Source organism: Ochotona curzoniae, unplaced genomic scaffold (genome assembly GCF_017591425.1).
Source record: "Ochotona curzoniae isolate NIBS_2020 unplaced genomic scaffold, NIBS_Ocur_1.0 scaffold_3171, whole genome shotgun sequence".
Taxonomy (NCBI): domain Eukaryota; kingdom Metazoa; phylum Chordata; class Mammalia; order Lagomorpha; family Ochotonidae; genus Ochotona; species Ochotona curzoniae.
Window position 1 is genome coordinate 3,306,247 of NW_024467104.1, and position 143,766 is coordinate 3,450,012.

General features: G+C 44.4%; 3 protein-coding genes and 8 non-coding genes across 14 annotated transcripts in view; 4 read left to right on the forward strand and 7 right to left on the reverse strand.

Annotated features, from left to right (window-relative positions):
* Positions 1–758, forward strand: part of LOC121172150 (olfactory receptor 4D9) — a 936-nt gene extending 178 nt beyond the window's left edge. Inside the window, exon 1 of the mRNA XM_041003993.1 lies at positions 1–758. This exon is cut by the window's left edge and continues 178 nt beyond it. Coding sequence (XP_040859927.1) covers positions 1–758 — 758 coding nt within the window.
* A 22,658-nt stretch (positions 759–23,416) lies between these two features.
* TRNAV-UAC lies at positions 23,417–23,489 on the reverse strand. Its single transcript has one exon. It is a non-coding gene; the product is annotated as a tRNA-Val (tRNA).
* Positions 23,490–23,826: 337 nt separating this feature from the next.
* Positions 23,827–23,899, reverse strand: TRNAV-UAC. Its single transcript has one exon. It is a non-coding gene; the product is annotated as a tRNA-Val (tRNA).
* Positions 23,900–24,162: 263 nt separating this feature from the next.
* TRNAR-UCU lies at positions 24,163–24,251 on the forward strand. Its single transcript is given in 2 exon segments — positions 24,163–24,199; positions 24,216–24,251. It is a non-coding gene; the product is annotated as a tRNA-Arg (tRNA).
* Positions 24,252–24,582: 331 nt separating this feature from the next.
* TRNAL-UAA lies at positions 24,583–24,665 on the forward strand. The gene has a single exon. It is a non-coding gene; the product is annotated as a tRNA-Leu (tRNA).
* Positions 24,666–26,558: 1,893 nt separating this feature from the next.
* On the forward strand, positions 26,559–26,631 carry TRNAK-UUU. Its single transcript has one exon. It is a non-coding gene; the product is annotated as a tRNA-Lys (tRNA).
* Positions 26,632–26,873: 242 nt separating this feature from the next.
* Positions 26,874–26,946, reverse strand: TRNAF-GAA. Its single transcript has one exon. It is a non-coding gene; the product is annotated as a tRNA-Phe (tRNA).
* A 1,861-nt stretch (positions 26,947–28,807) lies between these two features.
* TRNAK-UUU lies at positions 28,808–28,880 on the reverse strand. The gene has a single exon. It is a non-coding gene; the product is annotated as a tRNA-Lys (tRNA).
* A 6,091-nt stretch (positions 28,881–34,971) lies between these two features.
* Positions 34,972–35,044, reverse strand: TRNAF-GAA. The gene has a single exon. It is a non-coding gene; the product is annotated as a tRNA-Phe (tRNA).
* Positions 35,045–42,367: 7,323 nt separating this feature from the next.
* On the reverse strand, positions 42,368–80,156 carry LOC121172394 (oxysterol binding protein). 4 transcript variants are annotated; one of them, XM_041004269.1, is made up of 14 exons: positions 79,307–80,156; positions 74,330–74,538; positions 71,877–72,127; positions 62,661–62,859; positions 62,350–62,452; positions 61,943–61,997; positions 61,617–61,748; positions 54,304–54,549; positions 53,919–54,039; positions 47,619–47,722; positions 46,589–46,684; positions 45,723–45,904; positions 44,545–44,765; positions 42,368–44,457 (listed from the first exon to the last, which is right to left on the reverse strand). In XM_041004269.1, the coding sequence occupies exons 1-14, from the start codon at positions 79,669–79,671 to the stop codon at positions 44,315–44,317; spliced, it is 2,427 nt and encodes an 808-aa protein (XP_040860203.1). In that variant the 5' UTR covers positions 79,672–80,156; the 3' UTR covers positions 42,368–44,314. The 4 variants fall into 4 exon arrangements, with proteins under 4 accessions (XP_040860203.1, XP_040860202.1, XP_040860201.1 ...); XM_041004268.1 differs by having other exon boundaries at positions 44,518–44,765; positions 79,307–79,778; XM_041004267.1 differs by having other exon boundaries at positions 42,368–44,765; positions 79,307–79,778.
* A 15,510-nt stretch (positions 80,157–95,666) lies between these two features.
* Positions 95,667–128,352, reverse strand: PATL1 (PAT1 homolog 1, processing body mRNA decay factor). Its single transcript, XM_041003978.1, has 19 exons — positions 128,186–128,352; positions 126,183–126,294; positions 118,534–118,751; positions 118,154–118,234; positions 116,864–117,058; positions 115,889–115,990; positions 115,400–115,489; positions 114,974–115,188; positions 112,685–112,774; positions 109,391–109,571; positions 107,262–107,385; positions 106,435–106,532; positions 104,825–104,884; positions 104,007–104,155; positions 102,009–102,168; positions 98,679–98,834; positions 97,860–97,951; positions 97,627–97,776; positions 95,667–97,337 (listed from the first exon to the last, which is right to left on the reverse strand). The coding sequence occupies exons 1-19, from the start codon at positions 128,198–128,200 to the stop codon at positions 97,316–97,318; spliced, it is 2,310 nt and encodes a 769-aa protein (XP_040859912.1). The 5' UTR covers positions 128,201–128,352; the 3' UTR covers positions 95,667–97,315.
* Between the last annotated feature and the right edge of the window lie 15,414 nt (positions 128,353–143,766).

Here is a 143,766-nt window from a genome sequence, read left to right on the forward strand (position 1 = left end):
ACTTCCTGCTCCGCAACCTATCCATCCTTGACATCTGTTTCTCCTCCATCACAGCTCCTAAGGTCCTGATAGACCTCCTCTCAGAGAAAAAGACCATCTCTTTTAATGGCTGTGTCACTCAGATCTTCTTCTTTCATCTTCTTGGAGGAGCAGATGTTTTTTCTCTCACCGTCATGGCATTTGATCGTTATGTAGCCATCTCCAAGCCGCTGCACTATATGACTATCATGGGTAAAGGGAGATGTACTGGCCTCATCGTGGCCTCCTGGGTTGGGGGCTTTGTCCACTCCATTGTGCAGATTTCCTTGTTACTGGTCCTCCCCTTCTGTGGACCCAATGTCCTTGACACTTTCTACTGCGATGTCCCCCAGGTTCTCAAGCTTGCCTGCACTAACACTTTCACTATGGAGCTCCTGATGATTTCCAACAATGGCTTACTCAGTTGGTTTGTATTTTTCTTTCTCATCATATCTTACACGGTCATACTGATGATGCTGAGATCTCATGCTGGAGAGGGCAGGAGGAAAGCCATCTCCACCTGCACCTCCCACATCACTGTGGTGACCCTGCATTTTGTACCCTGCATCTATGTCTACGCCCGGCCCTTCACTGCCCTCCCAACAGACAGAGCCATCTCGGTCACCTTCACTGTCATCTCCCCTTTGCTCAATCCTATGATCTACACTCTGAGGAACCAAGAAATGAAGTCAGCCATGAGGAAACTCAAGAAACGACTGGGACATTCAGATAGAGTTTAAAGAAGGTGGGATAGTACCAAATTTCAAAGTAGATATTAAATTTCACTTTCTCAAAATGGGAACACTTTGAAGAAAAAAAAAAAAACAAATAAATAAAAGGACATCTAAGACTACCACCAAAAACCATGTTCAAATGTCCATGAAATTTTAGTCATGAGGCAGTTTGTTTTTTGTTATTGTATTACATGTCTTTCAAGACTGAGAGAAAATGTTGCCAGCATCATTCTCGTCCAACGGAATGGACAACACAGTGACTGCTGCTGCATAACATTTATCCCGCACTTCAGTGGCTTGAAGCACACGCCAGTGGATTCATGTAACACACAGCTTCTGTGGGTCATGACCCTGGCCTGGACTTACCTGGATCCTCTGCTTCAATGTCTTTCACCAGGCTGCCTTCTAGGTATCAGCTGAGAGCTGCAGTTTCATCTCAAGCTTAATCTGAGAAAACATCCATTCCTAAACTCACACATGCTACCTTGTTCCAAATCATGAGCTATCGGCCCCACGAGCTTTAATTCCTCAAATGCCAATGGCTGAAGACTATTCTTAGTCCATCATTCTGTGGTTTCACCAATACAGCAGCTTGTACCATCAGAGCAAGCCAGAGAGCATGTGAACAAGACAGAAGTGGCAACTCTTACACAGCCCAGTCTGAGTGACTGCCTCACATTTTTGTTGCAGCCAGTTCCTTAAAAGCAGTTCACTAGGTTCAGCCCACAAATACATACACACCAGGATGCAGGCACACCAGGGCAAAGACTGACAAACTCTAGAAATAAATTAAGCAAATTATTGTAAGCTACAAAGTAACTTAGATATAAGAGTATTTTAAAAAGCTCATTGGAATTGAAATTTCAGGTGTGAGACTATTGCATTATAGAAAAAATAGCTGAAATTCAAGCAAGTTTTTTCATAACATATAACAGACTCTCTGCTACTGTCCATACTTATAATGCCAGGATACACTTAAATAGCAGAATGACAGACATATGACTGTTTATGAAGGAATATACTATTGTAATAATACAGGGGAAATTAGTTGGTGGGGGAGGAAATTGGGGAAGGGAGAGGTGAAATCCCAGAGCCTATAGAACTGTATCATAAAATCATAAAATAAAATTTTTTAAATTTTGATTCATAAATATAGATAATTTTTAAATGCTTGCAACAAAATAAGCTCATATATTCCATTTCATTTCTTTTTTAAAAAGATCTATTTATTTTTATTACAAAGTCAGATATACAGAGAGGAGGAGAGACAAAGAGAGGAAGATCTTCCGTCTGATGATTCACTCCCCAAATGACTACAATGGCCACTGTTGCGCCAATCTGAAGCCAGGAGCCAGGAACTTCCTCCATGTCTCCCATGCAGGTGTAGGAACCCAAGGCTTTGAGTCGTCCTCAACTGCTTTCCCAGGTCACAAGCAGAGAGCTGGATGGAAAGTGGAGCTGCCAGAATTAGAACTGGTGCCCATATGGGATCCCAGCACATTCAAGGCCAGGACTTTAGCCACTAGACTACGCCACTGAGCCCCCATTTCATTTTCCTATGAACTTTTTGAAGTACTTGCCTACATATGGTCATACATTGTATAACAATTCTCAGCCAACAATGGATCAGATGCATGCAATGCTGGTCCCATAAGATTATAACAGAGCAGGCACTGTGGCATAGTGAGTTAAGCTTTTACTTGGGGCACCCTCACTTCATATCAAAATGCCAGTTCCAGTCCTAGAACTCTTTTTTTTTTTTTTTAGGATTTTGTTAGTTATTTGTACCAGAAAGGCAGATTTACAGAGAGTAGGAGAGACAAAAAAAGGAAAGATCTTCCATCTTGCTGGTTCACTCCCCAAATGGTCACAATGAGCAGAGCTGAGCTGAGCTGAAGCCAAAAACCAGGATCCAGAAACCTCTTCTGAGTCCCCCATGGGGATTCAGGGCCTCAGGGACTTGGCTATCCTCCACTGCTTTCCCGGGCCATAAGCAGGGAGCTAGTTTGGAAGGAAATCCAATTTCCTTCTAATGCATGCTGGGAGGGAGCCGGTGACTAAGTGCTTCCATCTCTACCACCCACATGAGACATCTGGATGGAGTTTTATGTTCAGTAAAACAGTAGATGGAAGATATTTCTCCCTCTCTCTTGCTTGCTCTTGCTCTTGTACTCTCCTCATTTCAACTAGATGAAGACAAAAAAATGAACATGTATAAAGATTGCCATAGCTCTGGAAATTTCCTTTGACCTGATAATATCACAGCCATCGTTCTGTTACAGCATGATGCATTATTCATATGCCTGTGGCGATGTGATGCAGATAAATCCACAGTGGTTCCAGTCATATAAAAGTATAGCATATGCAGCTATGTACAATTGATAACAGTTGGCAATAAACAACTGTTTCACTATTCTATTTCTAATGCTGTATGTCTTATCATTATTTTACAGCACATGTTACTTATGAAGAAAGCTTACAATAAACCAGTATGTCATGTAACATTGGCAGCAGTCTTATACATCTAGCATTTATTGCATCTTTTGATTGCATCCAAAGGCCACACTGAATGGTCTGGCTATGCCATCTGGGTTTGTATACTATCATCCTTTATGATGCAACACCAGAACATGCATCTCTCATAACAAGTCCCTGTGGAGAGCATCTTATATAAAACTTTACATATTCAAGATTTATTTTGTTATTTGTTTGTTTCTGGTGGCAATGGCCAGACCTGAACTGATCTAAAGCCAAGACCTACGAGCTTCTGCTGGATCTCCCACACAGGTGCAGGGTCCCAAGGCTTTGGGTCATCCTCTACTGCTTTTCCAGGCCACAAGCAGGGAGCTGGATGGGAAACAATGCAGCCAGGACATGAACCAACATTCATATATGGGATCCCAGTGCTTAGCGGTGGAGGATTAGCCAGTAGAACCATCATACTGGTCCCAATAGTCATTCATTTTTTAAGAGAGATAATTGCTATTAACATCTCTAAGCACCTGCTTTGAGTCTTTTTATAAATAACCATTTTCCACAACTAAATCCTACTGTAAACACTTTTTTACAACGTCCTTCTTTCACATACAAATCATTTGCTACCGTAATAAACTTCCACTATCTTTTTAATATGTTATTTAATATGTTTACCAAAATGTGATTAATCAACATGCTCCAGTGCATTTTTCACTGCAGTTATTATACAAAACCATGAACATTCTTACAACACACATTTGAAGACTCCATATAGGGTCATCATCTACCATAGCAGGTGAGATCTCACTTGGGATACCCATAATGGAGAACCTGTGGTCTAACCTCAGATTCACTCCAGATTCCAGTTTCCTGCTGGTGCTCAGGCTGGGAGGCAGCAGTGATGACTCAACCAGCTGAGTCCCTGCCACTCACACGGTGACCTGAGTTAGCGGCTGCTGGCTTTAGCAGGTGCAGCCCTTGCTGTTGCAGCCGTTTCGGGAATGAACCAGACTATGGTCATCTCCCTTTCTCCTCCTCTCTCTCCCTCTCCTCCTTCCCCTTTCTTTCTTTCCCTCTTTTCTCCTTCCTTCTTTTCCTTTCCCTCTCCTTCTCCCTCTCTCCTTCTTTATTTCCCTTCCCCTGTCTCTATCTTCTCCATCTCCCCTACCTACTCTTACCCCTAAGTATACCCGTACCCATACTAATACCCCTGCCCTCATAGTCCCAGCCCAAGACACAACTGATCAGGAGCAAAGTAGTCTTATAAACTGATCCATCTACAAAACTGTATCTCTCAGCTTGTTTAGATATCAACATTTTTAGACTTCACATAGGAAGAATATTAAGATAAAACATTTTTCCCTTTGGCATATCAAAAAGGCCTTTTAAAAACATATTTATTTGGAGTTAAGGGTTATGGTGCAATGGGTAAGGCTGCCACTTGTAACTCTGGCATCCCATATGGTGCCCAGTTCATGCCCTGGCTGTTCCACCTCCAATTCAGCTTCTCTGCTTATTCGCTGAGAAAAGCAGCAAGATGTTCCACTGTTTGTACCCCTGTCTCCTGTGTGGGAAATCTGGATGAAGGTCCTGGCTGCTGGATGCTGGCTTCAGCCTGGACTAGCATTGGGCTTTGCAGCTATCTAGGGAGTGAACCAGTGGATGGTAGATGTCTCTGTCACTCTCCCTCTCTTTCTGTAACTCAGACCTTCAAAATAAATAAATAAATATTTAAAATAAATAAAATAATTTTTTTGTTTGTTTGCATATTTTATTTGAAAGTCAGAGACCAAGAGCAAGGCAATGAAGCGTCATCTACTGGTTCATTCCAAAATGCCTACAACAGCCCAGCCAGGTCAAGCTGGAAGCCAGATCACCAACGGAGGAGCCAGGACTGGAGGATGCACATGTCACAAGAAGTCTTTACAGCACCAAAGGCCACATCGACATCATCATCACTGATAGTTTAGAAAAGTTCCCTACAGCTTCCAACTTGTTATTTATAATGTCATGCAAATATTTCAAATCATAATTAAAACAGGAAAATCACTGTCCATTTTCTTTCTTAGCTGAGTTGTAAGACTTCAGGATATTTCCAGTTTTCTTGGGCAATAAATACTCCATGAATTGGTGAAACTCATCAGTCACTTGATTATCAATATATTCCTGGCTGCATTTTATTTTACCTTCACTGATTACAGAATTTCAAATAAAAGAATGAACACCAGTATATATGTGATTGACTGCAGCCCTATGCATAATCATTGGTAATGGTTCAGTAAAAACCAGTTTGGAGAAAGCAGTGTTGTACAGTAGGGTAGCTATGGGCAAAAGACACACACATAGGGGAGTTTAGGGAGGAGGGAGAGAGAGAGAGAGAGAGAGAGAATGTTGGGACCCAGCAGAAAGGTAAGAACTGGGATCAAATGGTGAGAATTTTGATAGGACCACATTGTTGAACCTTCAAGCAAAGGGATCCAAAGCCTGCTGATGAAATGTGAAGCAAATGACTATCAAACCTAACTTGCATCCTCTATCAATATCTGACATATGAAACCTCTGCCATCAATACATAGCAATTCCAAACCATATAAATACATGCTGCTAGAGCCGAAATAGACATATTCCAACTCAATATCACTTTGGCACAATACTGTTGGTGGATTAGGCCTTTGGCACACTAAGATGCTGCGTGGGATGCGTGGGATGTGTGGGATGCGTGGGATGCATAGGATGTTCACACCCCACATCAGAGGCCCCAGGTTTGAGTTCTGCCTCTACTTCCAGTTCTTATTACTGTGTCCTCTGAGAGAAGATGATGGTCGAAGGTTGTTGAATTCCTACCACCCATGTTGGAGGCCCAGATTGAGACCCTGACACCTGATTTCAACGTGGTACCATCCTGGCTGTTACATGCCTTCGGGGAGTGAGTGGGGATGGTCTATTTATATGTCTACCTATTTTTCTGTCTTCCAATTATAATTATAAATATTTGTTCAATGTCTATAACTCTTGAAAACCACCTAAACTGAGGAGTATTCATGGAAGGCAGATCAGAATAGGAAGAAACAGGAGCCTTTACTAATTATAGTTGCCATGTTTCACTTTCACAAACTTTACAAAAACATGAGGCCATGTGAACACACTAGAAGGGCTCCACTAGGGCACTGGAAGAGGTTCAGCTAAATGAAGAGTCCTGAGGGTTAAGCTCCATTAGCCTCAGATCGGCTCAGCTCTGGCCATTGCGGTCACTTGGGGAGTGAATCAGTGGATGGAAGATCTTCCTTTCTGTCTCTCCTTCTTTCTGTATATCTGCCTTTCCAATAAAAATAAATAAATCTTTTTTTTTAAATGCATCTATTTTATATTATAACTTATCTTTTTATTTGAGAAGCAGAGATTCTATTCATTGGTTCACTCTGCAAATTTCTGTGATGGCTGGCAAGAGCCCAACTACTTGAACCACCACCACCACTGTCTCCCAGAGACACAAAAGGAAAAAGCTAGAATTTGGAACTGGAGCTGGATATCAGTTTCATACTCCAAAGTGGGACATGGGTTTCCTAACTGGCATATTAGCTGCTAGGTCAGGGACCCGTCCCATTTTCATTTTTGTGCCTTCATAAATATACAAGGAATTTACTATGGATTTGGTTACCTGGCTAGCTCAGTTGGTAGACTATGGACTGTTAGTTCTGGGGTCATGGGTTTGACCCCCACCTTGGGTAAACTGGGTTTTTTCCAGATCATTCTATTAACTTGCAGGGCTGACATGGTGGCATAGTAAGGTAAGCCTCCATCTGCAATGCTGGCATTCTATACAGGCACCAATTCGAGTCCCTATCTTTTAATTCTTTTTTACTTGAACTTCTTGATGCATCCTTGGTAGCATGTTAAAAATAACAACAGCTGGCAGTGAGAACTTCTTGTGTTCTAGCAATAAGATAAAATATATGTTTTCCATTCATTACCTTATTTCAAGCCCCCAATATCCCTGTAAGGTAAGTATCATTATGGACCTGAGAAAGCCCAAACAACTGGTGCAAGGAACCAGAAGCAATTCATACTAACACCAGAATTTGAACTCAGGATCCCATAGCAGAACCTTGAGCTGCAGAAGTTTATTTGGGATATTTAAAGTATTTGAGGTATCTTTGCCAACCAGTCTCAGGTGACCGCCAGCTCCTCACCGTCCTCTCCCACAGGAAACTATGGCTATACCGCATGAATAATGGAACACGGAGCAAGTGATGGGGTCTCACTGCTGAAAGGACTTGATCTTAGGAGCTTTCTCCCTCCTTCAGCCCTGGGAGAGGCCAGGTGTGCTGAGCCCTGCAGAGGGACCCTATGGTCAGGCTTGCTACCAGACTGCACATCAATGAAACTGGAAAGGAACCCCTCAGTGCCAAATGAGCCTCCAGTGATCGAGGCATCTGACCTGGCTGACATCTTAACTCCAGTCTCACGAGGCATCCTGAGCCAGAAGCAACCAGATAATCTCTCACTTTCCTGAACTGCGTGGGAAAACAAATTGTGATTCTTTGTCGTCACCTGTTACACTGCAACGGATGACTTTTCTAAGTTTTGCCATGAATCAGGATAAATCTAAATATCAATGCCAATGACATAGTACCGAAGAGGTGACTTGGAAGGTACAAGAAATTCCTATCAAAATTCAGCCTAAAATAGTAAAAGTAATTAGCATTTACCAAAGAAACCAGATGTACTTCTAGACTTTTTTTCAGATGAGTAAATATAGAAACAATGAATAAATGCCCAAGAATTAAATAACTACAGAAGAGCAGAACCAAGGTATTAATGTGGCCATTCTCAGTTGTAAAGTCAATTCTTCTAACCCCTACCCTAGACTGTTTCCAGAAAATTCTCGACCTCAGTTGCTTTTCTTGCCACCACAGTTAAAGGTTAAGAAACAATGCCTATCAATTGAGCGTTATGGCTATTGAGGTTTAACTAGGCTAATGGGCAGAATACAAGGTCACAGAGTTATAAAGTAAATGGAGGACAGCATGATTGAAAAGACTGAACAGTAATGCCACAGAGGCTTAATGGACCCATTTAATACTCTTGTATAGACCTCTGTTACCTTCCAAAGGATTCAAGGCAGCAAATGCTTCCACATTCACTGATGAAAGCCTGACGCTCCTAGGGTAAGGTGCCTATAAGGATCCACTGTTGCTCCATGAAGGCTCGGGGGTGGCAGCAACGTTCAGGTCTCCCCAGCTGATGTCTTTTCTTTGTACCACATTGCTTCCTATCACAGTTCAAAACAAAAGCAAAAACACCACTCAGTATCCAAAAAAAAAAAAAAGATAAAGCCTGTATGTGTTTTGTTTTTTAAATAATTACTCCAAAGAAATACCTGGCCCTTTTAAAGACTAAAAAAAGCATGAAAGCAATGAAATGCTTTGAAGTATTGAAGGATTAATAGATACTAAGGAGCAAGCCTAGATAGTGTCCAGTGTGTTGCTTGGGCTTCAAAGGAAAGAGCATAGAGGCTGTAGTTTTCCTGGGAGAAGTTCCGCTGCGATGAAAAAATCAGAAGCAAATGCAGTGACATCTGGGAAGCTCGATACGAGCAGCAAGACCAGAGCATGGCCTCCACACAGCAGAACATGAAGGCAACGAGTACCGAGGCCTGTCAAAGACCAGCACAGCCAGACGCCAGCCAGGCGATGAAAACAGGTTTTATCCTGTAACTATTGATGAGCTCAGAAAGCTGAGCTCCATCTGTGTAGAGGTTATCTGGGCTTTTAAAAAGGCCGAATGAAGGACGGGGCTGTTCAGGAGCTCCGGAGGGTGAGAGCAGTGGAGAAGTACCAGGAGCTGGTGTGTGCTAACGCAATGGAATCACCAAAGTTGGGCTCTGTCGATCCCAGTGATGACATTTCAGAGAAATGGCTTTCAGATCACAATGCCAGCCCCATTCTATGAGTTCTGACCCATGCAGCAATCATGCCGTCACTATTACAGTATCATAAAAACCCTGGGCCCCATCTCCTCACCCCTGACTCCCTTCCCCGGCTCCTGGCAGTCACCAATGGCTTATCTGCCCTATAATTTTCCTTTTCTGGAATGATCATGCCACTGGAACCATATATTATATGCCTCAGCAAATTGGCTGCTTCTAATTAGCCATCGACAGCAAAGCTTCCTCTGTGTCTCTTTCTGGCTTGATGGTTCATTTCCTATTATTGTTGAATAATATTCCATTGTGCGGCACATAACTGCTTCTTAAGTGCTAAGTTTGCTCATAACTGCAGTTATTTCAAAGAATTCTATTTTACAAGGAAAACAGAACAGAGTGTATGGTTCCTGCTATTCCCAAATACTGTCTGGAAGACCAACTCTGAGCAGGATTAGTGAAGCAATCGGAGGGGAGAAATTAAACACATTGCAAGAGTCTCGTCACGTCCCAATTTAGTGAATTTTCAAGGAGGAAGCAAATTATATAAAACCTTGCTGCCTTAACAAGAATTTTATTTAAAAAATAAAACCTTGGATTTATGTGCTTTAATCCGTTATACCACGAGACCCCACTCTTTAATGTGCCCTGAGAGAACAGCACAGCAGTTAAGACACTGCTTCGGATACCTGTGCCAGTACAGTGCCAGCACCGCCTCTGATTCCACTTTTCTGCTAATGCCTACATCGGGGGACAACAATGATGCCCAAGTAGGCGGATCCCTGCCACTCACATGCAAAACCCAGATCTAGTGCAGCTCCTGGTTTCAGCCTGCCCCGGCTTTTGCTGTTACTAGCATTTGGGGAATTAACCAGGGGGTGGTAGATACCACAACCTCTCTTTGTCTGCATGTGTGTGTGTGCATGTGTGTGCACCACCAAAACAGAAATTGACAGAAATTGCTTAGATCCAATCCAGTACAAGGGTACACGACCCCATAATGAGAAGACCTTTCAGAAATCTGCACCTGCTTCTTTCAGTTACTTCATACGTAGAACTCAAAGTGCATACGCTTCTGACCTTTCTCCCAAACTTGGCTTATTTATTATTCATGAAACAAACAAACAAAAAACCCATCAAAAGTAAATGAAACTTGTGTTGGAACCAGAGTACAGAATCTCTTTCTTCCACATCCAATTGGTGACTTTATCTAGCAACCACAGACTTTTTTTATCATGTAAATCATTTTTATTTTTTAAAGGCCGTGCTTTAATAAAAGTAAAACTTCTTACTTTTTAATTTATTCTAAAATTCATTTTTTACTTTCCAGAAGTAAATAACGGAGTTCCCCTCGTGAGGTTATCTAGTGCCTGTGTGTTCATATACATGTGTGAGTTGTCTCTATGCGTGACTACATCTATGCTACTTAACGCGGAAAATAATTATCTGTGGGCAGGATGCTAAGGCTCAGTGGCTAAATCCTCACCTGGTACACACAGGGATCCCTATGGATGCTGGTTCATATTGCAGCTTCTCCACTTCGCATCCAGCTCCCTGCTTGTGGCCTGGGAAAGTAGTAGAGGATGGTCCAAAGCCTTGGGATCCCTTACCCATGTGGGAGACCCTGAGGAGGCTCCTGGCTTCAGATTAGCACAGCTCTGGCCATTGAGGCCAATTAGGGAGTGAACAAGTGGATGGAAGATCTTTCTCTGTCTCTCCTACTCTCTGTAAATCTGCCTTTCTAATATATAAATAAAAGAAAAAAGTGGGCCTGGTAGCGTGGTGGCCTAGCGGCTAAGGTCCTCACCTTGAACGCACTTGGATCCCATATGGGTGCTGGTTCTAATCCCGACCATTCTGCTTCCCATCCTGCTCCCTGCCTGTGGCCCGGGAAAGCAATTGAGGACGGCCCAAGTCTTTGGGACCCTGCACCCGCCTGGGAGACCCAGAAGAAGTTCCTGGATCCTGGCTTTGGATCGGCATAGCATCGGCCATTGCAGTCACTTGGAGAGTGAATCATCGGACAGAAGATCTTCCTCTTTGTCTCTCCTTCTCTCTGTATATCTGACTTTCCGATAAATAAATAAATAAATCTTAAAAAAAAAAAAAAGAAAGAAAGAAAGAAAAAAGTATACACAAAAATCCATTTCTCATGATAATGTGGGGTTTTTCCTCCTCCTCCAAGGAAATAAGAACATGTTTCCTGATAATAATCTTCTAGCTTGTGTGTCCTAATTCAGGATCATTTCATTTTTGCTGAATTTTTCAACATGTGCATGGGAAAGCTGAATTTCTTTTCCGTTTCTTTGCTCAGGGCCAACTGAGCAAAACATTACCACTAGAGGGAGCCATTCCTCTTCTGAGCTTCTCCCTCGGACAGAAGTTTATTAACCTCATGATACCTAAACCAAGAAAACTCACCACCGCACGAACTTTCCCTTCCTTAAACTTCACATCTGTTTCTTCAGAGTTGGAACCCACTTCCCACGTGATGTCTCACACAAATCATGAGGAGCACTCTATAGAAACTTCTTAGGGGCAGTTCTACACAATGAATCCAGGGACCCACAGCCTGGAGCTGAAAACGGATAGGGCACCCAGTGTGCTGCAGGACCAGTGATCACCAAACCTGAATGGGCGCAGGAACCACCTGGCAACTTGATGAGAATCAAAACTTCTACTTATCATCTCCAAGAGATTCAAAATTTCCCTAGAACATGGCAAGAAGCACCCCCTGTCCCACCCCATTTCCTCTGATTCTGACGCAAATGGTCTTGTATCACACTTTGAAAAACACTGGGTTTTTTTAAAGATTTATTTTTATTAGAAAGGCGGATATACAGAGAGGAGAGACAGAGAGGAAGATCTTCCATCCGATCTTCCATCCACTCCCCAAGTGAGCGCAATGGCCAATGCTATGCCCATCCGAAGCCAGGAGCCTCTTCCTGGTCTCCCAGGCGGGTGCAGGGTCCTACAGCTTTGGGCCGTCCTCAACTGCTTTCGCAGGCCACAGGCAGGGAGCTAGATGGGAAGCGGGGTTGCCGGGATTAGAACCGGCGCCCATATGGGATTCCCGGGAGTGCAAGGCGAGGACCTTAACCATGGCGCCACGGCGCCCGCCGGGCCCGAGAAATACTGTTTTAAGTCAATGTTGTTGAAATTGTAAGTCCTGAAACTCTGATGGGTGTGGTATGATTTAGTAAAGTCTGAGACCACAGTTTATCTGAACCATCCAAGGGAGACTAGCACACCAGGAAGGTACCAGGCAACACGGTTTTCTACCACAGATTTAAAGCAGGACACCCAATGACACTTACAAATATACTTCTATATTACAACACTAAGTTTTCCAGCTTTGCCTATACTTACCATGTCATGATATATTTAAATATCATTCAGTTAAACTTGTGACATGTACTCCCTCCTCCACTGCTGGTGGAATTGCAGGCTGGTACAGCCACGAGGGAAGCTGGCATGGAGAATACCCAGACAACTGAAACTTCACCTACCAGATGACCCAGTAATCCCACTTCTAGGAGTATAGGTCCTTCGAGAAGGTCCTGAGAGAAAGCAACGTGCACCCTCACGTTCACTGCAGCACAATCAATACTTGCAAAAACATGGAAGCATCCTAGACAGAAACTAGTTCAGCCATTAAAAAGAATGAAATACAATTGTTTGCAGCCAAATGGGCCAAACTAGAGACCATTATGCTAAGGGAAATGAGCCAATCCCAAAAAGTCAGATATCACGTTTGCCCTAATATAACATCCATCAAAAATACACAACAAAAACAAACACATGTAACCACACAAATGAAGGATGTAACAGAGACCAGACCACCAAGGATCAAGGCAAATCAACAGAATGCATTTCTACTAAGGAATGACAATGAAACTTCCAAATATACCTAGAGCAAATATATATATATATATGTATATATTACAATTCCTACATGCCAACAATGTCAAGACCCACATAAAGAGCAAAAGCTCAGAACCATTTCTCTTTCATCTCTAATTTTAACAGACTGTGCCCTGTCGATGCTCAGTGCTAACGTTGTAGGGGATGTTTGGCTCATCTTCTCGGGGAATGACTCTTTCTTGTTTCAATGTGCAGTTTTATGGCATTAAATTGGATTATTTTTCCTATGAACTTTACCTTTTCACACTTCCTAGTTATTTGTATCTTTCTCAATAAGATCTTGTGATTCATTAATCGATCATCCATAAGAGATTAATTGCTTGTAAACACCTGAGATTGTTGATGTCCCTTTTATCACTGTAATTGCTACATCTCATGAGTAATGATGTTCTAGTTTTTATTGTAATTTCTTTATCATCAGATGGGTCATGCACTGCAACTATTCCTACATGAGGGTTCCTGATTCTCTTTTTCACCACTCTAGCAACGCGTTGGTATTTTTGTTGCATGTTCATTAACTTCATGTTGATGACAATTTTCTGCTTTTCCCCCTGTGGTGGGCTGTGTACACCGGCTCTGTATTTAAAGGGATGCATGATAGGAGTGTAGTGGAAACAGATACGTTCAGATGTGGAGACAGAGAGCAGTATGTCTCTATGCATCCAGTGCAAGGATGGACCCAGTGAGACGGCTGAAGATGTCCTGACAGCAGGATGCGGGACCCTCCGACACGGTCCATGCCTACATTGTCGGGAGACACTTCAGTGGCAGTGTGATGACTTATGACTGTTCATGAAGGACATCACTGTAAAAGTAGAGGGGAAATCAGTTGGGAGGGGGAGGAACTTGGAGAGGAGGACGGGAAATCCCAGTGTCTATTAAACTGTGTCATAAAACAAATAAAAATACGATTTTTTAAATGGTAGGAAACACTATTAAAGCCAACAAAAAAATTGTAACTTGTACTAAGGGACTATATTATTATGACAACTTAAGGGAAATAGAAAGAGAAGAAGGGCAGGGTTACGGTTGAATTCCTATAATATAAAACTCTATCATGGGGTCCCGGCACGGTGGCGCAAGTGGTTAAGGTCCTCGCCGGGACCCTGCACCCGCCTGGGAGACCTGGAAGAGGCTCCTGGCTTCGGATCGGCATAGCATCGGCCGTTGCGCTCACTTATGGAGTGAATCATCGGATGGAAGATCTTCTTCTCTGTCTCTCCTCTCTGTATATCCACCTTTCCAATAAAAAAATAATCATAAAAATAAATCTTTAAAAAAAACTATCATGAAAAACAGTGTTTTAAAAAAGTCTGGGGTAAGATAAAAATATCACAAAATCCATCTACTATATTTTTTTCAAGTACCAAAACACAGCCTTACAAACCATACATCTGATAAGGGGTTTATATTCAATATATAAAGGAATTTGAACAATCCAAGGGTGGGTGTTTGACCTAGCAGTTAGCATGGTGGTTGAGATGCCTGTGGCCCACACTGTGTTCAAACATTGGATCTAAGTTCCCAGTTACTGCACACCCATCAGAAGCAGAAGGGGCTGGCTCACGCACTTGGCTTCCTGCCACCCACCTGGATTGGGTTCTCGGCTTTGACCTGGCTCAGGATCAGCCACCGTGGGCAGAAAATAAATATGTAAAAAGAAAAACAGGGCAGGTGTTGTGGCATAATGAGTTAGGTTGCTGCCTGGTATGCCTCTATTCCACACTGAAGTGCCTAGTTTGAGTCCCAGCTTACTCAGCTCTTCCAGTCCAGTTTCCTGATAATCTGCCAGAATTGTGACAAATAAACATCCATTGTCTATAAGTCACCCCATCTATGCCGTCTTGGCTGAGGCAACCCAAATGGAGCAAAACAACTGGCTTTCCTGGGCCTCCAGCTTAGATGCAACAGATGTGGGACTTCTCAGCCTCTATAAACACATGGGCCACTCCTTCCAAATGAAACCCTCTCAGCATGCTCACACAGATCCTACTGGTTTCTCTAAAGCACACCGACCAGAGAGCATCATGTCCAGTCCTACTCAGATTCCAGAACTGAGCCATTGACTTGTTCTGTCCCAACAGGCTTCTCACTTTTCCAGAAAATCATAAATGTAATTGCATAGCATATGGCCTTTTATATACTCATTTCACTTAGAATAACACTTTTAAAATTAACCCAGGTCACAGCTATCAAAAACATATCCTTCTTGTGGCTGTATCATCATTTACTTTATGAATTCATCTGCTGAGGAGACGTTAGTTTCCTTCCAGCTTTGGAGATTCTGAATAGGGTTGAAGGGGCAGGCGCTGTGACACATTGGATAAAGCCACCATTTGCACTGCTGGCATCTCCTATGAGCATCAGTTCATGTCCCAACTGCTCCACTTCTGACCCAGCTCCCTGCTGATGGCCTGGGAAAACCAGTGAAAGATTGCCCAAAGGTTTTGGGCCCCTGTCACCCGTATGGGAGACCTGGACGAAGCTCCTGGCTCCAGGCAGACCCAGCAATGCCTGTTGGGTCATCTAAAGGGTAAACCAGTGAGTAGATGTCTCTCCCTCTCCTTCTGTAACTCTTTCAAAATAAACAAATAAAATGTAAAACTAAATAAATATGGTCGCTATAAACATTTATACATAGGCCTTTGCATACACAGGTGCTTCCATTTTCCTTGGGTAAACACGTTCAAGTGGAATTTATAGGTCCCACAGAGTGGTTGTTGTTGTTGTTGTTGTTGTATAAGAAAGTTCTAAACTCTTCTAAGTAACTATACAGTTTGCATTCCTGCAAATGTGTTAGGATTCTGGCTGCTCCTCTTTCTTTGCTCTTGATATTACCAGATCTGCATTTTAACTACATTAAAAAGTATAGAAGGGCATTTTGTTGCCATACTAATGTGGATTTTCAAATGCCAAAGAAACTGTGGATCTTCTTATGCTCGTGTTTGTCATCTGTGGATCTTCTTTGTTCAAAGATCTGTTCATTTATATGCCAATTTTTAATCAGGTTGCATTAATTTTTTAGGGCCCAGCGCAGTGGTCTAGCAGCTAAAGTCCTTGCCTTGAAACACCAGGATCCCATATGGGTGCTGGTTCTAATCCCAGTGGTCCTGCTTCCCATCCAGCTCCCTGCTTGTGGCCTGGGAAAGCAGTCAAGGACAGGCCAAAGCCTTGGGACCCTGCACCGCGTGAGAGACTCAGAAGAGGCTCTGGGCACCTGGCTTCAGATTGGCTCAGCACCAGCCATTGCAGCCACTTGGGGAGTGAATCATAGGACGGAAGATCTTCCTCTCTGTCTTTGCTCCTCTCTGTATATCTGACTTTGCAATAAAAATAAGTAAATCTTTTTTAAAAAGAATGCATATATAATTTTAAAGGACTCGTGTGCAAATATTTTCCTTACCACTGTGATGTGACTCTTTTTTTAAATAATTTTTCTCCCCAAGCTGTAAACACTGCCTAGGTTGCCTCATCCTGAGGCAAGTGTCACACTGTTTGAAAAAAAAATCAGCCAGTAGCTGGTGGGCATTCTGAGCCAAATTGGTGAATGCCAAACCTGTGTGAACTATACCAGTATGCCAGCATAGTTGCCTATTCTAATTTCTTTTTCTGAAAGATATATGTGAGGAAGGCAGGAACACCAGGCCGGGACATGCCACCCTGGCCCTTTGATGGGGAGGGATGCTGCAAATTGCCCCAGGGAAGGGGATTTGGGGGCGTGTTGGAATGGAAAGAGCTGAGGCCATGTTTCACAGGGAAGGCTTGACTTCTGACGTCTTTCACAGACTGGACCACTGAACTCACAGGTAGATGAGGGAACTGAGAGCAGATGGGTTCGCCGACGGGCGGGATTGCAGGGCATATCTAAGTTAGGCTAAGGCACCCAACCATGGGGGGAGACCTGGGCTGGGCCATGCAGCATTGCCCGCTGCTCACTGGCTCACACAAAAGCTGGGGCCAGTGGACACGCCTGGCTGGGCTAGGCTACAGTGCCTGCCTGCTAGTGTCAGAGCAGGTGGTGGGCTATAGCACCCACCAGAACATGAGAGAACCAGACTTGTGGGCTTGCCTGTGTGGTACTTAGAGATTTGGGGGGTGGTAAAGAATTGAGCCAGGCTGGACCACAGAACTCACCTGAAAGGAACCCACCTGACATTTGTAGGAGCCAGGACTGGGAGAAGGCCAGGCTGCAACAGGCTGCATTACCCACTGGCAGAATGAGAGCTAGAACAGGTTGTGGGCCATACCCAGCCTAAACTAGGCTGCAATACCCACCAGCAAGAGCTGAGACTGGGGTTGCGTCATGCCAGACTGGGCTGGAGTATTACCAACATACACAAATCCAGGGCCGGGGATAGGCTGGAAGGAGAACCATGAGACACTCCTGCTAGGCTTCAGCTCCCATTGGGGAATGTGAGAACCAGGGCTGTGGGAGGACCAGGCTGGGCAAGGCTGCAGTACCCATCAACATGCCTGTGGCCTGGGTTTGGAGGTGTGTCAGACGGGGATGAGCTCCAGCACCCACTGGTACTCAGAAGAGCCAGAATTGGTATGGGACAGGCTGGGTGAGGCCACAGCATCTGCAGGCATGTGCCAGTACCAAGTGCCAAGTCCTGTCAGGCTGCAATGCAGCTATCACCTGGCAAGCACAAGAACCAGCACTGGGACTAGGCTTGCTAGGGAAACTCTGGGCACTCCCCTGCTGAATTGCAGCTCCCTCCAGTGAGAATGAGAACCACGGCTGGTGGCGAATCAGACTGGACAAGGCAGCAGCACCCATCAGCATGTGTGTGAGCTGGTTCTGGGGGTAGGTCAAACTGAGCTAAGTTGCAGTACTCATGAGAGTGCACAAGATCCAGAAGGGATACAGGATGGACAAGGCTAGGCTACAGCAGAAGCTAGCATGCACAAAAACGGGCTGGGGGCAGGGCTGGTGGGAAGCAAGTAGGGGTCATCCCAACTAGGACAAGGCAATCTCTGCAGTATGTGAAGCCTGGGCCTGTGGTGGCCTCGGCTGCAGTAGGCCACAGCATCCATCAGTTCACATTAGAGACAGGGCAGGAATAGAACTAACCAGGCAGCTGCATCCACCTGTATGCGCTTTGGCTAGTACACGTGATGGGACCAAATCTGACTGACCCTCCATTGGCTGGCGCACAAGAGTCAAGTCTGACATCACCCCAGGCAAGGTTTCTTTGGGGATTCCCCAAGAAAACCACTGACCTCAAACCCCAGCCACAGGGAAAATCACAATATATGTGGCCCAACCTTGGAGTGCATGCGCCAGGACTGGACCTCTTCTGTTGCTAATGTCTGACCAGCGGTCAGCATGCCCAGATGCACACAGTCCTCTAGTTCCAGACCTTAGCCTCCTCCTGCCCTGTCTACCAACAATCCAGCCTCAGCAGGGATCCACAAATCCAGTTTGTCAGTCATTCCCCACACACACCCCTGACAGCTGATTCCTTTGCCTACTTTCAGGAAGAATCCTGCCGGGTCAGGGTAGCCAGATCATTCCTTACCCTTGCTGTCTCCTCTTAGTAATTTTCCATCCACTGACAGTCCTACACCATCTTCCCCCACCAACTTGTCTCCCTGGACACAAATCCCCAGCTGTCTCCATGACACCTGGATTTTACCCAGTCCATCTCCCCATTGCCACAATCTTGACACCACGAGCAGTAATTCTGAATGAAATCTTCTGCACTATTTTAACAAATGTCAACATGACTTTCTGCACAAGTAACTAAGAGTGGGAAAGGGTAAGATATAAAGAGAATCAGCAAGTACCCTACCTCCTAGGTTGAAGGTTTCAAAACTGGATGAGACTAGAAGGGATGACACTGGGGTTGAACACAAAAAGGAAGTGGTAACGAAACTACCACAAATGGGGAAGAGTTTGGGCTTTAAAAATAACAGGAAGAAGAGAAGTATACTAGAAATGGGTCCAAGGCCTGGGACACTAGAGAAGGGAAAAAATGGGGCAAGAAGCAGGCTTAAGAGGGAGAGTGAATTTCGGAAAGCTTTCCAGAGCGAAGGTCTGGGGCCATGACATTTAGTTTTCAGAAAAGTCTGTCTAGTGACTTCTTGAAGCTCAGGTTAGAGGGCCAGGAAAAGAGACAGGGTAGCACATGGGGAAAAAACGGAACAGGCTTGAACAAAGCACAGCACAAAGGACACCTGCTTGCAGGTAGAATTTGCAGCCCCTAATGACTGCATGGTGAGGTACAGAGTGAGACAAGCAATTGCTCGATGTCTATCAGAGGTCATGGGCAAATGGTGAGAACCATTCGCCAAGAAAGAAGTACAGAAGGAGCCCATATATGGGGCAAAAGAACAGGTCATGCATGGGACAGCACATACCATTGAAGTTCCCTCACAGCCACTGACTAAGTCATCTTAAGAATCATGTGAGGACCCAGCATGGTAGCCTAGTGGCTGAAGTCCTATGGGCATCGAGTCATGTTCCTGGATGCTCCACTTTGTATCCAGCTCTCTGCTTATAGCCTGGAAAAGCAGTTGAGACAGCCCAAAGCCTTGGGACCCCACGCCCATGAAGGAGACCCAGAGAGGCTCCTGGTTCCTGGCTTCGGATTGGTTCAGCTCCAGCCATTGCGGCCACTTGGGGAGGGTGAACCAGCGAACAGAAGATCTTTCTCTCTGTCTCCTCTTCTCATTAAATATGTTTTCCAGCAAAAATAAATAAATTCTTTTAAAACTCATGTGAACTAATGCCCATGAAACAATTAAATAGTTACTCCCAAAGTCACACTTGAGCTCACAAAACCAAAAGGCAACCAGAAGCTTAAGTCTCCATGTTAAAGCCCTATGGCTTACACCACACTGCCTAAAACTGTGAGAAAACAGCTAACCTCTCCTGCGAAACACAGAAAAACGAAAGGAAGAGGGCTTGGTGAACCCAAGGGGTGCAAGCAGGAAGGCCTGGGCTAGCAGAGAGCTAAGGAAAGATATTACACAACGTGTGAGGCAGGACCAGCTTCGGGTCTGCAGTCTGTGCGATTTCATCAAACTGGCTGATTCACACACACACACACACACACACACACACACACACACACACACAAAGTGCTTTACTAAATCCCTTTCCAGAAATCTACCTTCTCTATCTCGCAGCAAGTGCATTTTTTAGCCATTTCATAGAAAACGAAGATGTAAATCTTAGCGTTTAGCTACCTCATAGAATACGTTACATAAGTTTTAGAATATAACTTCAAAATGGGAAACAATTTTTCTAAATTAGAAATTGCAAAGGCCAGTTCTCCAAACAACTAAATAAAAGAATAATTGATTTAACTATGTAGAAAAATTTTACTTTCTGCCAACCACTACATAATCAAAAGGAAAATGGCTCCCCCGCTGTAGGCAACGGCCTAGGTTGCCTTATACGGAGGCAAGGGTTACACAGCGGAGAGAAAAAGAGCCAGTGGCTGGCGGGCATCCGGGGCCTGGTGAATGCCAAATTTGTGTTAACTATGGCAGTGTGCCAGCACAGTCATCTCCTTTATTTTTTTATTTATTCTAAGTTTTTTAAAGATGTGTGGGAGGATTTAGCTCCGCAGGCCCCCAGCCTGGCTCGGGCTGGCCTGTGGAAGCACCATTTGGCACCAAGCACCTCATGCACAACCAGACACAGGGACTGTGGACTGACCAGCCAAAGGGGCAGTGGGATGTGTGCGAGGGAGGACCAATGAGGGAGTGTGTTGCAGGTGAGGCATGACTTCCATCAACAAGGCCACTGTACTTGCTGACCGCAGAGCACATGGATCAGAACGGGGCCTCCTCAGTGGCTAAGACAGAGCAGTAGATGGCATACCCAGATGCACATGGAGGATATGGCAGGCCATTGGGTACCATAGCAGAAGATGGAAGACAGAACACATTGTCAACTACCCCAGTCAGGCATTGACAGCAAATATCTGGGTAATGGGAGACTCCAGGGTAAACTATGACAGCCCAGTTCTAGGCCTTGAAAAATCTCCTCATCCTTGGATTGGTAGATCAACAGCATTTTCAGATCTATTGAGCAGAACCCTCGGAGCATGCTCCACATTGGAGGGCCTGGATGACATCGGACAGCTGTTCCCCATCCCCAGGTGCTGGGGTGTTTGGGAGGCTGGGTGCAACTTCTCCCTAATCGCCCCTCTTCCCCCAGACACAGGAAGAAGAAAAAGCAAATTTGAAAACAATGATCTCACCCTTTTCCCTAACCCTCGACCTTTCCCACTTTAACCAACTATGTAAACATCATCAAGATAAAATTAGTATTTTAACAAAAAAAGAAAAATGACTGGGAAATGTATTTGCAAAACATGTCCTAAATCTAAGTCTACAAAAAGCACACAAGATCCATAAGAACCCAGCGGCAATATAACGGAGCAGGACAAGGGAGCGTACAGAGTTGGAGGAAAGGAGGAACGGAGCTTATTCTAAGCACAGCAGGAATTGAACTTCATAAGGAAACGCCAAAGCTAAAACATTTTTACTTTTCAAGCAGGGACTGCAAAGCCCATTCGTGCTTTTGATGTGAGACTCATATCAGCAAGAGTGGAATTTGGCATAAGCTCTTTGGAATTAAAAGTAGCAATGTTTACAGAAACTTCACATCTTGTACATGTATCCAGGAATTCATTTTCAATTGAACGTGCCGTAACTGGACATAGGTATAGAGTTCAATGGTGATATTCAGGAAAATGAGTCAAAACCTAAGGAATTGACTCGGGGCAATCAACATTCCCGTTTCTTTACCCTTCACCCATCTGTCCTGGGAAACGTGGAACTCCTGCAGTACTTTTCTAAAATAATAATAAATTGATATTCAAATAAAATGAAAAGGTGAACTACTAACAATAAATTGCTGTAAGCCATCGTGGGCGTGAGGAGCTGCCTGTGGACGCCATTGCCCAGCTTCCCTCCCCGCCAGCCCTGCTAACCCACACGCCCTCGCCCCAGACCCCAGGACTGCACGCCCGCTTCTATGAATTCCACGCACGAGCAACAGCATCTTTCTAGACCAGGCGCTTCTCACGTATACCCTCCAGTCAATACACGCCTACTGCACCCCAAAAGACAGGTTCATTATATTGACACTGAACAAGGTTCCATTATGTGTTTCCACAACACGTTTCTAACCATTCACCTGTGACTAGTGGCCAGCTCATGGGAGTCCATCTCGGCTACTGTGAACAACGTTGCAGCAATACACTCGGCGACAGAAACCCTGCAGTCCGCTGCCCTGGGTGGGAAGCCTGCTGCGTTCCGAAGCAGTGTCGAGGCCGGGAGCATCTGTAAAATGGGCCAGCTAACACCCGTCGCTGCATCCAGAGGGGAGGACGGGAAGGCGGCGCCCACCACGCAAGCATCGCCTCTGCAAGACCTTGTCCTAACTGTGTGTTTTTGAATCCTCCAAACCCCAATAAGGAAACCCACTACAGCGTTGTCAGTAAAATCGGATTCATTTTAACTGTTCATTAGCTAAGGAACTGAGGTCCATCCCAACGCTGGCAGAGAACTGATGAATGAGGATTTGTGCACAAAAACAAAAAAAAAAAGTTTTCAGGGTATTTCTGGGGGGCGGGGCGAGAGGATGTACCTTTTGAATTAAAACATGAGACGGCTTACAAAGGACTCATGAATGGAGTTTTAAGACTAGTGCAGTTACAAACCATGGCTGGAAAGTTGCCAGAGAAACTTCAAACAATTGGAAGACGGGAGGTATCACTAAAGCGTGACGAGTTTTTTTCATTCTTTACCTCGTGATTCGTCAAATCGAGTTTTCACAAAGTTATGAGGCCAGTGGGCTCGGTGTTGCTCAGAAAAGCGGGTCTCAGGGGTCTTCCTCCCCGCAGTGTAGACGGCCGGCCACACCGAGCCTGAGGGAGCAGGCGGGCAGCGACCCCGGGAGGCTCGCGCCGGCGGCGCACTGCGCAGGCGCGCGGGGTGGGCGCGGGCGGAAGACGGAGCCCCGGCTGCTGGCTGAGGGAGGGTCCCGGGTGCTGAGGGAGGGTCCCGGCTGCTGAGGGTCCCGGCTGCTGAGGGAGGGTCCCGGGTGCTGAGGGAGGGTCGGCGTCCGGCGCTCTGAGGAGCCCGACTCGGGCGGAAGATGCCGCCCCGGCTGCTGAGGGAGGGTCCCGGGTGCTGAGGGAGGGTGTCCCGGCTGCTGAGGGGGGGTCCCGGCTGCTGAGGGAGGGTCCCGGGTGCTGAGGGAAGGTCAGCGCCCCGCGGTCTGAGGAGCCCCGCGCGGGCCGTGAAGCTTGACATTCGCCCCCGGAGCTGCTGATCCGCCGACGTCCCCAGCTTCCTGAATGAAAAAGGGTATAACGCATGGTTCCACTGGGGCTCGAACCCAGGACCTTCTGCGTGTAAAGCAGACGTGATAACCGCTACACTATGGAACCACGTGACAACAATGCTCCTCCAGAACGCACTAACTACAGAAAATTGAAAGCCATGCTCTGGCAGAACGGGGCTGTTCTAATGTTCTGTACAAATACTTTTTCTTTTTGTTACAAGTAATGAAACACTTTATTCAAAAAAGCAGATAATAATTAGGAAAAAAGGGTTTGCTGAAGCCGTGTTTTCACAGGTATATTAAAAAAAAAAAAAAAGACCGTAACAGCCACAGCACACAACACTGTATATGCTTCCGGAGAGAAAACTCGAGAACTAACTCCAACAAGGTTACAAACAAATCAGACCTAAAAGGAAAGTAGAAAAATGGAAGGTAAACACCCATGGTTCCACTGGGGCTCGAACCCAGGACCTTCTGCGTGTAAAGCAGACGTGATAACCACTACACTATGGAACCGAACGTCTCTGGTTCTTGCAGGGTAGACCTTAACAATTTCCTGCTAGGCCCTTGAACAGTGTGACGGTGTGATACCGACAATTCACTCACAGTGCAGAGTGAACGCAGAGGAAGGAACGTTCCGGAAGAAGCAAGGCTGAAGCAGCTCGCATCCCTCCTCTTCCTGGAGAGGCGAGATCGGCGGGGGCTGCCGAAGAGGCACGAGCCCCGGAGCCCACGCCCCCTACGCTGATGTCCGCCGCGGGGAGGGAGTCTCTGCGCTTGGCTCTGTGGCGCAATGGATAGCGCATTGGACTTCTAGATGAACGTTGGAGGGATTCAAAGGTTGTGGGTTCGAGTCCCACCAGAGTCGCTTTTAAAACCCTTAAAATAACATACCTAATCTGGAAAGAAAAGTTATGGACTTTACCATTTAAAAATATCTAACGCTAACAACCTCGTTTGGAAGACAGTAGAAGTATTTACCTTTTGAGTCCCGTTTAGTTCGAACCGTTCCTCCATTGTGTTCACGCTTCTCCACTTTCTAGTGCTGAGGCAAAGAAGACAGCAAGATAACCTAAAAATTCGCTCTTTTCCCTTGTATTACTTATAGTATATGGAAAATAAAAATTATTTCATATTGCGCCAAAATTTTGACGAGTAATATCTGAATTACCAAAAAACAAGCTCCCTTGTACGTAATTACCAGAATGGCCGAGTGGTTAAGGCGTTGGACTTAAGATCCAATGGATTTATATCCGCGTGGGTTCGAACCCCACTTCTGGTACATGTCGGTTTCCTCTTTTGGCAAGAACCTCAAATTCTTCCCCCATCCTTTATGCAACCGTGGGCATCCGAACAGCTGAAACCAACACTACCTGAAGTAAGTGACAGCTGTATTCCGACACGAAAGCTACTGCCTCTGCCAGACACGAGACAGCTTCACGTGTGATGGCTGCCAGACCTGAAAGTAAAAAGAAAATGGGTGAAAAATTACTCAGAGAATAAGCGCTGGGCGGGAGCAGACATCCAGCTGTGTGCCAGGCTCTGTTCTAAACGCTGGTGTTACTGGAATGCAGGTATTTAAACGTGTGGAAGGTAAACACAACCACGACGCAGTCAAGGTCACAGCCAGCCGACGCGTGAGGAGAGATGCTTCCTGAGGACAAGGAAACAAAGCCAAGGGGCGCCGTAGAACGTCACAGAACTTCTCCCGAAGGAGACTTTCCCCGGAGCCTCTCTGACCCTGCTCTCTACCAAAAGCCTTCCCTGACCCCGACCGTCACTCGGCCATGCAATCATCCGTTCATTCAAGGCCAGTTTTTGAGAGCTGGCTTTGCAGCTGGGCATCCTCCAGGCGCTGGAGGTGTAAGGAGAGCTCGGGTCCTCACAGCACTGGGAGAAGCAGATGGTGGCAGACACCGCAACAGGTGCCAGCCCCAAGTGCCCAGCCTCCAACCCTGACAGGCAAGGACCGAGCAGGAACCCATCTCTGCATCGCAGTGCTTGGAAAAGGAGCGAGCTCGGGCTCCCGACCGCCCTGGTAGCACCTCACGGTCTACACCGTCTTCACAAGGGTCGGGCTTCAGTTTTCCTGGCTGAACCGCGGTTGCCATCTGATGCCCAGGGACTCATAGTTAACTTTGAGTAAACCACCCAACACATTTGGGGATTTTTTTTTTTCAGCGCTGACAACTCTATCCCGCAAAGCAATGATTCAGGGATGCCCAGCTTTAAACCTTGTCTAGCAATCTGCAGGAAACACGGCATCCGGAAACAGGATCTTCTAGAGTGGATTCCAGCAGGACTTGTGTTCAAACGCCCGGTGACGCAGGCTCACCTCCAGGAATCCAGAGGCCCTCCGTGTCACACCGCACTGCCCTTCCCTGAAGGCCACAACTATGCTGTCCTCTCTTACCTGCTATGCAAGCCACATCCATGCAACTCTAGGTAATTAAAGATGTGTACATACAGTCCCACTAAAGGCCAGAATCACATGTGCCCGCTAATTCGTCCCAAATATTACAGGATCCGTACTGTTTGGTACCTTGGGCCCTGTTCGCTCGCCAAGGCACAGCTGTTGTTTCAGCTTTGTTGTGTATTCTGCCTGCGGAAGAGCGGTTCGCTAGCGCAGTGGAGTGGATGCGGTCCTCGGTGAGCTGACACGGGTGGGCGCCAGGCTCCACGTCGCACCCGATTCCACTTCCCAGGATTTTGTTCAGTACCTCAAGGAAGGACAGGATGAAGAAGTGGTGGAGGAGTGTGATGCGTCCTGTAAGTCCAGGTCACAGGACCCGAATGAGATGCAATCCAGGCAAATCCGGCTGAGTGGGAGCTTTGGGGAGTGGGCAGAGTCCCACTCACACAGCTGAGCGGAGGCCTGGCCACCCCTTGGGAGGCTTAAGGAAATTCACGCCTGGGTCTCTGCTCCCAGCACTTTGGGAGGGCAGGCAGTTGTGGTCGTTGGTCTTTATGAGATACCTGTGACAGGATTAAAGAGCAAGGTTTGATTTCACCCAATGCACTCGACCTCGTTTCTTGTTTCTGTCCGTTTTTGTTTTTCAAGGTCACGCGTGAGAAAACTGGCAAAACCACCCTGGGTTTGAATCCAATTGGGAAAAACTGAGGCCGCTTGGTGTATTTCACTGCGGATAGACTGCAGAAAAATGTCCCTACAGGGGCCTGGATAGCTCAGTCGGTAGAGCATCAGGCTTTTAATCTGAGGGTCCAGGGTTCAAGTCCCTGTTCAGGCGGCTTGTTTTTAAAACCTCAAAAACATCCACTTACAATGCGGACATTTTAGTAACACTCCCGGAGGAGACCAAAATGCTAAGAACTGATTCAGTTGAGAGCAAAGATGAGAAATCTTCAACAGCCACGACTAAAACTGAAAACCTGAGACCACATCGACCTGTAATTCCTGATACTATTTTGTGTGCAGGACCAAGTCTGTCCGACTGCTGAGGAAGCTGGGTTTCAGCGCCAACAAAACCCTTGCCGAAACCCGGGATTGAACCAGGGACCTTTAGATCTTCAGTCTAACGCTCTCCCAACTGAGCTATTTCGGCGCAGATGAGACCCATAATTACCCTGTAAGGTGAAAAAGACAAGCAATTTCCACTTTTTTTCTCCCAGCATCTCATCTAGTTCTTCAAGCTACTTTCTCAACCGTCTACTTTTAGCCCTTCCGTCTCAGGAGCTGTAGGAAAGTTGGTGTCGCGTGAGGAAACGTTTGCATTCCGCCTCGTCTCGGCAAGCTTTTATTGCCTTCCTAATATTTCTCCTCTCTCGCTCCCTCCCCAGGGCCATAGCAAAGATGAGAACCGCCCCTTCCCTAGGAGTCAAGGATGTGTCCCAGCTCTTGACAGCCTTGGCGCCGCTCAAGCCCCCACGCCTGGCTTCCCCTGACGACGACACAACTTTTCAAATGAACCAAGTATCCAGAACTCGGACCAGAACCACCTGGAGACTCCACAGACCATCGCGGCTGGGACAGGATTTCCCTGTCATTGTCACCAAAGGATGGCAAGGATGCGCGCGCTGGGAATGAGGAGGGACACGGGGGGCAGGCAGGGGCAGGTGGCGGACAGGACACTCTCAGCTTGGGCCAGCCTGTCTGCTTTTGTCCAGTCGGAAAACGATGGCAGCACAGGCTTCGTGCGAGCTGTCCTCCCGAGCGTTGCCACGGGTTCTCATCCATTTCTCTCCGTCGGATGCCCTCTGCGTTCCCGGCTTCACCGGCCTCCAGGAGCCGGCCTTGCCCACCCTGCCCACTCTCCCTTGAACTGACAGCCATTGCTGTCCCTTCAGCACATACTGGTCAGCACGAGTCACATACATGAGTGTGGCTGGGTGACTTGGGTAGGTATTTCTTCAAGAATTTTCCTTACCCATTGCAAGATATAAATTATATATAAATTATGTGTGTGTATATACATATACATACACACATAATATACTATATATATAGTCATCACTCCCTTCTAATAGCTAGCATGCATTTATCATGGTAAATACACTATGCGTGCATTTTTGCTGAATTATTACAGAGTGTGAGATGGTCCTTTGGGGACAGCTGAGCTCCTGAGGTAACTGTGGAGTCTGTTTGGAGCCGCAGTCAGGCATTCCTGCAGCAGGGTGAAGACCCTGCCTCACACTGGGGGTCCCCCCTGCGCTGTGCTGAGCGAGCCCTGTGCTGTTCCCAGCCCCTCCGTGAGGAAGCCCAGCTCACCTTCTGTTGTCCGATCCTTAGCTAAGCCCTCACAGCAGACCCTGCTCACCTGGGCGCCCTCACACCTGAACGTGGGGGTTCCCAAACCAACTTGCTTTACAAACACCTGCAGGAGCCAGATTTCCCCCCCGGATTAACTAGCAGTGGGTGGGCGCTTTTTTCAGTCTGTTTTGTCCCAGTCCAGTACCCCTAACTGCACTCACCATACTGCACTCCCTTGCCAACAGAGCTGCTCTCTGGACCCCAAGTTCCGCATGCAGAAGTTTGGGATGGGGGAGATTGGGCCTCCCTGGCAGAATCTCTCTTCCTTTTTCAGAGTTTGGGAAAACTCTGCGGCAGAGAAGAAGCCTGGGGAGGGGGTGGCCTGGGACCCAGTCCCCAGACACTTGCCAGAATGAAGCCCAAGAAAGCCCGGGAGCAACGGATTGATAGAGAAGGGGCTTGTCTGTTTCCCCTAACCTTTATCCTAAGTGATGGGCTCACAGCTACTCACCGGATGAGTGCAAAATACACCTACCTAACAGCAAAGTAACCACTCTCCAGGTAGCCTATTTTCAAAAGCCCACCTGGTTTAGATTTGCAGAGAGCTAGCATTCTTTAGAGGTCAGGCTTTCAGCTTACACATTCCAAGATTATTCTTAGTAAAACTGGGTCTCTTTCTTCCCTTATGGTGAGGGGGAACAAAACGAAAACGATTCCGCCCGAACAGGGACTTGAACCCTGGACCCTCAGATTAAAAGTCTGATGCTCTACCGACTGAGCTATCCGGGCTCACATCTGACACTCTGTTTTATACAGTGAAGACTGTTGTGATTTCCCCTCCACATTAAGGAACACATAAGATGAGATTTTTTTGCAGTCTCTTGTTTGTTTCAAACCCTGTATTTGTACAAATCCTGCAGGACGGAGACGCAGGCGATGTGGGAAGGAAGCAAAGAGGGAAATCTGGTTGTCTTCTGGCAGCCATATACGGATTTCTCAAATGAAACAAAGACGTTCGCTTTTGACGTGGAGCGTCTGCAGCTCACGTGGACCCCAAGTTCTGCAAGTGGGCTCCGAGTGGGGGGAAGGCGCCAAGTAAAGCCGAAACCCGCGGGGTTAGAGGCCACAGTTCAGAGGCGCCCCTGCTTCCGAAAGGACATCACTCGGCCACTCCGCGTCTCCATCCCAAGCACCTCGCTCGAAAACACGTTCCCAGCTGACCCACTGCAAAGAAGCGACCCTCCTGACCGAACGCCCACCTGTCCACCACGCCAGCCTCTGCGCACGCGCAGCTGCCGGCCCGCCCCACCTCTGGCTGCTCAAATTCACCTTGCGTTTTTCCTCCTTTCCTAAGGGTCAAAGAGTCCATCAGATTTAATGCACGCGTAACGCGGCAGCTTTAAAATGATCTCCCTCTTTTGCTCTCAGTTGTGTGGCTGTAAAATCAAAGACCCAAGTTCAAATGACCGCACCGTTTAGGTCCAAATCCCCGTATCCCTGTATTTTTAATCCTGTTTCTACCAAAAAGACGGCTGTCAGCAAGAAGCAGTCCTCTGTTTTGACGCAGTTTGCAGGGAACCTGCGCTAAGATTTCTCCATCAAGTAGTTCACTTTGGGGGATGGCTCATTAAGAATCTCATCAGTATCCCCTTCAAAATATCGAGAGGAGTTTGAACCCCAAAGAAAACAAAGACCCTAACCTGGCCGCACTGCCTTGAATTCCACTTATAAATTTAGTGAAGCAAATAGGTCCCAGATAATCCTCAATGACCTTTTATTTTGGTTGAGCTGCACTTTTTTTTTTTTTCCTGTTAATTCTGGGAGATGACTGAGCAAAAGTTCATTTTCCTGGATTAACATGTACATTGTATAGATACACGGGAATGAGGACATCTCAAAGGGGGACCAAAATTCTGGTTTATGGGGCATCTTCCACAAAGAACAGTACCTTTTTGGACAAGGGACAAGACGGAGGAAGAGGACCCTGAGTCTCCAGGGGTAGCCGACTATGGGAAAGTAAATATGTGAGAAATCAATCGTCGATAAAGGCTGGTAACGTTTGTGATATTGATTCCCCCGCGCCGTCTCCCCGGTGATAAGGGTCTAAGGTCGCAGTGGGTCCTCAGCCTCTGATCTTCCTGAAAGGAGAAGGGACAGCTCTGCACGTCTGTCCTGCTTTCAGACACACAGGGAGAGGGGAGAGAGGGTTTCGTGGATTTGCATCTTCATTACCTTCTGCTCAAAACTTTTTCGACGCTAGAGCGGCGTGTTTGATGGCGGCACATCACACGACTTTAGGGAATGCCGTGCACCTGCCAGCCACCTGCTCTGGGGGCCTCCCTGGGCCAGCATCACCCCCACCGCCCACTCTCTGCCATCCCCACTGCGGCCAGCATCATGCCAGCTCTTCGCCATCCCGCCCCTCCGTCCTGTGAGGTGGTGACTGCTGATCCAGAGCGTATGCACCAACAGTGGAGAGCCACTCAGTCAGTGCTTCAACAGAGGTGCGTGCGAAGACTCTGGTGTCCAAGCATGGACTTAAAAGCAGACAAAAAAAAAAAAAAAAAAGCCTGGGCACCCCGGAATAAGAATGTTCTGGAAAGAGCTCCGTGAGAGACACCCAGCTTTTGCCTTGGAGCGCCTGGTGAGGATTCCAAGAGCCGCTCAAAGGATTTCCCTGTTTCATCCTCAGGCTGAAAGCCAGGCCGTGTCTGAGATCCACCCTTTCTTCCCTAGCCTTGTGGATTCCCGCTTTATGGAGGCTCAAAGCAACAGCGACCATCTCCAGTTGTGCCCTGCCTGCATGTAGGTGACATTTTAAAACATGCCACCGTTCCTTCTTAGCTCTGTGGCTAAGATCAAGGATGGGGTACTCTCTGAGGACTCTTCCCAGGAAGCAGAGGCAAAGTTCAGCTCTACAAGGTCACCCTTAAACTGGCAGAACAACTGATACTTCTGGAAATCTCAAATTTCCCAATAGAGACTGTTAAAAACAGCTATGGATCCTTTGTTGCAATCACACAAAGAATTTATGACCTAAACAAGGACAGATTTTCTGGAAACTTAACAGATTCTATACCAATGAGACAACCTTTGCCCAGGATAAGGCTAGCTACTTTTTTCAACTACTTCTAATCTGTTTCAATGGTGCAACTTTTATTTTAACCTGCTGGTTTGCAGCATACCACCATTTCGAGGAAAATACATGTGAGTTCCGTGTTTGATACAGTTGTGTCTAGAAGGGCAGGACTAGAAGCAGGTCAGACTCTGTCCACTCCTCGGCTCCTTACTTGTATGATCAGACCATTTCTCCTTCCACAACCAGACATATTGCTGTTTTTCTTTTTTCTACAACCTGTCTGTTTCTCAAGGCCTCATTAGACAGTCTTTTTGGTTTTCTTAGTAAAAAAAAATTTTTTTTCTTTTTAAAATATTTATTTTATTTTTATCGGAAAGTCAGATACAGAGTGAAGAGCAGAGATAGAGAGGAAGATCTTCTCTCCCGCCCCAACGGCTGGAACCATGCTGATCCGAAGCCAGGAGCCAGGAGCCTCTTCCAGGTCTCCCACACAGGTGCAGGATCCCAAGGCTTTGGGCTGTCCTTGGCTGCTTTCCCAGGCCACAAGCAGGGAGGGAGCTGGATGGGAAGCGGGGCCATCGGGTCAGGAACCTGTGCCCATATGGGATCCCAGTGCATGCAAGGCGAGGATGTTAGCTGCTAGGCCACTGCTGGGCCCTAGACAGTCTTTTAACCAACTCTTCCTTGTCCAATACAAGCCTTTTCTCATGCATGTTCTAGCCTAACCCTGGCCACCAACACCATGAAACCGAAGGCTGGATGGTTTATTGGGGCTGAGCAGAAGTGACCCCAGAAGCCTGCCAAAGCCAAGCGGACACTCCATCCAAGAATGGCTGGAATACGGAGTCTGTACGCAAGGTCAACATCTGCCGTGAGGGGCTCTCCACCACCACCACAGAGGCAGCCCCAAGAAGCTCCTCATCAAAACCAACCTGTGGAGACTACGTATTCCTGCAAGCCTCGGGAAGAACTCGAGCTACTGTTTCAAAAAGGATTTCTGATAAATACCCCCTCCCTCCGTTCCTGTATCATCCACACTCAAATGCAAAACGTTTTTTCTAATCGAACTCTTAATCAGCTTCTTCTGCAGGGGTACCAGCCTCTTCAGCCTCTACTGTGAGACCACTGCACCCAAACTCAGCTCGAAGGAGCGGTGGAAGAGAACGGCGCACCTTCTGCCTTATATAGAGCAAAAGGGAGGAACGTGACAGTGACTCGAGCATCCGCCGGAAGACTCCGCAAGGTTGGACTTGATACCATTTTAAATATCTGCTCCCTCTAGGTCTCAGCTTCCTTAAGGCGTGCGTGCCCTTCAAGTTCTTTGCCAATCCGCTGTAACCTCATGGCACCATGGCTGACTGGCCCTATCCATCAACCCCTTGCGGCCCCTCCGCTTAGTCGTGCCCACCAATTCCCTGCGCCCCTCGCGGTCCTATGCACCAACCCCCAGGAGCCGCCCGCGGCCATATCCACTAGGCCATATCCACTAATCCCTCACACCCGGTAATGCCAACCCCGACCACAAAAAGGTGCACTCCCGTGTAAATCCGCCCGCCTTCCTCCTGCTCTCCCTCTTCCGTTGGAGCCCGCTCGTGCCAAAATGGCAGGCTCCCCTTCCCTTTCTCCCTCTCTCTGCCTCCACTCCCAGCTCAGCCGCCATCATCCCTGCGGCAGTAAAACCTGCAAGGCTCCTGTGTCTGGTGTGGTTTGTGGTGACAAACTGAAAAGAGCTTGCACCGAATAGAGCTGTCGATGCAAACCGAGGTGCAAAAGCAAAAGGGAACATTGTAAAATAACAAGTCCCGGGATTGCACGCCTCAGACAATCCAGGCTAGCCGAAGGGCGGCTCTGTCAGGTTGAACAGAGCAGGATGTGGGCCCGAGGCAGAGTGAGCCCGTCTGGAGTGCTATGCAGACCTTGTCTCAGCCCACCAGAAACAGTACTCTGCTCTAGGAGTACCACGGAGCTGCTGCCTCCTCCCAGCCCCTGAGCCCAAGCTTCATCCCCAGTGCTGTAGACCTAGATAGCCATTTCCCTCACGTGGTCATCCCGCCACGTGGAAGTGCTCCTGAGCGGAATCCCACCAGGGAGCGATTCATCAGACTCTCTCCTTTGACAAATAAAACCCTTTGCTTGAACTAAAAGCCACTCTCCCTCTCAAGCACCTCTGAACCTAGCAGGTTCCAATTCAGTCTGGTGGCCATGTTTCCAAGATTGCAATGCATGACGATGTACTTCAAGATTTTAGGTTAGAAACACAAGTGTCGGGCCCGACACTGTGGCCTAGCAGCTAAAGCGCTCTCCTTGAACGTGCCAGGATCCCATATGGTGCCGGTTCTAGTCCCGGCAGCTCCACTTCCCATCCAGCTCCTTGCTTGTGACCTGGGAAAGCAGTCGAGGTCTTGTGACCCTGCACCCGCATGGGACACTTATAGATAACCTCTCTCACCTAGCATGCAGGAGATGGCCTGTTAATCCTATTTAACAGATACCTCCTCAATAACTTGAGGACCAGTATTTGAGGACCCAGGTTCCCAGATGCACAGGTAAAAATGAGCCTTCACGGAAAATCCAATCTATCTAGTAGACCACCACTTTGGTCCCCTTCATTTGGACCACAATTCGATCCATCCCTTACTGAATTTTTTGTTTCATTTTGCTGCTTTTAAGATTTATTTATTTTTCTTGGAAAGGCAGGTTCACAGATGGAAGCAGAGACAGAGAGGAAGATTTTCCATCCACTGGTTCACTCTCTAACATGAGCCCAACAGCTGGAACTGAGCTGATCCAAAGCCAGCAGCCTCTCCCTGGTCTCTCATGCAGATGCAGGGTCCCAAGGCCTTGGGCCGTCCTCGACTGCTTTCCCAGGTCACAAGCAGGGAGCTGGATGGGAAGCGGGGCTGCCGGGATTAGAACCAGCGCCCATATGGGATCCCAGTGCACTCAAGATGAGGACTTTAGCCACTAGGCTAATGCATTGGGCCTTCTACCCCTTTTCCTTTGGTTTCTCTACACTGGTTTCTCTAAATGTTTTGTTGCAATACTTTTTTTTTTTCTTTTACAACCTTCTTTAGCTCTACTGCTCCTGAAGGCCAGTGTAGGTATTTTTCCCTTTTCCTGTGTATTCCCAAGTCCAATGTCCAAATGCCAACCATTTCTGATGTGTGTCATGATGTTTATTTGCGTTAGCGTGTCTCCAGGCCCCACGTAGGAGCTAGCTCATGTCTTAACGAGGTGTGTGTCTGTGTGTCGGTGTGTCCTGATCCAGTCTGAGGCTCACTCCATCCCACACCAGCACTGCCACACCCTGGGGGTAACAGGCATAGAATTCCTGGCTTCCCAGCCTGGCTGGCAGTGAGCCAGCAGAGGGGAGATTTTTGTTTTGTTTTGTTTTTTAAGATGGAAGATTTCTCTCCTCTCTCCTCTCATTGCCTTTCAAATTTAAAAAATCTCAATATAAATTGAAACCAGTGACTTGTGATTTACCAAACAAAAACACAGGTCAGACCCAGAGTTTCACAGAAGAAATAATATGTGCTTTGCTCCATGCAATGCAATTTGTGGCCTACTCAACTTATAAAGCATTTTTTTTCCTCTCTGAAATTCAAATGTAATGGGGATCCCTGCAATTTCACTGGAAATCCCTAGAATGGACTTATGCCACAATGGGTTCTGATCCAAAACCAAGAGTTGTCCTAGCGACTGTGCTTTCACTGACTCAGACTCAGCTGGATAAAGCGAGTGGCATCGGTTCCAGGGACAGCTCAGCTCGGACAGCCTACTAGAGTGTTCAAAAGCAGCTGCCGGAACCCGGGATTGAACCAGGGACCTTTAGATCTTCAGTCTAACGCTCTCCCAACTGAGCTATTCCGGCCACACCCACTGGTGGGTCTTTAGCCCATACATAATTATAGACGAAAATAATTCCATCCTAATAAAATGACAAGTTTTGTTGAAAGCAAGCACTGTACAAATATTACCAGGCTGATAACACCGGGTCCTGGCTTGTAAGCTAAAGATAACACCCACTTTTCTCAGATTTTTTTTTTTTTTTTAGTTTTAAAATATCTGCTTTTTCCCATGTAACACTAGGCCAAATATTTAATCTGAGCAACCGATGGCCTTGAATTTGACCTTTTAGTCCAATTCAATGCATTTCTAGGCATCCCTAGACAAGTGTGTCACAATACAGAAATATGAATGTCACTACCACATTTAACTTAAGAGGAAGCTATCAGCAAGCCTCAGAGAGTGCTACATTTACCTGTCCCTTAAAATACAGGCATGGAGTGGTTCCAACGCCATCGTGAATGGCTTATAAAGTGTAATTGTACTTCTTGTTGCTCTGTTGTGACTTCAGGTTCTTTGACAACACCAGCGATCCAACTGTCCCAACCACTAGACAAACTGGACGGCCCCTCCCATGTGCAAGAATCTGCGTGGAAAAGTACCAAAGTTTTCGGCTTAGACACGTGTGCTTTATTTCTCCTTTTTAGTATCTTTAAGACATGACCTGCACTTTAATTTGCTGACGCAATGTTTTTCCTCTGGCAGCGAATTGCAACTTCTATTACACAGTACAGTGAACACAACTACAAAGGCAAGCAAGGCGTGTAAGTGAATTTTTATTCAAAGGGAAACTCTGCTTCAACAGCAGCAAAGAGTGGAGAAGGAAAGTCCCAGTGATCACCCACCCGTGACCTTTGTAATGAGAGACGCAGGAGGTCACGGGATTTGTGAAATACCCCCTTGCCTCCGTTTACACAGCAGCCCAGAATTGCTAAGTACTTTTCCATTGAATCTAACGCTTCTGGGTTCCTACTGCAAAGCAAGGCTTGAAGAGCATGGAAAAGTCGGTTACTGCTAGGACACGGCTAAAGGAGAGTGAGGGAGGGAGCTCAGTGGAGCGAAGCTTCACAGTAACACAAACCACAGTCCCTTGCACCTGGATCAGACTAACGCCAGGTACGTTAGGCAAGTCCCTTGGGTGAATGTTGGAAGTCACTTACGTTCACGCGAAATGAAACGATGGATGCTCTTCCACAGCAGTGACCGCACCAGGAGGCCAAGATAAATACCGGGCAGGGAATGAAGTTTCCTTGAAGCTGCCGCATGAAAGGACCATAAACGGTTGATTGCACACACAGCGACAATTTCTTTGCTCAAGGAAATCCAGGCTTCGGGAGGACGCTTAGGGAGGCCCCGCGGCTCTCCTAGCCACGTTCTTGCAGGTGCTCAGAGCAGGTGCTATGCCTTGCTGGGCAGGTTGACATTCTCTTGGTCCCTGCGTTCTGGCAGGTGGTTATGTTGTCGTTTCGCTTGGCCTTCTGGGCCAGCGCAGTCCTGTTCTTGGCGAGCAAAGCGGTTCGGGAGCTTCCCACCCGACCCCTTCAGGTCTGTGGCAGCAGCAGGTCCGACGGCCTCCCTCAGGGCTAAACTGCCATCTTTTTTTTTTTTTTTTTAATTTCCCAGCAATTTGTCTTTCTTATTAGAAAATGTCAGGGACATTTCTCTTGGCAGTTGTTTAGGCCATTTGTACTTATAATTATTATTACTATTAGTATTATTATTTTGATAATCTTAACATGGTTGATTGGTGTGCAAAGGGTCAAAGGAAAGGCTACAGGAAAGCGGGTAAGACCATTGCTTCCACAGTTCCTTTTTCCCTTCCTGTATTTGGGGGCAGGGGAGAGGCAAAGGAAGAAGCCACACCCACACTCCCAAGCATCCCAAAGTCTCCAGTGTGGGGCATGCTCCGAGGACACTGCTCAAGTGGTTTTGAAAATTCAGCAGTTCTGAATTGCTGCCAATCTCACCATTCCAAGTACAATGAAATTTCTCCAGAATCCACTGGCTGACATAGTCCACCTTAGAGTCTCCATTTGCCCAGGTATTCACTGCCAACGTTTGGCTGGGGTAGCTGATCAATTTGTTCTGTCCTCTGTCATGGTACCAAGTGTCCTCTGCAGCATCCAGTGTTCTGCCGTATCCTTCATGTGCACCTGGATGTGCTGTCCACTGCTTCATCTGAGCCTCTGTGGAGGCTCAGCTTTGACACATGTACTCCACCACGTTCACACCATGGAACCTGTAATTCTCTCCATGGTTGTGGTTCGGAGTCCCGCAGTTCAACTGGGGAATCTACAAATGGGAATCCCCATTTTATGCTTCTTAATCCATGCACCGTTTTGGACTACATGGCTAGAACAACTTCTTTAATCAAATTCCTGATGATTGACCTTTTAACATTTTTTCTAGATTTCATTATTTAATGATAACACCACAATCAATATTCTTTTATGTGTTTGTCATTCTTGCAGGTAGGCAGATTTTGCAAGGTCAGAAGATAGGATCGCTTTGATTTTTTTTTTTTTTGCAAGTAGCATCATGGAGCTACCAGAAACCCATAGAAGCGAGCAAAAAGGCCAGTTGTGAAGGTTTCAATGAAAACTTTGTTACCTTTACACAAGGTATTCATAGGATTATTGAATTTGTTTAAAGCATTAACTTTGGTAAACTTAGCATTAAGGGTGTACATCAAGGGGCTGACACTGCGGCATTAGTGTTGAACCTGTGGAGCTGGCATCTCCTATGGACACTGGTTGGGTCCTACCTGTTCTTCCAACTCCCTGCTAACGTGTCTGGGACAGCAGAGAAAGATGGCTCAAGTCCCTGGACCCCCTGTACCCATGTGGGAGATGCAGAAGAAGCTCCGGGCTGCTGACCAGACCTGCTATGGTTATTGTGGCCATTTGAGGAGCCAGAGGATGGAGGATCTCTAAATCTGCCTTTCAGATAAAAGTAAGGAGCAAGTTGCGGTTTAATATTACCCCTAACATGCTCATGTATTTCACCCTTGCTTCCCATTTCATTATTTTGCATCCCTTGCCTTCATTGCATTTTAAGTGTTTTAAATAAATGACATAGCCTTTTCAAGAGAGTATGAGGTCATCACACTTAAATCAGGTGGCTTCAAGTTTTTTCAAAGTTTAGAGTCTATCATTTGTTGAACTTCAGTTTCACCTTTTCCTTTTCCTAGGTGGTTGTAATCAGAAAACTGCTGAAATGGCCCCCGAGATACCCTCCAGTGCTGCAATGGCTTACGTAGTCCCTGGGCCTGCGAGTATGATCAATTTCACTTGCCGACCAGGTTATATTTCACAGCACAGTTGACTGAAGCATGTGGCTCTCTAGATGGTCCTGACCTAATTCCAAGAGTTACAGAAAGCAGTCAGAGATTCTTTTCTTCCTCTCTTTTAAAGATCCATTTATTTTTACTGGAAAAGCAGATTTACAGTGAGAAAGAGACAGAGAAAGGTTTTCCATCTACTGGTTCACTCCCCAAATGGCTGCAATGGCCAGAATTAAGCCAATCTGGAGCCAGGAGCTTCTTCCGGGTCTCCTGATGGGTGCAGAGTCCCAAGGACTTGGGCCATCTTTCACTGTTTTCCCAGACCAAGCAGGGAGCTGGATGGGAAGTGGAGCAGCTGGTACATGAACTGGCACACATAGCTGGTGCTTAGAGGTGAAGGATTAGCCAGTTGTATCCATGCTCCAGCTTCTATCCTCCTAACCTTTATTTAACCTGCAAGTTGCAGCTCACATATTTTCTAGATGGGTCTCTCTCACTTCTACCCAGGCTAGATGGCCCCATCACCGCTTTTGTAACCTTTATCAAACTAGATCTTACCAATGCGTCACAGTAGTAGGCAAGGTAAATATGGAATGAACAAAGGATGGGTGAATAAAACATTCTTAGACTTATCTCAGGACCAACTAATTCTTTAGTAACTTGCCTGATTAGGGCAGGCTGCTTGGGATGCCCCCTCTCCACAGGAGTGCCAGGGGCTCAGGTCCTGTGTGTCCTTTTTGGACCTAGCTTCCCACTGGCATGGGAAGGGCACAGTGACAACTCAAGGCCTTGGTTAGTTCCATTCACCTGTGACACCAGGGTCCCGGCTTCACCTGGTCCGATCATGCTACGGGCACTTGAGGAGGAAACCAAAGGCTGAAGACCTCTCTATCTGTTGCCTTCCCTTTCAAATAGCTGGAGAATAAGTGCTATAAAAATAATCCACCCGTCCCAACTCAGAGGCTGTGGCCTCTCTGTTCACAGAAGACCCTGAGCGCTTTGGTTTCTTACTTTCATCTCATTTGATCACCCTACCTCTTCTCCACAGGGCCCAGTGTGAGCAGAAGGAGCATGTCACATGAAAAGAATGGGGAGGAAAGCCTAAGGACAACATAACCAAAGACCACTTCACGAGTTTTAGAAGGAAAAGTCAAAAAAGTTTGGAATGCTTCTCACTGGGCAGGGCAGTACTCTTACTGGGCAAAAGGTTGAAAACTTTTAGAAACCAAGCATAATTTTAAAATATTGACATGTGAAAATTGTACGTTTATGAGGTCCCATGTATTGTTTCAAACATACACATACACACACACCCACACATATACTGTGTAACATCCTATCAGGGTAAATGTACCTTCCAGTCAACATTTCTTCATGGTGAGCTCACTCAAAATTCTCTCCTAGGTATGTGCTACATCCACCGTGCATTAGAACCCCACCATGTGTTATCCCATTGTACGTTAGAACCCCAAAACTCCTCTCTCTGAGATACCTATTTCTTAGTTTGTCAACCCTTCGCCACCCCTCCTTTCTTCCCCAGACTCTGGAAACTACCATCATACTTTCACGTTGTAGGACATCATTCTGAGACTCTGAGTGGGATCACGTGTGCCCGGCTTGTCACTGATCAGAATGACCTCCGGTTGCTTCCATGTGGTTGCAAATGGCAACCTCCATGTTTGCGTAATCTTAAGCTTTGCAAGGTATACAGCTATAATGAATAAATACCAAGGATGTTTCTATGCTTCATTTTAGCCCTATACTGTAGGTTGGTTGTCATGTTGCGGAAAGTGGACCTTGAAATGCATGGGACAAGCTTAACATTTGTGTGGGACTTCAGAAGTCCCTGACAAGTGTAATTATTCTTTTTTTTTTTTTTCTCTTCTAGGTGTAGCAATTCATAATTTTCTAGTCAAAACTTTGACTCTTGACCAGGCATGCTTGATAACCTAGTATCTATGTTCCTACTCTTCTTGCTGCATTAAAGGAATCAAGAAGGGGATCATTAGATATTTCTACGACATTTGACTATTCTGAATGCAGTAAATTACACGCCACGGTGGCATTCGAGATTGCATTGCAGTGTTTTTTAGCTTGCCCCTGAAAAACCTCGACTGAAACGTAACATCAAATTCAGCAGCAGGAGGCAGGCAAATGGTTTAAACAGGCATGTGGCTCTCATGAAAACCTTGCTAGAAAAAAAATCCCTGACAAAACTGCTGATTCTGTGGCTCTAAGAGCCTTGAGTAATCAAAGGGCTTGGATGCTGAATTCAAGGCTGCTTCTTTCTCCAAGAGGAGACTCCAGAGAAATGATACTGCAGTGCCTTTGGGAAAGGAAATGTGCCTTTCAGCAGGTTGAGTGCTAACACAGCGGAAAGGACTCAGCGGCCGGCTGCCACCCAATTCAGTCTCTCCCAGAACAGAGAAAGGGCACAAACCCTGAGGTTAAACAAACCAAGTTTTGAATTCCAACAGTGTTAGTAACTGATCAGCTATTTGACCTCAAGATCATTTAAATTAGGTTATGAGCGCTTTGCATTTTCAAAATAGTATCTGTTAACATTCTCTTCTCAAAACTGCTTATACATGTAAGTCAGAGAACGAAGACTTCCAGCACCTACACACAGCAGCAGATGCTCAGGGGCTGCTGTGATCCCATCCCACCCCACCCTGGGCAGGAATAGTGCTTGCTGAGTATTCTCTGGGCCCCTTCGTGATTTCTCCCATCTTAGAATCTCCGTGAACCTGAATTTTGCAGGTCAAATCTAAACAAGGGTGCTTACTGTCTTTATTTCCCCCAAGCTCTTCAAGTCAAACACCAGTTGCTGCAGCTGGTATGTTGTGGTATAGCGATTGCAGCACCTCACATCCAGTTCGAGCCCTGGCTGCTCCACTACCAGTCGGGCGCCATGCTAGTGGACTGGGAAAAGCAGTAGAAAATGCCTAAGAGCCATTCAAGGCAGGAGACCGAGGGGAAGTTCTTGGCTCCTGGCTTCGGCCTTGTGCAGCCAGCTACAGCTGTTGCAACCATCTGGGGAGTAATCCAGTGGAACTCCTTCAAATAAATAAATTCAGTTGCTTCTTTTCAAACAACAGAATAAAAATTTGAATTTCAGGGTGGAGGTGGAGTTAAGGGGAGGTTGGATTAACAGGTACTAAGCCACAGACTTGTTACAACACAGTGGAATGACTGTAGCTAACAACCTGTATTTTTTGAGGAAATAGGGGATACTGACACATAATGACCACAGAAGGGAAATGTTATCCTAACTTGATAAGTACATATTGTTCACATGGGTTGAAATGTCCCACTGTACTTCACAAATATGTACGAATAGTGCTAAGTTTTTAAACGCTCTGAAAGTAAATATATGAAAATGTGAAAACTGATATTTTTAAATTCAGAATTCCTACTTGAAATAGCTAAGGAAGCGAGAACCTAAGCGAGCAAGAGAAATTCTAGAAAATGTTTATTTGAACCAGCGGATGGAAGATCTCTTGCCTCTCTCTCTCTCTCTCTAAATTTGACTTTCCAATAACAACAACAAAAAAAGTTCTTTTTTTTAAAAAAGAATTTTTTTTTGTAATTTGAAATGAAGCAGGCCCTGTATCAAAAACACCCAGCAACTATTCCTGGCAGGCTAGTCAAGTTATTCTTCTGTTCATTGGCCCTGCAGATCGATAGCAAACATTTGGAACTTCAGCTTTGCTCTGAGTTTGTTTGGAAGAGCATGGTTCCTGGGCATCCAGACTCCTAAGCAAAACAAATCACTATTGGATCAGTTCCCACCGCACCTCCTTACTACCACTTCCTGTCCGCCAGGAGTAGAAGCGAATCAGACAAACAATATGACTTTTTAAAAATTATTTAATTTAGTAAATTTCTTTTTGGAAAAAACAATAAGGCAAAAAAACTGAAAATATATATATATATTTATATAGTTTTGTTTTGTTTCCATGTGACTTTATTCCACCTGAAGGACTCTACGTTTCTCCCAATTAGCAAGGATCTGATAGGGGATCAGGTCAGAAAAGCAGTGCAGACGGCAGAGGAAGGAGAGGAGAAGGCAGGGAAGCTCATCGTAGTTGGGGAATTTTCACTCAATCCGAAGCCCCTGGATGAAGTCCGTGCTCTCACGGGCTTCCTTCAGAGAAGCCCGGCATATTCTCTTGTTTCTGCTGGGAATACGGTTCTTAGAAGGAAATTGCCCAGCAGTTACTCTTCTCATATTTACAATAGTGAGAAAGGGAGGGCTCCTGGGGAAGGAATAAAGAGTACTCATGTCTCCAGTTCAAATCCAATTTCCCTAGAGGGATGGCTTCCTCTGGAATGATATTTGCCCCGAGGACCCACACTGGCTGAGGTTCAGCAGTTAAGGAACGGAAACAAAAAACACTAACTAATGCATACAAGAAAGGCACCTCAATTTGTGATCCTCAACCAAGGGTGGGCGGTGCAGGGGTTAGGCTTCTGAAGAAGACAACTGTAACGATACAGAACAAAGAAGGAAGCCAAGGCCCGACAGGGGCAGGCCTCTCCTCTAGTCCACCAGGCAGTACTTCTAGTCCCACCGTAGGGGTACAGTTCTCTTGGGAGTTAACCTGCGTGCTGGACAGAGGCAGAATTCAATTGGTAATTACCCTCCTGAATTTCAGCCCATTCTGTTCCGAACAAAAGAAAAGAAAAGAGGCAGAAGAGAGGTTAGAATTTCTTTTTAAAGAATCAGGTAATCAGGAAAGCAGAGTTTAGACAGCAGTGGGCACCCCACTGATACAAAGCACGGATAAGGTCCCCCACTCAGTAACTGCCAGGCGTGCTCCTCCTCAGGTTTTGAATCTGCCTGCCCCTTAAAAGATGGAAAGTAGAGGAGTGCCAATCCACACCAATGCATCCAAGAGCGAGTCCCAGGGAGATGGGATATCAAAAACCAAGATTCTTAATGGGAAAGAGGAAAATCAAACCCCCAAAATTAGATTTTTCTCTACATATATATAATATACAGATATTTAACACATTATTCCAGAGGTGGCTCCAGTCCGTGGGGTTTGAGAGATGGTGAGAACTTTCGTTCCAGATTAACTTCTCTCACATTCTGAGGTGTAGCAGAACGGGACAAGCACAGACCTAAGCAGGCATTGTGCCGGCAGAAAAAAGGGAAACCAGAAAGGCAATGAAGGATGGAGGTGTAGAGGAACTGGAAAGCTAAAGTGGCAAGCAGTCTCTTCTGCTCTGCCTGTTCTCAAAGTCCTCTGCCTGAGGAAGTCCACATAAACTCCCTTTGTGTGGACAACGCAATTCTCTTAGGGACTACCAAGTGATCTCCAGTTGCCGTCAAGGAAGTCCAAGAACAGCAGAGGGGTGTTTCACGCAGGTGAAGCAGGAAACTTTTAAGAATGTGAATCTGAATATCCAGCCCCCAAAAATAATCTTCCTTGTAGGTGTTCCGATACTTTTGTTCTATACACGCAGACAACTCTTAAAATGACCCAAGAGTGAGCACATCCCATACTGTTTTAGCTAAGCTCCAATGCAATCATTCACAATGCCTCCAGTGGTTAAGTCTTACGTGTGTCTTTTTAAAGGAACTCTGAAACCAATTTTTGCTCTGAACAGCACCAAAAATGCCCCTGAATTATACTCTTGTGCAGATCTTTGCCAAGCAGACTATTACAGGGAGGGCGCATGATGATATTTTAAATGGCAGCAGGGGGAGAAAGAAGAGTCAAGAACACTTGACTTTGCAGATGTGGAATAACATTCAGTTTTCAGCCACCGAACCTCTCCCTTACATAGGTATCTAGTAGGTTGATATCAGTTTCAATCAGCTAAGGCAACCAGCCAATCACCCCACTGGTGTTTGCTTCTGGTGATTGATTTGGAAAAAAAAAAAATGATTGGTTAAGACAGACAAACTTGAGGAAAGCACTTGGTCAGAGTCACAAATGCCAGCCTTTCCACACATCCTCTGTGGTCTTCTGTTGGATCCTCCTCATTTCCGTTCCTGCCACTTCAGAAAATGTCTGGGCATGTGCTCCAGTCCTGTTTTTCTTTACATTCCCAGTATTCCCCCCTATAAATATGGGTTAACTCCTTGGTAACAGGGTCTTTCTTCCGCTCAAACCATAGTGCCTTATAAGGATCGTAAGGTGTGCCTAAAAGGGAATAAGGGAACAGAAAAACATAATTAGAGCTGGCATTTTTCCAGTGCTCACGAAATACGCGGGAGGCAAGTTTATTACCATCTTCGGTGGCTTTCATAGCTTCTGCTTCTCGCTTCTTTCTGGAAAGCCTTTGTTTTTCCTCCAGGCGCTGCTTCTCGGCGTTCGCCTCATCCCAGCGCCCATTTTCCATCAGTCTCTGGTCAGGCCGTAACCGGCTATCTGTGGGGGCAGTGCCCGCTTCCCAGGCGTTGAGGGTTAGAGCAAGCTCTGAGAAATAGTACATGTTTTCTGCATTCTTCCTAAAAGTAAAGAATGAGAGACAGAAAGGGTAAGGCAACAGCCAAGACCCCAGTTAAGGAGAAAACAACCAAATACACTCCAAGACTACATCACTAAGGTACCAGGAATGTAAGATAGACCACGCCTAATTAAGACATGTCCAATTAAAACAGCCAAATTGGAACACTTCCCATCCCCTTGCCACCATCACTGAAGCAATGATATTCTGGGATTTTCATTACTCTCAGCTGAATTCACCTACACTCATTAGAAAAGATGAAACTACAAACTACAGACTGAATTATCAGATCATTGCAGGAGATAAATGGCTCTTAAGTTTTTTCAGTGTCTTTTAAGTTGCTGTTAGGTTTAAATTGTTACTAGGCGGTGAGTACCTTTCTGCTTTAACTTCCTTCTGAATTATAATCCAAATGATTTTTAGAAACACTTCTTGGGTGGGATGGCACAATGGTTCAACTAGCTAATCCTCAGTGTTTAAGCACTGGCATCCCATTTGGGCACCAGTTTGTGTCCTAGCTACTCCACTTCTCATCCAGCTCCCTGCCTGTGCCCCGGAGGAGCAGCAGAGGATGGTCAAAGCCTTGGGACCCTGCACCTGTGTGGGAGATGTGGAAGGGGATCCTGGCTCTTGGTTTTGGATGAGCTTAGCTCCAGGCGTTGCAGCCATTTTGTGAGCGAACCAGCAGATAAAAAATCTTTCTGTCTCTCCTTCTCCCTGTAAATTTGCCTTTTCAATAAAATGATAAATCTTAAAAAAAAAAAAAGGAAAAAATAAACACTTCTTGGCAGAAGTGGTTTGACGACCTTGAACTCTATTCTGACAAAGTATGTTAAATTAAATCTCGCAGGGTGATCTGGTGATCTTGCCACAGGTCCTATTCCCTGTGTTCAAGCCCTCAAGCAAATAGAAGGCCATTCAGAAGCCCTTCAGTCCCGCTCCACAGACTGATACTCACGGCAGAGGATTCCTTTTCCACAGCAGGACCCTGCCCTCCTCCGCGTCGTGACCTCTCTGCCGAGCATCACCCCCGTTTTCACCGGCGGCAGGCTGTACTTTGAAGCAGTCCATCTTCTCATCCCATGTTCCCAGCAGGGCAAAGTGAACTCTTCCCGAGGGGTCTGTCACCTCCCCTGTCACCTAATAGTAGAGAACAGGGCTTTGAGAACAGCCTTCACTACGGGGTGGCTCACCTCACTGCTCTGAAAACCAAGTCCTAGGGTAAAAACTGCCCAAATACTTGTTATGACAGACACCGGGAGTCATCCAAACTCTTGGACGCTTTTGTTGTATTTGCAGTAATTGAGTCATGACTTGGTACGATATCATTTTTGTTGGCATTTTTGATACAATGATGAATGTGAGAAAGGCATCTGACTGATATTCAGAATTTATTTCCTCTTCTCCAGAAATCAGAGACCCCAGGTTGATAACCCAGCTATTCTTCACCCTCTCATAGAAAGTGTTGGCACAATCCCAACGCAGCAGTAACGCATAACTAATTCTTCCTTGAATTCCACAAGGGGCAAGCTGTGCACAGCTTCTTCCTGCACATTTTTGATTAGTATTTCCTCTGTGTTTCCCATATTCAGCTCTCATTGTTCTTAACTTTTACTTCCTCATTTGTCTTTCTCAGAAAAGAGAAGGAATTGGTTTATTAATATAATGCTATCCTTTTTCTTTCTCCACCTATAACTTTTTGGAATCACCTTATTTAAAATATGTTGTGTCTGTGTATATACCCACACATTTGGATCTTCAAAGATTAGACTTATCTAAGGGATACACAAAGTGGAAGAAATTTAAATTTCCAATTTTTCTTACCTTTCTTGCTACATCCCGAGAAAAGTAGCTATAAGGAACAAATTTAAGATTACATTTGTCTCCTGTTTTGTGATTCACAATATCAATTTCACCAGACTGTAAAATGAAAAAAAAAATCATGGATTAGTTTTATTAAGACTGGGTAACTTCAACATCTGTCAAATTCCCTGTCTCATAATTCTTCAGTTTTCAATCTTACTTTATAACATTTCCTTGCTTAAAATTCAGGTATTATTGGTCAACCTTGTGGATGGTCTGAATTGCTTTTGTAACTCTGGTATGAAAAAGACGAAGTTCAAATGATATTTTGTTTTATTTCGAATTGTGTGGCAGAACAATTAGATCTCTACTACATACACTGAAATTTATATAATAATTTATCTTTCCAAACCAACCCTTGCTAATACTCTTCAGGAACGCTTCTGTTAAAATACTCATAGTTTTAAGCTTACATAAAGTGGGCTTGTCCAGAGCTTACTCATTTAATTTCATTTCACTTCATTTCATTTTTCTTCTTTTTATCTTTTAAGTCCCAAACCAACCTTCAAGACTTCCTGGAAGATGCAATTTGTATTATTCCTAAGTTTACTGTAACCACTGTCTTCAGGACAAATTGATAATTATTAATTAGATCCTGTTTTATAATATCTCTTATTTTTCAACCCACATGTGTTGGTCGTGTATCTCCAACACAGTAACTCCTTAAGGAATATCTTACCTAAACTAGTTTCCACAGAACCTATTATACTTCCTAGCAAAAAAATGTCTGATGAATAATTAAAAGTGGATTAAAGTGTGAGCTATGTTTATTAATTTTATATACCTTATAGTGCTCTATACAACCCTAGTTGGGTAGTTACAGGTGGGTAGTGTAATTGGGTCATTTATAAGTAATGATTTGTGGCATAAATACTTGGGAAGGAAGTGGTAAAAACATTCTGAGCAGATCACATGTGCTAAGTTACTGTAAAGATGTACCTATGTGGGTATTCTTCTAAACTCCAGGAGCACACTGGGTCCTTCTGCTCACCTGATCTATCCACAACTTGCCCACAATAATGTTGTGCACAGTTGTGGTAACTTTTTTCCAAGTGTAGTGGTGCCCAGTTGCATGGAAAATACAGTGGATGGTACCTGGAAGGACAGAGAAGTACATAAACATGTGAAAAACTGTACCATGTAGCAATAATGTTAATGGTTTGATTTCTGTCTACTGATAGTCCTAACTTTTGAGAAGAAACTAATTAAAAATAGAGTAAGGGGCTTTGGCATCAAAACAGATTCAATCTTAGCGCTACTAGTTACTGGCTATGTGACCCTCCTGTTGTATATTAAAGATTTTGTAGGTCTAGGTCCATGGTTCCTGAAAAGAACCTTTAAACCTTGGTAATTTCCCAAGTGACAAAGAGTATTTTTGTTATTCATGGTGACCCTGAGGTTCATGCTAATCAGGTGACTCATGTGGCTAATGCTTATGAGATAACTCAGGATGAGAAAAAGCCAAGCCAGAAAGATCAACCATGTGACTACCGAGTAGGAGCTTTGGATCATCTGAGATGGGTCCAACTTTCTGACCCTAGATGGTGAATGGAGCTGGCTATTAAATTCAATCACACATACACACTCAAATCAATGAAATCACACCTACATAATTAAGTCCCAATAAAATCTCTAGATGCCAAAATTGGATGCAGCTTCTTGGCTGGTGAAGTTCCTTGACTGGACAGGGAGGACACACAGAACCCTGTGTTCAGGACCTTCACAGATATCACCTTCATGTATGTCTTGTATCATGAGTGACAAAATTGTAATGGGAAATACGGAACTTTCCTGACTATGAATTGTTGTAATGGATCACAGACCAGAGGCAACTGTGGAAACCCTTAAATTTCTGGCCGTTAGTCAGAAGCAAGGGTAGTCCAGGGACCTCCAAACTTGTGGCAGGTGGTAGAATCAATGGCAGTCCTGATAGGGAATTTGCCTTGACTTGCAGCCTGTGCTACATTCTTAGTGGTTGGAGTAACAACCACTTTACAGTAGTGAACCTTGAATGTTTTCAACTTCCCCACACTTTAGTCTTATGACTTGTTGACTTCGAATAACTGTATCTTGCTGTGCAGTAAATGTTTATTTGCCCAATAAAATGTTTAAAATTTAGTAAGTACTCAGAAGCTATAGTTGATTCCTGTTCTTGTGAGTGATCAAATGAATACCAAACTAGAATCAGTAGATTGAACAACAAAAACAGAAACTACACTGTTATTAGTAGTGAAACAAATATCCTCAAGAAAATACTGGGAAACCAAATTAAGAAGCATTATTTAAAGAATTATATACCACTGTCAAAAAGGATTTATTCCTGGAACTCAAAAATGATATATCATAGGAAAACGGATCAAGGTACTATATCACATTAACAGAATAAAGGAAAAATACTCACACCATCATAACAATTGATACACAAAAACCTTTCAACAAAATTTAACGTCTTTTCATGATTAGAAACACTCAACAAACTAGAAAGAGAAGGAAAATATCACTACAAAATAAAAGCTGTATGTGACAACCCTCTTGCCAAGCATCACACTCAATAATGAAAGATTTGACTCTAAGATCAGAAAAAATGCAAAGATGCCTGCTTTTTGCCAGTCTTAGCCAAAACAATCAGGTAAGAATAAGAAATCCAAAATGGAAAAAGAGGTATAATTATTTATGTTCACAGATAATTTGATTTCATATGCAGAAAACACTAAATATCTCACACACACAAAGTAAATAAATTCAGAAAAGCAGCAGCATGGTATAAACTTAACATGGAAATGTCAAGTGAATTTCTGGATACTCTGAATTAACTAAACCAAGTAGATAGTATTTACAAAACATTGCTGAAAGAAATTTAGAGGAGACACAAATAAATGAGAACACATCTCATATTCACAGACTGGAAGACCTAAAATTGCTGAAATGTTAATACCACACAAAATAATCCAGATTCAACAGTCTCTGCCAAGGGTGAGTAACCAGCACTGTGCTTAAGACACTTAGAATGCTCCATCAACTATCAGAGTGCTAATGCGCTAACGTGCACCCTGGGAGACAGCAAGGGAGGGCCAAGTCCTTGAGTTCCCGACATCCACACCGCAGACCCAGTTAGTGCTCGGTTCTGATCTCAGGCTGGAACCCTGAATCTTACAGGCATCTGGGAAGTGAATCAGTGGATGAGCTCTCTTCTGTATTACTCTCTGCCTTTCAATAAAGGAATACATAAATGAGTAATTTTAAAAGATGACTAGCCATGTCATCTACAAGACACATTTTGCAGAAAAGAAAAATTCACATTGAAATTCATTACGAATGAAAAGGAACCTCAAATAACTAAAATAATCAATGGGGTAGGCATTGCGGTACAAAGGGTGAAGTTGATGCCTGTGGTATGGGGCCATTAACTCAGGCTGCTCCACTTCTGCTTTAGCTGCCTGCAAATGAGCCTGGGAAAGCAAGAGCAAATGGCCCAAGTCCTTGGCCCCTTGTGTGCCCGTAGGAGGCTGAGCCGAAGCTCCTGGCTCCTGCTTTGGCCTGGCCTCGCTCTCGCTGCTATGGCCACTTGGGGAGTCAACCAGTAGATGGAAGATCTCTATTTCTCCTTTTCTAACTCTTCCTTTCAAATACATAAAATCTTTTTAAAATACTAATAATAATTAATAAAGGATAAAGCTAGATAACATATGCTTCCTAATTTTAAAACTTACTAAAAGTTACAGTGATTAAAATAGTGTGCCACTGGTATATGGCAGATATATAAACCTATGGAAAAGGACAGCCCAGAAACAAACTGCCAAATCTACACTCAAACAATTTTTGCTAAGAGTACTAAGACTATTGAACGGGATAAAGAACAGTGTCTTCAACAAATGGTACTGGGAAAACTGGATATCCACAAGCACGAGAATGGAAACTCAATCTTTGCCTAGTACTACATACAAAAATCAACTTCAAATGAATTAACAACCAAGAGCCACAAGAGACTTAGCAGAAGACACAGGAAAAAGTTTCACAATGCTTGATTTGGCAATTATTTCTTTGATATAACAACAAAGGCAAACCAATAAAAAATAAACAAAATGAAGTTACTGAATATTTAAAAAAACACTGTACAGCAAAGGACGGAATCAACAGAATAAAACTCAAAGAATGGAAAAACATTTATAAGTCACATACAGGATAAAGGGTTAATATTCAGAATGTATACAGTACTACTAAAACTAAACATCAAAAGCAAAACAACTCAATTTAAAAAAAAATGGCTCAAGGATTTGAATAGATACTTCACTTATAAAGATATTTGCTAATAAAGATGGTATATGATACCATCACTAATTATTTTGGAAATGATACCAAAGCCACAATGAGATACTAACTCAACACCCATTAGTATAGCCATTATCAAAACCAAAAACCCACAACAGAACCAAACAACAAAAAATAACAAGTATTTGGAAGAATGTGGAATAATTACAGCATTTTCTATCTTGTAGGTGGGACTGTAAAATGATATAAGTGCTGCAGAAAACATAATGGCAATTACTTAAGACATTACATATGGATGAACCTTGAAAACATTACACTAAGTGACAAGTCAATCACAAAAAGACAAATACTTTATGATTCTACTTATAGGAGTTACTTAGCTGAAACCACAAAACAAAATAAACAAAAAACACAATGGCAGTTTCCAGGGGCTACGGTGAAGGACAATAGGGAGTTGTTTAGTAGGTATACAGATTCAGTTTTCCAATATGAAGAATTCTAGAAATGGTTGGTGGTTTAATGGATGTATTTAACATCAGTGAACTAAATACTTAAAGTGGTTACAATGCTAAACACTCTGTGTCTTAACCACAATAAAAAGAAAATCAGAAAAAGAAAAATCACCCAGACCAGAAGGCAGTGGAATGACACTTTCAGAAGGAAGCCTAATCACAGCAAGAATTTTATAATTTGCAAAACAATCCCATAAAAACATACGAGAACTTGAGATATTTCCAGATAACCAAAATCTAAGAATTCATAGCTAGCAGTGTTACCTTCTAAAAAAATACAAAGTGGGAGTCACCTAGGTTGAAACCAAAGGAGGTTAGACAGTAACTTCAATCCACATTAAGAAAGTAAGCCACCCAGTTAGGCACTGGTTGTAGCAGCTAGGATTCTGCTTTGGATGCCTGCAGCCTGGACTGGAGTGCCTGGATGAGAGTTCCCATTCCATTTCCTATTCTAGCTTTCTCTTCATGTGTAATTTGGAAGTCAGCCTATTTGAGTTGCTTCACTTCCTATTTAGCTACCTGCTAATGTGCCTGGAAAGCCAGCAGAAGCTGCCCAAGTACTTGGGCCCCAGTCACCCATGTGGATGACCAGTGTGCAGTCCCTGGCTTGGAGAACTGGTTATTTAAGTCATCTGGAGAGTGAGTCTTTTTCTCTCTCTCTGTTGCTCCACCTTTCAAGTAAGAAAGCAAGCAAATAAATGAATAGACAAATAAATAAGAACTTGCTGATCACATTTGGTGCTGTGGCATAACAGGTTAAACCACTGTCTACATTATCAGCATGTCACATGGGCACCTGTTTGAATCGCAGAAACTCGACCTTGGACACCCCGATCCCTGCTACTGAGCCTGGGAAAGTAGCAGAGGCCGGGCCCAGTGACCTCTGCCACCCACGTGGGAGACCCAGAAGAAACTCTGTCCCCTGGCTTCTGATTTCAGTCTGCTTGGCCTGGTTGTTGCAGACACTTGGGGAGGGAACCAGTACATAGAAGATCTCTCTCTTGTTCTCTACCTTTCCTTCTGTAAGTCTGCCTTCCAAATAAATAAATACATCTTTTGAAAAATATCTATTAATCAGATGATTATAAAAATATAATTTTTATGAGAATAAAAGCACAAAATAGGAGAAAACTAATGGTGCAGTTTTTAATGTGGTATTCTAACACTGCATATTAAGATTCCTAGTCCCTGGCCTGACAGTTAATCCTTACATAAAATTACCTTGTAATCCAATGAGATCTTTTAAAGTTTCATCTTACAAGGAACTTGGCCATTATATAAATGACACCTAATCCATCATGTACAGCGAGGAGGAGGTGAGGGCAGGGCTCAGGAACTAGCCAGGTTACCCTCACAATGACAGACTTCTCATGTACACAGAAAACCTGACCGATAGCACAATGGGGAAATAAAATCAATTATGAGTTTTTTTAAACTGCAGGCTAGAATTTATATTTTAAACTAGTGTGTGCATTGTTTGATTAAGATTTGTTCACCTGGGGCCCGGTGCCGTGGCCTAGCAGCTAAAGTCCTTGCCTTGAATGCACCAGGATTCCATGTGGGCACTGGCTCTAATCCCGGCGTCCCCACTTTCCATCCTGCTCCCTGCTTGTGGCCTGGGCAAGCAGTCGAGGACGGCCCAGATCCTTGGGACCCTGCACCCGTGAGGGAGACCCGGAAGAGGTTCCTGGCTCCTGGCTTTGGATCCGCGCAGCACCTGCCATTGTGGTCACTTGGGGAGTGAATCAGCAGACAGAAGATCTTCCTCTCTGTCTCTCCTCCTCTCTGTATATCTGACTTTGTAATAAAAAGAAATAAATCTTTTTAAAAAAAATTTGTTTATCTGAAAGAGTTACAGAGAGACAGAGTGGGAACTCAGGGGAAGAGGAGAGAGAAAAAGTGGGAGGGGAGAAGAAGAAAATGAAGGAGTAGGGAAAGGGAGGGAAGAGGGACGAGAAGAAAGAGAGGGAGAGAGAAGGAGGAAGGGATTTTCAATAGCTGGTTGATCCCCCAAATAGGTACATTGGCTGGGGCTGGGTCAGACTGAAGCCAGTAGCCAGGAATTCCATCCTGGTACCCCACATGGGTAGCAGGGGCCTAAGTACTTGGGCCATCTTTCACTACCTTCCCAACGCATTAGCAGGGAACTGGACTGGAAATGGAGCAATCAGAAGTCAAATTGGTACTTATGGGAATGCTGGCACTGGAGGTAGTGGCTCATGGCACTGTGCCACAATGCCAGCCCTTAAACTAGTGTTAAAGACGCACTAAAAAAAGCTTAGAAGACAAAGAATGTATTAATTTTATGATTGGATAAGTTCTTAAAATGTCTCTGGTCTTGCCACTCATTTGGTAGCTGAGAAGTTACACGGCTCACCCAAAGTAAGCTGGCGAGGGTCTGTGCCTTCGTCAGACCTCCAGTCTCCTAACTCTGGACCAATGACTTCCACCATCACACCAGAAAACTTCCAGTCCTGGCATGCTAATTCTTGCAAAGATGACAGCCTTACCGAGGGGCATAATGGAGAGGTATTTGCCTCGAAACTTGCTGGTGATTTTGATTTCCTGACGCAATGTCCAGCCATTTTTGGATTCAGCATGGTGTGCTGCGGCAGGGGGATGGTGGCTCACCTTGAAGAAATCAAGTTCAAATTAAAAGGTAGAAGGGAGAAAGGAAAGATACTACTTCTTAGCTGGTGACAAATGCTCAAAATTCACACTTTGTATTTTCACATCCACAACAGTAGGTCTCCAATGTTGCAATACTAAAGAGAAGGAAGACTGGGAAGACATGGACTGGAATTCTGCAGATATAGCACCCAGAGAGATTTAAAACAAAAGAAATCATCCCTTTCCTTACAAAGGACAGGTGTTACGGTTCTGAAACTCCTTTACCTGCTCACAGAGGGATCGGTACCCATTCTCCTCTAGCCGGTCCAGCTCGAAGGTCTCCCCAAGGAGTGGGTTAAATGGCTTGCTGGTACGGAAGACAGTGGTGGAGTAGGAGGACACGGTGAAAGCTGCAACATAGCAGAGCTGTTCAAGAGAGTTTTCGCATTTTGCAGCTCGGTCCAACAGCTCGTGGTATTCTAGGTCTTCAGTAAGGCGCTGAAGCATGGACAAGGGCTCATTAAAATTCACCTGTAAGAAAAACAGGTATAAAAGCTCTATCCATATGCCTAATAAGAAATGGTTTCAGTTTTTCCAGGTAGACCGACACTGAGATGCTGAGGTGAAAAAGAAAATCACTAGGAAAAGAGGCCTTAGCTCAGATAGCAGTTCCAAGATCTAACTTGTAAGCAACTCATTCAGCCTTGTCAACTGCTCACGTCAGAAGTGGTAGAAAGAACCACTTTCATTTGTTTCAAAAAACACAGCATCTTTGGAATTAGAACCACATCTCTCTCTCTCTCTCTTTTCAAACTTATTTTCTTTTTAGTATTATTTACATAACTGAGAGTGATACACACTCATGTGGACCTCTGATTAGAATGGGGAAGGTCAGCTATGAAGGAGGAGGAATGGGGCAAATGTTTCTGCTGTTTAATTAATTAATTAATTAATCTCCTGTGTCCCCTCCTGTGCAGGGGAGGGGGGCACTTCTTGTCAAACTACATAAGCATCCGCAGACGGGGGCTAGTCATTTGATGACACCCTGAGACCCCACTGTGGGGTAAGTGGGTTCTGAGGGTGTTACTTGAGTTGTTGTGATAACTCTTGAGTTGATGGTTTTGTTGCTCCAAGCTTGAGGACATTTTCTCAAGGTCTTTTGTTCATAAAGCCCACCTTAGTCTACCCAGGAACACGCAACCATACATGTGAAGTTGAGCACCACACACCAAGAGCCATCAGTCAGCACCTAGCCCAGAGATTAGCAGACAGGCATTACAAGAACATTTTTTTAAAAGAAATGTAATGCTTCTTGCACAAGTATGTCCAGAAAGGAAAGGAAGTATAAATCTGTAGGGTAGCACAGGTAGTAAATTGTAAGTACAGACGTATCCTGATTAGTAAAAGATTACATTACAAAAGTTGGCAGCCACCCTGAACTAGACAACCGCCAAGTCTCAGTTTAACTCAGTGTTGGGCCAGGACTCTGATTTCTTCTTCAAGGTTGTGTTATTTCCTGGGCCTGAGAGCAAACTGTGCAGACTCTTCCTTTCTGGCTTCAGAGCCAGCTTATGGGGCTCAGCCACTGGATGAAGCAAGCAGATAAATGTAGGGTACTTTAATTGGGAAAACAATATGTCATTCATTCATTTACTCACTTACTCATTCTACAAATATTTACTGAGGCCTCATGTGTTCCAAACCCTATGCTACTGACTGGGTGTGAAGTGAACAAAAGCAATGCCGTTTTTATTTCCTACCCTCAAAAGTTAAAGATTCAAAATTAACTGAAATGGTAAATGATTTTACTACATCAAAACTTGCTAGATCCCAAGCTAGCCCATAAAGCTTATGTAATCAACAGTACAGCTTTACAAGCCTAAGCATTACCAGCGTGACAGAGGACAGACCAAAAAGAAAATTCTTGTTAGAAAATAGTTCTGGGGGCCTGGCGGTGGCGCAAGTGGTTAAAGGTCCTCGCCTTGCACGCTCAGGATCCCATATGGGCGCCGGTTCTAATCCCGGCAGCCCCGCTTCCCTTCCAGCTCCCTGCTAGTGGCCTGGGAAAGCAGTCGAGGACGGCCCAAAGCTTTGGGACCCTGCACCCGCGTGGGAGACCCGGAAGAGGCTCCTGGCTTCGGATCGGCATAGTATCGACCGTTGCGCTCACTTGGGGAGTGAATCATCGGACGGAAGATCTTCCTCTCTGTCTCTCCTCTCTGTATATCCGCCTTTCCAATGAAAAAAATAATAAAAATAAATCTTAAAAAAAAAAAAAAAAGAAAAGAAAATAGTTCTGGCTGTAGGCAACTTTTTCATTAAAAAAACTTTTTTTTTTCCTTTATATCCCACCTTTCTGTATTTTTGTCTAACCTCCTACCCATTAATCTCTTGAGCTACTTACTATCCTAATATTTGCTATTCCCACTGATTATGAAACAGATTGAAATTTTCTCAATGAAAACCCCTGAAGGCAAAATACAGGGCTGGGGTTGTGGCCAGTAGCCTAAGCCTCCACCTGTAGCACCATGAGCTTGTACAGGCACCAGGTTGGGATCCCAGTTGCTCCATTTCCTGCAGACACACCAATGTAAAATCTCTCTCTCTCTGCCCTCTCTGTACCTCTGCCTTTCAAATAAATAGACAAACGCAAAATCCAGAGAAAAAAATGCACTTGAATGCTATCATCCATATAACCACTATTAATAAACCATTACTAATATTTTCATATTTACACCTATGCTTTTACATATCTTACGGTAGCAGAATTTAAGGCACTATGAAGGATAATTGCCATTCACTCTCAGGAAAACTGGGGATGAGTGGTGCATTCTACGAATGGCAACTAGACATTAGCTGTGCTAAGAACCAGGATTACAGCATCTTAAAGCTACCACTGTGCCCCCGCCCCAGCACATACAGCCCTGGTCTAACAGCTGTTCCATCAACCAGCTTCTCTAAAAATGCCAAGCATTTTATAATGGTCATTTTGTTACTCAGAGGGCAAACAGGGAACCAAATGAATCAGAGTGTTTAAAGTAGAAGGAAGAAGGGAATTCATTATACTGTTGCTGGAGTGTTAGGCAGCCAAAAAAGATAACCCAGAGATAAAGCAACTGCAGGAAGCCATAACCAGTGGTAGTCCAGAGAAATAAAAAGGAGTATTATTGTAGCCCAGAGGCCAAGAGGAGCTGGCAAAAGCTAAATTCTCTAGTGGGGTGTGGGGAAAGCCTGTCCAGCACAAACTAGAGCCCACAGCTGCTGCGAGAGCACTGAGTCAAAGGGAACAGAATGGGAGAAATACCCTTCCTCCTGGCTGCAGTCTCCTACTGCTATCTTGTGCTGAGGAGCCTAGCCAGACTGCCGCCTGACACACACGGCCTGGAGAGATCAGGGCAAGGACTTGAGCTGCAGGCAAACAGGCACAGGATCGCACATTCCTAAGGGCAATGTCAACAAGAAACAAACAGTAAGGGAGGGCAGGGCAGTCACCTGGATTGGACTCAGAAGCTATTTCTGATCAGACTACACCTGGGAGAGTTCAGCGATGTTCCTTGGCTGCCTACTTCCTACTACTTCCTTCAGGGCACCTAAAGCCCTAGGTGAGAGGAGCTTCTTTTCAGGGGCCCAACCCCATTTTGGGCTTCTGCTAGTGTACCTACTGATGTCTTTCTCTTTGTTGGAAGCCAATACTTTTTATCTTTCTCACAAAAATTCTACATATGTATATAAACTTGTTTTCTAGGACCCAGTTAATTAATTACTTCAACCATTGCTGAATGAACTGCATATATCTGATGCTGGGCTAATGACCAAGAAGAGTAAGAACAATCAGATACAGCTCCTTCCCATGAAGCAGCCACCACACAGTGCTCGACAAGTTCTGGTTTTTGTATTTTTGTATGCCAAGTATCTGATTGCGGATAGATCGCGGATAGAACTTGCAGCCAGCCCACCTGCTACCCATTCATTTTTCCCTTCATCTACAAGTAGATATCCCAATTTTTATCCAGGCCATGCTACCCAGAACAGGAATCTGCATCTTTAGCTTCCACTCATGCTAACTGCGGAAACACAGCTAAGTTCTATGCACCGAAATGTGAGAACAGTTCATGCAATTTGCAAGAAGCACTTGGAAATGGCTGAGCCTGTTCACTCTCTTTATCCACCTGGCCACCGATGGGCACAAGATCCTGGGCGCAAGGTGGAGCTACTGTCAGTCTTGGGAACTGGGGACAAGGCAGCAGTGCAAAGGGAGAGAAGCAAGCCTGGGCCTAACACTGTGGGACATGGTACAGTACTAGACCACCCATCTGCACTTGAACACAAAAAGGGGTTCAGCCAGTAGTATTTACTTACGGAAGGAGCTGCTGGCTTTTTCTACAGTGCGAGAAAGCAAACATTCAAACTTTGAGGGTCACGTAAATTTTGTCACAACTATTTAATGCTGTTGCTGCAACATGAAAGGCACCATGAGTGAATGAGGACAGCTGTATTCCAATAAAACGTTATGAATGTTAATTTTTTCCTTCTGATTTTTTTAAAATGAAAAAAGCATTCTTGGCTTGTAGGCTGAAGATACAGCAACAAAATTTGACCTGAAAACCTTTGTAGGTACTGGCCTCTTCTGTTATTATTTAAAGATGTATTTATTTACTTGAAAGGTAGAGTTAGAAAGAGAGGAAGAGATAGGGAGAGATTATCTATCTTCAATCTGCTGGTTTACTACACAAGTGGCTATAAAAGCCAGGTTACAGCCAGGACCCTAAATCTCCAGACCTCCCACGTTGAGGGTTAAGAACCCAAGAACTTGGTTCATCTTCTCCAGCTTTCCCAGGAGTACCAGAAGGGAAGTAAGAGTCCTCGTTTAAACCACGTATCTGGATTTGTTCCTTCAAATTGAATTTGATTTTTTAATTGAATTTCCTACTATAACAGAAAAATAGTAGGCACTCAGTAAATGTGAAATGAACAAGCAAGTGATACAATGCCCACATGTAACAGCACAGAAGACAGACTTCTCAGGGGTACCGGATGTGCTGGAGAAGGTGTGCTTAGAGACAACACTAGAACTGGGTTAGGGGCAGAGCCAGGCTGGGCTAACCAACTAAACACAGTGCTGCAGGCACAGCATCAGCTAACAAACGCAGGGACAGGGAGTGGGTCCAAGAGGGAAATTGTGGGCATTTCTCTGATGGTCTATAACTCCCACTGGTAAGCATGAGAACCAGGGATGGGGGTGGGCCTGACTAGACAGAGTGGCACTCGCCAGCATGAGGGTGGACTGGATAGTAGGGTTGGTTGAGTTGAGCTATGCTCGAATGCCCATTGATGTATTCAAGAGCTGAATGGGAGGAGGGACAGACTGGATCACGCACAGGAACCAAGGCTAGGGATGGGCTTAGGGAGGTTATTGGAGGGCACTCCGACTAGGCTGCAGTTCCTCCTCGTGGACATGAGTGCCAAGAGTATGGTGGGCTGGGCTGGGCCATAGTATTTATTGGTTTATGTAAGAGACGGTGCTAGAGATAGAACTGACCCAGTGGCTGCAACTACCAGTTTGTGCATGGGCTGATGTGGATGATGGAGTGAGCCAGACCCACTATTGGCACACACAAGAGTTAGGTCTGGGATCACCTCAGATGGGTTTCTTTGGGGATCCCCCCAACTGAACTGCTGGACTCAGAACTCTAACCATGGGGACAACCATAGAATCTGTGGTTTGATCGTGGAGTGCATGTGTCAGAACTGGGCCTCCTCAGTGGGTTAGACAGAGCAGTGGACAGCATGGCCAGATACACATGGAGAATATGGCAGGCCACTGGGGCCTGCAGAGGACATCTGGTACCATAGCAAACAAGAACAGAATAAATTAGGTATGTGTCCCAGCCAGCCACAAGTTGACAGCAAATATCTGGGTGAATGGAGACTCTAAGGTGAAATACGACAGTCAATGGACCTTGGAAGGATTTCCTCATCCCTGGATCAGATCAACAGCATTTCATAACTATTAAAACCACTTAAGCAGAACCCTTGGAGCATGCTCCACGTGGGGATCCTGGGATGACATTAGATGGCCATTCCCCATCCCTGGGTACTGAGGCGCTTGGGAGGCTGGGTGCAGCTTCTCCCCTAATCTCCTCGGTTCGCCTGGATACAGGAAAAAGAAAAAAAATTTGCAAACAACGGTCTCAGCCACTTTCCCCTATCCCTTGACCATTCCCATTTTAATCAACTATGTAAATATCATCAACAATTTTTTTCAAAAGAGACAATACCGTAACCAAATTATAAAGAAAAGGCTATTAAGTACATCAAAGGAAAACTAGCTTGGGTTAGAAGGGAACTGATTCAAGTTCAGGTAGAAAGGAGACTGTTTGCAAAATCACAAGACATCTTTGAGCATCTGAAGGTAAGCCTAACGACCAGAACCTCGGACAGGTAAGGCAGAGCCTTGCCTATGGGGAGGAAATAACAGGTGAGCCCACTGTGCTAAAGCAATGAAGATTATGGGGCTGGCACTGTGGCATAGTGGCCTGAACTACCACCAGCATCTCACAGGGACACTGATTCAAGTCCTGGCTACTTTACTTCCAACCCAGCTTCTTACAGATGCACCTGAGAAAGAGGCAGAGGATGGTTCAAGGACTTGGAGCCCTGCACCCATGTGGGAGACCCAGACGAAGCTCCTGGCTTCAGCCTGGCACAGTCCTAGCTGCTGTAGCCATTTGTTTCTCCCTCTCTTCCTGTAACACTCTGCTTTTCAAACAAATATTTTTTTTGAAAGAAAAAAATGAAGATCCTTAAAAAAGATCTTAAAAAAAAAAAAGAGAAAGTTTTAAGCTGAAGAGTAACATGACGACATTTGAAATTTTAAAAAGCTCATTGGCAACAACGTGGGCACGACAGAGCCAGGGAAGTCAGCCTATATCCCATTTAGAGATGGTCCTCTCTTCCTAGCTGGAATATGCTTTGTTTCCAAGTTTCCTAAACCTGCGCATGTGCAGTACTTCTCACAACACAACAGGATAATAACAAATTGAATTTTCTGTTTTAATGTCTTCATTTTTTTTTTAAAGTTAGAGTGACAAAGAGAAAGAAAAGAGAGATTTTCTATCCAATTATTTACTCCGCAGGTGCCTCCAACAGCCAGAGCCCAGAATGCCACCCAGGCACCTTAGCAGGAAGCTGCACTGGAAGTGGAGGAGCTAGTACTTGAACCAGTACTCTAACACGGAATCCGAGCATCCCAAGTCACAGTCTGCCCTGTTGCAAAACACTCATACCCAGGCCCGCTTGTTTTAAACTTCACACAACTTGGAAACAGCATGCTGTTTTTACTTTTGTGTGTCTCCAAGTATAAGAATTTGCTTACAAATAACTGTTACTGAAATACTTGATTCACACATGTGATCTGAAAACATATCAGATTCATGGCCAAAATTAAAGTAGCTAATTTTAAGGGATAATTCATAACTGTAACGGTGAAAAGAAAGCATGTCAGAAACTGCCACACCCACGGCCGGGATGTCACATCAGCAGTCTTCCCACCAGGCCGAGAAGGAGCCCGAACCGCCCTGGGTGTGCAGGAAGCTCACCGGCATGGGGATCTTGGAGAGTTCTTTCCCAATGCAGTTCTTCATGATGCTCCACAGATTCAGGCTATAGTTTGGCTTGTATGGTATTCTGGTTCTCTTTTCCTTCTTGGTCTCTTCCAGCTGATGCTTGTACTGAGAGCAAACACAAAGCCATTCAATCACTCACAAAGAACAGAAAATCTGCTATTTATAACCTTCCCCTCCCCCAAGTTAAAAAAAAAAAACAACAACAACAGTATTTTCTGCTGTTCTAGTACTTCAAAAATAAATTCTTAGGACTCAGACCTAGATTCCCTCACCTCTGCTAACTCCCACGTGAGCATTACCTGTTCATCAAGGCTGATGTCACTGCTGGCTCCACTGATGTTGCTGCCAGTACGTCTGTATGGGTGGGAAATGTAGGAGAACAGGAGCAAAGATCAGAACTAGAGTTTGGTCTGACATTTCGTTATAAAGCAGAATGCCAAGTACACTGTACAAACTTACTGATGGGCATTCAAATGATGACACTTAGAACAGGTATGTATTCAAACATCTGTAGAGAATTTCCTCATGTAAAAATAGCTGACAGTTTTCCAGTAAACACTGACAATGATGATACTCCCCACCCCTCTTCCCTACACCACACACACACACACACACACACACACACACACACACACACACACACAAAGTTTCTAACCTTCTGATGACCTGCTATGTTAATGTTCTTTGCTTGTCAAGAATAACTTACTTATGGCCCAAATTTTCAGGCATGGTAATGATCTCAGGTGCATCAAAAAATTCATTTTCATCATCTTCGTCACTCATGTCCCCTTTGCCCGAGCAGCATTGATCTATAAAGAGAAAAAGTTCTATTTGTTTACTTTGGTTATGGTGACCATATGCCTGGTATGGCAGGTTCTTTCAAAGGCAGAAAGCAATGGGGAAAAAAAAAATCAAAAGAAAAATGGACAGCTCTACTTCTGTTACATCTGAGTCCTTGAGTCCTCTAGCAATTACAGACAAGCGCCAGGCTCAGTCTAACCAAGAATCTAACCTTACCTTTACCAGAACCGGCACTGCCAGGAGTGTTTGCTGGCAGGACTGTGGCTCCCCGGAAGGCCCTCTCCAGGTGATTGTGCTGCTTCGCCAGCTGCTCGAGGGTCTCTTCCAGTCGAATGCGCTGATCTCTTTCATACTGCAGCGACTTCTGCCATTTCTTACTATGCGTCTGAGCTAACATGAGGAAATCTCTGCAGGCCTGGAGGGAGAAAGTATGGATTGTGTCATCTCAATTCGATTTCTCTCAGGTCTCTGGAAGCCCATTAAGCAACTGTATTCTAGAAACTTCAGTTAGCAAATTACATGGACAGTCTTGCCCTGTTAGTATACTACAGTATCAGGGACAGCTGCAATGAAGCTCAAATCCAGAAGAAGTTTTTCATGTTTCTTAAAGTGTTCTAGAATTATGAAAGGCATAAAGAGAAAATTCAGAGTCTGAAAGGCAAAAGACAGAGTTCTTCTCCGCTGGTTCACTCCCTCATTGCCTACCATGGCCAGGGCTTTGTAAAGCCAGGCCGAAGCCAGGAGACAGAAATGACACCGAAGTCTCAAGTGGCTAGCTTAAACACAACTGCCAAAGCCATCACTTATGCTTTCCAAGGTGAATATGAGCTGGAAGCTGCAAAGAGGAACAGAACTGGCATCTGATAGGCACACCAACTTGGAATTCAGCACTCCAAGTGGCATCTTTTTCTTTTTTATAACAAAGGCAGATATACAGAGAGAAGGAGAGACAAGAGAAAAAGATCTTCCGTCCACTGGTTCATTCCCCAAGTAGCCGCAACGGCCAGAGCTGAGCTGATCTGAAGCCAGGAGCAAGGATCCCTTTCCAGGTCTCCCACACGGGTGCAGAGTTTGAAGGCTCTGGGTCATCCACTCCTGCTTTCCTAGGCCACAAGCAGGGAGCTGGATGGGAAGTGAAGCAGCCAGGTTACAAATCGGCACCCATATGTGATCCTGGGGCATCCAAGGCAAGGATTTAGCCGCGAGGCTATTGTGCCAAGCCTCCCAAGTGGCTTCTTAACCATTATGCCAAACATCCCTACCTGGTAAGCTTCTCTTACATTTTCCTAGTGAAGAGAACCAAATGCCAAGTGAGTACAGCTATGTGAACTGCACCAAAGACGAGCTCTACCAACTGAACAAAAGATGAAAGTAGCATAGGATAATGTTTTCTTTTTTTCTCTTCCTTTCTTTCTAAAATATTCATTTATTTCCATTGGAAAGTCAGATACAGAAAAGGAGGAGAGACAGAGAAGATGATCATCTGTCCGCTGGTTCGCTCCCCTGGGGGCCACAATGGCCGGAGCTCAGCCAATCTGAAGCCAGAAGCCAGAAGCTTCTTCTGGGTCTCTCACATGTGGTGCAGGTCCCAAGTCTTTGGGCCATCCTCGGCTGCTTTCCCAGGCTACAAGCAGGAAGCTGGATTAGAACTAGTGCCCATATGGGATCCCAGCATGTACAAGGCAAGGACTCTAGGCACTAGGCTACCACACCAGGTCCAGGATAATGTTTTCAATAAGTTCTTGAATAAACTCAAGCGATCTAAAACTAACAAATTGATACTCTATTCTAAAAGCATAGAATCTGCCCTGAACTTGACCAAATATGGGGGGAGTAATTTTGTTTTTACTTCGCTCACTAAAAGCAACAACTGACCTTAAACATCAGAAGCCTACTTGAGGAATGAAAGAAAAAACCTACAGAAAAATAGTCTAACCACATCAGTCTCTTCTTGGCTCCCCACTAAAATCAGGACCCAAAGTTAATTCCTGGTTGTGAATATAGAAAGCGTTTCACATTAAGCAGCACCCGCTTGCGATGGTTCCTCCACTCCACGCAGGAGTAAGGCATCCCGGACCCACACAACAGCCACTCCGAACTCCGCACCACTTCTTAGAGACAGATCCTTTCAGGCCTGCTTGCTTCAGTACGGCATCCATTCTGCCCAGAACCTGTTCCTCATTTTTTAAGAACTATGGCAAACGCTATTTCCTCTGTGACACCTCCCCTCAGTCTCAGCAGAGCTAGTTTCCTCCCCACATTTGCTTTAACACTTTGCGCATACTTCCCCTTTACAAACACGCACGGCAGTACAGTGTCGTGACTGATTTTATACCACCCCATATGGATCATGAGCAACTTCAAAACGCAATTCGTATCTTCTTCACACACTGATCTATAGTTATTAACTTAGCTGATTTGTAAATAATTGGAAGCGGAGTGGGTTTAAAAATTTCCCTCAGGCCAGGCCCAGTAACCTACTGGTTGGTTAGTCTTTGCCTTCCGTGTGCCAGGATGCCATGTGGGTGACGGTTCATGTCCTGGCAGTTCCACTTCCCATCCGGCTCCCTGCTTGAGCCCTGGGAAAGCAATAAAAGATGGCCCAACGCCTTGGGACCCTGCACCCATGTGGGAGACCCAGAAGGGGCTCCTGGCTCCTCACTTTGGTTCAGCTCAGTTCTAACTGTTGCAGCCATTTGGGGAGTGAGTCAGCAGATGAAAGATCTTCCTCTCTGTCTCTCCTCTGTATATCTGACTTAATAATAAAAATAAATAATTTTTTAAAAGTTTCCCTCTGCTTCAGAGAAAACTAAAAAGTAAATACAATATCTGCTCTCCAAATTTCAACTATTGCCTATAAGCTAAATGGAAAATCTTGCTCAGCACCGAGTTTCAATCTAGACTATTCAACTGCCTATTTAATGGCTAAAAGTAACTTCAAAATCAGTGGGTTTCAAACTGCTCAGCTTTTCCCTTCAATATCCCCCAACCAAGCACAGCTCCAAGCCAGAACCCTAACAGACTTTTTTCTTTCTTTCTTTCTTTCTTTTTTCTTTTCTCCTTCCTCCTTCCTTCCTTCCTTCCTTCCTTCCTTCCTTCCTTCCTTCCTTCCTTTCTTTCTTTTTACTTCCTTCCCTACCTTCAATTAGCAGATTCTGATTATTCTTTCATATTTTTGGGAATGTACCCATTTTTCCATCCTTCACACTTCCGGGCAATATAGAATGCACACTCCGCAGATGGATACTTGGAGTTTGATTAAGAGCCCCATCTTACTAACATATTATGAAAAATAATGATATTCTGAACCTATAAACCGAGAACAGTAGTAGCTATATCAAAGATTTGTTGCCTTGCATATAAAGCAATTTGAATCATATCATGCCAACAGAAAGCATCCAACAAAGTGTTAGCTGCTATAATTATGCCAGCATCCAATCCAACCTCATCCTCTCCAATACACAACTACCCAGCCCACTTAGCATTACCAGCTTGCTTCTCCCTCTCTCACAGTTAACTCCTCTCCAGTCTCTAGTTGCTTTCTTTCTCTATTAATATTTGATTCCACCAGTTTGTACACTTTGGGGGAGAGGGCAGAACCCACATAAGCTGCACCATGTCCTTACTCCTCATTAATAACACTGATCTCAATTAAAAGTTAACAAAAGACAATTCTGTGTCAGGCATTTTGCTGAGCACCTGACCTCAACTATCTAATAAATCCCCAGCTTCAGGCTATGCCTAGGTTGCCTTGAACCTAGGTAAGTGTTACACTGCTTGGACAAAGGCAGCCAACAGCTGGTGGGCATTCTGGGCCTGATTAATGCCAAATTTGTGTTAACTATTCCAGTCTGCCAGCATAGTTAACTTTTTTTTTTAGATATGTGGGGAAGGCAGGGAACGTCAGGCTGGAACATCCTGGCCCCCAAGTTGGTAGGGGTTGGGTGTGCACTGCCTGGGGAGGGCAGTCTGGAGGCATATTGGAGTGGGAGTAGCTGAAGGAATGTTTGGCAAGAGAGGAAGGACTTCTGGAGTCTTCCACAGACCAGGCTACTTCACACTCAAAGGTAGGTGTGGGAGCTGAGACCAGATGGTTTATACGGGGGAACTGGAGGGCATGTGTGGGTCAGACCAAGGCATCCACTCATGTTGGAAACCTAGGCTGGGCTAAGCAACATTGCCCACTGCCCAGTGGCTCACACAAAAGCTGGGGCCAGATACGCCTGGCTGGGTTAGACTAGGCCACAGTACCTGCTGGTGAGCATTGGAGCACCGGGGGGTCACAAGAGGCTGAGCCACAGCACTTAACAGAATGCAAAAAAAACAGATTCGGAGGCAGGCTCTTCTTCTTTTGAAAAAAGATTCATTTATTTTTATTGGACAGGCAGACTTATAAAAAGAAGGAGAGACAGAAAGATCTTTCCTCTGCTGGTTCACTTCCTAAGTGTCCGGAATAGCTAAAGTTGAGTCAGTCCAAAGCTAGAAGCCAAGAGAGCTTCCTCCAGGTCTTACACATGGGTGCAGGATCCCAAGGTTTGGGGCCATCTTCTACTGTTTTTCCAGGCCACAAGCAGAGAGCTGGATGGAAAGTGGAGCAGCCAGGACACTAACCGGCATCCATATGGCATTCTGGTCCTTGCAAGGTGAAGATTTAGGCAGTAAGCCATTGCACTGGGCCCAAAGGAGGCAGATTCTGTAGAGGACTTACAGGCTCGCCTCTGTGGTAATGCAGCATCCGCTGCTTTATACATACAGCTGTGGGTGGTGAAGGGCTAAGCCACACTGGACCACAAAAGTGACTTTACAGGAATCCAACTGATACTTGTAGGAGCCAGAGCTGGGAGCAGGCAGAGCTGGGTAAGGCTTCAGCACCCAGCTGGCAGCACAAGAGCCAGGCTGGGCTAGGCTTTAATACCCACCAGCGAGTTGAGACTGCAGGTGGGTCATGCCAGGCTGGGCTGAAGCATCTACCAGCATGTGCAAGATTTGGGACTGGGAACGTGCCTAGTAGAATTATGGGGACCCCCGCTGCTAGGCTACAGCTCATATTTAGGAGTGCAAGAGCCAGGGCTGAGAGTGAATCAGTCTGAGCAAGACTGGAGAGCACAATAGCTGGGGCTGGAGCTGGGGGCAGGGCAGATCAGTTCAGCCTGGTGCATTCGTCACTATTTGTATGGGCTGGATCTGTCAGGCTGAGCTGGGCCAGGCCGTAGCACCCATTGGCATGCAAGAGAGCCATCACAGGATGCTGGCTGTGCCCAGTTGAGCTTAGCTGCAACACCTTCCAGCAAGAGCTGAGACTGTGGGTGGGTTCATGCCATGCTGGGTTTGAGCACCCACCAGCACATCCAAGATCTGGGGCTAGAAACAGGGTTGGCAGGGAAACTCTAGGGACTCCCCTGCTGGCCTGCAGCTCTCACAGGTCCCACAGCAAACACTGGCTGGGGACAGGTCTGGTGGCAGTTATTGGGGGTTGTCCCAACCACACTGTGGCAGTCGCTGCTGTGTGTGAGAACCAGGCAACTGGGCTGTGCTAGGCTTCAGTGTCCATTAGTTTGCACGAGAGATGGGGCTGGGGACAGAACTGACCAGGCAGCTGCATTTACCTGTATATGCTTTGGCTAATACACGTGATGGACCAAATCTGACCCTCCATTGGCTGGCGCACAACAGTCAAGTCTGACATCACCCCAGGCAAGGTTTCTTGGGGGATTCCCCAAGAAAACCACTGACCTCAAACCCCAGCCAAAGAAAAAATCACAATATATGTGGCCCAACCTTGGAGTGCATGCGCCAGGACTGGACCTCTTCTGTTGCTAACGCCTGCACAATGGTCAGCACACCTAGATGCACACAGGGGATGTTGTGGCAGCTTCTCGCATGGACCAGTGGAGGACGCTGAGTGCCTCCTCAGAGGATGGAAAGCAGAACAGGTCAGACAACTCTCCTGGCCAAGCTTTGCAACATGTTCCTGGACCTGTGGATGCACACTGAGGTGGACCTGCTCAGCCAATGGACTCTTGGAAAGATTTTCTTAACCCCAGAGAAACAAAGTTAATGACGTCCCATCAAAGCCACTCGAGTAACACCCTCAGAATACTCTTCCCTATTCCCTAACATAGGCGTCATGAAACAACCCTCCTCTAATCTCCCCCATCCCCAGGTGCTGAAGTAGTTTGACAGCAACTAGTAGCTGTTTTGCCACCCCAGAGGACACAGGAAGAAAATGAATTGAAACATTTGTCCCACCCACCTTCTTCCATACCTCAACCCTCCCCTAACAGAAGAGCAAAATGGACAAGCATCTTTTTCAACTCTGTAAACAATATTAAAAATTTTTAAAAATTACCTAATAAAGACTTTCACTAATCCTGTGAATGGTCTACTAATATTATCACTGTTTACAGGTAAGGAAGCGAGGTCACAGGAGACATAGGCTGCACTAGGTTATACAAATGGGGAACAGAGATGGCTGGATTCCAGATCCCAAGCTCTACATTCCCTTTCTTTACAGGAAGACTCTCTGAATGCAGCGGTGCAGCTACCTTCTGGAACCTTCCCCGTCTGAGCTGAGCATCTCCATCGCGCTCCACCACAGCAGCCTGTGCTGACGGCAGGTTGTGTGCTACCTAATGATCCTTCTTTGTCCTCTTTCTGGACTGACGGCAGGGACGGCACACCTCGCTCCCCCACAGAACCCAGAGCACAGTGCCCTAGAAATATCAGGAGTCAGCAGAGAGCAAATGATTGTACTAACAGGGGCAAATTCACTCCCCTGGCTAGATTCACTTTAGCAGTAAGAAACTATAAATGGGCCTGGTGCGAGAGCCTAGTAACTAAATCCTTGCCTTGCATGTGCCAGGACGCCATATGAGCATTAGTTCATGTCTTCGCCGCCCCACTTTCCATCCAGCTCCCTGCTTGTGGCCTGGGAAAGCAGTGGAGATTGGCCCAAGTACCCGGACCTTTGCCACCATGTGTGAGCCCCAGAGGAAGCTCCTGACTCCTGGCTTCACATTGGCTCAGCTCTGGCCATTGCAGCCACTTGGGAAGTGAACCAGCAGATGGAAGATCTTTTTCTCTTTCTTCCTCTCTGTAATATGTTTCCAATAAAAATAAATCTTTTTTTTTTAAAAAAAATATATCATCACTTAAAAGGTATGAGGGAAACAACACAGGAATTTAAAAAAATGTATGAAACGGCTACCAACTGTGCACCAAGGCACAGAATGAGAAAGTAGAACTTACTCTCACTCCAACAGACTGTTCCTTTTAACAAAAACTGTGGATGCTTGGAACTTTGGGAAGAAGACTTTACCCCAGGAACAAAAGAAGCACATTTTCAAGAGAAAAACCCAACTGAAGTTTCAGTTTCATGACGGGGTATTTTACTTAGCACCACTTTGAAGTCAGAGTAGAAAGCAGGAGTCCCGGCCTTGGCTACGGACCTGACGGGGAAGAAAGGCAACACCCACTCTCGGCAGATCTTTGTGTCCTGGGTCAGGCTATCTAAAAAATCTACTCAAGTGGGGAGTACAGCCACCGTTTGTGACACCCCCTCTCGTGTTGGGGTGCCTGGCTTAGAGTCCTAGTTCTGTCACTGATCCTGCTTCCTGCTATCAAGTACCCAGAGGCAGCAGGTGAGCGCCGAGGCACTTCAGTCCTGGGGAGGTCTAGAACGAAGTCCCACGCTCCTGGACGGCAGACACTTGGAGAGAAAACCAGCAGACGGCAGGACTCTTTCATATAAACGAATAAAGAAATCAAAATTTTAAAAAGCGCATTTATCTACTACTGACTGATTGACCTGCATACTTTATGAGGTTTGCCTGAAAGCAAGAGGATCCAAAACACAAGCTAATAGTTGCTACAAAGGAACACAGAGCAGACAGCAGAAATGAGCACACAACCATCAGTGCTGACTTCCTCAATGCTCCTAGGAGATACTGCATCTTCCTGCAGTGCCCAAATGGAGGAAATAATTTGTGCTTTATACTTTTTGTGAATAACAGCTGTATTCAATACTTCAGAAAATGTCACTAAAACAAAGGTTATCAAGCTTCTCATTAAGTAACACGAGTCATATGAGGAAAACCAGTCTTTTCCTTCGGTCACAAAAGCAGGTCTTTGATCCTTAGAAGCCATGGGAACTAAGCAGCACCAAGCAGACATCTTTCTGTCACTCGCTATCCAAAGGGAAACTTGACTCTGGTGAGGTAATTTCATCCCATTTAATTAGACAAAACAAAAACAAGCCAACAACAAAAAAGGAAAACCAACACCACCAGCACAAACCCTTTCTCATGGAGTTTTCTTCTCACTTATGAAATATCTTCAAGCATTTTCATGTGGACGGTAACTAAAACAACCTATCAGGCGAGGACCAGCATAAGACACCGCATTGCTAAAGCCATGGACTCATTTCATAACTACCAATCGGTAATGCTGGGGGCGCCTAGTGTTTATCTAATGTCTTATGTCCATACAGCTAACATCTTGTGCAAACCAACTAAAGCTCTCTAAGGAGAGACGCACAAGGATACAGAAGAATTGACCTTTCCTTTCAAAAGAAAGGTGCCCAAAGTTGAGTATTTGTCTTATCAACAAATTACCTGATACCGAAGTCTAAACACAAGACACACCGACAAACCAGTATTTTAAGATTCTCACCAGTACTTCAGCCAGAGCTTATTTATCCTGTATGTCACAGTATTTTGTTAAAGTAGAAATACAATTCATACTCGAAGCTAAAATGCACCACAGCAGAACCAGCATGGTGGGATAGCGCCCTAACCCTCTGCCTTCAGTGCCAACATCTCATATAGCCGCTTGGTTCGAGCCCCAGCTACTCCACTTCTGAACAAGCTCCCTGTTTATGATCTGGGAAATCAGCAGAGGAGAAAGGCTCAAAGCCTTGGGACTCTGCACCCACCCCCTTGTGAGACCCAAAAAGAAGCTCTAGACTCCTAGCTTCAGATGAGCTCAGCTCTGGCCATGGTGGCCATTTGGGGAATGAACCAGCAGATGAAGACATTTCTCCTTCTCTCTGTAAATCTACCTTGAAAAAAAAGCATCATAATGGAAAGACCCCAGGGAGATCTTTTAATGTCAACAGATTAATTTAGATGACAACAAAGAAAGAAATGACCGCAACCCAGAGAGGTTAAAAGACATCACTGACAGACATCCTGCTAGCTGTAGAAGCAGTTATGGAACTTTGGTCAAACTCACTCCGAGGCTGCAGCAGCGAAATCCTGACCAACTGAGCATCAAAGTGAGTCCATCTGTGCAGTCTGCTTTGGTTTATGCAATAAACAGCGTAACTGAGAGCCCCTGGATAGGGAAGCAGCACTTGACTGGCTCTGCCTTCTCCATTACAGTTTCCCAGCACTGGGAAGACCCCAGCAGTGACACAGGCACTGCAGCACTCACATTGATCATGGCATTGGACGTTATCCTGAAGAGGGTGGCGCGCTCGTTGACCTGTTTGATCTTCTCGTTGCTCTCGGCAGGCAGCCTCAGGGACTCCAGCTCACTGAGGGAGCGCTGCAGAGCAGTGCCGTGCTTGGCTATCAAGTCATTACAGGTGCTCAGGTCCTCCACTTTGCTGGAGAGAGTCCGCAGGGTATTCTGCAGTTCGGTCTTGTCAGTTTGTGAGACAGATTCCTCATCTCCGGATTCATCTTTAGGGAAGAAAAGGTTAGCTACATGAGCAGACGCAGGACTAAGAATGGAAGACCTACAGACTCGGACCACAACTGCACTAACGCCACTCATGCCGTGCCACCTCGCTCCCTGAGCACCTGACATCACCAGATGGCTTCCCTCCACCGGTCCACAGCCCACCTGCACCAGAACACGGGGCTGCTTCCTAAGCGGGTGAACCTGTGGCCCCATGCCCAGAGCCTTTTGATTTAGCCAGCGTGAGGCAAGGCTCTGGAATCTGCATTTCTGCTGCTAGGTATTCCTGATGCACAGTGAGGATAGAGAAACACTGACATGAAGCAAGGACTGGAAAAGCTAGAAGGTTCTTGGAATCACTAATGTATTACTGCTCATTTGAGGGTTAGAATGTAATCCACACCAATGATTACGGCAAATCCACAGTCATCGGTTGGCTGGTCAGTAGACCTTAAGAATTATAGTCCAGCTCTTCATAGGCAAAGTCATCAAAAGGCCTATTCATTACATTTTTTTTCTAAAAGCAAGTTAAAGAACTGTATGATCAACTCATCTGACACTAAAGCCACTATGAAAGTAACGCACATAGTTTAGCACATTATATTATGCCTCCTTCTAACAGTTTGATAACATTTTGCAACTGCAAAGTGTTTTTCTAGAAGTGTCACTTCCTTTGCAGGAGCCAACATCAACACTAATATCAAAACAAAAGAAGTAAAGATAAACATGCCTACTCTGCCAGAAAGGCAGGGCCAAAGTCAAAATATAACCTGTTAGCAAAAAACCCATAAAGTGGTCGGTTTACCTCTTTCTACCTCATAGACACAGTATAGAAAATGACACTGGATAAGACTAACTAAGTGAACAAGTTCATTAAGACTATCATTCCTCCAGGAAGAAATTCCACTATTTTCCTGGAGAAACATTAAAACATAATTAGATTGGAAAACTTCATGAAAAATATTACTTAAACAATTTTTAGCTATTAAGACTGTCATAGGCCCAGCCTGGACCAATGGTTATATCCTCACCTTGCAACCACCAGGATCCCATACGGGTGTTGGTTTGTGACCTGGCTGCCCCACTGCCCGTCCAGCTCCCTGCTTAAGGTCTGGGAAAGCAGCAGAGGCTGGCTAGCCCAAGGTTTTGGGACCCTGCACTTGTGTGGGAGACCTGGAGGAAGTTCCTGGCTCCTCCAGGCTTTACACTGGCTTAGCTCTGGCCGTTGCAGCCATCTGGAGAATGAACTAGCAGATGGGAGATCTTTGTCACTGTCTTTCCTTTTCTCTGTAAACCTGATCTTTCTTTTTTCTTTTTTTTTTTTTTTTTAAAGATTTATTTTTATTATTTTTTCATTGGAAAGGCAGATATACAGAGAGGAGAGACAGAGAGGAAGATCTTCCGTCCGATGATTCACTCCCCAAGTGAGCGCAATGGGCCGATACTATGCCGATCCGAAGCCAGGAGCCTCTTCCGGGTCTCCCACGTGGGTGCAGGGTCCCAAAGCTTTGGGCCGTCCTCGACTGCTTTCCCAGGCCACAGGCAGGGAGCTGGAAGGGAAGCGGGGCTGCCGGGATTAGAACCGGCGCCCATATGGGATCCCGGGCGTGCAAGGCGAGGACCTTTAACCACTTGCGCCACCGCGCCGGGCCCAAACCTGATCTTTCTAATCAAAATAAATAAATCTTAAAAAAGAAAAAACAGAGAGAGACGGTCTCAACAATTTCAACAGTTAAGAAGATGTCAGGAGAAGGAAGTTTGGGTAGATGCAATTTATAATAATCCTAAGACTGATCATACAACAGAAAAATCATTTCTCAAGATTTTCACGTAGTCAACTGTCATTGCAATGGTCACCAGCACAGCCATATGCAAGTAGGACAGTGGTTTTCAGCCATGGCCAGAGAACCACTGACTGGAGGGGGCGTGCGTGTAGGACGAGGCAGCATCCTGGCCTGAACTCTCCAGGTGCCAGTAGCACATACGCCCTTCAGCTGTGACAACCAACAATGTCACCAGGCAGGGGGCAGAACTGACTCCAGCTGAGAACCACCATTCCAGGAGAAATACTGTTGCACGTGAAAAAACTTGAAACATCTAGGAAACAGATAATAATCCAATGACACAACACATGAGGGACAAAAGATCTGTGCATGCAAGTGGCCAACAGAGAGCTCTTCAGGCACAGTGTTTTTGCTTCGTACCTGATTCTGCCAACATCTTCACAGCCTTGGCCTTGGCCAGTTCCAGGGCTGTCACCCAGCGCTGCCGCTCTACTTCTGAGCTGGCTTTCAGGTGGTAGGTCTGGGCACCCCCATTGGAAATGATGAAGTTACAGGAATCCTCAACAGTGATGTTGGCTGTGGCAAGGTTGATGGTACCACGGCAAGTATGTCTCATTTCTGCTTTTGACCTGCAATAGCAAGACAGAAATAAGCTAAACAAAAATCAGGTAAGACTTATCCTTCAGCATATTCCATTTTCTTTCAAAGTTTTGAGTCTTTTGGAAAATATTGGTAGCCTAGGAATTAAGCAAGCTCTAGTCATATTTCTCTCAATTGGCTCCCTAAAATTCAAGAATCACCCATGGATAGAAATGTCCTTTCAGAGTGTATGTATTTTCAGGTCAGATTTTACTGTCTTACTCTTAATCATTATCTTGTTAAAAACAGGCTTTTAAAACAAGACAAAACAAAACAAATCAAAACAAGCAGGCTTTAGCAGCTATTGTATGGTTCAACCAGCTAATCCGCTGCCTGCGTGCAAGCTCCTGTCCCAGTTGCTCCACTTCTTATCCAGCTCCCTGCTTAGTGTCCAGCAAAGCAGTGGAGGACGGCCGAAGCCTGAGGTCCTGCACACAAGTGGGAGACCAGGAGGAAGCTGCTGGCTTTGGGTTGGCTCAGCTCCGGGTGTCCATTTCAACCATTCGGGGAGTGAGCCAGCAGATGGAAAACAGCTCCCTCCCCACTCCATATCTATGCCTGACTCTCCTTCTCTCAGCGGGTCTACCTTTCCAATAAAAATAAATAAATCTTTAAAAATAAACAGATATGTTACTGTATAACTACAAAACAAACTACATACAAAACTAACTCAGCAATTTTCAGTGTACAACTGAGTTTTGACAAGCATATATCACTACCTAATCCACACTGCAATCAAGAGGTAAAAATACTTTTATCAGGCCCGGCGCGATAGCATGGTAGTTGAGGTCCTCACCTTACATATGGGCGCCAGTTCTAATCCCAGCAGCCCCGCTTCCCATCCAACTCCCTTCTTGTGGCCTGGGAAAGCAGTCAAGGACAGGCCAAAGCCTTGGGACCCTGTACCCGCGTGGGATATCCGGAGGAGCTCCTGGCTTCAGACTGGCTCAGCTATAGCTGTTGCTGCCACTTAGGGAGAGAACCATCAAACGGAAGATCTTCCTCTCTGTCTCTCCTCCTTCTGTATATCTGCCTTTCCAATAAAAATAAATAAATCTTAAAAAAAAAATACTTTATCACCTCGAAGAGTTCCCTTCTGTCCTTCTGCAATCAGGAATCAACTTCTTGCTTAGAAAATTATCAAGTGGTCTCTGACCTCACGCAACACACATGGTTTCACACTATGTTCCCATTCCCTAAGTACAGCTTCGTCACACGGACACACTGGACCTCCCCCAGCAGTGTAACTCAGCCTACCTGAAGAATGTCACAGCACGCTCAGAATTACGCTGCGGCAGTGAACGAAGCACAGGAAAACAGCGAGAATATTAAGAGCTGGCTATGGGTCAAAGGATATGAGGAAAAAACCAACTTTCTGGGAGGGGGGAAGAAAGACTGTTCATGAAAGAATTGTCAGTTATTTAACTCTGCCTGGAATAGACTCTTCCTAAGGTCCACCCACCTCTGTCGGTGGGAACTCCTAAGCCATCCTATTAATAGTCAGGAAAGAGCCAGCAGATCTGCCCTCAGAGGACTGGGTGTAAAAGTTTTCTCCCTCTCTACTGACTGACAGTTCTATTAATACACTAACTTTTGAACTTCATAGCACTGCTGGGTGACAAGCTACAAGACACTTCATATTTTTTAAAAGCCAAGCTCTTAGCATAACAGAATGTAACAGAAGCTGTGCTAACTTTCCCAGCGTGCTCTGGCTGTGCCCAGGAACCTGCATGTTGAGACTGCAGCCTTTCTTGTCTAACTTGGAACATAAACAGGTCAAAGTCCTTTGCCACCTGTCACGGTACCAACCAGTGCAGAGCTATTTCCTTTTCAGGGAGCCTAATGTCCAAATACACCTGGCACAACCAGAATTCCTGCATGGCAGAAATGCCACAAACCCCACCTCTGCACACTAAAATCATGTGCACTTGACAATGTTTGCTGTGCTCAGGATGACAGATCTGCTGTTGTCGGTTCTGTCATAGGAACCGGGCATTTCTTCCTCAAATGCACAAATGAGCAGCATGTGACAGCCGGGGGTCCCCACAGAGCCAGGGGTCCCCACGGACTGGCCTATTTCCCAGCCCCTGCACCTGCCACAATGTAACGTGACTCCCCGTTTTCTCTATTCTTACCTCCCCGCCCCAAGCTTCAGCTACATCATGAATAATTCAGGCTGAATTACAGACACACAGCTGACAGGCCAGCTCACCCCTGCTTTCTATTCCAAGGGTGCAACTTGCACCTTCTATTCCATTCCTCCTTATGGGCACTTTTCACAAACCACTTCCTAACACTCTTGTCCTGTCTGGGTCTTCTTCTTGAGTCTGTAGTAGCCTTAAAAAAAAAAAATAGCCAGGGACTCTGGGAGTCAGACAGACCTGATCTCAAGCATGCAGGCTGGGGCAGATCCACCTGTGGTTCTAAATGATCAGTGCAGAAGCTGCAAGGACATGACTGTCAGGGTGTAAGGCAAGTTCCTGGGCACTGCAGTGGCAGGAGGTGCTGTTCTCTGGCTAGACAGATCTTGCCTGAAAAGGCCTGTTGAAATAGTAACCCAACCTCCAGAAGCCAGCCAGAACAACCAATGCTATGACCGGATATGGTGTTGCTGGGGCAGCTGGGCGTCGGGACATGTGTGTGACTAGGTATGCGAGGCAGTACAAACGGGGAAAGGGGAAGCAGCAGTTCAGTCAAGAAGGGCCCGGATTTTGGAAATAGCATATAGAAAGGAGTGCAGGTTTCAGAAACATGAAAAGCAGGAGGGTTGACACAGGGCTAAGCAATTCTAGGAGGGAGATGGGGACCCAAAGAACTGCTAGGAGGTGCAAGCGGCTAGCCTAGTTGTTAGGAAGCACCCCAGTGGGATTTTGAGTAGTGCTTACAGTTGACAACTCTGGGTCCTGCTGCTTGGCTCATCTGAGGCGTGCGACCATCTCAGTTGGCAAAGACAGGCCTGTGGCATATTTCCTAATAAGTGGCTTGGAATGTTTTACAAGAAGTTTTATCTGTAGTTGGACGTGTACCACTAGCTCTTGCAAGACAGAAGCTAGTAGTTCAAGAGACCGAACATTTAAGTTATTGATGGCCACAATGAATACTCGCCAAGACTCGCCAAGTTAATCCAAGAATAAACTGTGCACGTCGGAAGAACCTGGCTGAGGAGCAAAGACAATGCATCCAAGTCCTCGGCTGATACGCATTTTTCTCTTTTCCATGGGAAATCGCGGTGCCGGTGAGTTTATGCTGCAAGTGAGGACAGAAGTCCACTGACCCTTGGCACCATGGGTCAGGGCTACCCGGGAGACAATGCCCATGAGTAGGAGTGAGAAGTCTGGAATCAACGAAAATGTTCTGCTACATAATTTCAAACTGACAAGCCTCGATAAGTGGTTACGCAGGGTAATAATTAAAATAAACTCTGACTATGGGGATGCAAATGATGCCTACAACTATTTACAGCATTGCTCCAGCAGACAGCCTGAGCTAACCTAAGGCATTTTTCATTGCTTTAAAGGGCAGATAAAAATAGATAAAAATCGTGCTCTTATCAATCACCTCCAATTCCCATTCGTAACTTTCCCCTCAAAAGTTTTTTGAAAGTCAATCCAGAGCAGTTCATAAAGAGACCTGTTCGCCCTTTCTTGCCTGGACTACTTGCAAAGGACAAAGAGCACAAGGTGAAGAACTCGTCAGCATCAATGTTTCTGGGCCCAGAATAAGCGTCTGAATTAGAAACGCAAAGTCCTTGTGGAAGTCTTTCATACTTTCCCCATACAATCTACCACAGTAAGCTTACCGTGCTGCAGATATGCAAATCCCACTGGATCGGACTGATTCATACAAAAGCAATCCAGGTTTTAGGCTACGTTGGTGTGAACAGAACTAGCTTCCAATCCCAACTCCTCCAAGACCTTGGGAAGGCTGCCCAGACTACGTCTCAATTTCTCCACCAGGGAAATGGGAATTTCTCCTAAATCCCAGGATTGCTAATGGGGGCCCATGAGCCACCCAGCCACCTTGCACAACCTTCAGAAAACGTGTCTGTGCTGTCTGCACAACGTCTAACTTCACTCTTCTAGCTAAAGCCCAAAGAGGCACACCAAATATTCCAAAACAAACACTGTTGAACAGAAGTAATACCAAAGACACGGATTCTTCCTTTAATAAAACTGAATCTTAACTGACCAAAAAGATGACAGCAATGGGGGGGCGGGGGCCGGGGGAGGTAAAGCACTCAACCATTCCCACGGGAGGGGGTGGGGCAAGCAAAACTAAAAGCAGCGCTGATATGCACATCTGGATCCTGGGCTGTGCAGCCCCACGTCTCGGAGAGATAAGCAATGACGGGGCGTACTGAAGTCACCCTGTGCCTGACTGTGGCGGGGAGCAAGAGTGGGCACACCGAGGGCTACACGTAGCCTTGAGTCTCTGAGCCGAGACTTTGACAGTTCCTGGAGAGGAGTGCCTCTCGCTTGCACAATTACTAACTGCACCCATGTGCTGGCGGAAATACAATGGACGAGCAGATGCTCTCCAAACAGCTGCCGGATGGGAAGGCCAGGGGCCGAGGAGGAGGACGTGGCACCGAGGGCGAGCAGCGGAGCTCTGGGCCTTTTGACTTTCACGATGCTGGGCTGTCAACCCGCGCCGGGGCGGCGGGAAGGGGGACCTGGGGCGACCTTGGCAGCGGGGGCGCCCAGACAGTGGGCTGCGGTGGGGGAGGCAAGGTGAGTGCGGCGCCCCGGAAGCAGTTACCTGTAGTAGCTCAGGAGCCCGTTGCTCAGCACGAACCACCGCCGCTGGTAGCCTTTGATGTAATTGGTCCATTTGAAGAGCCAGCCTTCTCGGGCCGAGCCCGAACCCCCCGCTCCCGAGCTCCCCGAGCCTCCGGCCGGCGGCGTAGGGGCAGAGCCCGCCGCCGCCACTCCCCCGGCCCCGGGCCCCGGGCCTCCCGCAGCCGCCGCGGCCACCGGCCCTGATGCGGCCCCAGAGCCCGGCCCCGCGTCGCCGCGGCCGCCGCCGCCTCCTCCCACCACCGGGGGACCGGCACCGCCGCCGCCAGGAGCTGCAATGGCTGCCGGGCCCGGTCCCACCACTCCTCTCAGCTCCGTCGCCGCCATGAGCCGCCGCCGCCGCCCGGAGATACAGGACCGGAACCGCCTCCGAGAGGAGCCGCCGCCGCCGCCGCCCCGAGCGCCCCACACGGCTAGCGCCTCAGCCGCCGCCGCGCAGCGTCCCCGCCCCGCCAGGCCCGCCGCGGGGAGGAGGGCTCGGCCGCAGGGAAGGAGGGCGGCGATTGGTGCTACCGAGTGTCACTCGAGGAAGACCCCTCGGACATTGGCAGTTCTCTCGGGCCTGTCATTCTACACCGCCCAGTGAGAGCTCTGGGAGGGAACGCGTCCGCCAGCCTCTGCGTTGATTGGTTCCAAGGAAGGCCAATCAGGCGAGTGTAGAAGCGAATTGGTCCTTTTCTCAAGTCTCTAGCGCTCCGGGAGGACGACAGAATGCGGAGTGCCTGACCAATTTGATCGCCTATTGGCCACTGGTCCTGCCACTCTTTTCAGTTTATGCGCCTGTCACTGCCACGTCACCACCTCCCGTCACTTTATTCCTCATCCTCTTCCGCCCTTACGGATTGGTGTTGGTATCAGCTGCTCAATCTGCTCTACCATTTACTAAGCGAGTTGAGAGGAAAAGGGAGGTATCTCGTTTTCAAAACCCCACGTCCGTTTCTTACTGGGTAGCGACTGTGTCAGTCACCTGGAGTTGGGGCTCGGCATTGCTGACCAATAAAAGCCCCCCCTTGGGGAGAGAGAGCTGGCGGAAACAACCAATAGACTTCTAGAAGGAGGCTCGGGGGCGTGTCCCGCCTGTTCCTAGCTTCAGGGAAGTTGGTGGTTGGCCGAAGTGTGTCTACGCTGTTGGTTGTTTTTATTTTTGTTTTTATGCGTGGGTGGGAAGCCGGATTCCCGTCTACCGAATTAAGGCCTCGTTAATGGCTTGTGAGGAAGAGCCTGGCCGGCAGAGCCTCTCTCGCCTTTTACCCTGCTTTTATCTCCGTTTTGGGGCCCCTCTCTAACTTGAATCTAATGGCTTGGACTTCTGGGACTCGCGGGAACAGCTCCCCCAATCCCTTCCTGGATCCAGGACCCGCCGGTACCATCCGTGCCAAGCCCTTCTCTGATGTGCTCGCTGTTGCACCAGCACCCCTTATTTCTGGGTTCTAGATAGTCATACACCTCTCCTAACCTAGACCCAGGAATTGATGGCCTAGCTTCAGGAGAGAATAGATTGTTAAGCACCTGCCATTAGAATATTTCCTCCAGACCTACAGACCCGAGTTGATTGTAGCTTCCTAAACACACATTTCTATGCCCTTGCTTAGAAAAGTAACAAATTCAGTAACATGTAGCATTTAGGATGTTCTAAAGCTATTGTTAAAAGTGTAGCCAAAACACCAGGCTTTGGGGGAACTCAGCACCTGCTACATGTTGCCGACTTGAACAGGCAGTAATAAATTGCTACTAGACACAACAAATTGATTTTTCTCAATGATGTCCTAGTGTCAAGAAAATAAAGAGCTTTTTTTTCTTTTTAAAAAGATCTGTTCGTTTCTATTGCAAAGTCAGATATATACAGAGAGGAGGAGAGACAGGGAGAAATATCTTCCCTCTGATAATTCACTCCCCAAGAGACCCCAACGAATGGTGGGAGGAGCCCAGTTCCTCCTCCAGGTTTCCCACGCTGGTGCAGGGTCCTAAGGCTATGGGTCATCCCTGCCTGCTTTCCTAGGTCACAAGCAGGGAGCTGGATGGGAAGCAGGGCTGCTGGGATTAGAACCGGCACCCATATGGGATCCCTGGCGTGCAAGGCGAGGACCTCAGCTGGTAGGCCAGGACACTGGGCCCAACAGCTTTTCTTTTCAAAATGATTTTCAAAAAGAAATATTTGTTGACATCTCGAGAAAAAAAAAACAACCTTCAAATCTGCAGTGATGGGTAGACTATTTTTTTTTCTAAGTTTTAAAGGAACTAAAATCAACCCACTTTTGTTTGTCTTGTTTTTGCTACTTAAGAAAAGTCATCTGAATACTCAGTTTTCACTTCTGATAAATAGAAATAAGACAGGGGTGTTGTGATTAGGTGCATCCGAGTGTGTTTGATAAGATGCAAGCAATTACAAACACATGAGTTGCACCAAATGCATTCTCCTGGTTGCCTACCGATCACAAAGGAGAAACCAAGTTTTTACAACGGGGAAGGTCTGGTTGCAGTCCCTCCGCTTCCTCCTCCCTTTAACCCAGATAGCCAACACCGTATCATCGGCCCTGACTCAATCGACATTTTATGAGGTATGCTGTAGCATGAAGTACACACCATCACTCCGTGGAGTTTTCTTGCCCAAAATGCTAAAAGCTGAATATAATCAAGCTTTCAGATCTAGCCTGCAGTTTATGGGGCGGGAGGAACCAGTTAAACCTCAACCTTGAGAAGCCAATCAGATAAATCAAGAATGTGAAACATTCTATAAAACAATTGTGTTACAAAAAAGACAAAATGAAGGAAAATCAGTCTCACAGCAAAAGGCCCAAGCAGGAGTGTTCTTTCTACACTAAACAACGTGAAAGACACAGAATTCAAATACTTGACCGGATTCTAGTTTTAAAGGAACAGACCCTTAGACATTTTAATGAAAATTGGGGAAATGTGAAGATGGGCTAGTATTAGATGCACAATTGTTACATGTGTTCATTGCAGTAGCACTGTGCTAGTGGATATGAAGGAAAACAGGTTTAAAACTGGGAGATCAGTGCTACAGCATTTAGGAGTGATGTTGTCACTGATTTCCTTTAAAATGCTTCCGTGACAAGGAAAGAAGAAAGAAAGAAAGAAAAATCAGCCCCCCCCCCAAAGTAATAGGTATTTTAAATGCACCTTGTGTATATCAAATATGTCAAAATGTCAACAGTTGAGTCTGGGTGGTAACAACATGGATGCCAATTGTACTATGATTTCAACATATATATGTGAAAAAGTGTTAAGACTGAGTTACTGTTAGCGTTATTGTCATTGTTGAGTAATTGTTTCTGCCTACAGAATTCTTTGTCTGGCACATGAGGCTCTGGACAGTCTGGTATCACTTCTTGGTGCATCTCCACTTTTTTTTTTCTGTCTTGATGTTATCTATGCTGCAGTTAAATTGGCCCACACATCTTTCTCTGCATTCACCCTGTGCCTTCTCAGGCTGGTTCCTTTGTGTTTGCTCTCTCTTAGTTCGATACCCAACATGTTAGTGCCTCTTTGCAATGTCTCCTCTGATCTCCCTGTCTTGAAATAATGCCCTTTCCACAGGATTGCTAGAGCTTGCTGTGACGTTAATTTTCTTGCCTTATGGGTTATTTATATTCCAGTCATCTGCCCCCTACTGCAAGGTGAATTCCTCCAGGTAGGATCTACATTTGTTTCATCTTTGTTTCCCCTATGACAAGACACAGGTTAGCATGTCCACACATTTAATAATTTGCACATTGACTGTCTATCTCAAGGGTGGAGCTCATAGGAGGGAACACACAGCTCTAGTTCCTCATAAGAAATACAGGCTCTTAGGGACAGACAAGTGTTGCGTAAGGATCATACAAATAAATGTGCATACTTGTTATTCAGAGAAAATATTAATGGTAATTATGCACACATATCCAGTCATACTGAGGATAACGAGGATGTTGTAAAAGAGAATAACAGGTGTCATCTGTCTCAAAGAGGCATCTACTCTCTCAAAGCTGATCTGGGGGCTGGGGAGGAGTTAGCAAAGGAAAGAACATAGTTATACGAAACCTAAGGAGGAAAAGAGATGGAGAGAAAAGGTGTGGAGGGGTCATGCCAGTAATGCTTTTATTTAAAGTGCAATGGGTAGCAGCTGAAAGGGTTAGGCAAATGACTCGCGACTTTCACTTACAATTCCACCGACTGAAGTGTCACAGGACTGGAGCAAAGGGCAGCAACAAGGAAGCTTCTAGGCTTTTAGGAGGGAGATCCTGGTGACTTAACTGTCTTAGCAGTGGAGATGAAGAATAAACGAATTCTAGATCTATTCTGGAGATAGAACAGAGAGGAGGGAGTACACCCAGGTGCTTTAGTCAATGCTCAGTACATGAAATAATCACAGTTTTTAAAACCCAGTGTTTGAGGGGCTGCTGCTGCCTGTAACATCACCTTCCTTCAAGGATGCTGGTTTGAGACTCAGCTGTTCCATTCCAACCCACCTCCCTTTTAATACCTTGGAAAAAAACAAGCGAAAGATGATCCACATACTTCAGCCCCTGCCACCCATGCAGGAGACCTGGAAGAAGCTCCTGGCTCTTGGCTTTGACATGGCAAAGCCATTTGGGGACTGACAGCGGATGGAAGATGTCTCCTTCTCATCAGCCTCTGGGGATGGGGAACAGTAATTTGATGATGCCTTGGAGACCCCAATGTAGGGAAGAGTATTCCAGAGGTGTTACTGGAGTGGCTTTGATAGTTCTGAGGCATCATTAACTTTGTTTCTCTGGGGTTGAGAAAATCTTTCCAAGAGTCCATTGGCTGAGCAGGTCCACCTCAGTGTGCATCCACAGGTCCAGGAACATGTTGCAAAGCTTGGCCAGGAGAGTTGTCTGACCTGTTCTGCTTTCCATCCTCTGAGGAGGCACTCAGCATCCTCCACTGGTCCATGTGAGAAGCTGCCACAACATCCCCTGTGTGCATCTAGGTGTGCTGACCATTGTGCAGGCGTTAGCAACAGAAGAGGTCCAGTCCTGGCGCATGCACTCCAAGGTTGGGCCACATATATTGTGATTTTTTCTGTGGCTGGGGTTTGAGGTCAGTGGTTTTCTTGGGGAATCCCCCAAGAAACCTTGCCTGGGGTGATGTCAGACTTGACTGTTGTGCGCCAGCCAATGGAGGGTCAGATTTGGTCCATCACATGTACTAGCCAAATGTACATACAAGTAGATGCAGTTGCCTGTTCAGTTCCAGTACCAGCTCCATCACTCTCACAAACTTATGGGTGCTGTGCCTAGCACAGCCCAGCCCACCACAGACCTTGTCTTTACACACCAATATGTGCCACAGCCTAGTTGGGGAGATCTCCAATAACTGCTACCAGGCCTGCCCCCAGCCCTGGTTTTTGCATGTGCCAGCATGCTGTGGCCTAGCTCAGTATGTGCCACATCCCATTTGGCTCTCATGTACTCTCATGGGTGCTGAAACTTAGCTTATCCACCACCCCTGATTTGACCCACATGTATGCCAATGGGTGTTACTGCCTTCACCAGCCTAGCCCACTCCAAATCCTGGTTCTCAAACTCACTAATAGGATCTGCAACCTAGTAGGGGAATGTCCACAGTTCCCTTACCAAGTCCACTCCCACACAACTACTTTATATATGTATGTATGTGTGTATATAGATATACTTACAATGTTTATCTTCAGCTACTTGAAAAGCAAAACAACATATGCACAAAAAGAAAGATTTTGTGCACCTACTGGTTCATTTCTCAAACACCTGAAACAGGGCCGAGGCAGGAGGCAAGAACTCCATTCTGGTCTCACACATGGATGGCAGAGGTGCAAGGATTTGGGGTACCATCTGTTGTCCCAAAAATTCATTAGCAGCAGAGTATCCAGGACTGGAACTCCCAAAGAAACCTATAAATATACCTCTGAGTTACAATACTAGGCTTTTTTTTTTTAATCTTTACTGGTGCTTATCATATCATGTTACACTTAAATGTCAGAAAGTTAAACTCTAACTAGTGCTAAATAACTGTACTATTATAATAATATGGGGCCAAAGGCAGAAGGGGAAAATGGGGAGGGAAGAAACGGAAGGGGAGGGATGAATTCCCCTTTCTATAAAAATATATAACGGGGGAAAAAGGGATAATAAAAATAAAAATTTTTAAGGCAGATTAGGCTGACTCTCTTGAGATGCCAATGCCACAGGGTCGAGGATTAGCATGCTTTACCACCAACAAACCTTCTTTAAAAAAAAATAATTTATTTGAAATATGGAGTGACAGAGCAAAGAAAGAGAAACAGAGAAAATGAGATTTTTGATCTGCTAGTTCACACCCAAATGGCCATAATAGCCAGGGTTGCACCTGACTGAAACCAAGCCCTTGGGCCATCGCCCATTGCTTTCTGAACCACATCAGCAGGGAGCTAGGTCAGAATCACAGCAACTGGGACTAGAACCGGGGCTCTAGTAGGTAATGCCAGTGATGTAGGCTGTGGCTTAATTTGCTGTGCCACAACACTGACCCCCCCACCCCAACTATAAAACATTTTAAAATGAAGGAATGTCATTGTTTTTTAGTCACAATATTATTGCCTATTTAATAGGCCACGGTATAATGCAACTTTTATATGACCTGGGAACCAAAAACAATATGTTATTGTCTCTTACTATGCTATTCTAGAACAAAATCTGCAATATGTGGGAGATGCGCCTGAAGTGTGAGGCTTTCTGACGAGCTCCTTTGCCCAATCTCATGCTGAAATGTAATTGTTAGACCCAGCATGGTAGCCTAGTGACTGAATCCTTGCCTTGCACACACTAGGATCCCATACGAGCACTGGTTTGTGTCCTGGCTGCTCTGCTTCCCATTCAGCTCCCTGCTTGTGAGTTGGGAAAGCAATAGAGGATGGCCCAAGGCCTGGGACCATGAACCCACACGAGAGGCTTGAAACAGGCTCCTGGCTTTGGATCAGCTCTGGCTGTTGTGGCCACTTGGGGAGTGAACCAGCACGTGGAAGATCTTTGTGTCTCCTTCTCTGTAAAATCCGATTTCCCAATAAAAATTCATAAATCTTAAAATAAAATAAAAAAAAAGAAATGCAATTGCCAATGTAATGGTGCTGAGAGCTAGTAGGATCTTTGCAAGTAACTAAATTGGGGTTTTATTTCCATGAGAGGATTTGTATAATTCCAAAACACTGGATTGTTACAACACAGATCAACTCCTTTGCCCCCTCTCTGTACTGTACCTGTCCACATCCCCTTCCGTTTTTTCCCCTTCCATTTTTTGTACCATACATGGAAAAGCACCTGGCCCTTACCTGAAGACAGGGAAGATGCTGGTGCCTTGTTTCAACTAGAACAACAAGCTTTGTTAGAATTATAAATCAGTTTTGATTATCCTAAAATGCACGAAGTTGTGTAAAATCTTGCTTGAATACTATAAACTGCTAAATATAATCATAAAAAATAAGAAAGTAATAGCACTCACCAAAACCAAAGGCAAATGTGAAGATCATTCCAGTAAAATAACAACAGAAGACTAAATCAAATAATGCACAACCCTAAAATGACAGGGTCAAAATACCACCTATTCATATTAACCCTGGATGTAAATGGCTTAAACTCATCAATCCAATGGTATAAATTAGTAACTGGATTAAAAATACAAAACCCATCTATCTGTTGCCTACAGGAGACATATCACATCAACAAAGATCAACAAAAACCATATATCATGGATTTTGATGTTTTTGTTTTTATTTTCATCTCTTCAATTTTTTTCTCATTAAATTCTTCAATGACTCACATCATGCCTTCAAGAAAGTTCTTGATATTCTTCGTCATTGTTTTAGTTATGTATAAATCATTCAGTAACATGTTTAGCCTCATTGTACTGTAAATTTCTGTTTTTCTTCCTGTTGTTGATTTTGTATTGTGGCTTTTCATTTAAGGGGATGTATAATAACTGTGTAATGGAGAATATCATATCCAGATGTAGGATACAATGCAATATGCATCTGTACTTCCAGATAAAAAATTGATTCCCAATGAAACTATTAACCATATAATGACAATAGGACGCTGCACTCTCTGCCATTGTCCATGCCCACAATGATGGATTTATGACTGCTTATGAAGAACTATACTACTGTATTAATATAGGGGAAATCGGGGGGGAGGAAGGATTTTTGGGGAGCCTATGGAACTGTATCATAAAATAATAATAAATTTAAAAAGCCTATGTAAACTTATTTTAAGATTTATTTATTTGAAAGGTAAAGTTAGTGAGAGAGGAAGGAAGGTGGAGAGATAAAGTTCATCTGTTGGTTCATTCCCCAAATGGCCGTGCTAGCCAGGCTGAAAGCAAGCAGTTATTATATTTTGTCAGTTAAGTCAATTACAGCACAATGGTACACAACGGAACATTACACATGTGATGAAAAGAAAAGACCAGCTGACATAGGATGATCTTAAGGGAAAAAAATAAAAATATTTGTGATTCTATGGATACATATACATACAGAAACTGCTTGGAGAAAAATACATTTAACAAGGGTTTACAATTAAGTGGTTAGTAGTGGCTTTCCTGGGGAATGAAATTTGAAATACTTTCACATGCAGATTTGTTTCTCACACATTAGATTGGTACAATTTAGGACCCTTAAGAGATTTCATATTCATGACAAAATATGCATATCATTGATTTGTTTCCTTCTAGATCTTTCCTAGATCTCAAGTCAAATCTTGGCTAATGCTGCTTTGTTGCATGAACTTGGTTAAACTGGGATTCAAGAGCATCAAGTTGAATAATAAATACAATTTCAATTATGCATTTATTTAAAAGATTAATTTATTTTATTGGAAAGACAGATTTATAGAGGAGAGAGACAAAGATCTTCCATCCATGTGTTTACTTCTTAAAAGGCTACAACAGCCACGGCTGAGCTTCTTCCACCTTGGACCATTATTCCACTGCTTTTGTAGGTCATAAGCAGGGAGCTGGATGGGAAGTGTAACAACAGGGAGAAGCACTGGCACACACACACAGGATTCTAATCCTCCAACTCCTAGCAAGGGGAAGATTAGTCAATTGAGCCATCATGCCAGGCCCTATATGTTTTTTACAACACGCTTATGTGCAACTTGCAAAATAAAAAGCGAAGTGTGTCATGAGACTTGCAGTTTATTAGCAACTATATATCTTGCGCAAGAAGGTCAAAACAGTATTGGAAGAAAAAAGGACAAAACAATCCTATTAGGTAATTTTAAGATAGTGAATCTTCTGACTCAAGATTTGTTTGCTAAAAACCACACTATTTTCGGAGGTATCACACTACCACCTTATGTTGAGACAAAAAGCTTAAGAACTCTAATCGTTCCAGCTCTTGCTCAATGGACTTCACTGTCCCAGAAAAGAAGTATGTCAAATTCAGTCATGTCTTGGTCTTCCGATGTTTAACAGCACAGCTTTGGTGATCCAGCAGCCATAGTAAAATACAGAAGCTAATTGGGAGATACAGCTTGGATTTTTTTTCTTTCTTTTTCTGTAAGATTTTTAAAATTTATTTTTATTGCAAAGTCAGATATATACAGAGAGGAAGAGAGACAGAGAGGAAGATCTTCCGTCCAATGATTCACTCCCTAAGAGACCGCAATGGCTGTTGCTGTGCCAATCCGAAGTGAGGAGGCAGGAATTTCCTCCAGGTCTCCCACGCAGGTGCAGGAACCCAAGGCTTTTGGCCGTCCTCAACTGCTTTCCCAGGCCACAAGCAGGGAGCTGGATGGGAAGCAGGGCCGCCAGGATTGGAACCGGTGCCTATATGGGATCCTGGACCATTCATGGCAAGGACTCTTGCTATGGCGCCGGGTCCTCTTCTTTCATTTTTTTTTTTTAAGATTCATTTATTTTTATTGGAAAGTCAGATATACAGAGAAGAGGAAAGATAGAGGGGAAGAGCTTCCATCTGCTGATTCACTCCCCTTGTGGCTGTGGCGGCTGGAACTGAGCCAATCTGAAGCCAGGAGCCAGGAGCCAGGAACCTCCTCCAGGTCTCCCACGTGGCTGCAGGATCCCAAGGTTTTGGGCTGTCCTTGACTGCTTTCCCAGGCCACAAGCAAGGAGCTTGATGGAAGCGGGGCTGCTGGGATTAGAATTGGCACCCACATGTAATCCCAGTGCGTGCAATCCGAGGATTGTAGCCACTAGGCTACTGATAAGGGCCCCAAGTTTTGATTACTTTAAAGTAATCCTTCATACTAAAACTGGCATATAATCTTCATTGTTCATGATGGAATAACTGACCACAACTCTCAAGATAGCCACTTCACTTTCAGATGACATTTTTGCATTCCTAGTACATTTCTCCACTATGTTATCAAATGCATAGATGATTAGACATTTTAGCTTTGCTAGAATTTAGGTTCTCACTAGAAATAGAGGACAATATTTAGTTTTTAGAAAATAACTCTTATGGTTATAATAAAATGCATATTCATTGAAGACAAATTTGGAATATGGAAGATTACAACAATCACCTACACACAAAATCCTGCATAACTCTTCCCTTAAAGGCAACACGATTATTTGTTCAATGTCAATTACATTCTATTTCTTGTGTCCAGGTTAGGTGTTAACACACACAAACACACAAGAATATGCCTTCTTTAGAGATTTATTTTTTTCATGATTTTTACAGTTAACTGGGGTGATGAGGAGCAAGCGCTACAGGAAGGTGGGTGAGCGCATTATTCCACATTCTCTTTTTTCTTCCTGTATCTGGGGGAGGGGGAAGATAAGAGGAGAAGCCACACCTAGCCTCTCAAATGCCTCTGTATCCTGGGATGGAGGACAGCCGTCTGACACCGCCAATGTCGGACACACTCTGAGGGCACTGCTCAAGTGGTTTTGATAGTTCAAAAGTTCTGAATTGCTGCTGATTTTGCCATTCCAAGCACAATGAAATCTGTCCAGAATCCATTGGTTGACATAGTTCACCTTACAGTCTCCGTTTGCCCAGATCTTCACTGTCAACATATGGCTGGGGTAGTTGATCAGTCTGTTCTGTCCTCTGTCCTCTGTCCTCTGTTGCGGTAGCAGGTGTCCTGTGCAGGTTCCAGTGGACTACCATATCCTCCATGTGCACTGGACATGCTGTCTACTGCCCAGCTCTGACACATACACTTGACGGTTAGACCATGGAACCTGCAGTTATCTTCATGGATGTGGTTCTGGTGGGGGTATCCCCATAGAAACTTCACCTGAGGTGATCCCAGACCTGCTTCTTATATGTGCTTGCCAATACACGGTCCAGCACAGTCCATCACCCCAATCAGCTTATGCACATGCTGGTGGTTGCAAATTCTGGGTCAGTTCTACCTCTAGCCCTGTCTTCTACACAAACCAATGGGTGTTGCAGCCCAGCTCAATCCTGCCCACCACACACTGGGCTTCATGCAAACCAGTGAGAGTTGTAGCCTAGTTGGAACGACCCACAATAACCTCCACCAGGCCCGCCCACCTGCCCTGGTTCCTGTACGTGCCAGTATGTACAGCAGACTGGTCCAGTCTGTCCACATCCCATTCAGCTCACATACATGTCAGTGGGCCTTGAAGCCTAGTGCAACCCAACCAGACCCACTCTCTAGCTCACGAGTGAGCAGGCAAGTGCTACTGTCATTTAGTCATGCCTTCCCCGGCCCTGGTTCTCATGCTCACCAGTCGGAGTGGCAACCTGAGAGAGGGGCCTATTCCCACTCTAGGATCTTGCACTCTCCAGGTGGCTCTGCAGTTTGGCTTGACAGAATTAACCCCAGTGTCAGCATCTGCCAGCTGATGCTGTGGCAAAGCCCAACCAACCCACACCCACTCTGACTTATACTTGCACCAGTAGGAACAGTCAACCCAGCCTGGCTTTTCCCTGATCCAGCTCACATGAGACCAATAGGTGTTGTAGCTCTGCCAGGTCTGTGCCCACCCAAACTCTCACATTCACCAGTGGGAGTCATGGTGGTGCAGCAGGCGAGTCCCATGTACCCTCCCTACCAAGTTTGCTCCCTCTCCCGTTGGTCTCGTGTGCTTGTGGGGGCTGTCACAGTCTGTTATGGCCCACCTCACCTCGACATTTACCAGTGAGTACTTTACCCTGGCCAGGCCCAGCCAACCTGCAGTTTCAACTGATGCTCATGGGTGCTGTGAGTTAGCCCCGCCCAGCTGGCACCCAGTCCTCATGTGAAATGGCTTGTGCTTGGATTCACCATTGGGTGATATGAACTGGCCCAGCCTAGTTCACCCGACTTGGGAATATGCTTTTTACTGAGCCTTATGTTTTTAGAATTTCTGAGTGTAATTATTTTTCTCCAAAATACTACATATTTTAATTGAAAGGCAGAGTTACACAGAGGAGGGAGAAAGAGAATCTTTCCTCTGCTGTCTCATTATCAAATGGCCACAAGGGTTAAAGTGGGACTGACCAAAAGTCAGAGCCAGGAGCCTCTTCAGGGTCTTCCACGTGTGTAAATGTCCAAGGACTTGTGCCACTCTTCGCTGATATTGCAAAGAGAATGGCAAGGAAGGAAAACCGGAACCTCGATTCTTGATGATGCATATTGAGGAATGAACTAGTGGATGGAAGATGTCTTGCTCTCTCTGCAACCTCTTTTCAAATATAAATAGAAAATAAATGAGTGTGTGTATATATATTTATTTGTAATTTCTTTTTATTGGAAAGTCAGATTTACAGAGAGGGGAAAGATCATTTGCTGGTTCACTCCTCAAGTGGTTTTAAGAGCCAGAGTTGATCTGAAGCACGAACCAGGAACTTCTTCCAGGCTTCCACACAGGTGCAGGTTCCTAAAGCTTTGGGTCATCCTTTACTGCTTTCCCAGGCCACAAACAGGAAGCTGGATGGGAAGTGGAGTAGCCCATATTGGATCCTGGCACATGTAAGGTGAGGATTTAGCCCCTAGGCTACTATGTTGGGCCCACAAATAAGCATATCTTTAAAAAGCATATATGCATTGTTTTCCTCTTTTCATAAAGTTTCTGTAATTATTCTGTTACCCATTACACATGCTGTGATGCTGAAAACATAATCTTTTAGATTTAACTAATTAGTTAATTATTAGAAAGGCAGACATACAGAGAAAAGGTGACAGAGAAAGATCTTCCACCTACTGGTTCACTCTCCAAGTGGCCGCAATGGCTGGGGCTGAGTGGGTCTAAAGCCAGGACCCAGGAGCTTTTTCTGGGTCTCCCACATGGACGCAGGATCCCAAGGATTTGGGCTGTCCTCAACTGCTTTCCCAGGCAACAAGCAGGGAGCTGGATGGGAAGTGGAACAGCTGTGATAAAACCTGCACCCATGAGAGACCTTGACAGATGCAAGGAGAGGATTTAGCCACTAGACTATTGCACCTGACCGTTCGGTAATCCTTTAACATAAATAAAACTTTGATACATATAACCACTTTGTAATTTTTCCTTAATTAAAAGGAAAAATCTAAGGGAGAGTAAGGGAGGGATGGACAGATCTTTCATCCATCGACCCACTCCCCGAATGGTGGCCGTGGTTGGGACTGGGTCAGGATGATCCCTGGACTCTGTCTAGTTATTCCACATTGGTGGTAATGGGCCAATACTTGGGCCATTTTCCACTGAGGGACCTGGCAATGCAGTAGTTGAACTCAAGCTGGCTCTCATATTGTCTGTCAGCACTGCAGCGAATGGCTTAATATTCCGTATCTTAAAGATGGATCCTTCATTTTTTCTATAAATATTTTTGAAACTCTACATTGCTAAAGCATTTTCTGGAAATGTTTTTTTTTAAAATTCATTTATTTTTTATTGGAAAGTGATATACAGAGAGGAGAGATCCTCCACTCGCTGATTTACTCCCCAGGTGGCCGCCATGGCTGGTGCTCAGCTAATCTGAAGTCAGGAGCCAGGATCCTTTTCCAGGTCTCCCACATGGGTGCAGGATCCCAAGGCTTTGGGTTGTCCTTGACTGCTTTCCCAGGCCACAGGCAGGCAGCTGGAAGGGAAACGAGGCTGTCGGGACATGAACTGGTGCCCATATGGGATCCTGGTGTATGCAAATGAGGACTTTAGCCACTAGCCTATTGTGCCAGATCCTGGAAATAGAAATTTAGCTTTACTATGTGTGAATGGGATGTCTAAATTTTCACTGTCATTAAACTTTTTAAAAAAATTATCTTGGGCTGAACATAGTGGCTCAATAGGCTAATCCTCCACCTGCAAATGCTGTGTTTCATAACCTGGCCATTTCACTTCTGATCCAGTTCCCTGCTTATGGTGTAGAAAAGCAGCACAAGATGGCCCATGTCCTTGGATTCCTGTACTTTTTTTTTTTAAAAAGATTTTATTTATTGGAAAGTCAGATATACAGAGAGGAGGAGAGAGAGAGGAAGATCGTCCATCTGATGATTCACTCCCCAAGTAAGCATAATGGCCGATGCTATGCCGATCCAAAGCCAGGAGCCAGGAACTTCTTCCGGGTATCCCACATGGGTGCAGGGTCCCAAAGCCTTGGGCCGTGCTTGACTGCCTTCCCAAGCCAGAAGCAGGGAGCTGGATGGTAAGTGGAGCTGCTGGGATTAGAACCGGCTCCCATATGGGATCCCGGGGTGTTCAAGCCGAGAACTTTAGCTGCTAGGCCATGCTGCTGAGCCCGGGGAACCTGTACTCTTGTGGGAAACCCAGAATACCTCTTGGCTTCAGATTGGCTCAGTTCGTCTTTGTGCCATCTGGGGAGTGAACCAGTGGATGGAAGAACTCTCTCCTCTCTGTAAATCTGTCTTTAAAATAAATAAATCTTCAAAAATTTTTAAAATACCTTTTCTGATATGGCTTTAAGTCTCTGGGCCCCTAAACTCAAGTGGGAAACTGGAAGAAGTTCCTGCCTTCTGGCTCCAGATGGCTCAGCTCCAGCTGTTGCAGCCAGTAGACAGAAAAATTTTCTCCCCTTCTGTGTAACTCTGCTTTTCAAACAAAAATTAATAAATATATATATATCTTAAGATTTATTTATCTTTATTTCAAAGTCAGATATACAGAGGGAGAAGAGAAAGAGAGGAAGATCTTCCATCTGATTTACTCCCCAGGTGGCTGCAATGGCTGGAGCTCAGCCAATCCGAAGCCAGGAGCTTCTTTTGGGTCTCCCACACTGCTGCAGGGTCCCAAGGCTTTGACCTGTCCTAGACTGCTTTCCCAGGCCACAAGCAGGGAGCTGGATTGGAACCAGGGCTGCCGGGATTAGAACCGGCACCCGTATGGGATCCTGGGGTGTCCAAGGCAATGACTTTAGCCAATAGGCCACAGCGCCGGACCCCAAAATTAATAAATCTTAAAGTTTATTTTCCTGTTAACTTGCTAGTATTCATCTTCATTACCCTGTGAACTCTTTCTTCTTATTTATTTATTTTTTTACTTCTCCACTCCTATTTCTAGCTTCGTGATAATGTGGACTCTGGGAGGTTGTAAGTAATGTTTGACATACTTTGGTCTTCCGTGCAACCTGTGTGTGAGACAATGATTAAGTTCTAAATTCCTGGCTTTGGCCTGGCCCAGATCTGGCTAGTATGGCCACCTGGGCAGTGAAACAGTGGATGGAACATTTCTGGCTTTCAAATAAAATGAAAATAAACCATTAAAAAAAAACCCTTCAAAAACCAAACCAAACCAAAAAACCCAACCTCAAGGAAGCTTTATTTATGTCTAAAGATATATTGCATAGAGAAAATGAAAGATAGTGTACCTAGTAAAATTCAGCGTTTTGTTGTTGTTGTTGTAGAGTGTAGGGTGGGGAGGGAGGAGTGTTGCTGCAGCAGTTAAGGCCCTACTGTGCGATGCCTGCACCCTGTATTGAATTGGAGTGCTACTCCAGCTCTCCTTGGGATTCCAGCTTCCTGCTGATGCACATCCTGGAAAGCAGCAGGTGCCGGCTCACGTAGTGGGGAATTTGTCACCCACGTGACAGGCTCAGACCGAGCGACTGAGCTCCCGACCTCCCAGTTGGCCTGTTTCGGCCATGGCTGTTGCGGACATTTGGGGAGTGATCAGTGGATAGATTTCTCTCTCTTAAAATGGAAAAAAAAAGGGGGGTAGGGGGAGGAGAGGGGAAAGCATCACAAGTTTTAGTTGTCAAGTAAAAAATATTTATGTCTCCCTTACAACAAAAATAAAACATTAATAACATCTTTACCAATCTTCAACATCCAGAAGCTTTTAAGCCTCTATTCAAGTAGGCTAAAAACACATTAAAAATCATGCTAAGAAATTACAAAGAAAAAGACTAGAAAAGCAGGCACGTTTGCTTCAAGTATACAATTTGTTTTTATTTACAATATCCTATAAAAATGTAAATTTAGAAACTTTAATTTTCATTAATTAGAACCAACCAAACAAAAAAAAGATAAAGCACAGTAAAGAAGAAATAATAATCAAGTATTCACTTGATCAGTGTGAAGGGAAGGTAGGAAAGGTGCCTAACAGCAAAATTCAGACAATGGTTGGAGGGAAGCTAGGAAACGTTACTGAGGAACAGCTGGCGGAGCCTGGAGCTTCAGAACAGGAAGAAATGGAGATGCAGAACAAAGGCAGTTGGTCATAGTGGAGGATTTTACTGTTGTACAATATGTGTATGTGCAAAATACTTATTCTCTTTAAACGTCATAGTCTGTCCCTTCTACTACATTCAAAAAAGTAAGAACAGCAGAAAGCAGATAAGGACAGTCATGTAAAATTAATTTGGTATTAGTTAATTCAGGGTTGTAATCACAGGGACCAAAATTCCTTATCCTGGCTGACTGCTGAATGGGAGAGGGGTAAGTGAGAAAGATCATGGAAGGCCCTCCCTGCTCGGACTCAGATCCAGGTCCCTGGCTGCCCGGGAACGGGACTTGGGCGAGATGGAGGAGCGAGGACAGCAGGTCTGTCTGTAGTGTGCAGGCAACTGCAGAGCTAACCGGTCAAACTTAGTTTCCATGGTTACACTAAAAGATTTTTCTCCCACAGCATCAAATAATTGGGGAAGAGAGGTAAAAGCATGGCTTACATAAGTAGTCTCAGGAAGACAGGGTGAGTGTGCAAAAAGCTGCACTGCAGAAGCAGACTCTAAGTCAGGAGCATTCCGTGCATCTTGAATGCACTTGAAGGGACAGGCTCAAGTACGCTGAAGTTGTAGCATGAAAAAGGCTTAACCCTGTGCTGTCTCCATTACAGTAGGCAGAACCAAGGAAATAAAGGTGCAAGGAGACAAAGGACTTCTCAACCTAGAGATGGGTATTAGCCAATCAAGAACTTCTGATTTTATTAAATATGAGGCATACCCTGTTTTTATGGAAACCAGTAGAAACCATCAAATTAATTAAAAGAGGAAATAGAAATAGATTAAAAATACATCAGCTGGTTTTGTGTTTCAAAGAGGTATGTTTCAACTAAGTATTTTTCAATCTAAAATTGATTTAAGGGCCCTTTGGAAAATGTATAAACACATGTTTAGGGGTAAGTGTAGTATTTATCTATATTTTGATTTCTACTTGGTTTTCCTATAATCGTATTAATATGAGACAGTGAAAAAAGACTTAAACAGGATAAGTGGAGGAATCCTTTTGTAGGCTACAATCTACTTTGAACAGGACTGTTGGTGGGATACGAGAAGTATTATATTTGTGTCTCTAGGGTAAAGACAATGCAAAATTCAGAACTGAGTAAAAGGAGGACATGCAGAATCGTAACCGAGAAGATAAAGGAAAAACCAGCAGAAGGATCACCCAGCCGAATTTCACAGAGCAGTGGCCAAACTACCTGGCATGTTGGACACAACCCCTGCAACCAGGAATTGATCCCACAAGACTTTGCTTTGGGGAATAAGCTACCTTCCCTCCCTCATTAAAAACACTCCATTGGTGATGGCAGCAGTGCAGGTGGCAGCCGCAAGGAGGCTCAGGACACACTTGGAGATCTTTTATCGTATCCCCTGAACTAGCCTAAGGGTATAAAGAAAGAGAGAAAGTAAACTTGTCTGTATGAATAAGTTAGATAAGGCAATCTTTTGCAATAAAATCATATTCTTGAATTCTCAGAACACCCACTGTAGTCAGTGTCTAGGGGGCACGGCAGTACCCAATATAGTGCTCTACACTTAGCAGATACATAAACACTTAGTAAAGCTTTTTACCCTCTTCCACCAGATTCATTTTTGACCCCTTACCCCCACTCATAACTTCCAACGAGTCAACTGTAATGAGATACTGAAGTTTCCTGTTTCAAACTTACTGCAGTTTTGTCTCCAGCAAGTTCAGTTTCTGCCGGTCAACATAGCGAGAAAAGAGGGACACTAGGTTTGTGGGCATGGAGATCGGCTTGGCCAGAGCTGCTTGAGGAATCCGGAGAAGTTCTCGTGTTGCCATGAACATCACCTCAGTCCTGTTAGGGAAAACCCAGAACAATGAGAAAAACAGATTACCTGACAGAACCTGAAGCATGAGAAGAAAGCACTTCATACTGACCACTGGGTATTTTGTGTAGATTCGACGGCAGGGTCTGAACTCTGCAGGTCTTCCCCACGGCTCAGGAGAATGAGGAGCAGTGACAGGCCAAACTAGAAGAAAAGATGGGATCAAACTCAATAGTGCATCTAATCTCCTCCAGCACTGTGGAGCGCCTGGCACCAGGTGGCAGCAGTATTGCAGCAAGTAGCCCTTGCTGTGGGCTTCTCTGTGAAACCAGGCAAAGAGCAGACTCCTCCAGTGGAGAGGCTGTCTCTCCAGGCTTCCCTCTTTGGCACAGCGCTGCCTAAGCACAGCCCTTAGCCATGGCAATGAATGTCACGATGTTCAGCAGTCCTCTCCACTGCCCACCCAGAGAGGAAAAGAAGGTTTTTCTTTGTCATGTAGAAAGTGAGACTTGGTTCCTTCTCACCCCCCCAACAAGCTCCTACGAAGGAACCAAAATGGATTAAACAGGAAAGTTAAACACAAACTTGGATATAGAATATTAAAGTTCAGGTAAACAAGAAAAAAAGCATTAAACAGAGTTAAGGTACTCTAAATGAATAAAAAGTTGTGAAGATCTTAGGAAACTCAGAGCTAAAATTACAAAAAGAATGGCAAGGAAGGAAAACCGGAACCTCAATTCTTGATGATGCATACTGAGCTGCTATACCAGATTTATTTCACGTGAGATACATAAAGCCACCATATGCTGAAACCATGACCATTTCTAGCCTGTTACTGGGATCTTAATATAACTTCTGAAAGAAGCCCTTGGTCCAATTTACCACAGCCATAGCAGGAGCAATTTTAACCTATAATTTCACTCATAGCTACCTTGTTCTGAAGCACAGCAGTGAGGTGAGGGTTGGAGGGTGCTGGTGCAGATGCGCTTTGAGGTAGGTTCATCAGCTGTTGCAGAAGGCTGGTGACAGTCACTGATGGAAGATGATAGAGGAGAAGAGAGAAGGGACTCAGTAAGCATGGCAGCACCTACAAAAGAAAAACAAGTATTACATCCCGGCAACTGAAAACAGCTAATGCCCCAAGCCACCGGGGGAACAGCTGTCACTCTGGACAAGGCAGAAGCTGAAAGCTTGAAGATCTCTAATTTGTAATGGAAATGCTAAGACATGTATGAGCCAAAGGCACAAATGAGTTTCCCAACGTGTCAAGTTTCCTGCTAGAGGAGAGCACCAGATTTAGTGACGAGCATTTTCAGATTTAATTAAACATTACCTTTATAAAAGCTCATTAAGAAAATGGAGAAATTATTAGCTAATTTTCACAGATAAGAGAAGCTAAGTGAGGGGAACTGCAATGTTCATTATTAAATACCAAGTAGCTAGAAACAAAACCCAAACTGTCAAAGTCTAACCTTCCAGTGATCTGTTACTTTTTACCAAGTGGCCCATGATGAAAAGCTGAAATACCGAAATAGTAATATAAAACATGAAGTTAAGAGTGCTGTCAAGCATTCAAAGCACACTATTTCTTTTTATGGTCTGTTACTCTAAATAAAGTTTACAATGATTTTACAACATACATAAAAGTAAAAAACAACAGTATAAAGAAATTCATGTACTTGCCTTCTAACTTCATACAATAAACATTCTGCCCAATTTGTTAATTTATTTAAAGATTTATTTTACTTTTACTGGGAAGGCAGATTTACAGAGAGAAAAACACACGGAGAAAAATCTTAATATCATCAAACACATATTCCAAATTCAGATTTTTCCAAATGTCCAAAGTACTTTAAGCAATCTGTTCTAATTATGATTAATCAAGATTTACACATTACATCTGGCTAATGAAGCTGTTACAATCTGTACCAAACATGTCCTCTGCTACTGCCAGCTCCATTTGCGATGCCATTTGTTTGTTGAGAAAATTTTTCCCGTTGTTTGGATGTGGCCAACTGCATCTCTATGATATCACTGACTGAGTTTTGCTACAGCTTTCCCCATAAACTGCCAGAATTATAGGTCTGGTTAGATTCAAGTTCAACTTGGAGGGATGCAGAGAATGGAGGAAGTGGCGACACAGGTGGTGGCAGGGGCATGCCAGAACATTTCCTGGGAAGAGCTCTGTTTCAGCTGCATCACATCAAGAAGCCACAGTGCTTGGTTGTGTCACTTGGTGGTGTTTGTGCATTCATGGGTTGGCAGCCTGTTTCAACCAAGGTACAGGCCCCAGCTGTTTTTGAATTTGAAGCGATCAGCATGAGAAATGACCACTACGCCTGACTGACTGTTCTTTATAACCGGCACAGGAATTAGTCACTTTGTACTTTAATCATTTATTTTGCATTTATTAGCCAAATCCTTTTGACAAGAACTCTGTATTATCAAATCTCTAATGAGCAGGCCATTTGATTGCACTAAAAAAAAGCAGGAAAATTATCTTATCTTTTCCTTTGTTTTTTAGCCTAATGAACTTACAGCTTAGCCATATCCAAAGGTGATCAACATATTTCTGGTATCATTATGAATTTAATAGGCATATTTGATGTATTTTTAAATCTGAGGCAAATCGTCCTACTGTTGGCCAAAAGGGGCCCCTTCATTTTCTTTTGTTTCCTTCGGAATGGACCTTAGTAATCCATTAGTGTCCTGGAGAGATATTCCAGGATTACCTTGTACAGTTATGCTTCAGAACTGGAAGCACCTTCCCATGTGTTTCTCACCAAGCATTTAGAATGAAGGGCAGTATTTGTAACAGAGAATGCCTAGTATATAGAAATATTCAACAAACACCTGCTAAATGAACAAGGCATGCTCAAGATAGTTGCACATTGATGAGTTCCTGTGAGATGAAGACGAGCAAGTACCTAACTCACTGCCTATAATTTGCATACTCTAAGGCAACTGCTAATTTTTCATTTGGTCTTCTAGTATCTAGGTTCTTAAGGCTTTCTGCAATCCATTTTTCATTCTTGTACCCATTTAAAAATGTGCCTGTCTCATCCTGCTTTACTTTTTCCAATGACGGGACCAAATCTTCCCATACATTTCTGCATATGTTGAAACACTTCAACTCTTCTATGGCATATCACTTATAAAGCATCCTGGCAATGCTTGCTTTCTGAAGATGAACTACGCAGGTAGTTATCATTTAAGCTGCTCTTTACACTAACAGGCTTACATTCATACATTTTATTTCTCTGAGTCTCAAATTATGAATATCAGCCCTCCACTCTTTAGTGTCTTTAGACTATTGTAAATTTGCAAATCTTTCAAGTACTTTGTCAGGGATAAACACAGAAAGTGTAACCAAGAACTAACTTGTAAATCTGATGACAGTGTTTCAAATTTAGATAATAAAAATTATTCAAAAGCACTGGCCCTGTTTCTGTGGGACACTACTCAATGAAGTCCACAGGTTAATGTTAAGCTATAAAGTGTCAATGAGCGACACTTTATAGGACAGCTAGCAAAGTAACCAAGACTAGAAGTTTTCAGCTTTATTAAGTATCAGATTTTGCTGCAATCCTGTTAAACATACAGAAGCCCTGATTCTCATCCCAACAAATTCTAAGTCAATAGTTGGGGGATACAGATAATTGATTTCCAAGTAATTCAGGTACAGACCATATTATCAGTTACATCAAGTAAGATGAAACTGCTCTTTTTCTTACATTTAGAAGCATCATCCATTTTATCAAATATGTGATTAGAAATATAGGTCTGGAGGGCCCGGTGGCATGGCCTAGTGGCTAAAGTCCTCGCCTGGAATGCACTGGGATCTCATGTAGGCGTCAGGTTCTAATCCTGGCAGCTCCACTTCCCATCCAGCTCCCTACTTGTGGCCTGGGAAAGCAGTGGAGGATGGCCCAAAGCCTTGGGACCCTGCACCCATGTGGGAGACCTGGAGGAGGCCCTTGGCTCCTGGCATTGGATCGGCACAGCTCTGGCCATTGTTCTCTCTTGGGGAATCAATCACTGGATGGAAGATCTTTCTCTCTGTCTCTTCTCCTCTCTGTATATCTGACTTCGTAATAAAAATAAATAAATCTTGAAAAGAAAAAAAGGCCTGGAATACTTAGGGTTCTATTTTGAATAATTAAATTGTACTGTGAAAAGTTGGAGAAAACAGTACAAAGGGAGGGGAAGAAATTTGAACTATAAAGACCCCCCCCAAAACCCATCCTTCTTGGTGGATCACCTCGTCTTGTGCATCCTTCTTAATAAGGAAAGGGAGGTTCCTGGCTGTTGCCATGAGGACATCAGCTGCTTGCTCTGTGGAGAGGAAAGGGAGAATACGGGCCACCATTCTCTTCCCTTTCCGGATACACATAATCTGTACAAAGTGGTCATCACTTGGCCTGCAACAGAAGAAAAATATCCACCATGTCAGCAAGAACAGCCTAAGAAACCTTCGTTCTGTCCCACTTAGACATTACTGAACGAACATGCTGCATTAATTTTTTCAGTCATCTACAGGACTACATAATGAGAATTACTTCTTCAACTTGCAAGTTTTTCACAAATGCAGAAAATCATTATTTCAGAATTTAAACGTTAAAAAAGTTGGTCAAGGGCCTGGTGAAATGGCCTGGTGGCTAAATCCTTGCATGTTGGGATCCCATAGGGGCACCAGTTTGAGTCCAGGCTGCTTCACTTCCTATATAGCTCCCTGCTTGCTGCTTGTGGCCTGGGAGAGCATTTGAGGACGGCTCAAAGCCTTGGGACTATGTACCATGAGGGAGACTGGAACGACGCTCCTGACTCCTGGTTTTGGATCGGCTCAGCTCCAGCCACTGCAGCCACTTGGGGAGTGAACCAGCAAACAGAAGATCTGTCTCTGTGTATCTCCTGCTCTACAAAATTTGCCTTTCAATAATAATATATAAATCTTAAAAAAAAAAGTTGGTCAAAATACATGCATTAATTTCCTTTACAGTTTTAGGTAATCACAAAAATACCACATGGTTAACTTAACATCTGAAAATATTTATAAAAAGGAACATCACGTTAAAGTTAATTTTGCAAGTGTTACCATTTTAAAGAACCTTTTTCTAAGTATTACATATGCATATTTATTATTTCAAGAAAAAATGAACCCATGTAATATGACTTCATAACTTGTCCTTTCTCATTTCTTGTGAATACTTTTCATGCCAATAAATATACTCCTATATATCTTTTAAACTTGCTATTTTTTAAATGCATAGCATCCCAAATATAGAAAAATCACATTTAGTCACCTGTTCTTATCAGTCCAACTCCAATGTATGACAAAAATAAAGTATCTGTTTTTCTCTGCCCTAGATTATAAGCAGTTTTCCTGAAGCGGTAAAGGAAATGGAAGCCAATAGGACATGCAGTTCTCCTTAAAAACCTATTTGGAATTCACAGAGTATTTATTATTAACAAGACTTTTTTCCTGTAAATGGGAGACAAGAGACAAAGAAGAGCTCAGTCTCCGCTTTAAAACTTACTGATTTATGTAGCATATAAATGTTTTTAAAAAGATTTAATTATTTTTATTGGAAAGGCAGATTTACAGAGAGGAGGAGAGACAGAAAAGATCTTCTATCCACTGGTTCACTGCCCAGGTGGCCAGCACAGCTACAGCTGAGCTGAACGGAAGCCAGAAGCTCTCAGCTTCCTCCAGGTCTCCCTTGCGGTGCAGGGTCCCAAGGCTTTGGGCCGTCCTCCACTGCTCTCCCAGGCCACAAGCAGGAGCTGGACGGGAAGTAGAGCAATCAGGATAAGGACCCAGGCCCACATGGGTTCCTGATGCTCGGAGGTGGAGGATTTGCTATTTGAGCTCTTTTGCTGGGCCCAGGATATAAATATTCTGCATAGGAATCATAAAAAACTAGAGATGTTTATTTACAGTTTCTAGTTTGTAAGAAAGCAAATACAAGATTATAGGCTGCATATGCTAGTAATCATGAACTGGAATATAACTCAATTAAAAACTAAAAGTCAAATTCACATCCCTTACTGTACCTTTAGCACCTTTAGCATGATCCTAGGTAAACACTAAGCATGTATTTCTTAAGTTTAAAAAAAAAAAAAAACAGGATTAAATGGATTATTTTTCTGACTGGAAAGGTTTATAAAATATATCTGTATGAAGTGGAGTTTGAGTTAGAGCAAAAGGAAAGCTCCAGAACTTGAGCCTCCTGTTCTTCTCAAAGCGCACAGTGCTCACCTCTCTTGTCCGGGCAGTTTCCCCCTCAGGTTGTCATACATGCAACAAATTTTGTGCTTTCTTTCCTCCGTCAATGCAGGCCGCTCTTCTTCCAGACTTAAGAGATACCGCCTCTCATAGTCCTCCACATCGAGGAGTAAGCTGTAGGTCTAAGGAAGAGATACGGCCAGGTCAGGGTCACAGAGCACTAACAACTTCCCACTTCAGCAGCATCAGGTAAACACGACAAAGTGAAAAACAGATTTTAAAAAAGCCATTTTTTACTGTTACCCCAATCTCCAGTCTTAGCACATAAAACTAACAAAATAATTGAACTTAACACTACCCAATGAGGAAAATATTATCACTTTTTACAATGAAACTGAGGACTGCAAAGAAAGGTTAAACAATCTGACTGTCAGGAGTAGAGGCCTTACGCAGCAGCCTGCTTCGAGTCTGCGCTCTCCCCACTCAGTTCTGCGCCTCTGCCATTCTGCACTGACACTTCACAGCCCACGCTTTTGCGTCTATGTCATCATCCTGAGGACTCACAACTCCAGTGATTATCTGTGAACTCACCTGACTTATTTATTCCATACATCAATAACTTAATCTTTGCTTTCTTTAGTCAGGTTTAGAAAGTAACCTGGGCCAAAGCTACGAGCTGTAACTGAACCAGCCTGGACAAGAGCGCAGTCATGAAGCAGTGCCAAAGGTGAGCTATCTCACCATCCTTTCTCGACCGCTATGGTACACAACAGGCACGTGCTACATTCACTAATGAAAATCAAACACTCACTTATCTGAATCTAATGACCGAAAGAAATTCCAAAACTTACTTTTTCAATTATAACAAGGGTTTTTCTTCTCTTGTCCCGGACTTGTTTTTCTTTTGTCTCCTAAAAAAAGATTAAGACTATTCAATGAGAACTCTATACCTCTGTGTAAAAAAATGACCATCTCTAGGTTTGTTTGTAAAAATAACTTTAAGAGAATCCTCTCAGTTTACAATCTAAAAAAAATTACTGTGGACAAAGGACAGTTTACTAACTCAAATCACATAAACTATTAAACTGAATTCATGGAGAGGTAAACGCTAATTTACAGGGTAGCAGCATATAAAGATAGAGGGAAATCAAACACAGAGAAAACAGTAATTTTAAAAAAATAAGCTGTAGTAAATGAGTATGTGTGACTTTTATAAAGATTTTTGCACTCATCTTTAAACATGTTTAATTCTGTTCCAAACGTTTAAAAATTTACATTTTTATTTTTAAAATTTTACTGGAAAGTAAGATATACAGAGAGAGCAGAGAGACAAAGAGGAAGACCTGTCCGGTGATTCACTTCCCGAGTGGCTGTAATGGCCAGAGGTGAGCAGATTCCAAAGCCAGGGTCCGGGAGCTTCTGGGTCTCCTATGTGGGTGCAGGGTCCCAAGGCTTTGAGCCGTCCTTGATTGCTTTCCCAGGCCACAAAAGCTGGGAGCCGGGCGGGAAGTGGGGTTGCCAGGACACAAACCTGCACCCATATGGGATCCCAGTATGTGCAAAGTAGGACTTTAGCTGCTAGGCTACTGTGCCAGGCCCAAAATTTATATTTTTAATGATTATTTATTTGAAAGGTAGACAAACACACCAAGTGCCTGCCAACAGTGGTGCTGGACCAAGGCCAAGGCCGGGTACAAATCCAGAGCTACTATTTCAATGGCAGACACTCAACTGTTTTTTCATCATCTGATACCTCCTAGGTACTCAGCAGGAGGAATCTGGAACCAGAAATGGAGCTTGATCCTGAAATCAGGAATTTCAATAAGATGCTGGCATTCCAAGTGGCATTTTAACTGCTGTAGCTATAATCCCACACAAACCTTTTAAAGAATTTTCACCTATTGGGAAGGCAGTGATGGGGGAAAGAGAGGCAGAGAGAGAGAGAGGGGAAGAAAGACAGTAAAGGAGAAGAGAGAAAGAAAGAAAGCAGGAAAGATATTTTAGGCCAAAGCCAGCATCTGGGTCTCCCATATGGGTGGTAAGAGCCTAACACGTGGGCCATCTTCTTCCACTTTCCCAAGTGCATTAGCAAGAAGCCACATCAGAAGTGGAGCAATCATGAATTGAACCAGGTACTCCCAACACATAAGTCACAGTGCAATCCACCATGCCACAATACCAGCCCCCATTTTCATGAACTTCTGAAGTACACTGATAGATACTGTGTGTACTCAAGTTACGTAGTCTGAAGATTCCTGCCACTCTAGGCCTATGCCGTATGCCACAGAAGTAAGGTATTAATTCTAGCATAGCTGTGAAAACCAGAATGCCATGACATTCAGGTGGGAAGTTTTGGTTTACTATAAACAACTGTACCATGTCTGATCTCATTCCACAGTGAGCTCAAAAGAAGTGGTGATGGCATCCATGTCCTTAAAAATACAATTTTGCTTAAACTTACATCATCCTCACTCCGAGACGTCACAACAGCATCAATCATTTTTCGAGGATTATTCACACTAGAGACAGTAAGTTTTCCCAAGGAGCCCTCAAACTGCACTGCAAGGATAAAAAACAAAAACAATAAATTAAAAGAAACTAAATTTGCTCTGTTCTTTACTCATGGTCTAGGAGTCTACTACAAAAATAGACATATCAATAATTTCTTTTTTTTGTGACAATCATTATTGAAACAAAAATCTACAGTACTTTCTGTTTTTAGCTATTTCAGTAATACTAAAATTTTTTTCTAAAGACTTAATTTTTAATGGAAAGTCAGATATACAGAGAGAAGGAGAGACAGATCTAAAGATCTATCAGCTGATTCACTCCCCAAGTGACTGCAACAACAGCAGGAATTGAGCCAATCTGAAGTCAGGAGCCAGGAACTTCCTTGGGTCTCCCTTGGTGCAGGGTTCCAAGGTTCTGGGCTATCCTCAACTGCTTTCCCAGGCCAGAAGCAGGGAGCTGGATGGGAAGTGGAGTAGCCACCGAGATTAGAACTGGCGCCTATATGGGATCCTGGTGCGTGCAAGGCGAGGACTTAAACCACTATGCTACCATGCCAGGCTCTGATACTAAAAATTTTAATAGGGTTTAAAAAATGGAATTTCAAGTAGAAAACGATGTAAAAGGTTTTCTGTCCAACCATTCTTCCTATACTTCAACAAAGGTAGACCCTTGCATTTACTAAGTCAGGGATTCTGCAAATAATCTGACTTCTTTTTTTTTTTTTAAGCACCTTAGCCTCTCCAATTTCTCCTCTGGGCTTTAGGATCCAGACCTCACCTGGCTTGTACGCATGCTCCAGTTTGGCCACCTGAGGGGTGATGAGCTTGGTGCGTTCCTTCTTTGGGGCATCACCTTGGATTTCTTCAGCAGCTGAGAGCTTCTCCAGTTTTTCAAAGTAATTCTGTCACATGACAAGATAATTGTAGTAGCAACACAAGCACAAACATGGCTATTTGTTAAATAATTAATTTGCACATGGCAATACACAAATGTGAACTGTACAAATGTATTATTGTCTTTTATCCTTATTTTTGTTAGATTTACAGAAATTTATTTTATTATAATATCATACCCTCAAAACAGTTAATCAATGCAAATAAGTCCAAGTTAGTCTGTCACTGTTCTTTTTCATCATCACCCCCCACCCCCGCCATCACCAAGGCTTATTTATTTATTTGAAAGGCCAAGATAGAGACAAGGAGAATTTCTTCCAACTGATGGTTCACTTTCTAAATGGCTGCAACAGCCACACTTGGGCCAGTTTGGAGCCGGGAGCTTTTGTTTCTTCCAGGTAGGTACAGGGTATCAAGCACTTGGACCATTGTCTGCTGCATTCCCATCACCTTAGCAGGTACTTGGATCAAAAGTGGAGCATCTGGTATTTGAACCCATATCCACACAGGATGTTGGCACTAGAGATGATGGCTTTATGCATTATACCACAGAGCCCCAACATCCTTTTTCTTAATAAAAAAAAAAAACTTAAAAAAAATTTTATTTTATTTATTTGTATTGCAAACTCAGATATACAGAGAGGAGGAGAGATAGAGAAGATGATCTTCCGACTACTGATTCTCTCCCCAAGTGGCCGCAACAGCAGGCCAGAGTTGAGCCAATCTGAAGCCAGGAGCCAGGAGCTTCTTCTGGGTCTCCCACACAAGTGCAGGGACCCAAGGCTTTGGCCCATCCTCAACTGCTTTCCCAGGCCACAAGCAGGGAGCTGGATGGGAAGTGGAGTAGCCACGACACAAACTGGCACTCATATGGGATCCTGGCATGTGCATGGTGAGGACTTTAGCCACTAGGCTACTGCACTGGGCTGAAAAAAACTTTTTTTTTCCTTTTTAAAAGATTTGACAGAATTACACACACTGAGACAGACAGAAAGAGAGAGAAGAAAAACAGAAGGAAAGAGATCTTCCATCTGTTGATTCGCCCCTCACGTGACCATAATGGTGAGGTTTACTCTAGGTCAGCTATGATCCTAGAACTCCAACCTCTGCTGCAGTGCTGCTCATGTCCAACTGCTCAGAGTAAAGCGTACTGCCAGAGAACTGGATTGGAAGTTGTGCAGCAGTATTCAAACTTTCACTCTAATACGGGATGCTGGCAGTGCAGGTAGCTGCTTCACCCACTGCTATAACACTAGTTCTTTTTACATTTAAAAAACGAAATTACTTGAGAGACAAAGAGCAAGGGGGTGGGCAAGCTTTCATCCACCGGTTCACTTGCCAAATGCCTGCAACGGCCAAGGACTCACCTGGGCTGAAGTCTAAAGTTAGGAATGTAATTCAAATTTCTCACGTGGAAGGCAGAAACACAGTTACCTGAGGTATCATCACTACCTTGCAGGATCTGCACAATGAGCGCCTGAATTAGGAGCCAGAGCAAGATGCTGAACCAGGTGGTCCCAATGTGAAACATGCGTGCCTTGACCACAAGGCTTAACATCTATTGCACACTATCAATGTTTTTAACAGAAAGAATCACATTATTGATGTTAAAAATAATCAGAAAACTTGGTATAAGGGCCTAAAGAATCTAAAGCCTAGAGTACAATACGTCTCTAGTTTGACAAAAGGATGGAATTTGCTAAGTCGATTGTCATCCACTGGAATATTCTGTTAAAAGAATATTCTGTTAACATGCTGTTCATGTCCCAGCTGTTCCACTTTTCATCCAACTTCCGGCGTATGGCCTGGGAAAGCAGCAGGGGACGGCCCAAGTCCTTGGATTTGCACTGCATGGGAGACGCGGAAGGAGCTGCTAGCTCCTGGCTCTGAATTGGATCAAGCCCACACACAGTAGCCGTTTGGGGAGCAAACCAGCACATGGAAAATCTTTCTCTCTTACCAATTTTAAAACAAACAAAAAACAAAAATCAACGGAAACAGCAGGGTATTTACCTGATAATAAAAGTCATCCAGGTAGGGATCAGTGCTTTGCAGTTGCATCATCTGGATTTTGGAGACCCAATCCTTTTCCCGCTGCAACATGAGATTGGCATATGGGTCCTTTCGGAGATGATCCTGATGACTGCTCCGGTGATTGCCTCTATCTCCTGCACCATTAAGATTCCGATGCTGACTGAAGAATTAATGTGTCATATTCACTCCAAGTGGACATGTTAATTATGCCTTTTAACAGTACAGTCATAAGTCAGGCCAATTAAAGATAAGGTTCTCCTTAGCTTATGTTAAGAGGAGAGTGAAAAAGCTTTGAGTCAACAGAATTTAGAAGTTATGCAACACATAATGAAGGAAATAAAATTACCATTATCTTAATAACCTCACAGTAACAATATGAAGGTCATAAGCTTGTGCCTACTTTAAGAAAATGAACTGAGACCAAAGGAGATCAAATACCTTGTCCAAAGTTATACACCTGCTATAGCTTAGTCTATAAAAATTTTCTTCAACTTGCTAAAAAAAAATCATGGAATATTTCAAATCCACACAAAATTCCAGAATATACTATTTATTAAGCTATCTATTTATTTTTATTTGAAAGGAGAAATTAAAGAGAGAAGAAAGGGGAGATCTTCTCATTTGCTGACTCACTCCCCAAGTGGTCCCACAGCTGGAGATGAGCCCATCTGAAGTCTGGAGCCTCTCAGGTTATAAGCAGGAAGTTGGATTGGAAGTGGAAGAGCTGGGGCTGGAACTATTGCCTGTATGGGATGCTTGCACCACAAGTGCAAGCTTAACATGCTATGCCACATACCATTTGTCAAAATTTATTCATATTAATAACAGGTATTATCAAACATTAGAACTGTTAGGGTAGCTATATTCACGTTTTCAATCTTAACTGCCAAATTCTCTTTCTTAAAAATTTTTTTATTGGAAATTCAGATATACAGAGAGGAGAGATAGACAGGAAGATCTTTTGTCCACTGACTTCACTCCCCAAGCAGCGGCAATGGCCAGAGCTGAGCTGATCAAAAGCCAGGAGCCAGGAGCTTCACCCAGGTTTCCCACGTGAGTGCAAGTTCCCAAGGCCTTGGGCCGTCCTCTACTGCATTCCCAGGCCACAAGCAGGGAGCTGAATGGGAAGCGGGGCTGCTGAGATTAGAACTAGCACCCATATGGGATCCCGGCACATGCAAGGTGAGGACTTTAGCTATTAGGCTACCATGCTGGGACCCAAATCCTTTTTTCAATAGCTGTATACATCATCCTTGCCAATGCTGATGTTTTTGCCTGTCTGAAGAAGTTAAATTTGGCCCAGCGTGGTAGTCTAGAGGCTAAAATCCTTGTCTTGCATGCCTCAGGATCCCATATGGCCACCTGTTCTAATCCCAGTTGTTCCACTTCCCATCCAACTCTGCGCCTGTGGCCTGGGAGAGCAGTCAAGGATGGCCCAAGGACCTTGCACCTGCATGGGAGACCCAGAAGAAGTTCCTGGCTCCTGACTTTGGATCAGCTTAGCTCTGGCTTTTGTGGCCATTTAGGGAATGAACCAGCAGATGGAAGATTTTATTCTCTGTATCTCTTCTCTGTATATCTGCCTTTCAAATAAAAAAGTCAGATGGTTACTTTATTTTAATATGCATTTTTGTGATGATTACACTTGGATTTTCCCTTTTTATAAGCCACAGGGATTCTTTGTTTTAGGAATTGCATGACTGTCTACGGTATTTTTGCTATGCAGAAATTTAACATTTTAACACAAATACATTATCTTTCCCTTTATAGTCTGCATTTTTTGAGTCTCATTTAAGGGTTCATAGTAGTTCATTATCTCCTTGTAAAAAATATTCTGGGATGTCCTTGCAAGTGAGAAGGAATCAGAAGTGAGGCTGAAGAAATTTCAGCTCTGTTTGATGGTACAGTTGAACTCTCTTAAAAAAGCCCATGGTTTGGACACTTGGTCCCTGAAGTTAACCGTTAAAGGATTATTATGACTAATGACGTAAGAATGTAGATCTGATATGCCATTTGGGAGGGAGAGGTAGAGTTGAGGTCTTTTGGTCACTGAGGGCTGGTCCTCAAAGGGCACTTCCTGGGGAAGAGCTGGTTATGAAACTGAGCATGCTCCCTGACTCAATACACAATCCTCCCTTCCTCTAGCTCCAAGTTACTGGCTTGTGTGAAATAACGCTGCTGCTTCTCTTGGACTGTGAGCCTTTGGAAATATAAACTGAAAGAAACCTTTCCTAAGTAGTTCGCTGAAGCAATTTGACTCCAATAATGAAAAAGATAATATATTCAGTTTCTTAAATTAATATGGGTGACTACAGAATAAAAGTTCAACAAAAGTATGGATTTCATTTGTTTTGCTTTCCTTTTTTAAAAAATACTTATTTATTTTTATTGTTAAACGAGATATAGAGAGAGGAGGAGAGAGAGGAAGATCTTTTGTCTGATAATTTACTCTCCAAATGGCCACAATAGCTTGAGCTGAGCCAATCTGGAGCCAGGAACTTGTTCCAGGTCTTCCACTTGGGTTCAGGGTCCCAAGGCTTTGGGTCATCCTTAACTGCTTATTCAGGCCACAGGCAGGAAGCTGTATGTGAAGTGGGGCCACTGGGACATGAACTGGCAGCCCGTATGGGATCCTGGTGCATACAAGGCAAGGACTTTAGTTGCTAGGCTACTGTGCAGGGCCCTGTCTTGCTTTTAATTATTATTTTAGTTGCATACATTTATGAAGTACAGTGTGTTAATCCAATGTACACATTACGTATGTGAAGACTATATCAGCCTGGCTTTGACTTCCACCTCAATGAACATATAATTTTTTTTTTTAATTAAAAACAATTGTACATTATTTCCTGGGTACCTTATTTTACTTTTAATTCCCAAAACCTATCATATTTATACCTGTCAAATGATGACTAAATGATTACAGGCAAAAACAGGTAATGATCACTGAATCCACATGCAAGGCTAGCCATAGTATTTTAAGATTAACCTCTAAATTGAGAAGGTTAAATAAAAAAAGGGGGGAGGGGTAGTTAAGAAGACAGTAAGAACCTGGAAAAGAATATACAATGTCTTAAAAAATCAGATTGCAATTACAATTCTGGTAGTTGGGCTGATGCATCAAAAATATAAAATGGAAGCATTTCTGATTTGACATTATTTGCAAATACAGGATAATTACTAAAAAAACAAACTAAATCATTAGCTTCTTGTTAGATTATCAAAAGTAAGAGCTGAATTAAGAAACTGTAAGGGAGGAATATCAGTACTTACTTTCTGCTCTGCTGCTGCCTCTGATGCAAGAGTCTGCGGTGCTGTGGGTGAAGGTGAGTTGTGTCGGGTCGAAACATTGGTGCCTGAGATCTAAGAACAATGGAGAACAAGGTTCTCAAGGTAGTCATACCCAGCAGTTGACAAAATTTAATGGAGCTCAGTCACTTTAAAACAAAATTTTATTGATTTAATTGAACGCCATGGAGATAGAGCTTCCCATGTGGTAGTTCCCTTCTCCAATGCCTGCATCAGTTGAGGTATGAGCCTGTAACTTCATCTGGGGACACCCAAGCGTTCCAGTCATCATCACCTGCAAACTCTCGGGGTGTGCATGAACAGTTTGACGGAAGCTATCCAGACATGGGAAGGATTTTCCCAGGTGGGGAATTCAACCTCTCGTGAAGTTTGAAATTTTCTTACTTTTAAATGATTTATTTTTATTGAAAACGCAGATTTACAAAGAGAAGGAAAGACAGAGATAAAGATTTTCCAACTGCTGGTTCACTTTCCAAATGACTGCAATGGCTGGAGCTGAGCTGATCCAAAGCAAGGAACCAGGAACCAGGATCTTTCTCTGGATCTCCAATGCAGGTGGCAGGGTCCCAAGGCTTTGGGCCATTCTCCACTGCTTTCCCAGGCCACAAGCAGGGAGCTGGATGGGAAGTGGAGCAGCCAGGACATGAACTGGTGCCCATATGGAATGTTGGTGTTTGCAGTTAGAGGATTAGCCTGTTGAACCATTGCATTGGTTCTGAATATTTGGAATTTTAAGAAGTATTAGCCCAGGATAACTTGATAAGGTCTCTTTCAAGATACTTTTAGAGTCATCCTCTTTTTAAAGATTTATTTACTTCATTTGAAATGCAGAGAAAATGAGAGAAAAGGGGAGGGGAAGGAGAAAAGAGAAGGAGAGAGGGGAGAGAATGAGAGAGGGAGGTGGTCAGGTGGAAGAAGAGGGAAACATCAGTCTTTTATTTACTGGCTTACTCTCCAACAGCCATAACACATGGGCTTAGCCAGTCGTCAAAAGCCTGGAACTTCATCCAGGTCCCTCATGTGGGTGGCCGGGGTCCAAGCACTGGGGTCATTATCTGTGGTGTTTCTAGGTGTTTTAGCAGGGAGCTAGGTAGGAAGTGTAGCAGCCAGGACTCCAACCGGTTTCCACATGGGATGCCAGCATTGCAGGCAACACCGCAAAGCAGGTCCCTGCTGCAGTCTACTCTAGAAATAGCTTGCAGAAACTGAAGACAACTTATTTTTTTTAAAACATATCTTCCTCAAAGACTAATTCTCAATTCCTTAAAGAATTATGAAATACAAATGAATTATCAGTCAAGTAATACAGTTTTTTCCCTTATGCTCTTGCTTAGAAGTCTCTAAACACATTAATGTATTTAGCTTCAAGCACTGAAAGTATGGGATGATTAATTTTATATGTTAAATTAATAATATTTGGTTATTTGGTAAAAGACTAGTTTAGATATTGCTGCAAAGTATGATTAATATCTATAAAAAGTGGTCTTTAAGAAAATGAGACCAACCTTGATAACGTGGGATGGTTACCAATCAGTTAACAAAAACTAAAGTTTCTCAGAGAAGGAATTCTGCCTCCAGCAAGAGAAATCCTGCTGATCCTCTCCGCCTCCTGGCCCAGACTAAATATTTCAGCTTCAAGGTTGCAATTCCCAACTGTCACTAGTTCATGGCCAGCTGGCCTTCTCAATGGATTTCGGACTTGACAGCCTCTACGACTATGACAGCCAATTCTTTAAAAACTCACACACCCTGTGTGCATATACACACACAGAAAGGGAAGAGCGTTCCTCTTGAGAACTGTGACTGACACAGTGATACGCAATGAAATACAATTTCACTAAAATAGGATCGTAACCTTTTTTTGTAGAACTAGAGGGTGGAAGCAAGCAATTTAGCCACTGCTAAGTTTAGCTGACTTCTTAGCATTTTAATCTCTATTCCTTAACATAAGGCAATTCTTTGTAAGTCATGGGTACGTGTGTTAAGTGGGTTTAAAGCAAAACTTAATGAAACTTCAGAAAATAAAAAAGGCAACTTACTTGTAAATGTACATAGGAGGCATGTGACCCTTAAAATGTGGCTCATAAAAAATCCTGGAGATTATCAACATTTCTATTTGCCGACTTTAGGACCCAGTAACATCTCAACATGCATCACTGGGAGAAGATCAAGAAACTTGTATTCTACAGCCAAAAGTCAATGACGAAGAGACTTAGTTAACGACGGCTAAATCACAGCATTAGTTTCGTATACCTTATGGTTTGCAGATGAGGTCCTGGGCCAGGAGGATGCTGCGGAGGCGGCGTAGTGGGGGGTGGAGCAGTGAAGAAGCCACGGAAGCCGGGAGCTGGGGGGAGCATCTGCCCTACTCTCCCTTGCAGCAGCTTGGGATTCATGGCAGCTAGTGGACTGCCAACAAACCCAGGGACGCGTGCAAACTGGCTGGGAGACATCCGTCCAGGCTGCAGCTATAAGGAGGGACAATGTATTTGATTTAGTTAATTGCAACTTCCTTTGACACCCCCCCCCAGATAATTAAAAAAATTTTTATCAACAACAACAACAACAAAAGAAGGAAAAAACAAGAGGCTGTTGTGATTAAAAGCAAAAAAGATATCGCCTAACAGCCCTTGGGAAATGAGAAGGGTTCTTTATGGCCAAGGCTGAACACAGGCTTACCTGTGCTCCTCCAAGAAGCTGTGCTCTCTGGAGGGGGCTGAGGATGGGAGGGACGTTCGGAGGGAAGGGATGGCCCAGCAGGGATGAATTCTAAGGACAAAAGAAGGAAAAAGCTGTTATGGAACAGTCATCAATAAAGGAACCTAGTCCAAATGTAGGAGAAAGTTGGATACAAATTGTAGAATCAAGCTCTCTACTGAGAAATCATAAAAAAGAGCAACAGCAGAAATAATGAAATAAACAAATAAATAAATAAAAACCACAATGAACGATTTAAAGCACAGGAAACCAGATTTCATTGAGATTTTTAAAGAAAATGGTTGTCACAATAAACAAGTGACCATGTCCTCTAACTGGGAGTCTTGAGACTCAGAACTGAAGTACAGCAGTTACAAAGAGCACACGCAGTTCAGGACACGTCAGTGTGGCACACTGATCCTGATCCTACAGGTAGTGATTACGTTTTTGCCCGTTTGTAAAGTGACGTACCGGGACATTGCAGAGCTGGTTTGGAGACACCCTCTCACCATAGGGAGCAGGATACCGTGGCGGCAATGGGGGCCGGACATGGACAGGCTTCGGACACAGAATCTATTGGAATAAACATATATACAACTACACTCAATGAAGTCAGTTTTGTTTTCCACCCACACCCCTTTCCCCTCAAGTACTGGTAGAGACACAGGACTCAATGCGAAGCCCTACTTCTAAGCGAATGGCTATGGCGATGGGCTCAAATACATGTCCTCTCACAAGATCAAGATGTGCAAGATTTAGTTCGTTGTTCAGTTACCCCACCCTTCCATGCTATCTGAGGGAGGCACCAGCAGATATTCTTTCAATTGGCAGCAGTGAGGGAGAAGGACTAAGAAAGCTGGAGGATTGACTAAGTCCTATTCTGAAGCCCCTGTGATATGGCCGTCATGCTCAGCAATTTTATGATACATGTGACTCCACCGTGTCATAGGATATTGAGCCTAACTAGGCCATACCAACACCACCCTCCCCCCATACCTTCCAAATTGGCCTTCCTTTTCAGCTGCTGGTTTCAGGTGGAGGAAAGTCTATGGAACAGGACTGCACAGGCTCTAGGGAAAGCAGGGATATCTTAAAGGTAAAAAGGGATGTGGACAATGCTGTGTGTTCCCACTCCCCCCAGCTTTCAGTTATCTCTCTGTCAATGTTTTGGGTAGCCACAAAAACATTTCTAAAAAGCACATATGCACTAAATGTGGCTGATTACCCTTCTCCCCCAATTAAAAGGCAACAGCATCACAGCTGGCAGCAGCACAGGGTATCAGGGAATGTGTCTCACTTGTACTGATTTCTCCTCTACTTGGCTACTTTACTTCTAATTTAATGCCTAGCGCAAATTTCCACCCTCCTCCCAGCAACATCAATTTCCCAGAGAATTTTGCCCAGATTCCCAATATCCTGGGCTGAGTGCCTGTTAATGAAAGGTACCTGTTGGTTGAAGCTGGGTACAGCCACCTGCTTAGGTGGGGTGCCAATGGGGACAGCTCTAACAGGAGGACTCCCAATGATCGGTGAGGTGGATCGCCTCGGTAATGCACGTTCAGAAAGGTCTCGGTCGTCCTCTGGGCCCTGTGGGGGCCGCTGAGGCAAGGCATATTCCAACACAGATACTGTAGGCATTTCCTAATTGACAAAATGGCGAAAAAAAAAAAAGTAGTTAATTTGAAAATGTTTAATCATCTATGCAGATGCCAAAACATGTGGAGGAACTTTTAAATTTGTATTTACTAATTCACACATGGGCAAAATTTATCCTCTGCTATATAACTCTCTGACTTTTAATAAACACACAGTAATAGAACTGCCATGGGGGGCCTGGTGGCATGGCCTAGTGGCTACAGTCCTCGCCTTGAATGCACCGGGATCCCATGTGGGCGCCGGTTCTAATCCCGGCAGCTCCACTTCCCATCCAGCTCCCTGCTTGTGGCCTGGGAAAGCAGTTGAGGACGGCCCAGATCCTTGGGACCCTGTGCCCGCATGGGAGACCTGGAAGAGATTCCTGGTTCCCGGCTTCAGATCGGCGCAGCATCAGCTGTTGCAGTCATCGGACAGAAGATCTTCATCTCTGTCTCCCCTCCTCTCTGTATGTCTGACTTTGTAATAAAAAAAAAATCTTAAAAAAAAAAAAAAGTAAAAAATAAAGAACTGCGATGGGCTTTGCGATACACAGAACAGTTTCATTAGGCTGAAAAGTTCCTTTGTCTTGTCCCTTTATTGTACTAATCCCTCCTGCTAAGCCCAATCACCAGCACTCATCTGCTCCCAATTCCTACAGTTTTTCCTAGACAAATTTACGCTATGGCTATTTAAAAAAAATTTACTATTTAAAACATGTGCACGAGATTTCTTAGTTTTCATGTGATACATATTTAGAAGCATAGGAGATCCTCCCTCTGCCTGTATCTCCCCTTTATTATTTGTCCCCAAGCTATCAACAGCGTAGTCCTTCATGTCACTGTTACGGGCTTATCTTCCTGACATAGAAATTCCCCATGGCATTTGCTTGGACTTTTGACAAATCTGAATTGAAAAGGTTTCCTTTCAGCCTTTACCCGAGAGGTTGAGGAAGGCTATGTCGATGGTGCTGGGTGCAGTAGTCAGTATTCATAGCGGCAAGTGATATGTAGGTTTATTCTTTCAGTGAGCTAAGAATAACAGTGTGGCAACTTAAAATTTCTGGATATTAAAAATTTTACATAAGGGAAAAATGCTTACTACCTGACCAAGTAATGGTCCACGGATTCGTCTCAGAACTTCAGATCCATCCCAAATGCTGGAGTTCAGACTTCCTGGTTGGGGCTAATAAAAAACAAGACAAACAAAAAACAAAACCCACAAAAAAACAGAAAAAGTTAGCAATAATGTGGGCTCTGAGTGAATTATCTGCTTTGGGGGAGCAAGGCTCAAACAGCCTCAACTGCTTGAGGTTAAGAAATTTCAGTGCTCTTAAATACACATTACTTCCTGACTTCAACTCAAGAAGTGGATCATAAGAAACTACACTTTGAATTGTGTATCGAACACCGTAATCCTGTCATTACGCCAGATGAAATAAAGCAGCAAGGGTATGCTTCGATTCTTGAATCAGAGTAACTTACCTGCAAAGCTGGCCTGGTCTGCACTGCCCTCATGATAGCTGGATCTTCTAATTCATTTTCAATCACCATTTTACTGAGCCTTTCTGCCAGATTCTCCTCATGATCACCCAACAAGTCCATTTCATCTCTCTCTCCATTGTCTGTCTGTTCATTAACCGGCACCGGTAGCTTTTCTTCCAATTCAGCCAGGCGCTCATGTGCTTCTTGCCAATCATCATCTGCAAGTTAGAGAAGAAATATAGTTTATAATGGGAGAAAGAAAGTTTTAAAAATTTCTTCTTATAATCAAACAACCTGAACTTCAGAGGCCAGGTAAAGGTTAATTTTTACATAGAGACATGAATAAAATTTTAAGTTAAGGGACACAAAAAGTGATTTAAAAAAAAAACTGTAAGAGTAAATAACAGGGTCTGATGGGATAGCGCAACGGTTAAAATCCTCGCCTTGGACATGCCGGGATCTCATATGGGCACCGGTTCTAATCCCAGCGGCTCCACTTTCCATCCAGTTCCCTTCTTGTGGCCTGGGAAAGCAATCAGGGATGGCTCAAAGCTTTGGAACCCTGCACCTGCGTGCGAGACCCAGAAGAGGCCCCTGGCTTTGGACTGGCTAAGCTCCAGCTGTTGCGGCTGCTTGGGGAGTGAATCATCGAACAGAAGTTCTTCCTCTCTGTACGTCTACCTTTCCAGTAAAAATAAATAAATCTTACAAAAAAAAAAAAGAGTAGGGCCTGGCAGTGTGGCCTAGTGGCTAAAAGTCCTTGCCTTGAACACGCCAGGATCCCATATGGGAGCCGGTTCTAATCCCAGCAGCTTCATTTCCCATCCAGCTCCCTGCTTGTGGCCTGGGAAAGTATTTGAGGATGGCCCAAAGCATTTGAATCCATCTTCTTTGACTACTATTTGGTAATCATCTATTACATGGCAAACACTATTGTAACTTTAAAGGTTCTATACGTAGCAGACAAGGATGTTCCCCTCATACAGCTTTCATTCAAGCAAACAAGAGATAATGGACAATAAACACAATGACTAAATCCATTACATACTATGCTTAAAAGTGTTCCAAAACATGGAGAAAGCAAAGTAGCCTGCAAAACCGTAAACATATGGTCAGAGACGAGCTTCAGTGAGGTGACATTTCATTTGAGAAAGATTAAAAAAAAATTAAAAAAAAGATTTATTTATTTTTATTGGAAAGGCACATTACATTTACAGAGAGAAGTAGAGACACAGAGGGAAAGATAATCCACCTGTTGGTTCACTCCCCAAATGGCCACAATGGTTGGAGCTGAGCTGACCTGAAGCCAGGAGCCTCTTCTGGGTCTCCCACATGGGTGCAGGGACCAAGGCTTTGGGCCATCCTTTACTGCTTTCCCAGGCCACAAGAAGGTAGCTGAATGGGAAGTAGAGCAACCAGAACATGGACTGGTACTCATATGGGATCTCACTGCATGCAAGGCAAGGATTTAGCCATTGAGCCATCGCACTGGGCCAAGAGTAAGAATCAGTCATGTAGTTATTGGAAAGAAGACTGTTATAGGCAGGACCGTCAGCAGGAAGGTGTTAAAATGAGAGCTTGTCAGCTGTGAGAGCAAGAGGGCTGTTTGGGACGGAAGCATCAAGAGTAGAAAATGACGTCAGAGCCAGGAGAGGTGGCACTCCTAAGAGGTCGTCTGGGTCACTGTCAAAAGGAAGGCAATGGGTAGTTATCATAAGGCTAACTTTTTAGAGAGAATCACTAGCTATATTGAACATGGATTGGCGAATGGGAATAGCAGAGACAGTATCAGAAGCATGGCGATCTGGGAGATGGCTATTGCAGCAATCCAGGGGGAGAGTAATCGCAATTTGAACCAGGGTCAATTCCTCTTCTATTTTAACTAATGTCCTTGCAACTCCTGTGCACTACTATGCAGGATGTAGCACTGACACTAAGGTTGTTTTCTCAATTTATTAGGCCTACCCAGCATTCATTTCGAGTCCCACTATAGTATTAAAACCTTCAGAAACCATTGCTTCTGTAGAAATGAACCTCCCTTCCATTCCAGCTCTCATTTCTGTTCTCTCCAACCTAGTCATTCCATTCTGCTTCCAATCATTAAAAGCTGCATGTACAGTTGTGATTCCTTTCAGCATTCCAACTTCTCCCTCCACTGAAGCTACCCTCGTCTTTTCATTTTAATACTACCCTCACTTCATCTAAATGTACTCAAAAAAAAATTATTGATTTCAAAGTCAGAGTTAGAGGGGAACAGAACAAAAAAAGAGCGAGCCTTCAGTCCCCAAACCAGGAGTTCTCAGGGGTGTCAGGGGCCCAAACACTTGGGCCATCTTCTGCTATCTTCCCCAGGCTGTGAGCAGGGAGCTAGAACAGAAGTAGAGCAGCTGGGACATGAACTGGTGCCTGGGTGTGTTGTCAAGGTCCCAGGCGGCAGCTTAGCCTGCTATAGCTCTATGTTTTAACCTACAAAGTACCTGTATTCTTTTGTTTCTGTTATGTGTTTTATTCTTCTTTTAGTTATACATTTCACATGTTCCACACAATTCAGCACAAAGGGATTTTTCTTTTTATTGCTTTTTTTTTTAATTTAAGCATCAAAAATTTGTAACTTAGAAATTTCTCTATAACTAGTTAAGTTCTTGAAAATACTATGAAAACTCTGTCATAAAAATTGTTTGAATTATGTTTTAGATCTCTTAATAGTTCTTAAAAACAAAATTTATTTTCACCTACTTGAAATGCAGAGATCTTCCCTCTGCTGGTACAGCCCTCAAACACAACAGCTGGGGAGGTGGACCAGGTCAAAGACAGGAGCCCAGAATTCCACTGGAGCTTTCCACAGGTGGGCAGAGACCCAGGCGCTTGGCACACTATCTGTTACCTCTTAGGAAACATCAACATGAAGCTAGATTGGAAGCTAGGAGGTACCAGCACTCCAACACGAGATGCAGGTCTCCCAAGCAATGCCTTAACTCCCCGCTAACGTTATTTTGTCTATGCACATCATTTGACACCTTTTCATGCAGAAAACATAAATGCAAATACTGATATTATACTGTTTAACACCCACAAGATTATGTTCTATGAATAAGCTTAATTTTCCTCATTCCCTACTGATAAACATTTGGATTATTTGTAATTGAACATGATAATATAGTAATGAAAGGGTGGGCATTTAGTCTAGAAGTTAAGATGTCACATCCCAGGGAGTACCTGAATTGGACTCTATGTTCCAATTCCTGATTCCAGCTTCCTGCTAACGTACACTCTGGAAGAAAGGGCTGATGGCTCAAGAGACCGGGTCCCTGCCATTCACATAAGAGTGAAGTGAGTTTGTGGCTCTCAGCTCAGGCCTACTCCAGGACTGCCTCTCGAAGGCATGTGGGAAGTAAGCCATCAGATGAGAATTTTCTTTCTGCTTTTAAATAATAAAACTAAAACCTATACTGAACATCATATGTATCATCAACCTACTGCAATAAACACTATACGTATATTTCAATGTTTCAATAGGCTAATCCCTTTGTATGGACAAAGTAATATTTATAATTTGTTATTTTTACTTGATCTTTCATCTGCTGGTTCAGTATCTCAATGGTCACAAAAGCCAAGGTTGGGTCAGGCTGACATTGGGAGTTTGGAAATCTGTCCACCTCTCCCACGTCGGTGATGGGCCACAAGGGACATCTTCTGCTTTCCCAGGAACATGTGTTGAGAGTCGAATCCAAAGTAGAGCATCTGGGACTAGAACCAAAGTTCAGACGGGCACTGACATCACAAGTAGTGGTCAAACAAGCTGTGCCACAATGCCAGCCCTTTACTTTACTTATGATATTATACACATGTGACACTGGGACCCAAAAGGTGAGAAAAGTAGGACTTACAAACTTATGTCTTACACCACAGGACAAACTCTCCAGGTTTTGAGAACAATCCATAGGGAAGGAGACATCATCTCGCCATCACTGGGATAAAGGCTGTCGGCAAGGGCTGTACATAACATCAGTCTTACCTACACGCCTCTAGGACTTGGGACATGGGTCATTTTTCCTAATTGTGGAGATTCCCTCCTCATCCAGCAACTTCCTCTGAGTGCCCAGGCCTCAGGAATATTATTTTATAGGAAAGAACTGAAAAAAATCAACCTTTGCATTTTGATAGTTTCTTAGAAGCATAACATTGATGTGCTCAAAAAAGGGGAAGATCTTCATAGATGAAAATTACAGTGTTCTATGCTCATCCATCTGAAATACCCTTAAGGAACAGCATAATTAAAAACCAGCTATGGCATCTTGTCATTTTGTTGAGGAAGAGTGCTCTGACAAAGGGTAAGATTTTTTTTATTTTATTTTACGAACCCAACAATGCACAAAGAGTAGAGAGGCCTCTGATTTCAGAGATTTTTAAAATACTTCCAAAACAGTCTAAGTTGCTAACTGTAAAGCACTCTTTTCAGTCTCCATGTCTCAATTTTGTTTCCGGTTAAGTTTACCAGATCCTATCAACACTTAAACAAACGTGTTAAATAGTCATAGTCTGCTCAAATGGCTCCGTTGGGGACCGTCATGCTTTCAAACATGTAAGCAGAGAAATCTCTGTCATGGAATACATTATGCTTTTACCTTTTTCTTGATCTTATGAAAAAAAAAAGTGAGGGGGTATGTCACAGATCTAATTCCCTTATATATATATATTCCTTATAATCTAAAAAGTTACTTAAGACAAGCCATTGCTTAATCTTAATTCATTGTCTAACAAACTGAAAAGGAGGGCAAAAGAACAACAGAGAAATTAAGGGAAAAAGAGATAACCGTATTTCTTCAACTAACGGATCTAACTCCAGTGTCAACTACTGCATTTCTGGCAGCTTTTTCTTTTTTTTAAAGATTTATTTATTTTTATTGGGAAGTCAGATATAAAGAGTGAAGGAGAGACAAAGAGGAAGATCTTTCATCTGCTGGTTCATTCCCCAAGTGGCTGCAACAGCCGGAGCTGATCCGAAGCCAGGAACCAGGAGCTTCTTCAGGGTCTCCCAGACGGGTGCAGGATCCCAGGGCTCTGGGCCATCCTCTACTGCCTTCCTAGGCCACAAGCAGGGAGCTGGATGCGAACTGGGGCCAGCGTCCATATGAGATCCTGGTGCATCCAAGGTGAGGACGTTAGCCACTAGGCTACCATGCCAGACCCTTTCCTGGTGGTTTTTACAAATCTGTTTATTGTGCTAATGTCCCTGAAGCCTATCCTAGGGATATTTCTGAATGAAAACAAACTAATGGGAAGGAGATTAATTTGAGGGCAGTCTCAGTCCTTCAGATTATATCTGTTACCAGGAAGAGGGGAGAGTCTTCACCAGCAGAGGTTAGATGTTTCAAACTTTAACCAAAGACTGTTTGACGTAACAAGTCTGCATTAATTGTATTTATAGTTATATACCCTGTCGCTCTGCTTCCTCATCTGCTAAAACGAGGATTCTGTCAGTGCTTACCTCACAAGGTGGCTGCAAAGGTTCAGCATCTGTTTGGAATATTTCGAGTGGTCCCTGGCACAGAATGAGCACCATGTGGTGGCTTTTGATCTTAGAGACTGCACTGGGCTTACTGCAGCATCGTTTGTTGCTTTAACGTGATGTAAACATTGTTTCACACAGAAAGCACTCACTAGTTTCTTAAAGGGACATCGGCCAGTGACTTACATTATCCACCGCACTAGAAGCTATTACTCAAGATGTCCTGTCCATGAATTAAAAATCAAGCAGAAACTCTAGCAAAGATGAAGTGCTCATTGCACTCTGGAACTCAAGGAGAAGGTGAGACAATTCCTTTTTTCATGTTCAAAAAATGAGGACGTGTCACATTTTAATATAACATGTACAAATCGATTCTATCAACTCCATTTGTTGAAAAATGATAACATTCAGTACATGATTTTAATATAAAGAGTTTAAGCACAAACATGTAACTTTTTAGCTTCTATTTCATTATTAATCAATCATCTTTTTTTCCACAATGAGCTTTTGCTTGTACTTTCAACATTTTTCTTGTTGTTCTCAAGTCACGGCAGGCCAAGTTTAGGTTCTCTACTGAATTTCATAAATTTTCATTTTTGGCAGTTCAGCGTAAGTTAAAAGCAAGCTGTTTCGGTCACTGCCAAACCAGTGAGGCCTTTGACTTGTCTCCGATTCTAAACCTCTTAAGAGTCCTCCCTATTGCTACATTTCCTCTTCCTGCTTATGAACTGTGAATATTTGCACTGACAGAAGTGCTGCGATTCACACATATTTACATATCCTAACAAACACTGTGATTGCACCTTTCCAACACCAATAGTCAAAGCAAAAATACCTACACTGATTCATCCCTGCTCATCTTTTTAAGGTAAAAAAGTTTCAAAAACTGCTTACTTATTTTCATCTTCTTGAAAGGCATAGTGGTAGAGAGTGAGAAAGGGAGAGACTTGCATCCCCTGGCTCACTTGCATTCATGGGCCTGGAACTCCATCTGGCCCTGCGTACAGCTGGCAGGGACCCAAGTCCTCGAGCCATTATCTGCTGCATCCTAGGGTACGCCAGAAGGAAGCTGGATCAAAAGTGTAGTGGCTCGGGCTAGACCTAGTACTGTGCTACAGGATGTCAGCACGCAGAGCAGTGGCTCCATCTGCCACCGGTCCTCTGATGTAAACTGTAATTTACTAATCTGCTTGCTTTAAGTAAAATGTGATCTCCAACTGTCATTTAAATCTGCTTCCTCAATTTTCTATCCCAGCATTTACATTTTGTTAATTTGACTCTTTTAACTTTCTACATTTATTTTGTCTCCTAGTGTATTTATTCCTATCCAGGGACAGAAAACATTTCATCTGTGCACAACATTTTTCTATTTATTAAGATTTTCTATTACTGGGCCTGGCGCGGAATCCTAGTGGCTAAAAGTCCTTGCCTTGCATGTGCTGGGATCACGCATGGATTCTGGTTTGTACCCGGAAAGCTCCATTTCCCTTTCGGCTTCCAGCTCCCTGCTGGTGCCCTGGGAAAGCAACAGAGGATGGCTCAAAGCCTTAGGACCCTGCACCCACATGGGAGACCAAGCAGAAGCTCCTGGCCCCTGGCTTCGGATCAGCTCAGCTCCAGCTATTGTGGCTGCTTGGAGAATGAACCAGCAAATGTAAGATTTCTCTCTCCTTCTTTCTGTAAATCTGACTTAAAAAAAAAAAAAGATTTTTCTGTCACTAAAATTGTTGGTATAAAAAGCATTTACTTTTACTGAAGTTACTATCTGACATGTAGTGTACTAGGAGAGGAGTGAATTTTAAAACACATTTGCATGCAAGACTCCGAATGTTCCACTGGTCACTACTTTCCCTAAGCTGCATGTCTACCGAGAAAAACTCCCCTTTCCCAGGATTGTTTTAAATCTCTTGTGAATATCTACTTCAAACATTTGCATTCCTTCTTATGGCTTCCTGGAGCCTGGATCCTATAGCTGGAAGGGATCTGGTTTTGCAAGCCAGGCAAAAAGTGGCCCAAAGGAGTAGGCAGAAAGACGTACTATTGCACCAGAGAACACCAACAGAGGACTGTGCTGCAGACGGAGTGAATGCGGCGCCTCCCCCAGGTGAAGCTGCTGTAACTGCAAAGGGCCGTCACTTACCCACTGCACCTGACCCGAATGTATCATCATTGAACTGATCAATCTCTTCATCCTCTTCTCCCAGGCCCTGAAACGCATCCTCGTCTTCATCTAGAGGACAATCCTCCAAAGACTAAAAGCAAGATAAAACTCATCAGCTATGCACAAAATTCAATACTTTAGGATATTGAAAAAAGCATCCTAAGAATGTTTATCTCACTTTCTCAATGAACACAATAATCTCACCCCAACTTTCTGTAAAGATGACATTTGTTTCCCATCCACCAATCGCCTCGGCTGCGAAAGGTTTCAGTTCTCTTCTGTCACCTGCTTCCTCCTTCTAATTCCGTTTAGAACCCTCTCCCACGAGCAGTTTCTTGATTTTATTGAAATGCCTCATGAAATCAAGAAATTATGCTTATCACTGGATAGAATAGCATTGGCAATTAAAAATGCATGCTTAATCTTGCTTAAATTTTGTCTTTCTAAGCAGTTCTTGCCTTATTACACTTATGTTATCATTATGACCATTTTATTACTTTAAAAGCTTTCTCCTCATTTTCCACTCGTCTCCTTAAACTTCCCAGAGGCACACATTAGTGATAAAAGAGAAAGCCAGGTTTTCAATCACAATTCAGCAAACTCTGTGAAAGCTGTGATACGCCAAGTGCAAGTGTTGGTGCCACTCTTACCAGTAGCATATACCTGGCAACTCACACTTTTCTGGTTAATTCATCAAGTACCACAGGAGAACGCTCTGTGTCCCGGGGAGGCTAGGCTCCAAACGTTACCAGTTACTAAGGCATGAACAGTGTCATGCACTTTACTGTTGGGAGGCGCAAACAGCGATTTAGGCACAGACTGTGTGTACACCACGGAACAAAAGCCAGACACCCCTCAACATCTCAGATGCACTCTAGTTCAAATATTTCCTCATTTCATTTATCCCTTTCCCCTTCCACTTGATTCAGTCTCAAGTTTTTTTCCTCCGTCGGCAGCTTCTGCCCATGCATTTCCTCCTGCACCTGTTTACTCTGGTCTTGGGTGTGCTGTCAAGTAATTGTTTGCAACTTTCTACCAGAATCCCAGCTATCAGTGCTTATAGGGGACATATCTTGCCTGCCTATCTTTTGGCTAAGTGTGTTTCCTCAAGGGACGGTTAGCACAAAGGATGATTCTTATCCTAGAGCCCTCCCAGATTTGCACATATCAGACATACCATTGCCTCCACATCATTCCCCTCCAAATCAGCACGATTTACCGAAACATGCCACTTGAAAAAAAAATCAAAGACTCCTGGGGATCCTGTAGACCAGTCCCCTTCAGCTTACAACAGAAGCTGTCCAGTGGTTAGGACTCGCTCAAGGTCAAACAGGGAGTTGGTAACAGGTCAGGCCTGGGCTGTTGCTACATTCTCGGGACCCACACCAAACCCACGGCTCTCTGCACTTGCCTACAAGGAACTTCGGCCGGACACGCCCCCTTCCAATTCCGAGCCCTCAGCAGCAAAGAGTTCGGGGGTCCCAGTCACACAGCAAGCCCGGACCCCCCCCCCCCGACCTGAGTCTACCCGCGCGTCTGGGGGCGTCTGTGTAAGGGGGGGGGGTGGAGGGAAGGGATGTCCTGGGGCCAAGGCGGGAAAAGTCCTTCTGGAGCATTCCCGAGCGACTCCTCCACAATAATAGCCACCAGCTAGCTGCAAGCTTGTCTCCCCCGGGCACGCTGCAGGTTAGGGGTGAGGGGGTGGTCCGGCTGCGGCATTTAACGGGCCCTCCCCACCCCAAACCATAACTCTCCCCAGCGGCAAGTGCTGGGGCAGTCCCGCCCCGCCTCCCCCCCGCGAAGCCGGCTCCCAACCCGCGCAGGAAAAAATCCACGACGCCAGGCCGGTCCCGCTCCACTCGCTCCCGCGGCTCCCGCAGCCCGCCCCCTCCCCCTCCGCAGCCGCGGACCGGCACGCGGGGGGTGAGAGCGAGAGGGGCGCGGGAGCGAGGGAGGGGCCACTTCCGGTCGCGACAGCTCACCTCGTAGCGGAACATTCTTGGGGAGGGGGGGAGGGAGTGGGGAGGGGAGCGGGGGAGGGAGGGAAGAAGCGCCGACTCCTCGAGCTTCTCCGCGCGCGGGTCCTCCACCGGCTCGCGACCCCTGGCCGCCGCCGTACGCCGGAGCGTGCGTGGGAACGTGCGCAGGCGCGCCTAGGGAAGGGCGGTCACCTCGACCGGCGTCTGGCGGCGGCGGCTGCGCGGGGACAGATTTGGCGTCCCGCTTCCTAGTCTCCGCGGCGGGAAGGAGGTTCCGTCGCGAGAGACCGCGCATGCGCCGCCCGTCGAGGGCTTTCGGGCGCTGTGGGTTTACGGCCCCGCCCCCGGGTTTCTCCGCGCCGGCGTAGCGCTCAGCTTGGAGCCGAGGATGCAGTCACGAGTTTTCCGTCATCGACAGGGCGGAGAAAACCTTAGTAATTGTCCTTAGGGAAGGCTCTGAAGAGTCCCAAGCCTGGGCTGGGAGACGGGAGAATTCCTGGGATTTCGTTTCCCCACCTCCCACCCGTTTGGGGGCTGCCCGCGGGTCCTCACGTTGCTGACGTGCCGCTGTGGAAAGGAAGTTTGTGGCCCTCGAAAGGGGTAGAACTCCGCCTCGAGTGGCTCATGGCTCTCTGAATCAACAGCAGGCCGGCGCTGTCATTTATGTGACTCAGAATGATGACGGGGGTCAATATTTTTTTACATTTTATTATTATTATCATTTTATGATACAGTTCCATAGGCTCCTGGTATTTCCCTTATCCCCTGACGGGGCCAATTTTTAAAAAGCCAAAGGCACGAGCGGGGAGCTTCGAGGTCGGGGGATATTTTGAGGCTGCAGGCGCCTAAGGCAGGTGGAGCGGGAGAGCTCGGTGGCCTGTGAGAGACAGCCTGGGTGACACTATTGACTTAGACGATCCAATCCACAGAAAAGTTTGCGGGTTTATAAAACTTCGGTGTCCTGGTTCTAGAAGCCTGGTGGCTTGCTTCTCTGGCACCTCCCATAACCATTAAATCCCATTTGAACAAACTGCTCTCTCTCATTTCCCCTGAAGGACTAAACTTGCTCCATGAAGAATGAATACGTGAGGGTTTCGCAACCCCTTTCTCTGAGAGTCTTAAAATGCGGCCTCGCCTGGGGATGGTGTCCAGTAAATTCTTTTCATGTTAGTGTGACTAATCAGAGTTTTAAGTACTGGCAACCTGGGATTTAGAAGTAAATGTTCTTGGCTGTGAGACTTTGGCAAGTTTCTTAGTATCCGTGGCCTTTAGTTTCTTCGTAAAATAGGTTTCTAGTTATACTTGCCTTAGAGGAGTTGTTCAGTAGCGTCGTGATGGTTCTATTCTTCCTAATGACTGAAGATGGCCTGCTTTTCTGCTACATGCTTTCTATGGATTCTCGAATCATCCCTTGTGCTCACCCCGTGAGGTAGGTACTATTATTTTCTGCATGTTGTAGATGAGGCTCCCCAGGATTAGAGGCTTAAGTCACTTGCCTCAAGCCACTCAGTGACACTCTGCAAAGCTAGCAGCTGGGGTCCCTCTCTGATTCTAAAATCCTGTCATTGGGCCAAAGTAGCAAAAGCAAATATTGACTGTAGGCCAGGCCTACGCCTTAAGAGTGAATGATAATTGGTTTTCAAGCATGCATGGAACATTATAAATCTTCATGTATTAAGTAATAGCAAGTGTCAACAAGGCTTGTGCCGTATGTACCAAGGGGATGGCACACTGTGACTTGCTAGCTGATTTTTTAAAAAAGATTTACTTAATTGAAAGACAGAGTTTGGGCAGGGGTGAGAAGGGAGATCTTTCATCCACTGGCTCATTTCCTAAAAGGCTCCAGTGCTGGAGTCCGGGCCAGGCAGAAGCCAAGAGCTGGGAGTGCCATCCAGGTATGTCCTGCACTCGGGTGATCTGCCAGTGCTCTCCCAGGCACAGTGAAAGTGGAGTGGGCTCGGTTCAATGGCTCACTGGCTAAATCCTCACCTTGCAAGTGCCGGGATCCCATATGGGCATCAGTTCATGTCCCTGCTGCTGCGCTTCCCTCAGCTCAGCTTTGTGATGGCATTTGGGGAGTGTATTAGCAGAATCAAGATCTTCATCTCTCCTCTCTGTAAATGTGATCTGCCTTTCCAATATGAATAAGTACACTCAACAGGATGTTGGCATCACAGTCAGTGGCTTGAAATGCGCAAGTTCTAGCAAGTTGTCTAGTTTTAAGTGAAGTTGTATTGACGTGTTGCAACCCTCAGTTTTGCGTGTTGCTGTCTTTGGTTGCTGCATTGTTTACAAAGTCAGAATTGAGTAGTTACAATGGAGACCATGTCTGGTCCTTTACAGAAAGTTTACTGATGTCTAATATTTCAAACCATATTTTGAAACCATTATATTAGAAATCAGTAGTCATGATAAGTTAGAAACAAAATTTCTCATTTTCAGAAAAAAAAAATCCGTGAAATAAAACAATGGGGAGTAGAAAAGTGGGAGATGAATGATGAACTTACTAGCGTATCAACAAATCTTAGGGTAGAGTTCACGCAGCTTAATGTAAGTGAATGATAGAGTAAATCCAAAGAAAATCCAAGGAAAGAAGGAAGGCAGAGCAGACACTGAAGCAAGAACACAAGGTCATGGAATCAGCAGAACAGCCGATCCTCACATGTAACACCTGTCCATGAAGGAGGCTGTGAACTCCTTTAAGAGCATAAAACATATTTTTAAAAAAGATTTATTTTATTTTTATTGGAAAGGGGGATATACAGAGAGGAGAGACAGAGAGGAAGATCTTCCGTCCAATGATTCACTCCCCAGGCGGGCGCAATGGCTGGAGCTTAGCCAATCCAAAGCCAGGAGCCTCTTCCAGGTCTGCCATGCGGGTACAGGGTCCTAAGGCTTTGGGCTGTCCTCTATTGCTTTCCCAGGCCACAGGCAGGGGGCTGGATGGGAAGCGGTGTCCATATGAGATCCCAGCTCATGCGAGGCGGGACCTTAACCACTGCGCCATCGTGCTGGGCCCGAAAATAAAACATATTTTGAGCTGGACAATAAGCTTATTGTTGAATTGGAAAAGGTGGAATTTTCCCCCAAAGTGATTCTGTTTTTTTTCCCTTTTTCTGAAGTGATTCTTTAACTGTGAATTATGATACATCTGGAGAGGGTGGCAGAAAGAGGCTTTCTTAAAGAGGCTTCTGACAGCTGAGTGAGTAAATCAGAGAAATCTACCACTGGCTGTGTTTGGTGTAGTTGGTGTTTTCTGCAGAAGCTCTAACTAATCATAGTAGAGTTTACAGACTCTAAAAATTGTTACGAAAAGCATGTATACTGTGAGAGTAGTTTTGGATGTTATTTTCATCAAGTAATAGCACATTTCAAACTTAACCATGCATCAAGAGAAGAGGACTTAATGAAACACAGATCACTGGGCGCCATTCCCTGTGTTTTGCATCGGCAGGTCTGAAGTTGGACCTGCGAGTTTGCATTCATAGCAAGTTTCTGTGTGATACTGATGCTGTTGGTTCTGGAACTATGAAAACCCACCTGATCCATGAGTGCTTGAGAGGTTGTGAAGAGGAAGGAAAAAGTGGTGGGTTGCACAGAGCTGTCATTCCTGTAATGAGAAGAAATATAAGGTAACATTTATGGTGAATTTCACAAATTCTTTTGACAGTTCTCTCTCAAGAGGTGCGATTTATTTGCTCATTTCTGTCACTGCTTTGACCAAAGATGAATAGAAGAGCAGATGCTAGTGCCAGTTGTGGGTCTGCTTTTTGAGAGTGATAGCCAAGGTCCATTCAAGATAGCCAGCTGCCTTGCTGAAGAAGACATTGCATGGAAGGACCCAGTACTGCATGGGGAAGGAGAGGACGCTAGCTAAATCCATCTTCCTAGCGTTGGGCTGTTAAGAAAGGCTAAGAGGCTCCTTGAAACAAAAGGCGGATCTCCCAAGGACCTATCTTTTTTCTTCCTTGGAAAACTCACTGTAACAAAGAGCACCGCTGCCCGTGTTTGTTACGATGTGTGAGGGTGAAATAGGAATATAGGAGATGTGGGAACTTTTTGTAATTTGGGAACTTGTAAATCAAGATATGCCTTGATTTCCGTGTTGGCCTGTACCTACCCTGCATCCCTCTCTCGTTCAGCTCACCGCTGACCGCTGTGCTCACTTGAGTCATTCCCAGGACATATATTCACAGGCACACTGCAGTATTTATTACACGGAAAAGTGCCCTAAAATTTCAGAGAACATACCAAAAATGATTTATTTCGTAAGGCTTTTGGGGCTGAGGATCTGAGAATAGCTTGGCTTGGTGAGGGTGTTTCTGAAGGTTGCCGTCCTGATGTTGGCTGAAGTTCCAGCCCTTTGATGGTTTGGGAGATCTAGACCCGAAATGATTCACTTACCTGGCAATTAGCAACAAGCATCGATTCCTCTGACTGTTGACAGGCACCATCGGGTTCTTGCCACTTGGCCATCTGCACTGGGCCTCCTGGTTGTGTGTGGGTTGTGTGTGTGAGAGGTACCTTCTCTCAGAGTAATCGGAAGGCAAGGCTAAGATCGCAGCGACTTCTGTGACCCAGCTGCAGAAGCCACGACTAGTTCTTTTACGTTGTGTTTGTTAGAAATATGTTTTTAAGTGCAGCTTGTATTCACTGGGACAGGAATTGGCCTTCACCTTGTGAAAGAAGGAATATGAAAGCATGTGTGGACATTAAAAAAAAATATTTTGTTTCTTTTTTATTTGAATGTCAGATTTACAGAGAGAAGGAGAGACAGAGGGAAATATCATCTATCCACTAGGTCACTCCCCAAGTGATCGCGATGGCTGGAGCTGAGCTGATCCGAAGCCAGGAGCCCAGAGCCTCTTCCAGGTCTCTTGTACACGGGTGCAGGGTCCCAAGGCTTTGGGCCATCCTCTACTGCTTTCCCAGGGCACAAGCATGGAGCAACTGGGATATGAAATGGTACCCATATGGTATTCCCGTACTTGCATAGTGAGGATTTTAACCACTAGGCTATTGCTCTGGGCCCATGTGGACTTACATTAAAACTACCATAGCCTACTTGAAAATCCAGACTTTTTTTTTTAATCAAGGAAGAGCATCTTTTTTTTTTTTTAAGATTTATTTCTTTTTATTGGAAAGGCAGATATTCAGCGAGAAGGAGATACAGAGAGAAAGATCTTTCGTCTGCTAGTTTACTTCCCAAGTAGCTGCAGTGGCTGGAGCTGAGCCGATCTGAAGCCAGGAGCCAGGAGCTGCCTCTGAATCTCCTACATGGCTGCAGCATCCCAAGACCCTGGGCTGCCCTCCACTGCTCTCCCAGGTCACAGATAGAGAGCTGGATGGGAAGTGGAACAGCCAGGATACGAACCGGCGCCCATATGTGATCCCAGCACATGCAAGGTGAGGACTTTAGCCACTATGCTACAGTGCTAGGCCCAGACTTTTGTTTTTAAAAGATTTATTTATTTTTATTTTTTTAAAGATTTATTTATTTTTAATGGAAACTCAGAATTACAGAGAAAGGAGAGACAGAGAAAAAGATCTTTGGTCCACTGGTTCACTCCCCTAGTGGCCCCAATAGCCCAGATTGAGCTGGTTTGAATCCAGGAGCTTCTGCTTTGTCTCCCATATGGAGTGCAGAGTCCCAAGGCTTTGGGCCATCTTCTGCTGCTTTCCCAGGCTATAAACAGGGAGCTGGGAGGGAAGCAGAGCAGCCAGGATACTAACTGGTGCTTATATGGGATCCTTGTGTGCTCTGTCTCTCTCCTCCTCTCTCTATATCTGACTTTGCAATAAAAAGAAATTTTTTTAAATCTTTAAAAACAAAAAAAGGATAATAAAAATTCTGTCCCTTTCTTCAGTTTTTGTAACATTTGGAAAACTTGAGAGCATCAGAAAATTTTATCAGGCCTGGTGCAGTAGCCTAGCAGCTGAAGTCCTCGCCTTGATCCCATATGCACCAGGATCTCATATGGACACCGGTTCTAATCCCAGCAGCCCCACTTCCCATCCAGCTCCCTGCCTGTGGCCTGGGAAAGCAGGATGGCCCAAGGAGCTGTTTCTAACCAAGCAACCATTTAAGGAGTTTCTTGTGTGACTTTACCTTTCTGGATGTTAATTACTGTGATGACTTGATACAGGCTTTAGGTTTTCTCCTAGTTTGCATTCTCCAAGAGGTAGGGGCTGTGCCTCTTCTATCTTGCTTATACTCTTGCATGCTAACAAGTGCCTATCATGGTACATGAATCTAATAGAAAATAACGAATGGAATTTTTTCTCATGTGTGTTAGGGAATTGGAGAATGTTGAACAGTTTGGGAGATTTTGATGTCTCCATGAGGACAAATTCCATGGCCCAAAGCCGTGGGACCCAGCACCCATCTGGAAGACCCGGAAGAAGCTCCTGACTCCTGACTTCCGATCAGCTCTGCTCTGGCAGTTGCGGTCACTCAACTTTCCAGAAAAAGTAAATAAATCTCTAAAAATAATTTTTAATTGTTTTGACTCTCCAAATAAATTGATAGATACACCTGTCACTTATGATGGTGCCTTATTTTCACAGTGTAGCCCAAATGAAGACAGAAAAAAAAAGTTTTACTGTGCACAGAACAAAATCTAGTTTGCCTGCAGAGTAGAAAAGCCTACCACAACATCCAAATGAAGAAAACTGAGGACTAGTCATTAGAATGGCAGTATGGTATTCATGGATTATTATACTGCTCCTTAACCTTTCCATGGTTTGATGCAACATTACGTGGTCCAACTGAATCAAATGAAAGTTCCTTTGGCCGCTAGTTCCAAGATACAGGATGCTCTAGAGAAGTCCCCTGTTACTTCCCAAAAGGATCCTATCGAGATCATACTCTGAAGTGGGGCAGCCAGAACTCCAACTAGTGCCCACGTGGGTGTCAGCGTCGCAGGGATCAGCTTTATTCACTGTGCCACAGTGCTGACCCTTCTCGTGTGTTTCTTTCTGGCCTGACAGTTGTAGAGATCACTTACTGTTTTACTGTTGTCCCTATGGCATTGGTCAGTCTTCTGTTATTGCCATCTCTCAGGGACCTGATCTCCTGGCTGGGACCTTGGGCCTGCCTGCACGGTGGGTGCTGAGTCCATGAGCCCTAGGAGGAGAGACTTGCTGGGGCCCAGGTCACCTGGCCCAGGCCCTTAGGCCTGCCTGTGAGAACCAGTCCTCCTCAGTAGAAAAAATGGAGTAGCGGAAGGCTGGCTCAGATCACATAGAGGACACTGCAGCTCCTGGGGGCCTGCAGAAGACATGTTACCATAGCAGAGGAGGAAGAACAGAACAAATTGGACACGTACCACATCCCAATGCTGACAGCAAATATCCGGGCAAATCCAGACTGTAAGGTGGGCTATGTCAGCCAGTGGACGTTGAAAGCATTCCCTTATGCTTAGATCAGTGAGATCAACATTTCAGAATTATCGAAACCACCTGGGCAGAACCCTTGGAGCATTCACCACATTAGGACCCAGGGTCGATATTGGCTGGCCGACTCCCATCCCTGGGTGCTGGGGTGGGTGGGAAGCTGGGTGTGGCTTCTCCCCTTGGTTTCCCTTACCCCAGAAACAGGAAAAAGAAACGGAAAACTTGGAAACAATGATTACACCTACTTTTCCCTAACCCTTGATCCTTCCCTCCCTGATCAACTATGTAAGCATCATTTAAATGAAAAATTTTAAAAGAGAAAAGAATAGCGCTTTCTTTCACTGGTTGTGGCACACATATGCTCTTTCTCTTTCTGGGTAATGCTAACTGTATTCTCTTAGAGATTATGGCTTCTGATAAATTTGTAGCAGTCTGAGAGTGAGATGGCAGCTCTGCCATCAGCTGGCATGGGAGCTCTGGTCCTTGGTTTCATTCTAGCCTTACAACTAACAGTTGTGGTTTTCCATCTGTCATGTTATGACTGCGATAACTCACTTCTGTGAAGTACTCCCTTTCTTGTGCTTGGCATGTGGAGATACTCAAATGCAAGCAAGCATGATCTTCATCAACACTGTCATCACTCTTTCCATCCCCTTGTCCCTCATCTCTATCGCATACATCTTCATTGTATCTACTGGTTTGAGGATCTACTGAGTGGAGAGATAGCACCGAACCTTCTCTATCCACTCTTGTCATCTCACTGTGGTTTTATTCAAATATAGCTGCTGCATTCTTACATATCCACACCCCAACTTTAGCCATAACTAACAAATGGGCCATGCAGTGTTGCCTTAAATCCTTTAACCTACAACATGAGAAACAGGAAGCTGACAGACACACTAAATAGGGTAGTGAAAAGACATTTACTGAACTAGAAAATATGCTGAACTCATGTTATTGACAGAAAAAAAATTATAAACTCAGGGACTTGACGATTGAACCATTGAGAAACCGGATTTACCACTTCCTCATACCCCACTTCCTATTCCTAGCTCCAAACTATAGTATTAGCAGTTGATAGTAGGAACTTCATTTTTAAATAATTATATAATTTAAAAATAAACATTTTAAATATTTAAATTACCACTTGAGATAAACTCCTGATGGTAATTTTTGTTTTATTCACTAGTCTATCCCCATGCCTTAAAACAAGAGGCAGATTCTTAATAGTCGTTAATGAATTCATTCCATTGAAATCTAAAATCTTCGTCTGTTATTTTCCCATGATGCTAAGTGTAGACATTGAGCAAATATTCACAGAGTGACAAAGATCACTCCTTTAGAGCATGCTTTGTGTTGATTTTCACTCACACGCTCTGCTTTTTCTTTCTAATAGCAACTGGTCTTAGCAAATGTTCATTATGACAAAGATCACAGTAAAGAAATTTAGAACTATCATACCCAAATTTCTGTTAACACCTGTAATCTTTCAAAGTGTCATTGGTGCTGCTTCAAAATTACAAGTCTTCACTCCATTCTGTTCTCATTCTGGGTAAAAAAAAAAAAATCTCAAGAGAGAGTGACTAATGACGACTTGGCAGAACAGGCATGAGCGCTTCCTTTTCTCCATTCTTGGAAATATATCTTGTTATGGTTTTAAATGAGCAAAATGTTTGTTTTTATAGAACACGTACCCTTTTTAGGAAAGTTGTATAATATGTAAAATCATACAGAATGGAGATTTCCAAGCAAATTTAATCCGATCAATTAAACACATTTTAGATGGTATTTGGGTAGTTTAGACATTGTGCCTGTTACATCATGTAGAGCTTTTTAAAATAATTTATTTGATTTATATAAAACGGAAAAATTTTACATATTACACAATCCAGATTTAGGAGTGCAGTGGTACTTCCTACCCTCCATCCCCACCCACCTGTTCCCCACCTACCCTCCTCCCTTATTTCTTGTTCTTTCATTCTTATAGTGGCATGCTTATTTCAGTTCACTACCACAGGCTTAACACACCGTTAGGTAAAGATTTAGACATATAGCCAGTAGAAAATCTCCTTAGGAGTTACAAACAAAGGCTGAACAGCAATCAAATGTCAGTCTCATTCATACAGACTTCTCGCTGCTTTATTCTTTGTTGCGCTCTGCCAGGTTAAAGCAGCCTGTGGAAGCAGCCTGGGATTTTGTACACCACATCCATTTCTTTTTATATGTATAGAGCTATCAATTTTTTCACTAGTAAGTATCACTATCGTAACTATGCTTATATATAACTCATTATAGCTTCCTTAGCATTAAAGCAATTTATACCTCAATGTGTCCATTGCCAAATGGCATTTCAGAAAGAAAACTGGCACTCCCCGACACTCCTCAAGTGTTCGCCTTATGGCTGCCTTGTTATGACCAGCAACACTGCCTAGTTAACTTTCTTTCCTATTTTGCTTCCTTCTTTTTCCTCTTCTCCTTCCTCTACTCTTTCTTTCTTTAGCTGCTCTTTCGTCTTTCATGTGTTAATGTCGTGGTTTTTAAATGGAAATTATTAGCTTGTGTTTATTAAATTGATCTTTTCGCATACTATACAGCCACCTGTAATTTGCCGTTTGTTCTAGCAATCTCACTACTGGGTATATACCCAAAAGACTGGAATATAATTAATCAAAGGGATACCTGCGTCATCATGTTTGTAACAGCATTATTTAAAATAGTCAATATTTTGAATCAGTGAAGGTGTCCAATAATAAAACAAATGGGTAAAAAAAAATGTGGTACCACCTGTGACAAAGAATGAACTTCTACCATTTTTAGCAAAAAGGACTTAACTGGAGGATATGTTGAGGGAAATTAGCCAGACCCAGAAAGACAAATTCTGCATGTTCTCCCTTATTTGTTGGAGCTAAAATTAAAAAAAAAAGAAAAATATGTATTTGGGTAATACTGCAAATATAGTTGTGTATAACTGTGTTTTGTATCTCTGTCAAACCAATGGTTAAGAATTTTATGCTACTAAAGCTTCAATGATCTGTGGTTACTTTAAAATCTACTGTATGAGTGAAATGGTCATTTTTTCTACTCAATTATTGTTTATAGCCACTGTGTTCCCAATAAACTAAGGTCCTTTTATTTTTATTTGTTAACATTCAAATCCAGTGAGGTATTAGGCATTTTTGTTGTAATATAAACTTAAAATAAGTTATCTCAAAAGCTAGAAAGAAAGGGAGAAGGGAGAGAAGGAAGAAGGGAATATTACTGTGTTATTAGCACTGTAGCTACAAATCACACTTAACATGTTTTTTTAAAAAAACTAATTAAAATTTAAATTAAAAAAAATTTAAGTTGAATAAAAATTGTAATTAGAAAGATCTGGAGGGGCCTAGTGGCTAAAGTCCTCGCCTTGAGCACACAAGGATCCCATATAAGCACCAGTTAGTATCCTGGCTGCTCTGCTTTCCTCCCAGCTCCCTGTTTATAGCCTGGAAAAGCAGCAGAGAATGGCCCAAAGCCTTGGGACCCTGCGCTCCATATGGGAGATGTCAGCCTTCCCTGATGTGGCTCACATGAGGCCCGCAGGTATTGTAGCCCTGCTTAGACTGGTCTGGTCTGCCCCTATCCCAACTCACACTCTGCAGTGAGTGAGGTGTTCCAGCAGGGGGGCCCTCCACATTCCTCCTAGGAGCTTTTCCCCCTCCCTCCCTGGTTCCTGTGTGTGCTGGTTGGATGCTGAGGTGCAGTCTGGCATGACCTGCCTCACCTCGGCATTTGCCAGTGGGTGCTGTAGCCTGACCCAGCCAGGCCCACTCCAGTTCCAGCTGGTGAGGATTACAGTCTAGCCCAGCCCAGCACACACCCTATCCCAGCTATAATGTGTTACAACCATAGTTGGATCAACTCACACTATTCTGGTGCTCGGATTCACCAGCAGGTGATGTGAACTGGTACCCGATCTGTGCCAAATATTGCTGGTGGGTATCTTTTCCTGGCCTGGTTTGGGTTGCTCCTTTTTGTGCTTCTTGTGTTCACCTGCAGGGACTGTGTCCTGACAGAGGAGTTGCCCAGGCTCCTCCACCAGAACCTCTCCCAATGCCAGATCCCATGCATAATGGTGGGTCCATGGGCCAGCCCTACTTAGTCAACTTCCTGTCCTAGCAGAAACAGTGGATTTTCCTGGACTGGCCTTCAATCCATTCTGGTTCTTGCTGCTGGATGTTTCAGCCCAGTCAAGGCTTGTCCATACCCAGACATAGCTCACACATGACTCAGTAGGGGCAGAGACCTAGCCTAGTCCATCCTACATCTACACTGTTCCTCCAGAGCACCAAATGGTGCTGGAGTCTAGGCCGGCTGCTGGAAGTTCTCCCACCCAGACCCCAATTTGATTAGTAGATTTTAAGCAGTAGACATACTCTTCAGCAACACAGTGCCTTTATTTTATTGGTTCCTTCTGGATCCAGTTACTTGCACCATCCGTCACACAGTCCACATCAATAGGAAGCTGGAGCCAGATGCTGGAGGTAGACATTGAACCCAGGTATTCTGATACAGTTTAAATACTAGGCTGGATACCTGCCCTTCAAGTTTTAAAAAAAATGTTTCTTAGATTGTTACTTTCTATGATGGTGTCATTGATCCAGAGAATAAACAGGATAGTCTACTTTTCTGGAGTAACAAGCCTAGTGTTATTTGCATAAAGAAAAAAATATTTAAAATCTCTGATATCTAATGATTAGTATCTGATATCTGTTATCAGTAAATTATTACTGTAAATATACTGATGTAGTTCAATAGGATTATCATGCTATACTTGAAAACTTGTTAATGCTTATAGTTTTTGATGCATCAAATTTATATATCAACATCACATTCCTTTTGTGTTAATTATTCAAAGTCCAGTACATGTTTTTATAATGGCCAAAGTAGTTTATTTTCTTCACTGTGAATTACATCTGTCAGCTAGGATACTGAGATGACCCCTGAGCTCCTTTAATATAAATCTTTCACTGGAAGATATTTTTGCACCCAGTAAAGAAAAATAATAAATTGATTTGACAAATACATTTTAAATAAAAGATCAGGTGATTATGGGATTCACAGTGGAAAAGAGTACTACAGATTTTAAAAGAAATTTCTGGTTGGAGATTATGCCATATGATTCAGATAACCTTAGAAATTTATTTGGCATCAATAACAAAATATATTGTAAATGTCTATGATTTGTTTGCATGTTTTTCGGAAAGCTTTTCATAATCCTTCCAATTACTTTCAGAAGTATTGTATTTAGTAGATTTTGGTACCTAAAACATTGCTAAAAATATTTATATGAAGTATGCCAAATTATAAAGTTTGGAAAATTACTTTAAAAATAGGTATATTTATAAAACATGCCTGTAGTGGCATTTTAGAAGCTGTATCCATATTGACATCATTAATGTTAATGTTAATGTTTTTTTTTGAAAATATTTTTGGGAACTCTATAATATAATCAGCAATTTCTTTTTTTTTTTAAATACCTCTTCAAAGTATATTGAAATATCCTTAATGAATAAATTATACATATTCAAGGCATGCACAGGGTGATGATATGATAGATGAATACATTATAAGACAATGATCACAATGAATTAACGCACACAGCACTCTGTAATACACATGCTGTCAACCGTATACCCAGATGCTGCATACATTGCAGTATTCACCGTAGTGACAGGTCACAGTGCTGAATGATGGCTGCCACGGTGGCTGGAGAAGGGTGGATTTAGCCTCCAACCAAACCCGGAATGAATGGCCGAATTCTGGGGGGCCCCTCAGGTGGTGAGACCACCATTGCACCAATGAGGAACACAGACCCATATCCCTCCACCAATAAGGGCCAAGGCGACACCTGTCTCGGCTTCCGTGTCAAGGAGAGTTTAAAGGGCCCTTCCCCGTCTCTTCCGCACTCTTCTTCCTCTGCAGCCCACTCCTTCACGTCTCTTTCTGCTGCACGGGGAAGGGAAGCCCGTGACCGTGGTTCCCTGAAATAAAGGCCATCTCATTTCTTTTCATATATTCGGATGAGTTATTCTTTCCCTGGTGGTCGGTGAGTCTAACACTGAGCAGTCGGTCGGTCCTCAGAACTTGCTCTCTGTGTGCCCTGTGCCCTATCGCCCAGAAACCACCATTCTGTTCTCTAAATCTGTGAGTTCACTTTTTTCCCCCCAAGATCTCACACATAGGTGATGGCATACAATATCTATTTTATGTTCTAGCATCCATGTTGTGACAAATGGTAGGATCTCCATTTTTATGGCTACATGTTATCTCATTACATGTTTATATAATGCTTTTAGAGAATTTTGTTGGTTTGTCAGTAGTCATTGAGATTATGCTGTGTCCTGACTGTTCTGTCCTGCAGTGAACACGGGCATGCAGCTGTCTCCTCAAGTTATTGATTTTGTTTGTTTAAACACAGCACCTGTTAATGCTTTCTTCTCATGTGAAGCACAGGAAGAGCCTTCTGGGCTGTCCAGTGCTGTGCCCTCGCATGTAACTCAGAGCTGTGTACTCTGGCCTATCAGGGCACTGACAGTCAGCCGGGGGAAATGTAAGAGCCAGCAGTTGACCAATAACAATTTGCTGTATGGTTAAGATGGGAACCCTCTTCTGAGCAATCAGATTGTGCAGTCAGACTGGCCCCGTTTTCCTATTTATTTAGTACCAGCATTTAATAAATAATTTTTTATATATATACAGAGAGGAAGATCTTCCATCCGATGATTCATGCCCCAAGTGATTGCAACAGCTAGATCTGAGCTGATTTGAAGCAAGGAGCCAGAAGCTTCTTCCAGGTCTTGCACACAGGTGCAGGGTCCCAAGGCTTTGGGCTGTACTCGACTGCTTTCCCAGGCCTCTAAGCAGAGAGCTGGGCGGGAAGCAGGGCCACCGGGATTAGGACTGGCACCCATATTAGATCCCAGTGAATTCAAGGTGAAGACTTTAGCTTCTAGGCCACAGCGCCAGGCCCATGTTTAATAAATCTTTAGCCCATATACTTGTTGAGTATTCAAATCATATTTACTTTTTTCTCCCAACGTACCTCAGATTTACTTGTATTTATAGCCATTTTTAAGCTTAGTTTCCTAGGTTTTGATGCATAAAACCATAATGTGTAAGAGGTGAGTATGTCTGTTTATTTAAACATTCACGTATTGGGATAGGAAGATGGCTTTGATTGGCTAATCCTCCACCTTGCAAGTGCCAGGATCCAATTGGGTGCCAGTTCATGTTCTGGCTGCTCCACATCCCATCCAACTCACTGCTTATGGCCTGGGAAAGCAACAGAGGATGGCCCAGAGCCTTGGGACCCTATACCCATGTGGGAGACCCGGAGGAGGCCCTTGGCTCCTAGCTTTGGATCAGCTCAGCTCTGGTTGTTTTGGCCACTTGGGGAGTGACTAGCACATGGAAGATATTTTTTTCTGTCTCCTTTCTTAACTATTCTCTTCTGTAAATCTGCCTTTCCAATAAAAATAAATAAATCTGGGCCCGGCGCGGTGGCGCAAGTGGCGCAAGTGGTTAAGGTCCTCGCCTTGCACGCCGGGATCCCATATGGGCGCCGGTTCTATCCCGGCAGCCCCTGCCTGTGGCCCGGGAAAGCAGTCGAGGACGGCCCAAGGCTTTGGGACCCTGCACCCGTGTGGGAGACCTGGAAGAGGTTCCTGGCTTCAGATCGGCATAGCATCGGCCCGTTGCGCTCACTTGGGGAGTGAATCATTGGACGGAAGATCTTCCTCTCTGTCTCTCCTCTCTGTATATCCGCCTTTCCAATAAAAAAATAATAAAAATAAATCTTAAAAATAAATAAATCTTTATACAAGGTGAGGACTTTAGCCACTAGGCTGCTGTGCTGGGCTCAAAAATAAATCTTAAAAATTTACTTATTTATGTTGTAATTTCCTTGATTTTTCTTTTTTAAAAAAGATTTATTTATTTATTGGAAAGTCACATATACAGAAAGGAGGAGAGACAGAGAGGAAGACTTCCATTCGATGATTCACTCCCCAAGTGAGCGCAACGACCAATGCTATGCTGGTCCAAAGCCAGGATCCAGAAATTTCTTCCGGGTCTCCCACATGGGTGCAGGGTCCCAAAGCTTTGGGCCCTCCTCGACTGCTTTCCTAGGCCACAAGCAGGGAGCTGGATGG

Excerpts from the sequence above, each read along its gene's own strand:
- PATL1 (XM_041003978.1), bottom strand. Across the intron at positions 117,059-118,153 it reads GTGGACCATTACTTGGTCAG|GAAATGCCTACAGTATCTGT; the intron begins GTAGTAAGCATT and ends TTTGTCAATTAG. Across the intron at positions 112,775-114,973 it reads CCTCATCTGCAAACCATAAG|ATCTCAGGCACCAATGTTTC; the intron begins GTATACGAAACT and ends CATTGTTCTTAG.
- LOC121172394 (XM_041004267.1), bottom strand. The coding sequence starts at position 79,671 with ATGGCGGCGACGGAGCTGAGAGGAGTGGTGGGACCGGGCCCGGCAGCC. Across the intron at positions 54,550-61,616 it reads TCTCCAAGATCCCCATGCCG|GTGAATTTTAATGAGCCCTT; the intron begins GTGAGCTTCCTG and ends TTTTTCTTACAG. Across the intron at positions 46,685-47,618 it reads GCAAGTTGTGGATAGATCAG|TCTGGTGAAATTGATATTGT; the intron begins GTGAGCAGAAGG and ends TTCATTTTACAG.